At 40.5% G+C, this 136922-nt stretch overlaps 1 protein-coding gene across 2 annotated transcripts; it reads right to left on the reverse strand.

Annotated features, from left to right (window-relative positions):
- Positions 1-1229: 1229 nt before the first annotated feature.
- VCAN (versican) lies at positions 1230-116583 on the reverse strand. Of its 2 annotated transcripts, none has more exons than XM_054186502.1 (15): positions 116363-116583; positions 108701-108776; positions 99315-99686; positions 87245-87419; positions 87003-87130; positions 72821-73114; positions 57499-60687; positions 32410-37914; positions 30170-30283; positions 27686-27799; positions 20653-20811; positions 19809-19891; positions 4703-4847; positions 3373-3555; positions 1230-2899 (listed from the first exon to the last, which is right to left on the reverse strand). In XM_054186502.1, the coding sequence occupies exons 2-15, from the start codon at positions 108768-108770 to the stop codon at positions 2769-2771; spliced, it is 10662 nt and encodes a 3553-aa protein (XP_054042477.1). In that variant the 5' UTR covers positions 108771-108776; positions 116363-116583; the 3' UTR covers positions 1230-2768. The 2 variants fall into 2 exon arrangements, with proteins under 2 accessions (XP_054042477.1, XP_054042478.1); XM_054186503.1 differs by lacking the exon at positions 116363-116583 and adding an exon at positions 115440-115449.
- Positions 116584-136922: the final 20339 nt, after the last annotated feature.

Raw genomic sequence — 136922 nt, forward strand, 5'->3', positions numbered from 1 at the left:
GACACTCACCATGGTAATTCCCTGGCTTCACAGCAGACCTAACTTTGTGATACGAGTGGGTCCATTTTGCAGGGGGTTGGTATTTGAATATTTGAGGTTTAGACCAGTATTAGAAAAAGTCTCCAGAGCTGAACAAAGTTCTATTCTCTGTCTAAATAAACAAGCATGGGTAACAGGTTTTTTTTAAGTTTTTTTTTTTTTTTTAATAAGGAATGTTGTCAGTCCTATTTTATTATGCGTAATAGAAGGAGGTGAAAAAATCAATATAAGCACTGTATCTAACCTATTTAAAACTACAATCACAATGTTATCTGAATGCCTTACAACATTGTTTAAATCCAACAAGTAGACAAGAAAACAACAAATCTATGCAGGGTTTTTTATACATATGGTGAGAAAGTTTGCAAAGTGTTAAAATATATTTTCTGGTCTGTATGTTTCTGGTACAAGGAAGTGATGTGTAGAATACTGTATATTTATGAACAGAGCCTCGACTTATACAAGCAATAATCGACTTCAAAACATACAATATCTTAAAATATCCCCTAGAGCTGCTCATATAAAGTCAAATCCAGCACCTACTAAAGTTCAGCCAGCTGACTCTCTTTGACTCCAGTGGGCAATTGACTAAGCCCATGATAATTGTGAAGTACCTGACAGTCTAATTGTATTCATATGAAAAAAATCACATTGCATAGATTTAAACAGGAAGACATGCAATAACAAGACAAGTCACAGTATAGCAAAAACCTTGTTTCTTTGGTGAAACAGAAGCAGATATAAAAGTTACAAAGATTTTAGACTTTCATTCACAAAAAAACAGACATTCACATTATACACTATACAAGATAATAATATAAATAGAGAAAAGTATTATGTGCATTGTTTGGGGGCGAGGGGTGGGGAATGAACCGGCCAACACAGTGACGCACTGCCGTGATGAACACACAAAGATTGGGTACGCTCGATGGAGCAGCAACTGCAATTTCTTAAGAGATGTTGTCTGGAACTGTAATTACTGTTCCCAACGAGCTACAGCAAGGTCACTCCATGGGCAGCTCTGCCTAGTACAAACTCTGACGTGTTGGCTGGGTTTCAATTCTTTTCCTTTCCCTTTCAACTTTTTGCATCATATCCCCACACTAACACAAAGGCGTAAACCTCCCATCTGTGTTTGTATCTGTCATGTTGTTTTAAAAGGTATATCATAGGGAACTTACTGTTCTATATTTTCACTTTTTTTTCTTTTTTTTTCACCTTTTTTTTTTTTCTTTTGTCCTGTGCCCAAAGATGTGCAAGGCACTTTGCAGAAATAACAGTCCTTTCTGTGGAGAGGTCGTTTCAAACGTTACCTTCTACACTTACTGTACACATCCAGGTCAGTCATCGAGCTGACCAGGGTAAGAAATCATAATAGAAAACTCCTACGTACACACTGCACCAACTACAACCTATAATCTCTTTGTGCATACACTTCTTTCTAGAAAGCCAAGATTCTGATTCTTCTGTAAGTCACACAGTTCTCACCCATCTAACCGCAAACAAATGATCCTGTTTAGCAGGAATTTTGTTCTCCAGGGAAATAGCAGTTGAACTGAATGATGGTTCCAAAACTGGAGCTCAGGGGCTAATACTGCACTGGCGAGCTCTTTTAATCTTCTTTGCATGGGTAAAATAACATCCAATAAATTAAATCAGTATGGCTTACTTCATTTATTTATGTACGCTTCACAGCTGCAGCATTCATACACAAACATTCATTACTTTATAAAAAGATTAAAAAATGGTTATATATACAAAATTATTTACTTTTTTGATTTTTGTTTGTTTTTTACAAAAAAAAAAAATCCCCCAAACACCAGGTCTATCTCCATTTTAGAATGCAGAGACCTGTAATATAGACCTTGTGGTTAATGTCGTGAAAGTAATTTTATTTCTTTTTCTTTTTTTTTTTTTCATTTCAAAAAAGTGGCCCTGGTTGATAAAGTTAATGTATTAGCACTTGGATTTTTACAGGCCCTCCTTGTCATACGCAACTCCTCCACGCAGTCCTTTCCCGTGAATGGTGAAGCTGGAATGGAGAGCAGAAAAAAAGTTCCACACTGCAGTCCCTAGTTCATGCTTTGTGCCACTTTTATGTGCTCTGTCTAAACTTTGCATCGCATGGACACAAGCTGTACCTTGGATGGGAATTGGCACAGCTCCCATTAAAAAAAAAAAAGCCATGTAACTTGTGTGTTTATCTTCACCTGGTAATAGCAAATTTCAGTCAGTGAAGTTATTTCAACCATTTCCAGCCTAGGTAAACAACATAAAAACAACGTCATAAATGACTGAAGACCTCTGAGGCCGTTCTAACCATAAATATGCCTGAAATTAGTGTGACTTTTCATTTTATATACAGGATTTTAAAAACAACACACAATTAAACAACATTAAAATCATCTTATTTACATTTTCATTGGTGCTAAAATTGAGCTGTTTAAATATTGCAGAAGGCTGGTATATATCATAAAATGGTCCACACTGATGGCATATAGAAAACTAATAATCTTTGTAGGCTGGAAATGGTTTCCTTTTATCCCCATAAGCACTTCTCCTTTTTTTTTTTAATTTTCTGATAAACACCATATTTTTGCAAAATGCATTGTGAATACCGCAGTCCATAGTTTCAAACAATTTCATAATACTCCTATAAGTGATAGAAAAGGCACAGAAAGTTATGACTTTGGCTGAAATGGTGGAAATCCCCATTCACCATTTAGCTCTCAGCGCCTTGAGTCCTGCCACGTCCTGATCCAGCGATGATAGTGTTTTGATGAATTTAACGATGTTCCCTTTCCTGATGAAGAATGTTTATAGTAGTATTTCTTAGAGTAAGTCCTTTGGTATGTGGACGCTGCAATGAGAAGGAGGAAAAAAGGGAAATTAATTTCAAATTATTTAACTATGAATGGGCTGTCTATACTTCACCTTAAAGTTCCATTTGTTCTTGATCAATTAGAGAGTTAACAAATGATTAGCTGGTACTATGACCATGTTACAGGTAGGAGAAGCATCTCTTACACACAGTTAGACCACAGTTGCAGAAATAATTGTTAATCCTACTAGGAACCTGTTGATTGCAGGGGGTTTGTAAGAGTGGTGGTGTTTACTTTAAAACAATCTTAGTGGCTTCTGTAAAAACAGAAGAGGAACATTCTCATTAGTTTTGAAGGCCTGATGTTTTTTGCTACAGATAGAGTGAGCAGTATTACTGTCATAATCTGTCACACCAGATTTTTGCACTTCTTTTAAAATATATGTTCGTTACTAATCTTAAATTAGTCTATTGTTTCTGTTCCAGCACTGGTTTGCTCTCAAAGAACTCACGATTCATGCAAGTAATTTTAGGCATGTCCCATCTTCCATTCCCTTGACACCGGATGGTTGGAATGTGGCGCTGGATGAAACCATCTTTGCAGTGATATCTAATAAGGGAGTTGATCTCATAACGTGGTTTCATCTTCCCAAAGGTCTTTGCGTTTTCCACAACAGGAGGCTGACCGCAAGCAACTGGAAGGAAGAGACAACATAACCCAAAACATCAGTTTGTAAATGCACTTCTGAATATGGTACTGACCCCTAAACCCTGGCTACGGGAAGGTGTCAAGGGACCTCAGTTAGACTCCCAGGAAACACATCCAAATAAGGACGGGGAGATCAGTCATTTCTGTAGTACTCCAGACTTGTAGACCAAATACAGTGATGATGAAAGTTGGAAAACAGCTGATAGTATCATTAGTATTGCCTTTTTTGTTTAAATTTCTCATGTAAATTTGAGCCAAAGTAGTTGGCGTACTCACACAAAGACGTGATTTTCACTGGAAAGTTGCAAAACCTGAAAACCAGCGAAGTTATTACAGGCATTTAAGAAAAAAGTGTCATTTTCAATACTTCTCATGTCTTCTTCAACAGTAGACTATTAAAAGCACTTAAAACTGATGCATCTGTCAAGGCCCAGAGAACACATTAAAAAAAAAGTTGTAAATGGTAATTGGGAACAATGGAGCGCACACAAGATTTTGTCTGTTCCTTTACTTTCCCAGTCTGAAGAGGCAGAGGCAATTCCTGAAGTATTGCTGTAGATCTCCTGGTAACCGTCGGGTTTCCTGTAAATATCAGATCTAACATTGTATAAACCATCTGTGCTTTTCAGATGCCAGGGGTGCCATTAAACTGGATGGTTTTGGAAAATAGGAAGGCAAAGGTCAGCATTACTTGATGGGTGAGAAGTATGCTCAACTCCAGCTGAAAAGCTAACTACATACCAGTGGTCAGCCGCCTGCTCCGACTGCCTACCAAAATTCTGCTGCCCACATACTTCACAGTAATGCCATCCCAGGAAGGAAGAGTTGGTAATATTTTCATGGTATGCAAGTAAAGCAGGCCTGCCAGGTACATGAATGCCTCTTTTGCTAAGATCTGTACCTAAGAATAAGTTTGCCTGGTTTTAACCAAGAGTTTCAACTGTGTACGCTTTTGTGCCTGACTCAAGAACAGATTAGGCAGAGAGGTAATTTGTGGATACAGATGAATTTGTGAGGCTAACTCAGTTAAGGGCTCACTCTATTGGTCAACAGAAATCAGCTAGAATTTGTCATTTTAACTTTGTGACACTGAAATTTAGAGAATTAGGCTATTGTTAGTGGAAAGTTCGTACCTGTTCCTTTCTTGCAGGTATAGGTAAGGTGATAATTGCATGGCACATCATTCCACTGCCCATTTTCATGCCATATTATAACAACACAGTCTTCTCCAGCAGAAAAGAAGCTGTCTGGCTGGTTTGGTCGCCAGTTCTCATATTGCTGCAGAAAAGAGAAGTAAAAACCATTATTCCCAGTGCTGGAGTATATTTACATTCCATTTTACAGCGGAACACACAATATTACCTTTGGTGAAGGGCAATCTCAATTGTTTGATTCAGGCTGTTAAGTACAAACTAAACAAAGCTAGATTTATAATGTCCTCCCACTCTATTAACAGATTATCTCAATGGGAAAAAATATAATGATCTAACTTCTCACTTACTGTAAACTGATGTCAGGTGAACAAAACAAAGTGACAGAATTTAGCACAAGTAAAATCTGATCCTAAGTGTGTTGAAACACACTCTTTCCTACATAGACAGACATGAAGCGGAATGCCAGGAAATGCAGTAAATAGCCCATAACCCCTCTTAGTCCACGTCTACTAAATGGCAAATTACAGGCTAGCGTCTCAGACTCAAATTATTTATTCTCTGACCTCATTTTATGAAGTCATTCAATGGGATGACGTGTTGAACTAGGTGTAAAATAAGTAAAGGTGTCAGAATGTGTCCCCAGATCATTGCAGGTTGATATTGCCCTTAAAAAGGCCTACGCAGCAGACTGGGCATATATAGCAGCCTTTCAGCTTTAGAAATGAGGACACAAATTCTGCCCTCTGTAGAAAAAATAACTCCAGACATCTATGAATATATATGAATAAAACCATAAACTGGCACTCTAGTTTTAGAAATAGAAATCTGATGGTTGGTATGTGCCAAGAAGAAAAAAAGAACCTTCAAATGGCTGAAAAATATCTGTAGCATAAAAAAAATAGTTTCTTAGCCCTACACCTGGGACACATCTGGTGTACCAATTTGGGCAGGCTCCTTTCTTTGGGATCCAAGCTGGCTACACGCGGGTCTGCATTCATTTAGCTACGCAGTCCTGCAGCTTTCAGCTCTGCATCTACCCAAAGATACGTCCCCACCAACAGCTGCAGACGCTGCCTGCTGGCAGGCTGTGCACAGCTCCGTGCATGGGCTAAAACTGCATTTATTCCACTGCAGAATGCGCTCTGTCAAACACGGCTAAGCTCGTCATTGCACGATGTCATTTTTGGATGAAAATTAGGGAGGACTGAGTCTGTTTTTTCAATCAATAAGCAGGAAAAACAGAAACAAAGGGAGTGTCACACCGATTGAAAATCTGTGCAGTAGTCCTCGGTAGGGGACATATAGCCTGCTGTCCTTGCCATCAACAGAGGGGGATAAGCTTTATCCCACTTCTTGTTTCATCGTGATCCCGAATGAAGCATAGTAATTTGAGATTTGCATAACGTTATGTAAAAAGCGAGAGAAGATTTGGGAAACTATTCCTAGCGATTTTCTTTGGGATTTCTGTTGTGTCACTCCAAGAAGAATTTAATGAAGGATAAAAATAGCTATCTGAAAGAACTGGAATTCACATAAACGCCAGACATTAACCAGGCAGCTAGCCCCTTGTATGGTCAAAATGACACAGTTTCTACAGTGCTTATATTTTCCTCAGTACTTACATCTTTCTGTCTAGAGCTGGCCCATATAAATGTCATGAAAGTTTAGCTTTCTATTTTCTTAACTTTATGAAATAACCACTATTCACTGCCTGGGCGAACACATTTTAGAAATAAAGTTAATGTACCCCACACAAGTAGTATTTACCTTACAATGAATCAAACTATGAAAAAAATGAGTTAAGTACTTAACCTTTTCCTACCACGTGTCATCTTACCCATCACAGGTTTTAATTATCCAAGCAATTTAGCAATCATGGTCTAAGTAAATTTGTTCTGCACTGAATTTATTACTTCTAATAAAACACCCCCCTTTTTCTGTGAAACTAACTTAATTCCATCTCTACATTTCAGTGTTTAATAGTCCTAAACTACAATATGCACTAACTCATTTACTCAAGTCCAGAATTTGGCATTTCACGTTAGCTTATAAATCAGAGTATGAGTTTTGCAAGCACAGTAGCCAAATACCATACATAGGAGTCAAACGGGATCTGCGGTGTGGGGGGCTTCCTGCAACACCTACTGCAAAAAAAGAAAAGCAAGCTCTGTGTGTGTCTCCTGAGACAGCGAGAAGGAAAACGGGGAGGAAGGAATATGCTCATGCATAGTGAGTATTAACGTAACTTAGAGTGCTCCGAGACCCCTTTTCCAAAAGGGTGTTTTGGAGTGGCCTCTGAGGCATTCTAGCACCTTTTAACAGCAGAGCTGGTTAAGGACGCAGGAACCTGATCAGAAAAGATAATGCTACCCCACCACAGAAAGCTACCGACCGCCAGACCATCAATAGCTGAGTGCATGGACAAACTGGTGGTGCTGCCCCAGATACCTGCTGCACCTCCTTTATGTGGGGGCTGCGATGCACCTCCAGGAGCACCACAAAGTATCCGGCATTGAAGGAAAATCGGTGTAGGTTTCACTCGTGCTGCAGGGAAGTCTGTCTGAGCGTCGCAGAGGTGTGGTAACCAGAAAGAAGCAATCACCTCCCACTTTCACCTCTGAACGTCTTACTACCCAACCCCACTGAAAAGTAAGAATTGCTAACGTAGAGCCATGAGTGCATGCATGGTTGGTTACACTCCTCAGACGATGGGTAGCAACTTCTTCAGCTGAGGCAACCCAATCACTTTCAAGAATATTCCCAGACATACGGACACATAGAAAAATTAAAGGAAACAGCCAGGTTAGTGGAAGAAAAGTTTGATCAGTAACATCCTGGCAGCAAAGGAAAGATTTCAACAAGCCTTGCAGCTGTTTCTTGTGCAAATGATACTAGAGAGCTGTTTGCTTCCATAGGGATCAGAGTGTGGGAATGAAGGATATTTAATGGCTATTGGGGGCGTGTGAGCTGAAGGTGCTCATCAGCTTGCCAAGCTCCCACCCTAAGCGCATAGACTCCATATGCTCTTACTTGCCTTGCCATAATGACTCCAAAATTTCTGTTTGCTTTGCTGGCAGGGCTGCAGTGAAATGGCAAAGGATTATATCTATGTCCTGTGGTTTATTCAAGAATGTCTGATATCCTCCAGCGTGACTTGCTGTTACCTCACATCTGATATCGTCATTGCACGGATTTGTTTTGGCTGAATAACTCTGACCTTGCTTGGGTTTATTGCCAGAATTGCTTAGCAGAGGAAGTTCCAGACTGCTGAATTGCTTTCTTAGGTCTCCACCCAGCCCTTCTGTAGTTTTTCAATTCCTTATTTAGCCACTGATAATGGGATAATGATACAAAAAGATTCTCACAGTTTGAGTGGAGTAAGTTGCTAGACAAATAAACTAATATTTTGCTTTCCTCTTACGGATTACATTTTTGCATGACCATGAGCATGATTCTGGTTTTCACTTACACTCGTGTAAATCAGGGCAGACTGCACTATCTCCAGTAAACCTACATCCGCAAAAAATTAATGGGAAAGAACCAAATCCCATCAGTCACATACTGATTTGCACTGTTTGTTTTCAAAGATATCCCTTACAATCTCTCATACCAAGTCTGCTGAGTATAATGACTCCCTTACCCTTGCAGTAAGTGCAGTAAGCATCTAAGATACTCAGGTCATAATTATCCTGTTGGAAACACTGCTCAAAATATCCTGAACAACATGCCCTTTTTGAAGTGACTATGTCACTTAAGATCCTTGTATTTCAATGCAATACTGTCTTTTAGAAAACTATATTGTACAAAAATAATAAAAAACCCCCGAAAACTTCATTCCTTGGCAACGTGTATCATTGATGTTTGTTTGTTTTTTAAGATCACGTCCAAAAAAGATCAGCCATATTCACAGATGAGCCAAAAACTGCTGGCATCATTCCACCCACCCTGCTGCTAGGTTATACCTTCATGTAAACTGTTATTGTCTCAGCAGACCAATGAAACCGCACTAAGGAGCACTGTGTTTGAATTGATAAAGCTCAAGACATCCTTTTGCCAGCAACCAAGCTTCGATCGACACCTTTAGCAACACTTTCAGCTGTATCATTCATAAGATAAGACTTATGTTTCTGAAAACCTAAATAGAAACACAGAATCACAGAATCATAGAATCACAGAATGGTTTGGGTTGGAAGGGACCTTAAAGATCATCTAGTTCCAACCCCCTGCCCTGGGCAGGGACACCTCCCACTAGACCAGGCTGCTCAAAGCCCCGTCCAACCTGGCTTTGAACACCTCCAGGGATGGGGCAGCCACAGCTTCTTAAATAGATTCAAATGCTAGGTTAATACATGGAAGAAAAGCTGCTATGACCCTTTTAGTCCTCAGCAAAAATACTCACCTTGGGTGATGGCACAGAGGGCCCTAAAAACTATTACTAGCCTGTTTTTTAAGCAACATTGCCATAACACCTGTGAAGTTTTGCACTGGATTGCAAAGCGCTTCCAGACCGTACTTTTTAGGACATATAATCTTAATTATCTACATGACTCAAAACGTACTTCAAAGGAGGTTTGGCCCACTACACTTTTCTGCTCCATCTGTGAAGCGTGCTTTGCTGATGTGGCTCTGGAGAGGAAAGTTGAAAGCAATGCAGGGGAGCGAAGGCTGGAAGCACACACCTCAGGCTCAGGCAGGCACCACTGCACCGGCCACTCTGCAAAGCTCTCAAAGCCCGCGATGGCAAAGCACTCGGGGATTTTTTTTATCAAAAAACTGAGGTTTCTCTGTAATCAGGTAACTGCAGGACCTAGCCTTGGGGACAGGATTTTGGTGCCTGTACATTCATTTGGTCCTTTGGGAGACACACCACTGGTCTGTCTTGCCATCATTTCAGGCTGAAAACTGGAGCTCCTGTTATGTTCTTTATGCCTCTAATTATACCATAATAATTAATTAATCTTTCTTGTACAGGTTTATTTTTTTTGTTGAAACCAAAGCCTGCGCTGACACATTGCATTTACTTGTTCTAGCTTTCTCCGCTAAAGAGCACTGAAAACTTTCCCGCAGAAAGAGGGTGGATGGTCCCTGGGTTAGAGCTGCAAGCTGAGACAGGGTTCAGTTCTTCAGGCTTCCTACGTGGCACTAGACAATGCACTTGGCCGTCCAATTCCCAGTCTGTGCAGCAGTGACAATGTATTCTCTTGCTTCACAGGAGGAGCTTGGATATGATGGTGACAAAAGCCCATGAAGACATTTTATTAAGTTCCACATTTTGGGGGAGAATTTCCTTATATGGCATTGAATTAACTCACTGCCATAATCTGCCAGTTGGGTGACAGGCTGACTTTTCACATAAATTAAATCTAAAACAGCCTGGATTACAGAAAGAGCTGTAAAGCAGCTAACTTTATTAGCTAGTCACTACTTTTTCTCATTCAGATGGCTGCTAGTTAAGCTCAATGAGCATAACCTTCCCATCACGAACAAGATCCTACCTTGTGGGAGATTTGTTATTTAAATTTTTAGATAAACAGCCTTATTTGAGGGACTCATTTCCTTATTAATGAGTAATCCACTCAGCTCTTTCAGACGTTTGCACTGCCAAGGTGAATCTACAAGTAAGCAGTATCTCAGCTTTCTGACACTCACTTGCAAATTTCAGCCGTTCCTTTATCTCCAAAATGCACACCAAGTGGCTGAGATCAATCGCTTGGATTTTGCTTTCCAAAATAGTCAACAAGCACTGTGTTCAACGAAGCACAATAAAACAAACTACTGATGCAAACAAAACTTTACTGCTTGACCTCCCTATTGTGTGAATGCCAATAATCTTCTGTACATAACTAAAGCTAGGAAACAGTTTACTTGAAATACATCTATTTAGATTTACAGGGTTAATGCTTTTGCTTCTGGGAAAAGGAAGCGTGTTTTCAGCAGGTTTAAATAAGCTTAAAGTACAAATCTGTCTTGTAATTTCCAATGTGATTTTTATTTTCTTTCATTCTGGCTGCTTCCCTATCTGATTGCTTCTTAATGCAAGGCTAACAAGGCAAATCAAAAAAACAAGGAGAGATGTAGGGACTGGCTGACTGGATACCCTCTACGCCATTTCATCGGAAAGTGAAGCAACATTTCCTGCCTGGTATTTATCACTAAACAAACTGAAACCACCACTGCAAAGCTTACTGGCTATTGTCCTTTGTTTCTGCCGTAACTCTGCTAAGAACAGGAATACACTTTTTTCACAATAGCAGACAAATTCTTAGGAATCTTTATCAGGAACCCCCTTGAACAAGTCCCTCACTGTGGTGGTTCTGTTATAATTGGATAGCTTAACTAAAAATTACATCTCCCTTTCGGTAAGTTCTGGCAATCACCCAGTTTTATAGGTTGCCTGGCTGAACTGCAACAAGATCAGCACGAGGTTACAATGAGTATATGGATCAGTTCAGAAAACCCTCACTTGTGGCTCATGCTCTTACACAGCGCCGACCGTCACATGAGACACTCTGGGGAAGTTTGAAAGGGATTGCATTTTCTTTCAGTAGAAAAAAAAATCAGATTGCTGTGAAGATTTGGCAATGTCTGAAATACTTCCACTAAGTTCACCTTGTATTTAAATGCATTTATACATTGGGGAAGAGAAGAAACTACCTTATAGCAAGTGTAGGCTCTGTTTCACTTAATTTCACCCCAGTCCTGCAAAGGGTTTTTCTGTTAAATTTTATGAATGGAGGCAGTCTGACAGAACTCACCGAAAGCATTTATGTGATTAAAAACTCCATTCAGTGAATGCTTTAAGCATATGCCTTGCTTTACAGGCATAGGTGGTGCCCTAAACTCCATAGGGTAGATCTCATGCACAACTTATACACATTCTAAAATAATTTTCTGAAGGAGAAACCAAGACAAAAGTGTTCGTAAATCTTTGCTGGGAGAAATGCTAGTCAATTTGAAGACAACTGCTATATTTACAAGTACACACAAAAATCACATGTCGTGATCCCGATATTTTTTAGGTCATAATTGAATGGCTTCCCTCAAGACCTTAGTCTGGGCTTTATTTGTGTGGGATTAGAGAAACCGGCAGGATTTGGATCAGGCAGGCACCCAGTACTCCCCATTACAGAGTCACACTGTGAGCAAGACAAACTCCCAGAAGGAGCTTTGCTAAGGACCTTTGGAAAAGATTTCACTTGAAAGGGTTTTTTGGTAACACCATTGGGATGTATTGAAAAACTCTTTGATTTCCTATGCAACAGCTTGCAAAAAAAGGACTCTGAATAACATACACTCATGTATATCCATGAATATCCACACTCACTGATTGCAGATTGAATAAGCAATTGAATAAGATCTAAGGAAAAAAAAATATTGGGAAAGAAATCTAAGGAATACAAATGAAACGAGTAAAAAAGGCTAGCTGATGAAGTTGAAACCTAAAAGCACTATCAATCCTGTCTTTTGGGGAGAGCTGATCGTGGGGTGGAGCAGACTATCTCTGTGACATTTTTAAAAGACAAAAGCATAGTATGGCAACTTTTCCATGAACAGAAACCACTCAGTATGGCAAGAAACTCCCACTAGATGGCAATGTCTACTCACTACTGAGTCCAGATACTAACTTTGAGTAGTTCCAAAATAATAATTATTCAGAAAATATATCTCTTTTATTAACTCTTTAAAAGCTAACTGAAGCCAGTGGACAAAACTCAATTGCCTTTTATCTGCTCTGTACCAGCTCTTCTTAGAGCAATAACTTTCATCATGGTTCACACACTGTATAGCTCAATTTTGTGAGTACACCATGCGTGCTGGGCTTTCAGTAGTCACTCTAGTACACAGACTGAAAAAACAGTGGTAAAGAGCTGGAGAAATTCTCTTGCTAATGGGCAGGTGTTTTACTGTGGAAGAAAGCTATGGTAGGGTGTTAAATGTTGGTTAGTATAGTACATGTTCTTTGGAAGTCACACTAACATAATTATGCATTACCAACATGATGCAAATTGCATGGAGTTTGACTTATTTTTGTGCACAGCTACCAGGAGAGCCACTGAAAAAAAAAAGGAAAAACCTGCACTTTGTCATTTATGTCAACAATTCCTGCAGGTTTGAAGCTGTCCAAGAGTTTTAGCCCAGAGCCAACCGTAACGAGGTCCTGAGGTAACTGCTGACCCCCCTGGTAAAAATGAGACAAAAACCCACTTTGTCCAAGAGGCCCTCCTTACTGCCTACGACACACTGAACTAAAAATATACCTGTCATTAATAACGTTATATAGTTCTCCCCCATTTAAAGGCAGGTCAAATGAGCATCTTAAAAAGAGGCTGTAATGACTGACTGCAGTACAAAACCAAAACATTTGGTAGATTTAAAATCTCTTTCTCCGAGGATCTTGCGGGACATGGGCACAATGAGCTTTTTGTTTGCAGCTGACTACAGTACTTTTTAGTTTGTTTGCTTTATTTAACCCTCAGAGGCCAGCTCCTTCCCTACAATGCTCCATGCCTTTTGAGGGTTTTTGTGTTCAATAAAGTTACTCTTTCCGAGAGGGGTGCAGTTACAGATTTGCTCAAGTTAAAGCATTCTGACTCACTGACCAATAAAGAAAGGAAAAGAGAGGGCTTTGTTTTTGCCAGAATTAAACTTCTGGTTTGTTTTGTGTGGTTTTGTTGTTTTGTTTTGTTTTTTTTTTAAATGCAGCTACCTAACACTGACAACCTGATGTCCAGCATTGCAAAACACAAAGCATAAACGCTCCTATGCCGAAGGGAAGAAAAACTAACATAGAGTCTCTGGACAGTTTTAAAAGTGGCAATATGCCCCATTACTTTCCTAGCTGGCAGCATTCTCCAAGTGACAGACAATCTGGCCACAGACACTAGCCAGCTCCTTATTACAGCACTAATCTTATGTAATGGGAGTGAGCTCACCGCCCTACAAAGCACTAATTATCAACAGCATTTTCCAAAGGATATGAATAACTCCCCTTGTGAGACGGAGGCCCAAGGCACAACCCCAAGTAGCTATATGTGCTTAATCCATAACATGAATAGCTCCAAAGGACTCCTTTACGCTGTGCCTGCTCACAAGGGTCCTTAACAGTGAAACGCCAGCAATCCAAATACAATGGAGAAGCTGCCAAAAGCAACACCAGATTTTTTCTGTTTGGATGGGTGTGCTTTACAGCTGTAAAAGTTACTATTCACAGAACTAAGTGCATTATTTAAATTCGATTTCCCTAAGATATTTTCAAATGTCACATTGTGTTCAGTCTTCCTTTGATCAAGCCAATTATTAAGTGTCTCCACTGATAATGTAAGTTTTGTTATTTTGCAGTTTGTATTACATCAAATTTAAATTATACAAAGATCTAAGTAGGCAAGGACAAATTCCTCTTTTCACATAGTTGTGTGAGTATTTAGGCCTCGCATTCTTCTCCTGCATCACTATGATTTTCTGAAATGTAGTTGTTTTTATTGCTTAGAGCTTTTTATGATAATTGTGGGATGAAGATTGTCCACGATTCATCCTTAAAGAGTTGTTCACTATCACAGAAATGCTGTGAGAAAAGTCTACAGAAAAGTTGCAAGAAAAACTTTGGTTCCATAATTTTTTCAATGTAAAAAAGTGTTATACACAGCCACTTTAATTCCTGTGTAGAATGTAAATCAGAGGAAAATTAATGCTTTCCCACACCAAATGCCAACAGAACAGCCCTATAACTGCACTGCAATAGAAGAAACATGCTCTTTAAAATACTGTATTATTTTCTTCTGCCTCTTGCATCTGTCAATGTAATCATACCTGAAATGTCTTGAGCAGAAATTGGCTTGATTTTCAGGACGTAATGACTAATGAAGCTCTAAAAATGTTGGGGTGCTGTGAGTTCTCTGAACACACTTCAGGACCTGCTTTCACTACCTTTGCCTTTGAGACAAATTATCCGAAGTTCGGGACTAGGCAGATACGCCAAAGTTTGGAGTTTACATATTCCCTTCCTGCTGGTCCATGCGATCTCAGATGTTGCTGGTATTCCAAGCCAATGCTTGTGGCAGTGGTCCCTAATCTCCAGCTTTTACTGAACTTGCACCACAAGTGAGGATCTAGGTTTCCTGAAAGAGCATTCACTTTTTATGTTGCACTAACGCAGCTGCAATCAACTCTTTTTCCCTTGGTATAAAAAGGGAACGGCTGTAGCTGCCAAAGTGTATTCACGTAGTCCATCAGCTCCAGAACACGAATCCACCTCTCCCAACCACCATAAATACTGACAAATTATTTCTTTCAAAAACAGAAAAAAAAAAAAAAAAAAGGAAAAAAGAGAGAGCAGGAACACATTGTAGATGAGAAAAGATTGCTTCCCGCCATACGGATACAGTACAGCAAATCAGAACAAATTACATTCATATGGGTGGCCAGCAATGGATTCCACAGTTTAGTAAAATTATAGCTTATTTTTTTCTGCATATTGGACAACGTAGCCTAAGCTTAGCCAAGGAGCTCCTTTGAAGACGTGCTCTGACCTTAGCCAAGAAGCTCCCAATTTGTTTTTTAAAGAAATTGCAAAAAACCACAAATATAAGCAAATTGTCCTGGCCAATAAAATCCAGTGTAATGAAATATCAGTTACCTGGAAAATAATTTCTTTATGGAAAAGTAGCACCTGGACTGACAATTAAACTTTAGGGTATGAAAGTTACAATTCAACTAGTTTGTTCATGTTATTTTGCACTTTTCAAGCTCAGTCTGTGTTTGAGATGGAGTGGGTACAGCATGCTGAGAAGGTATCTCTTACCAGAAGATGGTGAGACTTTATTTACACAACCCAATCCATTGCATAAGGTTATGCCATTTTTGCCTGAAAGGCAGGAAACTGCTAAGCAGCTTTAAATTAAAAACCACTTTACAATTAAGAAATAAACCTGCCAAAATGCCCTAAAAGCACACAGATAACTATACATCAAACACTTCAGTGAGGTAGATCAAAAAGCCTCCTCAAGTTCTTTTTGCACGAACAGAGCCTATGATTTTGGAGTGTGCCCATTTCTATTTTGATATGGTAATTTCCCTTGCCCTAAAAGTTCTTGTTATGGAAAACAGGTAGACTCAATACAGATATGGACAAATGTCATGTGGATCAAAAAGTTTTAAATACTATTCCTTGCTTTCTTACTGAATATGATTGTACTTGCCTCATTATTCCAGACACCAAAATTTTCCTTGAGGAACTCTGAGAATCAGAGCATGTATCTACAAGATCACTCTTCATTTATTCATGGTGTTATTTTTGGAAGTTAAATATGTATTCCAGTCGATACATGAAAAACATGCACAGGAACAGAAGGGCTTTTTCGACTGCTGCTGGTTTTGATGAATTGTGAACAGCCAGTTTTTTCTATAGGGGTTAAGAATAGAATGGAAAGATATCGGAAGTGGCTGATTATAGTTACTAGGTGACTACTAGGTACCTAAATAATTGTCCCTGTTTTCAGTCGGGCTGTGAGCCTGTCAAGGGTACTCTAGGTTCAGTGTAGGTTTCCCAGCAAGAACCTTAATTCTATATGCTCACGTTGTCCCACACACCTTAAAAACCAAACAAACCCCCCATCCCACTGAAGGGGCATGAACTGATCTCATCTGGACATTGCACGGAAAACTGAATGGCCCTTGCTTATTTGCTTGACAAAACTATCATCCACTGATTCAGGAGGTAAGGGAAATTTCCACAACCTCATCTGAGAATTTAAGTTTTCTCACATTACTAGGCCAATGACAAAGGTCAGTTTATCACCCTCATCTCACATGAACGAGCACAAAGTGCACTCAAAAAAAGCCCCCACCTGCATTTTTGGAGCCAACAGAAGTGAGATGGCACAAAATTTATATGCCAGTGCTGCATATGACTATGAAGTCCACAAAAAATCGCTAAGGTGGTCATGCATACTTAGATGCCTCAATATAGTTAGAAACAATGTAGTTAGAAACACTTGGAAGTACGTTTGTTCGTTATCACTAAGAAACTCATGTACATGCTTTGTCCAACTATCATATTAATGGTGGCTGGCACTTAGCTTCTGTTTAAAATATCTGTAAAAACACAACTTGACAATTTCCTTCCATTGAACTCATTGGTTGAAATACCTTTTAGATGCAAAGAAAAAAAAAAGGTATTCGATCCTTTTTCCAGAAATTGCTAATAAAATACATGCCAACACCTGTCAAAAGAGTTCCTTTCAGCATACTGAATATTTTAGTTGTGGGTTTCCTTATGTCCATGGAAAATGAGTACCAAAGTAATCCAAAACTTATTCCCTACTCTCCAATGGTACAGCCTGTACTTCAATGATTCTCATCTCTAGGCTTTTTTATTGGTTCAGAATGAAAACTCATGTGAAAGAGAAATCACTAAAATGTATCACAGCTATTTCACCTGGGCAGTAGTGGGTCAACTGCAGCACTGGGCAAACAATTCCATCCACAACATGTCTTGCTGTTGCTGTTGTTGTTGATTTCCTATTTCTTTTAAGCCTACCAAGCATCAGAACTTTTTTTTTAATCTAAAACCTAATAAAAATCATATAAGCGTGATTTTCAGATTAAACCAAGCTGCTATTGGCAGAAAATTCAAAAAAGTATCAAGATAAAGATGTACATCACTTGTAGATGCACAGTCTAAAAGCTGGAGTGACTTTTCTGATAATATCTCCAAGAAAACTCTTGTATCAGGGAAATCCTCAGCAGACTTGACAAATCTTCCTCTATGCCAAAAGTGTTGAATAGAATTGTAGATAAATAATATTATCTTGGAGAAAGCATGGAACTGGCCAACAAAGTTAGAAACAGCTGAATTAGAGTTGCACCCTAATATGTAAAACACAAGAAGGCTATACATGCTTTGGCTATATGCAAGAGCTACCTCTAATCTCAGAAATCCAAGTTACAACCTGAGTGTTGATGTAATAATGCTGATTTTTATGATCAAAAATTATATTAATGCATTTAACGCTATCGTGACTACTGTTCACCTGCAAATACATAAATGATGCAATTTTTGACCTACACAGTATTCTAATTCATTGGAATTTCAAGATATCATCAGGGAAATACATCTGATGCATATATTTAATTATGTTATCGTTCCTATTAATTACTAGAGAAGTAATAAATCACTGTAACCAGAAGAGTGGTCAGAAAGTATGAAAAATAAGTTAAGAACTAGGGAAAAGGAGCAAATGAGGAAGCTGCTTAGAACCATGGTATCCAGAAACCATATGGAATAAGTTGTGAGGGAAAGCTATTGAAGCAATGAACATAAATGATTTCAAGAGACACCTAAATTGTTTCCGAAGGAAGAGACAGAGGGAAGTTGTTAAAAAGAAAAGAAAAATAAAGTGGAAAGAAGATCAATCAAAAGAGAAATCTGTTGGACAGATGGTCTTATTCTGTTCCTACAATATCTTAATTTCTTAAAAATTAAAATTAAAGTAAAAACATAATACCACTTTTGCCCAGTAGCCTGAATTAAAAAATAGAATCTCAGCCCTAATTTTAATTTCCTTTAATTCATCATTCAGTGACATACCAATTTGTCTTTGGAATATATGAGCATGTATCTTCCCAGTGGAAGATGGACTGCCTTTTCAGGCACTACGTTAATGCCCAAATTTATCTTACCTAACTTTAGATCCCTTATTGAAGTGTAGGCTCCTTGACCAACCACTGCAGAAAGCCCACACCACCCCTGAAGTCCAATCAAACCTGAACCACCTTCAGAGGGTGCCTGTTACTGTTAGTGAGGTGTAAGAAGCCACATCAGGAGACAGAGAATGAACTCATCCAGAATGATTTGAGTTCAAGGCCATGGCCCATCTTGTGCACCCAAAAGCACATGAGGCTAGACAAGAGAAAATGATGAAACTAAACTCTTCTGCTTAGATCCTGCAAGACTTTGTGGCTTCAAACACAGACGGGTACATTGGTACCACCACAGATGCACTGAGCAATTGGTGAGGTTACAAAAGGTTTCATCATCATTATCTTCTCCCCAGTGCTGTTGCCTGCCACACATGTTAGTTTCCCAAAGAAATGGCTTATTTACAAGTCATTTTAGAGGACTTTAAACCTCTGGTTATTTACACAAAATGGTAATAAATGAAGCCTGCTTTGCCCCAGGTATCTTTCTACGTAAGTTGTAGCCACATGTTATGCAGCAATGATTATTGCATGCATGTGGGAGCATGTGCATATGTGTGTCCAGATGCTTTCTGCTTTAAGAAGAATTCACAACTGGAAAGGAAAATAATACGCATAACTAGGTTTGGGGTTTTTTATGTAATGTTCTTCAATGTGTGCTAAGCAGCAATAAATCACCTGCCTCTTCTACAAAAGAGACTGTTTTGAGTTGGAAAGAACTCAGGCATTTCCTGTATCCATCAGCTCTTTGATTTAGGTTAGTTAAAGGTGGGTAGAAAGTGTTCTTCGTCTCCTTCTGCTGATTTTCCTTCTTGTTTTAAGGTAATAAGAGGTATCAACAGCATCTTAAAGTTTTATGGACAGATTATTGATTACAGGCCTCCTGAACCACGTAAGGACAGCTGCTTCTCCATCGTAGCTGTAGAGTTGCCATACAGACTAGAACAATCTCCAACAATACTTGAGAGGCTCCTTTGTGCACTCCCACAGACCCAGTGAAGGCAAGATCTTGAATGCCATATCCTCGTAATGCATTCTTCTCCATATACAGAAGGGAAAGGAGAATTGCCACACGTGTCCTTGTATAAGACCAGAAGAGCACAAACCAGCTCCAGCAGAGACACTTAGTTTACAGTCTCAGACTTTTTGAGTTTTTCTGTTTGGAAGCTTTGATAGCTCCCATATATACAATAATAAGAACTAAGAATAAGATTTTAGAACTATACCACAAAATAGTAGCTATCCTGAAACAAGAGTTTGCTGACTGTTTGCTTGGGTGCATATTTAGTGACTGCATTTTTCATGCAGCTTCCCTCATTGCTGGTGGGAATTTGATAAGTCACCACAAAAAACGAAATGAATGAGTGATTTAGTTTCAAAGGCATCTTACCAGCGGGCTACCATCAGTCCAGCGGAAATCACGCTCAAACATCTTGTCGTTGAGTCCAATCCACTGGTAGTCATGCCCAATACCTAAGGAACCAAAAGGATATTTTTATTAACCTTCCCATAAATGGAAAAGATTCCACCAAAGAAAATAAAAAGAATTTGCACAGAATGAATCAGACATCCTGTTCCTAAGATTCTTCTATTCACTATGCAAACAACTATTTACAGGCTGCTTTTCCGGCTTTTCAATTTTAATGTGGGATATCTATAAAAATGTGATCCTCATCTGACAGTTTTAGTTAATCCTTCCCTGCTGATGGCGTCTCCCAGAGAAAACAGATTAGTTTCCTACCTGAGTGTATATGATCGGGAGAAAAAAAAAAAAGTAAAAAAGATTAAAATAATAAAAGCACGTATCTTAATCTACATTTTTCAAGTTTTGGTTAGGCCTAGACCAGTGTTGTCTAGATTGTGCAACACAACATACAGGAACTATTTCTTTATGCCTAGTTAATACAATATATGTCGACATGGCCATTGATGTCAGGTGCACAAAAAAATCTAAAGTCTCCAGAAAAAAATGTTTCATCAATTTCCAATGACAAAACAATAGTTCCTGTTCTGTTCCTCAAAACCAAAGTATTTTCTATGCAATAGATAATAACTTAACAGTGATAGGAAACTTGCACTTACTGCAAAAATAAACATGAAGAACACAAACTGTGCCTTTTAAACAATCTAAAAGGATATTTTAACATGGACATTTAAAAGCCAAGTGATCAGGAAGATTTCACTAGCTCTGAGCCCTCAGTGCCCACTCTTGTTTAATCCTAAACAGTACATACGGTTCACAAAGATCTGCTCCTCATGAGACAAGATGCTTGTCAAGTGTGCTCCCTGGAGACGGCATTCCCTTTCAGCCGTGTCCCATGTACGCCGGTGGGCAAAGTATTTGTAACACTGTCCTTGGAACTTGTGCCAGCCATAATCACAGGTCTCCGTGTCTGTGACAAACAAAAATCACATCTCTGTCAGCGGGCGTGAAACATAGGAAAGTTTCATGCAAGCGGGTGCGTGTTCTGCAGGGCAAAGGTTCAAGAAGATACCCACCCATTGAGCAGTATAAATGCAGACAATCAACAGTCATCCTTGAGACCTCATTACATTTTCTGGTAGTTCTACTTACCCAGTTACAGCACAAACTGCAAGAATATTACTTATGTAAGGAGTATAATAGCAACTGGCAGATTTGTGAGCTTCCAGTGGTCGATTTGTGCTGTATTGGGACAATGCCAGGAGGACATCTTTAGTCCAAAACTCAGGATGAATAAAATGCCTGGATGTTGGACTGCAATTAGTCTACATTTCATCTGAATTTCTGAGTCTGTATATGGGCATAGGAATTTTTACTTGCAAGGGCAAATACGTGTTTGAGTGACTGTACTGCATTACCTTGGTTTGGAAGAAACTGATAACTGACAATAACATGACGGAAAGTGCTTGTGATTGCTCAGTCCACAGATGCAAAGCTGCTATCTTTCTGATAGTACTGAAAGTGCTATCTTTCCGAATTTACCCCTCCAAATCCTCCTCCAAAACCCATCTTTCTTGACAAAGTCTACCTTATTAAACTTTAGGCATCAGTTTCTAAGGAAGGCTGTAAAGCTGAAATGCAAAGTAATGAAATGCACATTGTCTGCGCTTGTATGAGGGATGGTACTGATAATAATGCATAATAGAAGTTCACATCAGCCAGTATATCCTTTCATCTAAACAGAAATAAACATGAGCCTTGGAACAGTGACAATCTGGACTTGACGTTAATTATTTTGTCAAGGTTAGGCAGCTGTAAACAGAATAGATGACAAGAAACAACAAAAGTTCCGGTTCCAAGTTTGCTTCTGCACCAAAACTGCAGGAATGAATCACAGACAAAAATTAGTATTAGCAAAACAGGCATAACAAATATGGTGCCTGAATGGGTCTGAGCTGTGCTTGGTGATAAGAACTCGCCAATTAGAAGAGGAAGTTTTAGGGAGGGATGGGAAAAACAATAGGGAAAACTCAAGACTGTTTTGAGTTATGGCAGATGAAATGGCACCATGAAGGCACTCCAGCACAAGATTACAGCTTGTTCTGACTATCGCCAGTTACAGCTATGCAAGTCCTTGATGGCTCACCCTGAAGGGCCTCAGTTGCAGGATTCCAAAGAACAGAAACACAAAGCTTGGCCTTCCCCACCCATGAAATTGGAATTTGCCACTTCCCCCTAAGTATTATCAATCCCCAAAGAAAACTGTGCCTGAAAGCAACCATCTAGCCTTTCCAGAGGTATAGGTAGATACATATAGATAGATATAGATTCTGGGTGTGAAATTGAGTTTCTTATTTTCAGTAAGTCAGTATAGTCAACAGTCAATAATATGCTTTGGCCAAAGGGGCTCTTTGCATTAGTACAGAAAAAGCCAAATATTACAGAATATGCCAATGACATATGACTGCAAATTCTTTAACGATGGTATTTCTTACATTTGAGCAGTTACCACCTGAAAGACAATTGTAGAATAATTTCTTCACAATTTAAGGCTTGTTCTTAAGTTGTAGCAGGAATTAAGGCCATTCACGTTCTGAAGTACAAAATTGTCTGTTTTCTTTTAAAGTTTTTAAATCTTCCAAGGCAAAAACTAGACTTTACATGTAAATAAATGGATTTACAAATGCGAACTTCAGAGGCTTACCAGAACTTCTCTGAGAATTTCTGGTAACACTAATAACACAGTAGTCATTGTCTTAGGACCCTGGTATCAAAATTATTTTCTAAAAGTCACCAGTACAGACATAAGTGTACCAAATACAAAGGCATAACACAGCTTACACTGATTATCTCTCTTCTATTTTCAACCAGTTAAGCTGTAGAAAACTGCTTGTGCCTTGAGTAATCCCAGCTATGAAAAAGGAATGTAATCTATACTACCAACTTATTAGTTTTTTATCTTTTCCCTCCTTGTATTCTGTATGAGGTGCAGGCTGCAGATACAGCTTTAATCTCTGGCATCTAGGTCATTTTAAAGTTTAGTCTGCCTTTGGTTTTCTAGAACATTTGTTTAACCACACAATGCTGACTAATAAGGCTATGTCCTTTGTGAAGGCACTTAAGATTTTATTATTCATCTTGTTCAGGGACTCCCTTGTCCCACAGGAAAGAAGTCAGATAATAACAAGCAGCATCGCATGCTGAGAAAATCGTGGCCAGGGAGCATTTCCAGGCTATTCTAATCAAGCCTTGCCTGGCCTCTGCTAGAGAAGAAGTGCACAATTTGAGAGAAGATCTGCTGAAAGGCACATAGGGGAAGCAAAGAGGTTTGAAAACACAAAACCTAGAAGACTGGGCATGAGCGTGAATCATAAATAATAAAATTTCTCTTTTTAAGACAGAAGATGCCAAATGGTGACACAGGTGCTCTTAGTTGAAATGCATGCACTGCAGTGCACATACAGCTCCTCCCCCATATCCAAAATGGCATGTTTTCCAAAAAGGAACAGTTGAGTAACTTATTCTGCACCTGTTTGTAGCCCAAATCTACAAAGACAGGAAAAGACAGTGCTGAGGGCTATAAAATACATAGGATTTTTAGAAGGGGAAGAGAGGAATATTTTTTTTGGGGGGGGGGGAAGGAGAGGTTCATGAGATGAGTGGAAAAAGGAATGGGGAAAAGGAGAGGCAGGAGGCTAGAGGATGAAAAATGCAAACCTGGAAAGTAAAAATGTGGGGACTGTTTCATTTCTGCAGTGCTTTGTCTTGAGTGTGTGTATCTTACTACATTAACAAAGCTGAAAGTGTGACACAAAGGTAAGGGCTCCATATGCATGTAAGTTTTTAGTGCCTTTAGTGAACCACTAAAGTCTAATTGCAGGTGGCTGTAAATCTTCTGACCTGATCACCTGTGAGCAGAGGAGGTGCAAGCACTTACTGAATACAATACTCCATGTTCATTGTATACTTATCCAGGGAGGTAATCACAGCTTCCCATAACTTTATTCCAGAAAGCAACGGAAAGACTGAAACACTGCTTGCCATATTTATGGTGTTTTAAACGTTGTCTGACTAGCCTTAAGATTTATGACAATTCACATTTTTCAGTGATGTGTGCAAAGAGTTACTTACACAGCTTCTGTTCTCTGTAACTGCAATTGTATATGCATTAACAACATCTCTAAACACCGCATTAAAAAAAGTTCTATGTAGGTTTAATACATAGATAGGTACCACTTTTTCAACAGCTGCAGTAAGCTGCTGACAATAGGTCCCTTGTCTAAAAGAAATTCTGTAAGAGACTTAAAGAAAATAAAGACTGAGACATGGGTACTAGAACATAATGTGAGTCTTGCTCCGCTGTGAATTTTATCTGTGACTGTCTGTCTTCAACTAATGAACAAACGCCTGAGGCCCCTTAGCCCACACATCTTGAGGAGAAACCATTTCTCTGGTAAATACTCAAAATAATCCCTTCTCAGCTGAAAGACATCAGTTAGAGACCATCTGTTTTCAGAAAGTATCTTTGCACTGAGCCCTTCTCAAATACTTCCATTCCAACCTACCAAGCCCTGGGAACAAAGTGAATCAAATGAGACGGGAGTAATTGCAGACATTTAAACAATGAACTTGGGGTATAAAAAAACCTTGTTCCTGATACAATGATGAAAAAACACAGTTGTTTTTTTTTTCCAGAACCTGGAAGAGAACAGTCGGTTGTATTACCCCAAGGAGGCATGTCCTGTAACAAACACATATGTGCCATTGGCACACAGGTCCATGCACGCAGCTGCATTTGGTAAACAGGCTCGCCTAGGTGTGCCTGCAGAGATCCTGCAGTGGAGAAAGCCAAACCTTAAGTTTAAAACACAAACAACATTCCTTGAAAGCAGGTAGACGCCAATGGTAAAAAGAGAAGAAGAAAAGGAAACTCTAACCAGCCACGGAAGGAAAAGGAAAATCGAAACAGGTGCTCATCCAGTTCCCATAAAGATCACTTATTCTTGAAATTGAGGTTCAAATTGCAAGTCTCTACCATTTTGTTGTTTCCCACGTAACTCTTCATGAAGTAAAGTACTCCTGACCACAAATACAGATGGCCAGATAATGCAACAACAGCCACAGACTTTCATACACCCTGCTGGTCCCTGGGACTATACAGTCGGTTCCACCAGCCCAGTGTGAGACAGGGTATCAAACAACCCTTCTCTTTCCCCAAACATGGAGCTTGCAAAGCAATGCTTCAGGCAGCAAAACTGGGAGATCTGGGTTCATTTATCTGGACACCAAGAGCTCTCATAAGGGCTTTTCACAGATGGGCGACAATGGAAAAACCGACGGCTCCCCCAGAATAAGACTCACATCCAGATCTACTGTTGAAAAAGTGGTTTTGAGGATATTTCTGCATTTTTAAAACATGATGTTCAAATGGCACCCAGTGCCATGCAGAACATGCATCTGTACTTTGAAAAGATATATGTGGTGGGCAAAAGAGGGTATCTAACAGAGGTACTCCATTCGCTTCTAATCTAGTCTGACCCAGAAGCGATGCTGCGTTACTGATCTACCAATCTAGTTTAAAAAGGAAACACCCTCAGCTGCTCTATTTCTAACATCAGACAACGTTAGCTCTCTTCAAGAAGAAGTTCCTGGGCTCAGATTGTCTGCTGAACTGTTTCCACCTGGCAAGGAAAAAGGCTGTCAGGGAGCCAATTACAGCTGACTGAGTCTCAGGGTTGATTTCCCTCACCCGAGGTTAGATCACCCTGAAGGCTCCTCTAACTTCTACCACCTGCCGGAGCTCCCTGATGCGCAGCTGCACCGTCCTCTGGTCACATCCCCTCCTAACGCTAACACAGGCGTAATACATCAGCCGAACATCCTTTAGTCTGGAAAAGTCCCATGGGGGCATTTGGGTGAAATTCTGAGCTCTATGTTTTTTCTACACCAGTGTCATAGGAGCAGGACATGGTGGAGTTGTCTCGTACTTTGAGCTTCATTTCCAGTGGCGATGCACGCTCTCTGCTTCCGTTCTCTTCCATGACATTTTAAATACTCAGCACTGTGCCTAAGAAAGCCTTTCAGCTTGACTTTTTTTTGAAGCTTTCTAAAATGAATAGTATATATTGCAGGAGAAAAAAAAAAAAAAAAGTAATGAAATATAATCTCGGTGTGCTCAACTCCACCTTTCCTGTGGCACCAAGGTACGCATTCTGTCGTTCTGGCTGGTCTTTAAATCTAGTGAGGTCAGGACTGGTGCCTTGAAATAAAGCCTGCTTGCCAGACAACCGTGTCTGAATTGCCAACACAGTTTTATTTTGTCTGGTGGAGTGGAAATTTGGCACTAAATGTTTTTCCCAAGTCCCAAACCACTGCAGGACTTTAAGTGGCGGAAATTTAAATTCCAAAGCTGAGTGAGCAGGGCTCTGGTTCTGATTGACAAACTAGGAAATGTTCCCATTAACCACCTAAAATATGCTCTCAGGTTGGTCATAAAAAGCAGCTTAAAGCTACCACGGTACTCAGACTCACTCACTACTATGGATTTGCTGGAATGGAGGGGAGGAGGAAAGGAGTGAGAACATTTATTTCTTTTGTTGTGAATACACTGTCAGCTTATAATTTTGGAGAAAGTCCTTCCAAATTACAAGGTTAGCCAGACTACTGAAAAATTTAAGCAGTGAAAAGTGCTGGAGCTGGTCAACTTTGAGAATTTTCAGCTCTAATGAACAAATCTACATAGGTTGAGCAGGAAGAGTTTGCAAACTGCCTTTCGCTGAAGATCAGAAACAAACATGAAAATACACAATATTAATTAAAAAAATCCAAAGGGCTAGTTTATTCACCTGTGACCAAAACCATTCAGCTGAAGAAAAAGAGAAAAGTATTTTCTTAGACTTTAGAAAGTACACTTTAAAACACCGTTTCTTTTTCCCATGGAAATGCCTTCATTAGTCTTGCTGACAGAACAGATTTTGCTACGCTATTCGTCCTCCTACATGCACATATTGAGTAAGCATCTTACACTGTAAATATTTCTTGTAAATACAGTGGGATTTCTTGCAGGCAATGCTCTAACAATTAGAGACTTGGACGATTAATCTGATTTCAGATGCCCAGTTTAGAAACCCTTTTACAACTTCCTTGTAATTGTGATCCTGCACCTACTTTTCCTAAAATAATCACAGAAAAAATTAATTTAAAAATTCTGGCATGAAGTTGTCAAGGCTGGTGTACCCAGTGAATGCGTATATAATCTGGCATATACAGTAGACTGTTCCTACTTTCCAGTCGTGCTTGTTGGAAGTGATGGGTACTCATATATCTTTTACACTGTACACAATTTTTTAAGACAGAAGTTTGGTCAGAGAGTAACTCTGCTCCCACTCACTATCATAAGCATCACTACAGTAATGAGAGAAACTCATTATGTGTCTTCCTGGCAGTTTGCAAGCCAATATCAGCAGGCTGTGCTTGCCTTGGAGCCACCTGAAAACTGTACAGCTGTTGTTATTTTGACATAAAGACTGCCTAATATATCAGTTTATATTTGGTACAGCAGCAATGTGACTTCCAATCAGCTTAGCATGTGGGTAGAGTTTGCTCTCGTCCATCTGCAAAAGATGGTGCAGATGCAACCTTAAGCAAAAAATCCTAAACCACAAACCATGAGAGTCTAACGTATTCAAAAATTATCTTCTCTCCTCATCACTGATGACTTCCCACAGATTTTGACAGTTTCTTCCATCCTCTCTTTTTTAGAAGGCTTTGCCTAGTTACTCCAGGAGGGTGATGAAATGAAAACAGATAACCTCCATCACCACAGATTGGTGAATACAGCTTACCTTGTTCACAGAGAGCACCTATATAGCTTGGCAGACACAAGCAAGTAAAGGTATTGAGGCCATCTATACACGTGGCTCCATTCCGGCATGGGTTAGACTGGCATTCATCGACATCTACAACATAAAGATAAAAGTGTTTTTATAATCCACCCACCTCCTAGAAGGGAAATGTTCTTAAGCCTTAGTCATACTTATTACTAGGACCAGTTCAATTCAGAAGAATGAAGTATTGCGAAAGATCCAAGTGACCCGTTTATTTGCATGATAATTGATTTCACTATGCACAACCTTCCTTTCTCTCCAATCACAAGCCAAGAAGCAGTTTCCTCAGGAAATGTGACATTACTTACCCAAAATTTTCTGTCCTGCACCCTGACTCTGAGTTAATTTCTAACGTCTAGACCTTCAATTCCTCATTGTGTGTCTGAGAAAGAAGTGGTACTGTGCAGTGTGTAATATTTTCCCATACTGGTGGAAAATTTGACTTGAGTGTGTGACCATGGCACAAAAAATTCTCATCAAGTACGGGAGACCTCAAATATATTCACAAATCTCAAACATTGGAAATATCATCATATACCATCAAAAAAACCTGCTAATTTCAGTCTGCAAAGCAGCATGCCCTGTCATCTTATTGTTTTGCATATCTGATTTCTTCCTTGTCTTATCAAGATAAGGACTTATCAATCTTATCAAGATAAGGACAAAGCATCATAAAGATAATCTCACTAAATGACCAGTCAGATAGTAACACTCATAGTCCTGCAGAGGTGTACTGCTGAGCCTATGGCTTTACAGTAAACAAATAACATTTCTTTCCTTCACTCTTTTGGCTGCTAAAGTACCTTGTCTTCATCTTTTAGATTGGAGCACTAGTTCATTTAATATAATTACTTTGTGCATCTATTTGCATAGGTTATAAGCTAATATGTATCTTTATAAAGATCATATGGTGTTTTCTGATGAGTCCTGTTCCTCTGAAACAATCACAGCTTAAACTTCAATGCATATTTTGCAAACATCGATGTGAACTGCCGGTAGTGATTGACAAAACATAAGAGAGAAGTTAAACATATCTACAACAAACAGTTGTGCAATCCTAGGAATAATTGCTGCATCATGTGAAAGGCTTTTTTAAAAATATTTTTATTTAGAAAAACTACTTCTGTTCAAATTTTATGCTAGGTCCTATTTGTTCCAGTCTTTTGGAAAGCTCTCAAGCCAACGTTTTGTGCCGTATACACACAATATCCCTGAATCTCAAGTCAACATTGTATGCCATATTTCCAGAATACCCCTGAATCAAGGGCTAAAAACACCAACGTTTACGTTTTATATGGCAACTGGCCATGGAGTGTCCCACTCCAATTTGTTAATAAGCCATTAAGAGTTCTAGGGGACAAGAAGTGGCCGGATTATTCTTTTATAATCTGAAAAAAAAAAAAAAAAGAAAATTATTTTCTCTGACATCTGGTTTGCAAGCAGAGGAAACCATATTCCTTGAAAAATAAGATTTAAGATGCAACATCTAAAGCTTGATATCTACCAGCAATAACCCACTAGGAAAGTAGCAAACTCATCAACATGAGCTAGGAAAGCAGAGAAAACCACTGCTAATTATTCTTTTAATCTCATACTGTCTTGCAGAACACAAATAAAACCATAGTAATCCTGACAGTTATACTGCACTGATATCAGCCTTTGGGTGGGGTTGGTTTTTGTTCTCCCGAGCTATATATGATGAAGTTATTTTAGCAACGTTGCATGAGGTTTTTTTTATTTCAGATTTTGCAGGCGCCTGTGCAACAGGCAAATCCATGGTATTTATCAGGGAATGAAACTTATGACTTTTCAAAAGCCTAAACAAGCTCTACACTAAGCAGACAAACTACCACTTTCATCATACTGTGGCTCGCTGGTTGGAAGGAAAAGCTAGTTATTCTGAACTGTACTGGTGAGCCTCTGAAACTTAAGTCATAGCAGGTAAACACAGATGTCACAGGCAGTTTGAACAGGTCCTCAGCTAGAAAAGTTACCAAAATACTAATTTATACTGAAGATGCATATGATTATGATCATATTTACAATTTCCTTGAAAAAAATATCAAGCTGGCATTCAGTGCTCAGTTTCTCAGTCACATTTGGAATTAGTTTATTTTACCACTCTTTCAAATAATTACACAACGCTCTTAAGAGCTATCCCAAATATTAACGTTTATTTGGTTTTATTTGGTGTATTTATGAATTTAATTCTGTGAATTCTAGTTCATGTAATTCATTTATAATTCTGTTATGTTTGTGTCCATACACACCTGTGTACTTTATAGGGAGAGAGAAAAGGTAAGTGGACCTCCTTCATTTTGTTGTTTTCTTAAGTAAGGCCTCGCTACGTGTTCTTCAACTTCAAAACAAACCAGTTCTTCAGATCTCACGTATGAAAACTTTATGCCCAACTTAATCAGTATCTTGATGGCATCAGCTTACCTAATTCACACTGCTCGCCGCTGAAACCTGGCAAACATGTACAGATGTAAAATGAACCACGCGGATAGCAGGTACCACCATTAAGGCAGGGATTGCTTTTGCATGGATCTTGGCCTGTTAGACAAGTAGAAAAAGAAAATTGACTCTGTAGTTTGAAGGAACTGGTGTCTTTTTGATTTTTTGGAAGAAGAAATCTTTCTTCATGTCTGCACTGACGTTGCAGGCTTTACAAGCGTTACAGAAACTCTATTATCATAAAAGACTACTAAGAATAAGATAGTTTTGTAATATAGTAAACCTTATTTTCAGGCATCACTATTTTCAACTTTAACAACAACATAGCATTTACTATGAACCAGTATAAATAATTTTCAGAATTACATTTTTTATAGCAATTTTTACTGTATTTGGTAGTCATGATATTCTATTGAGGATTTAGTTTGCATGACATGACAATTAATTATAGCTGAAAAGAGTTAAACATATGCAAAATGAATGGAGAATGCTTTTTTTTTGAACAGGGTTAGTTTATGTAAAATGACTGGGTACACAGAACATACTGGCTGTCTGCTGTTGTTTCACTTCGTTATCAGTCAATGCCCACAAAGTCTTATCTCTTTGAAAGGATGTTTTCATACATGCATATGTCTTAAAAACATATTTCAAGAATACAAATCAAGGTACATTCGTAACTGAACTAAACATTAAGATAAAAGCTTACCTGCTGTGAAATCCTCTGTTGTTATGGGAGTTATGATTTAAATAGCTTTTTCTTGCAGAGCTTTATGCCTTCTAGTGATGTTTATTTCAACTGAGTTTAGATACTTAGGTATTTGCATTTGATTTAATGCCTGGGAGCAATCATTCACACGAATAAGTACGCACTAGGTAACAATTTCTAAGTACTAGCTTCTAAGAGTTAAAGGAAAATTATGAAGGCAGTCCTTCTGGGACAAAAGAAGGCTTTGAAAACCTTAAAAAAAGGATGAGTACTATATCCTAAGTTAATTCAGAGACATGAGAAAAGTTTAGATTTTTTGGTTACATTTTTCCAAAACAATCTGACTATGCTTTATCAAGTAAAAGATAAGTAACATCTATTTTACCCTTGCAAGTTAGACATTCAAAGTCTTCTTAAAATACCAAGTTCCCTATCAACAGAAAGCACAAGGTTCAGTTGAAAGCCTTCAGAAGAAAATCCTGTCTACGTAAGTGTGGGATTGTAATTAAGTCAGCAGGATCTCTCTTTGGAGGTTTTGAAAAGAATCTGATAATATCTATAACATAGGGTCCTTGTTTTAGGACTGCTTCACTGAAAGTCCCAAATGTAGGGCTATGTTAAGCACCCAGCAATGTTTATTGCATGTTTACTCTTTTGTACTGTTTGCCCTCTTACAGACTGGATATTTTCCCAGTAACATTTTCAAATTGACAGCTACCTGGATTATTTGAGAAAAAATAACAGAAAACCCTATAAGATTAAGCCCGATCGGTTCTTTCCTCAGGCGTATCTAGATAAAATATAAATTGAAGTGACATTACTCATAGTGATGCTACCTTCATCATCTATGTATTTGGTGAAATGGTGCCTAATAGCCATTATGTAAAACAAAATAATGTGGCAAATAACATCGAGCAAAAAGATCTGTAATTTATAAGAGACAGACACTGTGTCAACAAGTTAAAGATACAGACAGGCTGAAAATACGAAGTCTTGGTTTTCTCTTGTCTGCAAAAGTTATCTTGTACGTTAAGAAAAGTTGGTATTTGTAGAAAATTCTGATACTAAAATGTTCACTATATCTGCTCTCTGAGTCAAGATGTTATAAAACAACCCTACCTGTAAACCAATTGTATAAGTACTATCATCATGCTAACACAGAACAGCTATCAGGCAAAAATATATGTGGGAAATTGAAAAATTTAATAATTACAGCTGAATTCTCTACCACAATCAATGTTACCTTCCTGTCTTTTAGAACTGGATGGTCACCTCAAGTCTGATCCAGAGCTCCACGATGCAAACACTCCGGAAAAGTCACTGAGCCTGAGTTTCGGTCCCCCCATTCTCCTTCACTTTGTAGGGGTTACAATCATGCTGATTTCAAAGCCTCAGGAGGCTTATGAGTTCTGTTGTTATTTCACACAGTGCTGATTGTCATATCACTTATCAGACTCAAGACACACATTTACAAGTATCACAACAAACACATACAACAGTGATCATATTTGGAAGTTACCTGGAATTTGCACTGCTGTGCCTTCAACTGAACCCACACTGGTGCCAATCAGGAAATCTGATCCATTAGTGACTTCGGGAAGGGAAAATGATGAAGTTACAAGTTCAATAGTGTTTGGTTCCTCAGAGCTTATCGTTGACTGCTCATTTTGAAATGGATTGTTTCCAGGGGCAGGGCTATTTGTTGCAATGTTAGAAGAAATTGTTGTGATCTCCTCTAGACCAACCAAAGCTGATTGTGTTTCCGTGCTTCTGTCCAAAGGTTGTGAAGATGAAGCTACCATTGTAACTGCTTCCTGGTCAGGTTTAAATACTTCACGTTCACCACTACTGCGTGAATCTGAAACAGGTGTGGAAAAAAGCCATGGAATCTCTCTCTCAGTACTCCTGTCATCATCTTGATGGGGGTTGTTCACTCTCCCTGAGGAAGCTTCAATTTTTATTGTGCTAACTTTTGGAACATCTGTGCTTGCTCTTTCTCCAAAATTCAGAAAAGCAGTAGGCATGACATGTATTGATGGAGAATCTCCAGAAACAGTAGCTTCTTCCTCAGCAGCCAAATCAGTTTCAGAGGTTTCTGTCTGCTGTGTCCCGTCTGTTACAAGTCTATTAAAGTGAGGAGTACTTTCAGTAGTTGTGCTTTCTGAAACAGGCTTGGGAGAAAACTCTAGCAGAGAAGATTCTGTTCTGTCAAGAAGGTCTGTAGTGGGTGGTTTGTATGTTGCCGCAATATCAGAACTAACCTCTTTGAAGGTTCCTTCTGATGAATGATTGGACTGATTTGAATCCTTTGATGATGATGTACTTGGAATGATTACCTCAGGATACTCAGATACTCCATTAACTAACTGAACAGTTACTGAGGATTTAGGAGTAGAGTAGAAGCTTACTGAATCTGCTTCTTCATACTCTGCTGATGCCGATTTTGTGTTTGTGTATACTGTAGGATGCTTTTCTTCATTCTTGCTAGATGATACAGTTGAGAGGTCGGACGTATACTGTGTGGTGACCATACTTACATCAAACATGTCAGTTGTCAAAGCCTTTTCTGTATCAGTAGCTAAAACTGGTGTAAGTGAAGGAACCACAGGCTGCTTATCATCCAGTTCTTCTTGGCCCATTCCAGAAAAGCCAGAGACAGGGATTGTTTCACTTTGGTCTGCTATTACTTGGTTGTTTGCTGAAGTATTCAGCTCATAGATGTCTTCCACTGTACTTGATACCATATGTTTAGTCTCCTGAGGTACATGAGGACTTGCCAGTGATGGTACTGTAGGGAAGAAAATGCCCATTTCAGTGAGTTTGGTAGTGATGAGGGTTTCTGTTGCAAACTTCATGGTGTTCCCTGAACCCAAATCTTTGTCATCTGATTTTGGTCTGTGCTCAGCTGTTACTGATTCACTACTTGGCTGTCTGGAAGTAGTCAAAGAAAGACTATCACCAGATCCATGTGTCTTCCCTTTTGTTATGGAAAAGTTAGGTGTTGAATAGTATTTGTCTCCTTCAGCTGTCATGCTGTCATCGCCACCATATGTTGATTGTATGACAGGATTTGGCATTGTCTGCACGCTTATTATATCTTCAGGCATTGATTTTGAATGATCCATATCTATAATAGTTGTTTCTTCGGATGGGATTTGAAGTCGTTCTTCAATTAGCGTAATATCACCATAAACAGAAACATTGAGTATAACACTTCTTTTATCATCAATCATGGGAATGATTTTCTCATATATCCCAGTATCACTTGTTAGTTCTTCTGATGTAGCTGTCTTAGGTTGAACAGCAGATGTATTTGCCACCAACTCTTTTTCCTCTGTAAAAAGGGATGCTAGTCCTGTGATCACACTCTGTGATCTATCTATTGGTACCTCTGTCGTCATAACTTCAGAATAAACTTCCCCAGGAACACTAGATGAAGCATTTAGTTCTACTTTTGACACAGTGGGTATTGAGAAATGAGTAAACATATCAGGAGAAGATGAATCCAAAACACTAACCCAGCCAGATCCTTCTCCAGAGCTTTCAGGTAATAGTCTGCCTGGCAATTTTGATGATGTTACAAGTGATTCTTCTGTTTCAAGATTAGGAGTTCCACTCAGTAGTACAGAAACGGGAGTTACGCCATCTTTAATCAGCAAATGTGAAGTTTTCTCTTGAGAAACAGGTTTAGAAGTAGCTGTTGTCCTATCGGTTTCATTTTCTCCCCTCCTATAGTTAGTTTCCGTATTGTAAGGTTCTTCAGTCACAACAAAATAAGGTGTCGTCCCTTTAATCTCTTTAGAGCTGAAGCTTTTGGAACTCTCTTGTGCTAAAGCTGGGGAGCTGGTGATCACTGAGCTGGGGAACTGGTCTTCTGTTTCTGACAGCAGCTCAGTTACAGCACTTGTAGCTTCTTCATTAACTTCAGTGTTTGATTGAGTGCTTCCTCTTTCAAAATCTTTTGTCTTGCCAGTTGAAAGTTTGGGTCCCATATTTGCAGGATGAGAAGCCTGAGGACTTGAGGTACTCATGATTTCTTTGTCAGGCAATGGCACTACAGAAGGAAAAACAGCAAGGTCGTCTCCCGATCCTTGTCCTGAAAATAATGGATCACTGATGAACTCATTATTTGTTGGCTTTTCCTCTTTAGGTGTCAGGATTGATCTGGGAATATCTTTTGTAGGGAAAATATTTTGTACCAGCTCCTCCTCTTGCTCTATATCTGTAACTGGAGAGCTTATGTATTTCCTTTCAATCTTTACAGACTCAGTTACTCTGTCATCATTAAATGGCAAAAGTATTTTTTTAACAGGTTCAGTTTCTAATTCCTTTTCTTCTGAATACGGACTGACAGTCGGAACATTTAAGAATCCCAGATGTTCATGGTTAGCCTGTGTACTTTTAAAGAATGGGCCTATTGTTGTTTCTTCAGAAGATTCTATAGCTTTTGGTGAAATTTCCCTTGGCCTGTCTTCCCCAGAATGTATATCTTCCACCAAAGGAAGATTTGTAGAAAAAGCTCTCACTGTCAGTTCACCAGTTGTTTTCTCTTCCATTCTTAAGTCAGTTACAGTTGCCACTCTGGTTTCTTCGTGTTTGGTACTTGTGACCAGCTCATTAGGTTCTGTAGTGAAGGCATGATCTACAGATGGTGTGCTGACAACTTCTTTGTCATATTTCTCTAGTGTTTCTGGTCTTCCAGTGGGTGAAACTGCTGTTTTTTCAAATGATTCAACGAATGTGTCTGCTTCTCCAGATCCTTGATCAATAAATGGGAAATGACTTCCAAGTATTTCTTCAGTAGGCCCATTAGACATTAGTTTTGTGGTGCTGCTGTCACCTTTAAATTCTTCTCCAGAGCCATGCTCAATCAGGAGAATCTTGCCTAATGAGACAGTAGAAGAACTAACTTTTGAATTTTTGCTTTCTGTTGATTCAGCTACTGCTTTGATACTGCCAGTACCATGTGTCACCATGATGTCATGAGGGCTGTTACTAAGCATTGATTCTGTCGATGATGTGACCTCACCTGTTTCTAAATCTTTAGTTTTAATTCCTGGTGTAACGTAAGATATTTTCTCTTTTGTCAAATCAGGACTAGATTTTACTTCAGAAGGAGCTGTGTAAGTTGGTTCTGTTTCCTGGTTTTGTTCTCCTGGGTTTCCCATACTAAACACCTCCTGAGACATCTGACTTGCTACTCCAGACTCCTCTGTCAAGCCATCTGACCCAGTACTTGAAACTGGTACCGGTGATTCATCTGTTCTTGCATGTTCTTCATATTCTGTTGTTGCATTCTTCAATGAAACATCATCTATGCTGTAAATTTTTCCTTCATGCTTTTCTGTCTGTGTTTCAGTGACTGGCCTTAACGGAACTGAAGTCAAAGTAGCAGACTCAATGACAACATCTATGTCTCCAGAACCTGGATCAATAAACAGGGAGTCAGTACTTACCACTTTTCTTGTGGGACCCCCTGAAAATATGTCTGCTGGTTCTTCTGCTGATCCTTCATTTATAAAAAGCTTCTTCTCTCTCAAGAGAGGAATGGTGGTGACCTTTTTGATTTCAGAACTCATGGTACCTGTTACCGCTACTGCTTCTCTGGGCAGGGTAGGCTCTTGACTTACAGTTCTGATTTCATTAGTAGTGCTTCCAAGTTCATTCAACTCCAAATTTCCAGCTGCAGCAGTAGCTAAATTTTCCTGACTTGTAAAAACAGTGGTCTGTATTTCTTTTTCACCTTCAATTTTCTTTTCAGTTTCAGGAGAGCTGACAACTACTTTTTCTGTAATAAACTCAGACACAGAATTGGTGGCAACAGTTACTTCAGAACTTTGATCAAAAGCAGAATAGAGAGTGCTTATTCCTCTGGGCAAAGCAGAGGCGATTCCCAAAGCAGTTACAGAAATTTCTGTTGGCAGCACTGTGCCAGAGCCCAAAGAAGTATCTTGCATTGAAAGCGTTTCTGTTACTGGTGCTTCCGTTGTCATGGCTGAAGTTATAGTGAGGTCCTCTTCTACATCTCCAGAGCCTTCTAGAACTATAAAAGAAGAAGTACTCATATCAGGCTTTACTGTATGACTACTTTCCAGAAGGCTTTCAACAGGGAAATTTGCATTAAGTTTAATAGTTGATTTATAATGATCTCCCGGAGCAGGGGTCACCTCTTCTGGAATAAGATCTTTCACACCTATGCCTACTGTAGCGGTATTAAAAACTGCATCCAGAGAGGCAGTCACAGCAGAACTTTCCACAGTAAATGCATCAGGAGTAGAAGTTATACCAGAATTTTTTTCATCATCATTCTTTCTTTCCATTGTCACAATTTCTGAGAAGACAGAACTGGATAAATCTGATTCGGTGGAGTCATCTCCAGAAGATTCACTAGTAACTAAAAGCAAGTTTTTTGTATCTTTAGTAGAATTCTCCTCAGTTCCATGCCATGTTACGGTCTCTTTATTGTTTTGCAGAGACTGCTCATATGAAGAAGTAATGGCTATTGATTTATCTGTTGTGGCAACTTCTGACTCACCACTGTAAACAGGTTCTAACATTGCAACATCTGCTGTCGGCTGTGTAACTTCAAACGCCCCTATTACTTCTCCAGCTTTGCTTGGTTGCATAGTACCAGAAGCTTCAGTTTCAGGTATTATAAATGTGTTTGTTTCATTGATTTGAGAAAAGGTCACATTTTTTGAATGTGCAACACTTTCAATTTGATCACTTCTCGCTTCCTCAGCTTTTGTGCTTTTAGGCGCACTAGTAACTTGTTGCTTTCCATTGATGAACTGCAAAGCTGGAGGAGTTGTAACATCAGTAGTATTTTCACAGTCTTCCTCTTCTTCAAACTCTATAATGTTTGGAAAGAAAGGATCCAATATAATATATTCAGATGAATCCTGCACAGAGTCGGAAGTACAGGGTTCAGTCTGAGCTGATTCTGCATCAATGTGGGGTTCATCTATTGCATGAGGAAGCATATGGCGACTGAACAGATCCAAAAATTCATTCACCGGATGATCTGCAAAAAAAAGAGAGCTTTTCATAATCCCTAAGTGACAGTGACGGTTGCGCATTATAGTAGACATACGAAGTACAAGCAATCCATTGGAGAGAAAAAAAACAACAAAAAAATCAGAATGAAACACAATTAATGCAGTCTGTTCTTCTATTGACACAAAGTTAAATGCTGCCACAGTGTCTGACTTTCTAGTTGAAGCCTTTGTGTGTGTTGAACACATTGATTGTGTACTACTGTCAATTGCTACACGCCTTTAGTTCCAAACCCACACCTGAACTAACTTATCCTACCCTATTCAGCAGGGATAAGAAATGGACAAGATGAAAATCATTTTTAGCCCAAAAGACTCTGCTCCCAACCTGCAGCAACTGCTTCCATGGGTTTGAGACACTAGCTAGCTTTATCAAAAGCTGAACTTAGACAAAGCTAAGCAAGGCAAAGTCTAAAATAACACAGGACATACAGAACATGCCTCTGCAACTGCATTTATTCTCAGTGTAGAGTAATTCGAAATCATAACACCATAAAAACTACATCATTTGCTCTATTCTTTACACTTGGACACTAGCTCAGTAAATAAAGTCTCACTTTACAAAGTTGTTGCCATTTGGCATTATAAAGCATTATGAAGAAAAGAAGAAAAAATACCTGATTCAAAAATCATCACAATACAGACAGTAGCATAAGTAAGGTCCAGCTGTTTTCTTCTGCTTACCACTCGCTTTGAATTATTTACACACTCACACAGGTTGTAAACCTCTCAAATTCTGTGTGGCCAAGCAGAAAAAGAAAAGGAAGGAAGCTTTAAGTAGAAAAGGTTTTAAGCTGCTGAAGCCCTGGTGAATTCCTCTAGGATTTATGATCCCAAATTCCATAGGCAATTTTTAAAGATGCCCTTTCAGCACAAACATTACTTCAAACCTTCTGTTCCAGACAATAGGTGCTACCCTCATTGAAGAGCCTCAACAGAGCATAAAACAGACTCAGAAAAAAGCCAAATTTCAGGGTTGGCCAACTGACTTGAAGCTGGAAACTTTGCACCGACATCTTGAATGAATATATCTTTCTTCTGAGTCTATGTTTATAACCGTTTCATCCAAAGCAAAATTACTGTTTGCTGGTATAAACTGGTGTAGCCAATGGAACTTTTTCTACATCTGCCAGTAGAGGATCTGAACCAACATACAAGACTCCTGTCTTACAGCACTGCTGGCAAGGACTGCTCACCAAAGAACATTTGCAGGTATTTTGGCATACCCACTACATGACAGAGATGAATTTTTAAGTAAATCTTCCTCATTAAAATTATTTACAAGACATAAAAAATGAAGACCTGACAGGTAAAGTATTTCATTAGTTTAAAGTAATTCCCCTACATATGAATATTATTTAACTTCTATGACTACTGAGCCCTCAGAGATAGAGTAATCAGGTGATCATTCTGGAAAAGAATGTATTAAATCACATTACACTGACACAGAGCACTGTGAAAGGCTTGTGATTCTTTGGCTTGGGGTGTTTCGTGTGTGCAGATTGACTGCAACATGGGTCTTGAAAAGGTCATTGCAACTCTATTGAGAATTAATGTTCTAATATCTCACACTGTGTTTACAGCTAAACTCACAAAGTATTGCTGAATTTTTACTTTGCTAAAACTTCAGTTGAAGAGTAAACGGCAACTTCAGGTCTGTTTTACTAAGAACATGTAGTAAAGTGCCCTGAATACAAGGTTTTGATCTAATTGTTAAACAACTTGGGAAAAATTAAGATCCAGGCCAGCCTTACAGAGAAAAAATCACCTTCAGCATTGTGTATTTCCACTAAAATATTCAGTTTGCACAGCACTAAGCTCAGCGTTCCCAGCACAACAGAAAAAGGTTGGTTTTAACCTCATTTCTGCCTGGCTATTCTGCATTGCCCCATTGAAGCCCAGCATTTACTTTGTGCTATGACAGATGTATTAGATCACTACAGAATTGAAATTCCTTCTCGTTCCCTCACATGTGCTTCTTGGGAGTTGTTTTATGTGATGCTTGTAAGGAGAGGATTTCTCCCTGTCCCTTCCTGCAGTAGGTTAGAAATGTTTACAGAGGCTGCCTAATGCCACAGAGAAATGCAGCTTCTGCAGCCATTTATTTGAGCCTTCCCAGATCACCTTTTCAATTTTTTTTCAAGAAGAAAAGCAGGAATTTTGTTATTTGTCCAAGATTTGCAATATGATGTGGAACCGCACGTCTGACACCAAAGTCATTGTCAGAATCCACAAATTTTTGCAAACAGCAACTCTAGTCGTTATACCAAGGAATCATATTTTCATAAAAGTAGAAGCTCTAATCAACACAGAATTGTATACCTACCTTCTATTCAAAATTTTGCATGCAAAAAATACATAGGAATTCAATAACTGAAAGGGGAATGGCAAATTAAGGCTGCTAGGGAGCTTTGAGGACTTCTGATTCTCAGTAAATTCACTATAAAATTACTGCACCAACATATAGAACAAGAGAACTACGTACAGAAATGTGCAGGGACAAGAAAGATGGCTTGTGTTGTGTGCACAGCTTAAGAAGGAATATGTATAAACAACCTGGTATATAGACTAATGTGGCAGAAGGATTAATTATGATTTCATACACAGAAGTTAGGATTGTGTGCATAAAGCACGTAGCATGCTTTTGCACAGAACTGTACATAAAAAGAAAATTATAAACCCTGGATGGGACTGGATAGGCTGTAATTTGTAGGAGGGTACCATGACTAACAAGTTCTGACCAGTGTATTATTTTCATAGCAGTGCACACCTGGGAGTCCCTCAAATTACTAGCTCACGCTAAATCATTTATGGTAGGTAATAAATTTAATGAACAACATCTGTTCCAAATTCACCTAGAAGACATACACAAATTCTTACATACGCAAAGATCTCTATCAGACCTTACTTTTACTTTGTTAGCTTTTTCAAGATCTCACATGCCACAAAGATCCACATAAAAGAACTTTAGCTAAAGGTATGATATTCCAATAATAAACTTTCAGGAGGCTCTTTCATTAAATACTAAGTGGTTTTGGTTTGTTATTTATCCAAGAAAAAAAAATAACCAGCTTTTAAGAAAATAGTGAAGAATTCAATTGAATTATTTTTTTAATTAGAATTTCTTCTCCTTTCTAGAGCTTTGATTATTCAGTGTTAACAAGCAAGTTGCCAATGTTCAGGTTAACAGCTATAGAAAATTCTCTTAAACCCCAGAGATGGTCAATAGTATACATAACAATATAGCTCATATAACTTATAAACTTGTCGTCTAAGAATAAACAAGACATGAGGATGAAAACCTAAGTGCTATCATAATATATGAATACAGGAGGGAAAAGTCTTATCTGTTGATCTGGTTTGTTAGACCCTTAGGACAGACACATGCACACTTGCAATAGATTTAAACTGGCTAGATGCAGCTGACATATATTGCCCCTACTTACGTTCATGCCCATTCCAGCTGCCGGTAAAGACATACAGACCTGAGACTATTAATAAGAGATGAAACAAGGACTTTTAAGGAAAGGAGTTTGGCTCGTACGTATGTTTATCAATAGTTCACACATTATCATGGCAAACAAGCCAAAAGGAGCACTGGTTCAAAGAGGCGCTCTGTTACTATGACTCCAAGAAAAAGAAAGTAAAAACAAGTAGCTAAAAAGTAGTAAAGCCAAGGGCTGTCAGTTCAGACTGCCAATCCAAACAAGTCCTAAAGGAGATTTATCAGTGAAGCCTCTTATTGAGGAAAGTGATGAGGTATGCACTGAAAAAGAGATGGAATAGATACGTGGATGAGTGTATATGCAGCCTAGAGTGATTCTTAATACATTTAATATGTCTAGATGTTTTAAATTACCTGTATGGAATAGGAGTCTATCTCAGTAACAGTCAACTATGTGTAAGAAATGAAAATTCCCTTGGCTACAGGGTGCTTTTTAATCACAAGAGGACTTGACCGCTACTACACATCTAATTTGGCATTCTGCATATAATAGAATTACACCTCTAGATACCTGCAGCTTGCCCATTTATTGCTTCAGAGTAACTTGGTGAGTAGTTTGTGATAAGCAATAAAGTTCAGTCTTTTGTACAAGGACTCAAGGTCTGATAAACCCATGAAATCCACATAAAGATTCGCAAAGTGTCCTGTGGACTTTGAAACTCAGGCCCTATATTTTGATTACAATAGAGCTAAAAAGAAAAAGAAAAGACCAAAAACATTTTGCACTGTGTGTTTCGGAAGCATGTGTTTCATTGCATAATGTGACACTATCACAAACTCCATAATGTTCACTATCAAACACCCATAAGCGCAAGGCAGGTTAGCATGAAAAAACAAAATAGTTTGCATTAGCCAAATTTCTTCGTGCATTTGATAACCAGAAAATTTTGGTTTTGGCTTCAACAGAATTATATCAGGGTGATTCAGACCATAGTATGACTAAAATATCATTAAAATATTGTATATATGCATTTTTGTATCAAATTTCTGCAAATGTAACATCCAGTGACTGTGAAAAAGCCAACGTGATAACTTGCAATGAAAGGAAAACACATTTGGCTCAGAGAGAAAAGCAATAAACAATTTAATTTAAGAAAAATATTGAGAAAATCTGTTTCCCCCCCGTGCATAGTTTTCAACTACTTCATTTTCCATGTTAAGTCACCTTGCTTCTTCCCCACAGATATGTACTCTGCATTTATTTTCATATGCCTCCTCTTCTTTATTACAGTTAGTCCTGCACAATACCAACAGCCATCACCTCCTGCAGAAGACTCCCATCACACATGTGATGATAGACTTGGTCTCCCTGGCAACAGCCTAAAACGTCACATCCAAGTACTTGGATGCTCTGAGACCAAGGACAAAGGTCCTAATAACCTAGCAGTTAGCACAACGGTTCCGCTCGTCATGGAAGAGCAAACCATCAGCTTTCGTAGGCTCTTAAATGACAACTCAAGTCAGATGTCTCAAGCTTCACCACAGCTATTTGTGAGACCCTTGGTCAGACTTGTTCAAAGTTATCCTGAGAAAGTCATTGCAGGAACAGATTGTAAAAATATGCTATGAAAAGCACGCTTATGGCAATGAGGACCAAAGGCAAGTGGATGAATCGTTACCTTCCTCATTTTCATACATTCATAGAATTTGCAGCAGACTGAAGCTGCTCTGAAAAGTAGATCCAGACAACCCACAGAATAATTCAATAAAAATGCACACTGTGTTTCATTAAGACTCATTGAATAACCTAAAAGAACGCCTTTAATGTGTTTTCTCAAAATCCCGGCACATTTGTGTGACACTCCTGGTGGATTTGCAAAGGTAACCCAACAAGAGCAAGCCTACAGTCAGCAGACTTAAATTCAGCCAACAGGTGTCTCCACTTCATCTGGAAAATATTTTGGAGTCCTAAAAGTAGAAGAGGTTCAAATGGCTTATCTAAACTCTCTGAAAGTCCAGTGAAGACTCATATCTGGGCTTGGGAGAGAATCTAGCACAAGGAAAGACTTAAACAGCCTTATGTCATATATTGACTCCCCTGAACCTCAGCTCTGCCACGGACCAGATTCGCAGTCTGGGTGGAATCAAGCAGTTTTATGACTATGACTTGCTGAAACTCTTCCAGTGAAACAAAACTCAACCAATTCCACAGGAATGTGTCAGTCTCGCTGAATACATTTTGTTTTAAAAGCATACTAAAGAAGTAAAGAAACAATCCAACAAGGATCAGGCCCCCATACAGAAAAACTATTTAATTTTTTTTGTTTCAAAACCTTTGTATTTAGTGTCCCCCCACCTTGAAATATTACATTTAAATTGGAACAGAAATCTTCAATTTTACAGAAATAAAAGACTCTGATAACATCTTTTGGGCCATTTTGTTTCATAGAAAAGGGATTTTTTTTTTATTGTTCTTTTCATCTCATTTCAAAAGATTTTGAAATACAGACGTTTCCTTCTGAAAGAAAATTCCAAGTGTCAGCCTTCAGTACATGTAATTCCTCTAACTTGTGCCATCTTGTAATATCATTAACCTAACTAAGCACGGTCAAAGTGCAACAGTGCTGCAGGCATACCCCATCTACCCCGTCAAGAAAAGGTGGGAATACTGCCAAGGAGCTGGTCTAAGGTGTTAAAGAAACATGGCTACTATTATACACACCTAAGTAAAAGACAGCAAAGAAAGGTCCAGAAATAATTAAGTTTTTGATTATTTCAATCCTTCTACCTCAGAGTAACATGACTAGTATATATGATGAAGGTTAGCAAAATCCAGTTCTTGATTACTGTTTGGTCTAAATAAACAAAAGGTTTTATTTAGTTCCCTTAAAAATGTTCCCCAGCTGGATATATATTTTCAAAAGTTTTGTTAACTTTGGCTCCCTTTAGAAATGCTTAGGGATGTAGGGCATGTTTCAATAGGTTTATTTCTTTTTACCTTCCAAATTTTATCAAAATTTATGTTTTGTTCTCCCTCTGACAGTCAAAAGAGAAGTTTGCATTTTTTAAATCTCAGCAGCAGTAAAAAGAAATAAAAATAATCATCATATATAAATTAACATTGCATAAAAATCTCAACTACTCAAATAAATTTCTGGAAGAAAATGTTTGAAAAGAATAATTTTTGTACAGCTGGCTGGGTAGGAGTTGAAAGTAATTCAAGGTGGGTGGTCAGCCTTGCCTACTCGAATTCACTTATCCAGTCTGCTTTACCATATTTGGGTGACTCTGCTTCCATGCAAGACCCAGCCCTGTTGAAAACCTGAGTATCAATTGCTGGCATGTTCCTAAACTGCAGCCTTTTTACAGCTATACCTTTCCCCCAAGGTCCACCTCAACAGCGTTGTTGGCTATGACCAGAAACACCTGCAGAAAGTGGATGTCGCTTATGCGGACATCTGTTTTGCACAGGGCTCTGGCCTGCATGGCTGTGCTTAAACATCCCTGCCAAATTTTAAAGTAATAGACATGATGATGCAAAAACCATGTCAGAAATAAAGGAACTGTTTTATTATAAAAACATATCATGAAGCCTTCTGGCAATCTCTGGCGTTTCCTTCAGCCTCATTGCTTCCTGCGTTCCCCCCCGATGCAGTGGTAAACTTGTTAAGAAAAAACAGATTGAGTAAAATGTCAGGTTGTTAAGAATGGCAGCCGTGCAGTGTCGAGTCTAAGCCCCAGTAAGTGCAGGATACAGTTCCCTGGATAATGACTGAATATTTATTTGTCATACAAGATTCTAAGGACAACTATTCCCACTTCCTCTTACTCCAATATGTCATTAGCAAAATGACGTTCCAAGCCAGCGGTGTCTCCTCCTGAGCGGTCCCTGACACAAGCATCCTTCCAATGACAACATTTTACTTACTGCCTACGGAGAAGACAATTCTAAAACTCTGCAGGGCTAAACAACCCAAAACCAAACAAATGGCAAGTAATAAATCATTTTCTCCAGCTGGAATTCCAAACAAAGAGAAAAATCAGACTGTGCAGTCACACGGCATCTGGATTAGCTGGTCTGTCTGGACAGAAAAGTCCAATTCCACAGGACAACTCATCAGGTTAGGTGGTAAACAGAAGAGCTGGCTGCAAAGGAAAGCAACTGCTCACCAAAATGACTTCAGCCTTGATCCCATGTGTGGTCTTCCATGATTGAGGTGGAAACAGTGAGATATCAATGTGTCTTGTCCTTTCCTAGCCCACTTTGCCGTCATCCCTTGGTTATGCCATGTAAGACCAGGGCAACCTAAAATGCTTCTGCCATTACACAGATGGAACAAGAAGGAACCAGTTCCGGCTCTACTAACATGGGAAGAGAGCATCCCTCCCAGAAGAACCAGAAAGGACTTGTCACAACAAAAATTTGGGGCAAAGTCAAAATACTACAGTTACAATGTCGAAGCAGATATTCACCAATTGAATGCTCCTGTGGCTGCTCAGATGTGAAAAGGCCCATAATGAATATTGCTTCCCCTGTCCCTCTCTCCAGTAATGACAACAATATTTGGCTTCAGGAGCAAACTCACAGTATACTCCTTAATGTGGCAGTTCTGGAAAAAATTAGATTGATATCATATTAATGTAGGAGTAATAAAGGTTGGTTTACATAGCACACAGGTGCTAAATTTTACTTTCTTAAGCAAAGCCATTTGTCTCAAAGAAGGAATTTTATGTGGCAAAAAAACTGCCAGAAAATATTTTGATGGTCAAGCTCTAAGGGACGGAGGGAGGGAGTGAGGAAGGAAGGCAGGCAGGCAGGAAGGAAGGAGGAAGGCAGGAAGGAAGGAAAAGAAAGAAAAGAAAGAAAAGAAAGAAAAGAAAGAAAAGAAAGAAAAGAAAGAAAAGAAAGAAAAGAAAGAAAAGAAAGAAAAGAAAGAAAAGAAAGAAAAGAAAGAAAAGAAAGAAAAGAAAGAAAAGAAAGAAAAGAAAGAAAAGAAAGAAAGAAAAGAAAGAAAAGAAAGAAAAGAAAGAAAAGAAAGAAAAGAAAGAAAAGAAAGAAAAGAAAGAAAAGAAAGAAAAGAAAGAAAAGAGAAAAAAACGAAGCATAACATTTTCAGGAAGATCCTTCCTAGGCAAAATGGCTATGATGATGATTACCCCCCTGATCTACCCCACAATGCTCTTTTTACAGATATCTGGAGAAGATTACATATATGCACTCCCACTTATCATTATGCTTTTCTGACATTTTATCCTCTACAATTTTCCAGGCATCTTTCAAGTACCTCATAAGTGCACTTTTAATTTAACGTCTGCACAAGCCCACTGGTCTTGTAGGCAGCACTCAAAATCACAGCTGACTAGATGCACTCTTTGGCTGCAGTCCCTGCTCCTTTTGGGGAGACATTTAGAGCTATATATCATGTGGCAACATACACTCACTCTCTCATGGCAAATCTTTTTTTAGGCTTCAGTTTTCTTCATTGAAATATGACCAAAGCTTTGCTGGAATAGTCCATTGTGGGGCAAATCACCCTTGTCCTAGACCCATCTGCTTGTGCAAAATAATTTGCTTTACTGTAGTAGTAGCAGTAGTAACTCAAGTTACTATGGTATCTTCATAATATTGTAAATGCAAATATATGTTTTAGAATATATACAATTAGAGTGATGATGCATATAAATATTGACATACATGGCACGTGGATTTTTGTACATAGATCTGAGTCTTGTGCTTTGCAAATATTCTGAAGAGGCAGAGTGGATTCTGTAATTGCAATTTTAATGGAGTATTCTTAGCATCTCTTAACTAGTGGAAAAAAAAAAAAGCTGAACACTTTTGAAATTTAGTTACAGGTGTTAATAAATGTGATTGCTTTGGGTATTAAATATCCAAAGCAGCCTAGGGATAAATGACATTCTCAGTTAAACCAACATAAGGCTGTAATAATCCCACTGCTGCAGACAGAATGACACAAGTGTGACTCTCAGACACAATTTTAGGAAAAGGATTGCAGCACCAAGTGCTTGAAAGCCTTTCAAAAATTAAGTACTTAACAGTATTTAATACATAATTTCTACCTGGATCAGCTTTTGGGATGCTTTTGATCCTCACACTTTCCTGAACTCTGCAGAGACATAACATGAAACACAAAGAAGAGCAGAGCAGAAAAGAAAGTGTGATGTAGCAAATACTCTAGAATGAGCTTATAACTGGAAAAGACTTATCTGAGAGCAAGTTGCAGTATACCTGTAAATATTTAATTTCACTGCTTGGAGCTGGGAAAAGAATATATAATGTTTACAGAGCATGAACTTTTTAACCATGTAATCACATGCATACATAAAAATGCAAAATGGTTTCGTTTTTTCTTTTAAAAGTAGAACTTTTTCCATCTAGGTTTTTTTTTTTTCTTCTTGGCAAAAATGGAACATTGGTTTTGGAAAAAATATTAATTCGGTTTTAGAAACACTTGTTTTTTGAAGAAGACATTTTTGTTGGGCAATACTTGAGAACAAAAGTTTTCAATCAACTATGTATAAAAATAGATGCCTAGCTGTGGTAAGCTTGGTGCAGCACTAAAAAAAATTCAGAGGGGCACAGACTTTTGACTATAACCCATGAGCACAAGCTCAACCTTATACAAACATGGTTATATGGCTACTAACTCAGAATTAGTTCACACCTGACAGATTCTCAATGTGGGCAGAATAAACTGAAAAAAAGCATAACAACCAAGAAGTCAAATAATTCAATTAAAGTAAGAACAAGTAAATGCTTGAGTAATATTTTGGAGATGTAGAAATACTTTAATTTGTAATGCAGTTTAATTGATTTTCATAGTGTTCCTACTTCATGTCTGGTAGAGTACAGAACTAGCTTATGCTGTCTTAGGTCATCTGGTAATCCTGGCAACTCACCACCCTGCTCAACTGCTATCCATTACAGCCACTGCAATGCTCATCAGTGTTTCTCACTTGGGCGTGCTGGACTCCTACATCCCACCCTCACAAACAGCAAAGCCAAAACATGTGTCTTTGCTACCTATTCCATTTAAGTAATTTCCAAACTGTGATGAGTTTGACATTAGTGCCCTTCTCCCTGATGCCATGAAATCAACAAAATTTAGTTGTTTAGATGATTAGTTCAAGAAATTCTGTGGGAACTTACACTAACTTTGGTTTCTTCAAGCATAGAAAGGAGTACCTGCACAAAGGCAAAAGACACTGTGACCACTGAAAAGCTTTTTCCAGGTTCACTCACCATTACAAACCCATTATCACTACCTGATTTCGCCAGAGGATATATCCTGTGGTCTGTATCCTTGCCTGTCAGTTGGACCAAGTGTACACAGCATTTCCAAAGGACTCAAGAATTTTGCTGTAATATTTAATATTTAACTAAACATGTCACTGGAAACTCACTAGAAGCCTGAATAGTAAATACACGAGTAACCCAAGAATCATTTCACTCACCACTTCCAAGAAAGGAAAAAAATAATTTGGACAAAATCCCACAATAAAATCTTATTAAAAAATCCTGATGCTACTCTGTGTAGGCATATTCTTTGTTTTTATTTAGAAAAAAATTTACACCAAATACATCAAAATTCTTTTCCTAATGCCAAAAACCTCCTACTGAAACTATGGAATCCTTGTTTGGTGAGGTACTACACGAAAATCCAAGATTATGGTTAAAAAAGTTAAAAATTAATGTTTCTTATGCACTCTTTAAGCTAATGCCGGGTAACAAAAAACTAATGAAGTGCAGCAGAGGTAATACCAAAGCAGGCATGGACTGCTGGAATATAAGACTACTCCTGATCAGGAACAAAATTTCAACTGCATTTCTCCTACTCAGGGATTTCATCTCTAATCATTAACGAAGAAAAATTTCTATACAATATTTTATATTGACGTCTCCTCAGTTAAGCAAGTATAGTAATATGGGACTGGTCAGACAAGCCCTAATATAATTCACTGAGCAGTTTTTAAAAAAACGTGAATTACTCCATAGAAAAAGATATGTGTCCCAAAGGCGACACAAAATACGCATCAGACTCTCTGAACACATCCTGACTTGTGCCAGGAAATAATTCACAATTATCCCGAAAAACACAAGCAGGTATTGTGTATATTATTGATCAAATTTATAATCTAAACACTTCCAAAAAGAGGGATAGAAAAAGACTAACAAGATTGGCAAGGATTAATCCAATCATTAAATCTCAAATGTGCAAAGAACAACTGCAAAAAAGACCACTGAAAACTACATACTCAAAGAATAACCAACAACTATTTTTAAAGCGCTACTTTCAGACTCATTACCAAGTGACCCATCTTAAGGGAATGACTTTCTATTAAGATCTTTAGCCTTTGACCCACTTATATAAATATCTTTATTTACATTTCCAGGATCACATTCTGTATTCACTCAGAGTTTCACTGTATCAAACGTATCATTTAATGTAAAGTAAAATTGTATAGATAGTATTTTCTGAAAGAGGCAAAAAAATTACATCTTCACCATAAGTACTAAGATCTGCATACATACAGAAAACTTTGGAAGAGAAAACCACTTTCCTCAAAAAAATAAATCCATACTGTGTTTCCATGTAAAAGACAGCTCATCTGTTCTGCAGTAGGATTTCTTAAGACATTTTCCATGTGTAAACAGAACTTCTAAAAGGATTCCTCTCCTTCACAACAGAAGTATGAAAAACTACATTGTACCTATGAATAAAATTCCTTCATTTCTCCTATGAATAAACAAAGAGCTATAAGAAAGCTAGAAATGTGTAATCCCTATGTCTAGATCAGACACGTTTCCTTGGAAACAATGCAAAAACAGCAGAGAATGTGTAGGCATCCTCTGAACAGTATTTAATGTGACAGCACTGTTCCTTGTATCTACGGAAGTCTATAAAGGAATGTGAAAAAAGAAATTATTGTTCTATAATAAGACTTCAGGAAGAGCCAGCAATAGTGGCCTAAAGACTACTTATTAATTCACACTCTTAGCTTCTTGTGAGACTTTCTAAGTATCGGGTTTTAGCTCTGTTGGATATGAGGTTGTTTTTGAAAACGGAGCAGTGTACAAAAAGCTTGAATTTATTACAATTACTTGTTTATTAGGGCTTGCTTTCATACAGGGCATCATTGCTGTTGCATTTCAAATACGATTTATATGTGATGGTGTCAAACCTATTTTTAAAAGCCCTCCACAGCACCAGTGGAGTATACATGAGTATTCTAATATACAAAAATTCCAGTTGGTTTAATAAGCAAGAAGTCTATCAGTTTGTTAAATATGTTCATTTAAGTCCCTCTGACAAAAATTTGTTCTGAAGAAAAAATCACCTAGTTATAGAACGAACCAGAAGCTGTAACGTTATGAAGACATTCTGATACCTACCACCTCCTCATCCCCACAACAATTCTGCTCTCAATCACCTCATTGGAATTACTATGGTGTAATTACACTGGGGAAGATGATATCAGAATCTGGCCGTGTTACTTAGCATTTAACACTTCAGTTACTCTAGTCAAAATGAGAACTCAGCTGTCTCTATGCCAGGTTTTATGAATAACACAGGGAGTTCAGTCATTCAGGGCATGAAAATGACTTGAGTAGCTATCGGACATTGACAAACCTGTTTCATTTGGAAATGCTTTTCAAAACCACCGGGTGTTTTTCTTTCTTAGCTGAACACACAAATCCAGGGCTCAAAACAAAACACCACCAGGAAGGACTAATTCAAACACTGAAATAAGACCATGTCCATTGACTGCAGTGCGCTCAGGCCAGCAGGGAAAGCAGTGTTTCTCCAGGGCTGCCGAGGAGCAGCAGCTGCCATAGTCTTAATATCAGACAGAAAATCACAGTTAATAAGCAGGTAAGTCCAGCCTTCCAGTAAATAAATAGGAGATTTTCCATTTAATAAGGTGGGAAGTTGGTTCAGCCCAGGTGGGGCCACTTTTACTATTGCTCCAACAGCCCACCACAAATGAATTCAGATGAGTCTAGTTGCACAATACCAATAAACGGCGGACACAGAACAACACAACCAAATGCATCCAAGTTGAAATGTACTTGAAAATTAAATCGTACTTTTCTCACTGTGACGTTTAGGCAAATTTGGAACTCTTCGTAAATGCACGATGGTGATACCAAGAATTAAGCAGTTGTTAAGAAAGCTGAACAGCTTGCATGGGCAGGGAAGTCCTACTCATATAAGTACACATGGGCATGTTATCAGTCACTGCATAAAGCAGCAGAATACAGTGAATGCAAAACAGCATCTCTCCTTTACTATAAACTTTGATTTGAAATATGTCCTATGAATAAACAATAGATTTCAGTAGCATATACTTTTCATTCGAGGAAAAACAAATGGTGATTTCAGCACATAACAGACAAAGTCTCCTCACGCTCAGCAGAAGCCTCTCTAACACATGTAATTTTTGAAAAGTACACCAAAAAATCTCACGTAGCACATGTGCGTATACTACAAAGAACAGTGTCCAGATAGATATTTGCCAGTGGGCATAAACTAAATAACTTAAAAGAGAACAATGTGGGTACAGGTGCAGACAGATACAAGCCTTCATGCTGCATGCTTTTAAGCTGGCTCTATTGCAAGTGGGATGCTGCCTGGAAATGGTGTTGTGAGGAAGGCTGCTCCTGTCCTTCCACACCATCATCTGGTCTGGTCATAGCACCATCCCGACACCCACAGCCTCTGGGACAGAGCCAGCGTCTTTCCTCCCAGCATGCTGCCAGCGCATTTCCACTCTCCCACGCAGGCGCTCCCCTCAGAAGTTAGCAAAATGAAGGCTGAAAGGGGACATGGTTATTCTCTATAACTGAACGGAGAAATAAAAGTATCAAGGGATAAGTGTCAGGAAGAAAAAAGACCTATTCAAGCTAAAGACAATGCTGGCAATAATAAACACGGGTATAAACTGGACAAGCAGCAATTCAGCCTAGATATTAGAATCAGACTTAAAGAGACCCATGAAGATCTGGGACAGCGCTCCAGAAGGAACTGTGAAGACAACAGGATTAAATGAATTTTAAGACAAGGCCTAAAATGGACCTGCAAAGACTCTATTCTGCTTTCTTTGTTAAGGTTTATGACTATGACTCATTACCACTCCGCATTTCATTCAAATTTCACATGCCCTCTTACACTGCTAAGACAGAAATATGCATGTCAGAGAATTACATGTTGAAACACAAAGGTTTGTAACCTCTTTCCATAAAATTCCACATCTACAAAGCGCAAGTTCCTGCAATTTCATTCTGTTCAAAGCTGGAGGGGACAAGAAACCAGACAGAGCTGGTGTGAGTCCCAGGGTCCAATAAGCGCTTTGAAACTTATTCACTGAGTAAAGACTTTTAAATGTCTCCAGAAAATGCAGGTGTGCAAATTACTCCTGATACAGACAGGACTTATGTTTCCAGCATCCCCTCAACCACTGTTAAACAACACCCCCACAAGCATTTTTCAGCTCATAAAAGCTTTATGAGCTGAAAAGTTCCTTCAGGTTTGTTTCTTTTTTTTTTTTTCAGCTGCTAATCCATTACCTTCCAGCAACAGCATCAGCCCCAAGCACTACAATGCATAGGAGCTACGAATAAAAGGGCACAAGGTGGCAAGTTTTGCATCTTTGCAGTGAAAGACAAAGTCCTCTGTCCTATCTGATGCAACGGAAAGCCGCTAATGTGAAAACACATCGCAGTGCAGGGCTGTTTTGCTTTCTCACTTTCACGAGACGGTCACAATCCCAAGGGAATAGCCTGTTGTTCCACTCAAGTGAATGAAGTCCCAAGATCCTTCCACTATAAAACATGTGCGTGGTCCTTTTTGTAGCTTAAAAAGGGATGTTTCCCCATGCACAAATATATTTTCCTCATTAATTGGACCACCTGCCCTAGGTCTGCCCATGTGCCATAGGCTGTCAGAAAAACCAAGCCGTATATCCCTCATTAATTTGTGCACCTGCCTCATACTTGCTTACATGGAAGTATATGGATTGTCTGTACAATACATTTTCTCAATGAAAACTGTTGTATTCTTATACAAATAAGCAGCTTAATCTATTCAGTGGTGTGGTCTTTCTTATCAGCATTAGAGTGCATTTTCCAGAATTTAAGCTAATGAGCTTGACCTTCCACTAGGCCCACAAATTACTTCTGTTTCCATGGGTAATTTTTTTTATCTAAAAGTAACTGAAACTTTCTTTATGAAAGTCTTAATTGACTGCAAGCATGCATTTTAAAAGCTACGAGTATAACTATTTACCTCTTGGGTGGCATAAGAAAAGAAGTTCTCCAGGAGAACCTTTTTCTTGTCTAATATATTTAAGGGCTTATTGTATTAAAAAATTGAAAATATTTATATAAACTTTCAGTTATATATGGTACTACTTTATATATTAAGGGGTGTGTGTGTGTTTAAGACAGCCTAAAATCCTTGCCAGCATATTTAATTGAGTTTAACCCAGTCAACATTCAATGTCTTTCAAGTGCAGCTTGAGTCTACAGTAATAATGAAGAATAATATCCCCCACATTCCATACATCCATAACACATTCCATAGATCGACTGCACATTCCAGCCCAAGACTTCAAAGCGCTTCAGCAAAGTTGGTGCCAGTTTAGCAAAGGTTTGAGACCGAGAACAAAGGTGCAAGAAATCTTTCACGCTTCTCCCTCTACCAGTGCATGGCCATAGGTGAACCCACCCAACCCAGAGCAGGGATGAGCTGCCCTCACCACGCTTCTCTGGGAGGTAGGACACCCACCGATCACAAAAGGACCCCTGTGCTGCAAGGGATACGCTTTTTTCTGCTTGCTGGGAACTGCTAAAAGTGCCTACATCTCTCAAAACTCCATTCATTTGGCATGACCCTTCTCTTCCATATAGGGTATGAACTATCGCTTATAACTAACAAAGCCTAATAGAACCTCCATGGAGCACTTAAATGTTATTATGCCTAGGCTACAGATGGTAAATGGTGCTGCAGAGAATAATATTCAGCTGTGTTAGTACAATAGTGAGGTTTTTTTACTGTAATTAAGTGATACAGCTGATAGGAAACAAAACATGGTACCGTATTTCCACTGAGCCCTGCTTCGTTATTAAACTGTTGCTTCTGGCAAAAGCCGAATAACAAGGAGGTGAAGAAAGATGAAAAAACAAAATAATCTCATAAATATTTCCAACACTTATGCACACACAAGAGGGAAAATATTATATTCATTTATATACAATACTGTTTAAACAGCAAAACTCTCATTATTATTTCTATTTGAAACAGCTATTATTTGGAGGGCTTTGGTAAGAAAGTTGTCATTTCTTAGGAGGCACTTTTGGACTCTTGACTTGAAAATCATGAAGGCCTTTGCTTATAACCCTCACTGATTATTTTACTTACGAATGCTAAGCTATATTACCTTGAAAACATGCTAAAGCAAAGGAGGAAAAACCTTTATCAGAGATGTGTAATGATGAAAAGTGTATTTCTTGTTCCCATTTAGATGAGAACAAAAAGCCAAAGGTACAGTTTATGTAGTTTCTACATGACTGCGGATCAATTTTCAAACAAAGAGTGATACAATAATAAGTTGAACTATGTCCTAGTGAAAGGCATATGTTAGTAATATTTGCCAAATTCGTTCCTATTCAGCACCTCCTATGTACATTTTTTCAGCACAAAGAAAAGTTTATGGACTGAGGAACAATGAAGTGAAACTGGACTTGACAGGATTTTTCAGATGAAATCTTTCATTTCTGGAGAAAGAAAAGACAAGACTAATCCAAATCCTCAAACAGAATAAATCTTTGGCAGCTCTAACTTAACTTGTGGTAAGTAGATATAGGGTGCCTTTTCTCTGTGGATAGCTAAATGGAGGAATTTCCCCTGTCAGATTCTGAAAACAGGAAAATAAACTCCTTTTTGACCTTGCACTAGATACATGACAAATCCCTTCATGTTTAAAGAGAATACAGATATTGCCACATAGAGAATTTCATAATATTACAAGAAAAAGAACTTTCTTTCTATGCTGACAGACTAAATCATTCCTAAAGGCAGAATTTTACAGATGTGTAGCTTTAGTTCTACTTATAAACACCCCTACACATATGCACATATATACCTGGAAAATGCAAGCACAACTTTGGAAAGTTTGTGAAGATGCAGGAGGCAAATCCTGAAGAAAGTCTGTCCTAAGGACTTGATCACCCAAGTGAAAACAAGAGTAGCTACAAAGAGTGGCAATGCATTGATACACTGTGCTTTAGATAATCCATCTTGAACTAATTCCTAATTTAATGAATCACGGTATCCACACCATTCTGAAAAAGTATAAAATAAGATTGTCCTTGATGTATATGCAGAGATATCCTGAATCATACACCTTGTGCACTGCCTGAAGAAAACACCCCGTTTCTACATCCTCCCAAACCATCCTACTTCCTTCTGTCCACGTGGAACATAGAGCTGCCCAGCTCAACCCGCTCTACCATATGCAATAAACTGTAGTATAATTCAACAATGTAACACGAAGAACTAGTTCACTACTACACAGTCTAAATGTTAGTTATTAAGCCTCATTAATCACATTTCCACAGGTACAAAATTATTTAATATGTAGCTTAACTCTAGTCTTCAGAAATTACCCTTCTGTTCTGACTTACCAGACTTGTCTCATTTAATTGAGACTTCCAAGACACGGGCAACACCTAAAGCTTCAGACAAAATAATGATAATATACCACAGAAATAAAAGTACTGTTTAAATGTTAAAATAACAGAACTATTATTTTCTGAAATAGAAGGTTAAGCTACCACTGATATGACTTGTGCAGTTTTACATCTTGTAAATATAAAGTAGGATAATAAGCATAAAGGGAATAAAGACACAAAATCCACTGTACGAAAAGTGCAATAACAATACACATGTCTCAAGGAAACTGCTTCTAACTTTTCATTTTTCAGTGGAACTCTACCAAGCACAAACCTGACAAAACCAAAAAAAAGGCTTCCATAACTTATGAATTCTGTTGGATAAGTTCTTCAAAGATATGGAGAACCAATGACAAAACAGTGTCTTATACAACCATTCAACAGCATCGCATACAGTTAATATGACATAAAATGAATTTTTACTGTGTTCCTTCAAAAAATAAAATAATTATAAAATAACTACAAAATAATTAAACGGAATGCAACATCAAACCTAATAGATATTTTGAGCTGTATCTTTTTTGTCAGTTCTTTCATTTTAAAAAATAAGGTTTTACCAAGACATCTTAAATAATAGCCAGTTGAGAGGCTTCTTTAATGTAAAATTGTATAGCCTTCAGCTATTGCATTATGGAGACATATTCATCATAAAACTCAACAGTTCATTGCTACTTCAGGAGTTTCTGTTCTGGATACCCATGGAGTTGAAGCTACATACACATGTACAGTGCCATCAGCTAAAAAATATAACAAAACTAAAAATTAAGTCAATTTGCAAGACAGATTCTGTAAAACAGATTAAAAAAATATTATACTATGCTGGGAAAACGTGCAAAAACCCTTCCCCCAAATCACAGAGGTGCGCTTGTGAATGCAGTACAGTGCCTTAAACTTTTTTAGCTGACTACACCGTACATGGCATTGTTAATTGCTACAGACTAATGGTATGTTAAAATAATCTAGTGCTTCGTTTAGGACTAGTAATGCATGGAATGGAAGCTGTGAAATTAAAACGCTTGTTTCACAGATAGCTGAAGTTAAATCAGTGACTCGACAACATTAAATAAGAAAACTGGACTATAGCCATCATGACTTTTAACAGTAAATACAACCATTTTGTATTCATTCTTACATAGAAATTAATCTTACCCCAAACCATATATATAACATATTTCTGAAGTTAATGGATAGAAAAATAGACCTACCAATATTTAGAAAGTTGCTGTCTAGATAAAACTTGTACTTTGCTTCGTTCAGTGATCCAAGAAACACCTCCAGTATATTCTAAAGTACACCAGTTTATGATAAACTGTCCATTCTGATGGACTGCAGGTCTAAAAGGCAAAATCTTACCTGTATCATTGCCTGTGATTTGAATAACATACAATCTTATGTCATTTCCACTATCAGGGTGTGAAGTAGAAGGAGACACCTCTTGAGGTTGTAAAGCCTCTGTGGCCTCCTTCACTTTGGGTGGTGCAGTTGGTCGTGCAACTGCAGTAGCAGTTGATGCTGTGAAATATTCCTTATCGATTTCTGGTTCTAACATCTTTCCTGTTAGATCATCCTCAGCCGTGGCTTTACTGGGAGAAATAGATTCATCGATTATGATGATGTCATTGCTTGTTACCTCCTCTTCTTCCTCAGGAATGATACGTGGTGACTTTTGAGTAACAAAAGGCTTGGATGCTGATGTAGGCTGTATTTTGTGTACAGCACTAACAGGATGTGTTGTTACATCGCTGAGAGTTGTTGCATTAGTTGAAAACATAGATGTTTTGATTTCTTCAGGTTCTTCTGATACTCCTGAACCTTCCAGAGTCTGGTTTGGAGAAGCTCCCAAAGTCAGATGAGTAATGCTTTCCACAGTAGAATGACCTGTTGGCATCGTATGGGGGGGCAACACAGATTCCCAGCTCACGACATCACTGTCTTCTTTCCTGGTGGGCGTTCCTCTGCTTTCATATGTTTTTGCTTGGGTACCCACAGTTATAGGCATCACTTCAGTGACCTTCTCTTCTTGATCAGTAGCAATTTCAGCTTTTGGAGTCACTGTGAGATGCAAGGTCCTGGTGCTAGTTTCATCAGGTCCCAGAACTCCTCCATAATCTGTGAGCTTCACTGCAGGCACTGATACTTCTGTTGCTGGATATGTCTCATCATAAGCTGAACCTGTCTCATCCTGTCTTTCCTGAATAGCTGTTTGAGATGATTCAAATCCTGGTGCCGTCTTCTGTTCATGTATTTGGGCAGATGTCACAGATAAGGTAGACTCTGTGGCACTATCTGGTTCCTTATCTTGATCTTTTGTGGAGAGTTCCCCTGGGAAAACCTCACTATCTTTTGCAGTGGTTTCTGTTGCTTCTGTATGAAAGATGCCATCAAAAGGAGTCTGATCAGTAACTGGCATATCTCTGGTGACCTCACTCTCTACAGTAACTGGAACTAGGGAAGCATCATATTCTTTCTGTGGAACTGCAGTATCTACCTTTGTTACATCTGTAAATATAACAGATTCCTTTGTCCCTCCAAAGCCAGCTGATGGTGTTCCTTTTCTGTCTTGAAGTGTTGCCAACGATTCCTCCTCAGTTGGTATCTCAATGCTTGTACGGCTTTCTTCTGTCACTGTGTATTTTGAGACCTCCATTTCAGTAGAGACTTCTTCAGCAGGCGCTATTACCGACGTCTCAGTAGCCTCTCTTTGTTCAACTTCTGGGGTAGGAATGGACGTTTTCAAAACATAACCTGATGTTTCATCTGCTTCATGTTCAGTTACCTCCACGGCTGTGGGCATAGCAGTTGGTAATACAGTAAAACGTGAGGAGCTAAAAGACTTTATTGTTGCACTACTTTCATCCACTGATATTTTGGAGACTGTGATCATTTCCATATCCAAAGAGCTGCTTGTCTGGGAGACACCTGTAGTATCTTCACTCTGATCAAAATCAGCTGATACAGCTTCTTCATCACTTTTCGTTTCCTCTGGCTCCATGCTTGTCTCAGTTTCATCTGTAACCGCTGAAATTGGATCTCCTGGATGCTGTGTATTTTCTGTAATTTGCCCTGGAGACGATGTAGGCTCCATTCCAGAGATACCATCTTCTGTATCTAACTCATGTATTGTCTTAGTATGAGATGACTCTTCTGTCACATACCCCTGATGTTTATCTGTCAGCAGCCCCGTGCCAGAAGCTGGAGGAGCCTGTGTGAACTTCTCACTTGCAGAACATCCTTCAGATTCTCCTGCAACACACATAGGAACGACGGTTGTGGCATGTGGGATCTTAACATCCATTGTTCTCGTTTCTGGCTCCTTTGTTTTTTCCTGCTCCTCTAAAATGACTGATCCTTCTGTTTGCTGAGATGAGTGGATAACAGGTGTGGTGCCTTCTCCAAAGTTTTTCGGGGAAAGAGTACTTCCTGAGAAAGCGATGGCCTCAGATCCTATTTGGTTAACAGTTGATACAGAAAAGGATACAGGTATTCCAGATGACACTGTAGGCTGCACATCTCTCAGGTCCTCTCTGCTTCCTTCAGCTGATGCCTCATTATCAAACACTGTCGCAGAACTAAACTTAACAAACGGAGTTGACTCATCTGCTGTGGAAAATTGTCCAGCGGTTACTGCATGCTCATCTATGAGTGTCTCTGATGCAGCAGGCACATCTGATTCTGGGACACTACCAGTAGCCATGCCAGAAACTCTATCAGGCATAACGGTGTACATGCTCTCTCTGCCCTCCCCCTCTGTAGTAAGATCATACTGATCAGTGAACAAAGCTTTAGGGATTACAACAGTTGTAAGTTTCTTGTCAGATTTTGCCTCCATTGACTTTTTTGTGGGTTCTTTTGTTGAGTGGGCACCAAGATACATATTCTCTTTTCTTAGTGAAACTGAAGTCCCTGTCCTGGGAAACTCTCTCCGAGAAGTTGGTAACAAGCTATCTGTAGCTGTCATCATAGGACCCACTTCTATTTGTTCAGTCTGATTATCAGCATCATGTTTTTCTGTATCATCTCCTGTTTCAGTATCTTCCCATGAACCAGTGGAACTCTTAGCTACAGCTGTGCTATCCTGAAAAATTACAGAGGTCAAGAAAGCGTCCTCAATGCTTTCAGACCTACCTTGTTCCTCGGGCAATTCTGCTTCAGAGTAAGTGTGCTCCAGTTCCAAAGCTGCAGATGTGCTCTCTGTTAACCTTGGTGAAACATCATATTCAGTCCTTCCCAGTGTATCGTAAGTGCTTATTTCGCCATCTGTGACAGTCTGAGGTAGAAGGGTGGTTAACTTAATGTTTTCCATAAGCACCTCCATTTCCCTTTTTTCCTCAGCCACGTCAGTAGTCATTTCTGTATCTTCTTCTGTCTCTATGGTTGTTTCCTCCAAAGCAGGGATTTCTGTTTTGGTGACAGCCACTTCAGTAATCGAAGTCTCAAAAACAGGAGGTTTAAGAGTAACCTTAGCAGATGAGGATTTCACACTGTCAGTTTTCAGAGACGTGATCAGCTTAACAGTGGTAGGCTCTGATACGATTTTTTTACCTTAAAAAAGAAAAAAAAGAAGTGAATGAATCATTCAGTCAGAACACAAACAAATGTTATTTTAATTCAGTTTGAATGTTCACAACAAAAACTAAATTCTACACTGAGAATAAGTATAAAGGTCAAAGGCTTTACATAGTTGTTTAGCATACAACAAAGCTTTGAATGACATAAAATAACATATTATGAAGCTGCAGAACATCTAACTTAAAGTCAGATGGAATGAGAAGAGTAGAAGTATTCTTCGTATTCATTGTTTATATAATTACCCCTAGAAGTCCTGATATTACATGAGTACCCATCAGACAGCTAAGTACTGACGAGGGAATATAAAAGTTTATTTCATGATGTCATGAATGAGTGGTACCACAAACCTGTGGGTTTTCTTCAAAGCTTACTGTAGCATGCAACTCATGTATAAAGGGAGTGAAATACCACTTTGGTTTATTTTCAGCACATAATTACAAACTGCGAAAAGGAGCCCTCACAGGATTGAGAGCACGCTTAAGCAACAGGAACAAACATGCCATCAGAAAGTACTGTTTTACAACGCCGCAAGAGATGCTGCCCTGCATTTAAATTATATGGAGAGAAATTTATTATGGGGAAAGGTGAGAACAGTAAACTATAAGATCATAAACTTAATACTATAATGATGTTGATCTTTGGAAAACACTTCAAAGATATACATATGAAACTCCTTCTCACACAAAAGTGCTTCTATGGGAGTGTAGAACATGAAAAGGCAGTGTTGAACCCTCTAAATGATGGGAAGAGTAAGGGGGTACCTATCCTAGATTCACAAGAAACACAAAGAAAGGTCTTTCCAGTGAACCACATTGTGATGTTTTAAAGAATCTTGCTGCCTTATCCCTTCTCCACTCCTTCTGCCACAGATTTCAATCCACTCTGAGGAAGAAATATGTGCTGGCAACCAGGACACTGCAAAGTCTTATATCAGATTTTAAACTCCTGAAAAAGGCGAGTTTGTGCTGAGAAAACAGGATTTACTTGGGAAAAGCCCTAGGTGGAAATACCTTCCCCGGTTCTTCCAGGTTGGTAATCTTCAGAAGGGCAATGGGAGCAGACAGGTGGAAAATGTGAATGTCTTACATCAGTGCTGTTAATTGCTAAGAAACTGAGAGTCAAAAGCCTTATATGGATGTGAGTTAAGAGCAAAATATGTTCCTTTAAATCACACTAAGCATACGAAGAATGCATTAAATGGGCTGCGTATATGAGGACTAACTGCTTACCAGACACAACTGCACCTATAACTTCTTGCAAAAGAAAAGATTGCTCAAATTCTAATAGAGCAAATAAGTCTTTTCCCCTAACATGCAGAAATTAAAACAGTTACAGTGATTTAGAAGAAAATACTGAAGACAAAGTTTCATTATTATAGCTGTGAGTTCATAAAAGAGATCAGGAAATTTTACTGAATGTAGGGTATGAATACCAGTTATCAGGGGCAAAAGTGAGTTCTGAGGTAGGATTTTTACTTCCTGGCACATGGGGATGAAGATGTTCTAGATGATGGTGCAGCCTCTGAGTGACTCAGGACTTGCAGGAGCTAATAGTATGAGCAAAGAAGAGGAAGAAAAATGAAATATTTAGAAAGACTCAATTCAGTCACGTATTTGTGCAATGACAGTTTATACTCAAGCATACACAGTATGTAGGCACAAATCAGTTCTTTTCACACACCCATGTCTAATTAGGTACCCCTTTGATATTTGTAAATATGAATTCCACATGTGTAAGTGAGGGTCACACAAATATTTGTTTAGTTTCACACACCAAGCTTTGAAAATGTCACCTTTGCAAGAGACCTATTTGATTTACACTGAAGTAGACAGTCTTGCCAGATGATGGCTGCTTAGGATTTCTAGAAGAACGGGTAGATTTACAGAGTAGGGAAATGAGGAAAAAGAGATGATGTTTCAGAGAAGTGAAAGTGAAAAGGAATTTGTGAGGATAAGAAAATATGATGTTGTAATGCATAGAAGCAGTGGTGTTCTTTGCCTGCAGAAAGAGGAATGGATTCTTTTCCCTACCATATGTTAAATCTTTTTATGGTTTTACAAAGAAGACTTAGCTACTTATATACTCTTTTTTGTAGGTTAAAACATTCACTTGAGCAAGAAAGAATAAAGTTCTTGAAATCCCACTAAGCAAAGCACAGCCTTAACACTAGTGATTTTGGTGTTTTGGGGTTCTACAACCTAAAGTGGATCTTTATTGCTCTTTTAATGCCTATATGATTCAAGTGTGAGATGGTGTTCACACAACCAAGAATCAAAAAATTCTTACAGATTTTTTTTTCCACTCTACTTGCATAAAGAAGGTTTGAAGGACCGAATTTTACTTCACAACTAGGGAGTGAGGAGTGCACTCAAGCAAGTTAGCATTGTCCTCCTGAGTGGGAGTTGGTAATTGTTTAGTTTCTACCAAAGAATCCACCAATTTGACTTAACAGTTCCTTTTTTATGGCAAAATGGAAAGAAGACAACATGGTCTGATATTCTCACTCCTAACCATAGGATGAATTTCCTTAATGCAGACTGAATTTCTTTTGCAGCCAACATCAAGTACTCATTCAGACCCCAATTAGCATACTTTATGTGACTATCAAGATCAGAAAGAATATGAAAACGTAATACTATCTAACAAAGCTAGACAAAAATGAGGACACATGAGAACAGATTTTAAAATATGTGGAAAAAAAAGGTAACTATTTCATCACTGCTGGGAAATTGTGTGCACTTACTCACTACCATTTATGTAGCTTCCCCATTTCCAAGAAATGTTTGGAAGTCCCAAAAGTTCACATATTTATGCCTGAGATGCAGTTATTTGTTTTTCATGACTCATTATCTGCTAAGTACTTGATAAAATAGGTACACATTTACGAAGTAAACCTGAAAAAATACCAAGCGTGTTTGATTCATTTATATTAATAAGTGAATCAGTAAGTATTAAATTCATATACTTGTATAAGAAAAACACTGATTTTTTAAGAGTTTGTCAATAAACAGACAAATTTTCTCCTCCTTGGAAACTGACACGGGGTTACCAGTGTGCAAAGAGCAGTTCTGGTTACAATCAACTACAGGGCCTCTAAAACTGCTTTGGCATAAATATGGCATATAGGATGTTTCATAGAGATCATTCAGGTTTGCAAACTTATTTGAGTGGATCAAAAAAAGATACTTCTTCAAGGAGAAATCAATCTTTTCTTTTTTCCTGTGGGAAAAGAAAAAACCAAAGAGAAGGTTGCATTTTTAATGGCTGAACATCGGTTTGAACTGTTGTCCACTCCACCCAGATGTTTTGCATTACTGTACTCCTTGCATCATGCATGCAATATGCTATCTCCTTTGTCCTTCTTCTGATTCAAGATATGAGGCAGATTTTCCTAATAAAATTCATGAAGATATTTGCAGCAAGAAAGAAAATTATCTCACCAACAGCCGCTCATATCTAGTTGGTTTTTTAGTCGATTCCTTTTATATTGAACAACATATATGAAGTTGATTTTGGATGGAGTATATGGCTTTGCAGAGATACTAGATTTTTTCACTCTCTGTTTATTTTATGCTTTCACTGTACAGCATTTTCTTCTTCTCTCCTACTACTGTTTAAATAAGAATTCAACATGATGGAGTAACTTCAAAACTTAATGCTTTTTCAAGGAAATCACACTACACAAGTTTTAATTTTGTGATTACCGAATAAGGATTTTAATATATTCTGTGCTGTTTAATAATAATTTCAAGATATCTGAGTGTACTTTCTGGAGGAGAAAATGCTTATTTTAAACATTTTATATTTATTAAACATAATATATATATTATAATTTTTATATATGTATTTTCAGCATAACCAGTCCCACAAAATTTTCAACGATGTGTCTAATCTGAACCACTTGAGCAGTTTCTCTGCACTCAGAAATATTGTTTGTGTGTTTACATTTAGGTATGTACTTAAGAACCTGGAAGAGCATAGACCCTACAGATAGAAAAAGGAATTGTTTTGAGTCATTGCCAACAGCGAAAACAACAAAAAAATTGTTTTAGCTTAGAACACAAGCTGGAAATAGTGAATTCTTTCTGTGAATAGCAGCCAAAATAAATTATTCCAAAATATTAGTAATGTTGAGACAATCAAAATTAATGGTTTAACATCATCCGACCCATTTAGAGCACGATGCCCATGCAGAGAGGGTGCTTTGCTAAATTTTTACATATTTTTCTGTGTTAACTTCTGTTTGCTACTCTGCTAAGTTTTTTCTCTGCATCTGTCCCTTCCCTGCTACCAACTCTGGCAGAGAGGACAGTCTTGAATGTTCCCCTGACTCCAAGAGTTATGCCAGCTGGAGTTTAAAGTACTGGCAGAACCTCCCAAATTGGACAAGTCTAAGAGTAAGAACAGATCAAAAAAAAAAAAAAAAATTGGTGCTATGGACTGAGCCAGAAACCTCTCATTATTACACTGACTCAGTACCCGCTCATTCAGGAAGCAGAAAGGTGGACAAGGGATGTGGAGTTTTTTTCATTACTTATGAGACATGTGGTAGCATAAGGAGGATTCAAAATATGATCCTGCAGTTGTAAGAGTCTCTCTAAAACTCCAGGTGTATGCTCCCACTTACCTACACTGTGATTTGACAACAAAACACTAGCCAAAAGCAACGAGAAAAATAATTTACAAGCCTAAATGCAGTACTCATTCACACTTACAAAATATGTGCAATATCAGAGAAAATGAATGAGATTCTTAAAAAAAAAAAAAAAAAAAAAGAAATTTAAAAGCCATTGGTCTATCTTATTTGTAAGGAAAAATTTAAAAATATAATGAAAGGTCATGCATCCTCTTCACACCATTGCCCAGGGTTCTTCTGTTCCAGCTAACAAAACACTAGAGGCGGCAGCTCTATTAGTTCTGTGAACACAAATACTCTTAGGTAAAACCACTTGCTATTTCATAACTTCTGAATTCAGATGGCTAACGGGGGAAGCATATGTTATCTCCTGGTTTCCCCACATGCAAGTGTAGTTCTGTGGACAAATTATAACCTGTCAATCTATCCACAAAAGAATAATAACAAAATGCATTTCTCTTTCCACATTATTTATAATAAAACTGCGAAGGAGGACAAAAAATTAGTAAGCCTTTTTAGTCAGCTCTTCCTAATGAAATCAGTATCCCAGCACCAAATAAAAGCAACAATCTTTGCTTCCTTACTGCAAAAAACAGTTGAAGAACAGAGAGAGCCAAGATTGTCAGTCAGGTCAGGAACCGACAGCAAAAATCTTGCTGCTTTGCTCTCTTCAGCTAGTGACAAAGGAGACAAATTACCCATATGTCCCATGAGTGGTACTCAGTTCCCACAGCAGTGAATAAAAGTAATAAAAAGAAAACCAATTTATTTTTCCTGTACCTGAACACCTAAGGAGATGCATCTTTTACTTCTTCACCTTGTTGCTCCTAATCCCATCCTTGTTACCTGACCCATTCAGTGATTTGAGGGAATTAAAGGAAAATGCCTTCAGCTGTGTCCTCTTTTCTTTCCTTTCCTCTTTCCCTCTGTCCACCATGTTTGCACTTAGGGACTGTTCTAACGGAACTCAGTTTTTAATGACTCAGGTAAATGCAAGTTCACTGCCTCTGGCAAAAGAACTGTCTCCTCCTGAAGCTCCACCTTCTGAGGCTCCAAACAGTTGCTCCACATACATCAGCTGGATTGATAAATCAGCTTCTCTCTGTTCATATTTTACACAGCGTTTAAAAGGTTAAGCTGCACCCCACCACCACCTCCCCCTTCTCAGGGTGAGCTATTAGTGAGGTCTGTGGCACAGGATTGTTTGAAGTGGATTGAAATCTTTTTGCCATTTTCAGCATGGTCTGACCGACTTTTTGAAATTCCTTCAACGTGCAACTGAAGTAGAGTGGGGTAAGAAACATGCTGCGAGACGTTCGCCTGCACAGCCTCTGTGATGTTTGCCTGTTGCTATAAACCCAGCAGACAGCTTCAGGGATTTATTCCTCCTACACCTGGTCCAAGTTATTACTGGAGATCTCTGCAGCTATGCAGGTCTTGCTAAACTGCATATCTGAGAGAAGCACAGAGATCTACCTTCTTAGCAAAATAATAAAAGCTAGAAAATTGTTATCTGGTGGTAGCTGCCTCGCTAAGGCAGCTTAAGCCCTTCACATAGCTTCACCTTCACAGAGGTGAAAGGAAGCATGAGCAGAGCCAACAGCCTTGCACACACTGTGGTCAGTGCCATGACCTTGAGATGCTTGCCTGCTCAAAGGCATTTTACCCATTCTGATACCAGACTGTGAAACGGTGGAGGACACTGGCTTTATTATGTTCAGCACTCTATTGTGTTTCATTTTCCTCAGATCAACAGTTCTATTTCCTGGGTGTCACCACGCCCGACGTCTTCAGTATTCTGTGGTCATTCCCAAGCTCATCAAAAATCCACAGATCTCCTGTAATACAGTCCCTGACATCAGGCTGGAAATAATTCCCTCATCCAGGAAATAGCTGGGACATGTAGCTACCAACGGTTGCTGTGGAGAAGGACAGAACTGCCTAGTTATTCAAAGTTTTCCAAACGAAGTCACATGCAGCAAAAGGGAAGACAACACTTCTTCTGCCAGCTTTAGAGTTATGCCTAAAAATCTTCTCCTTTCTGCTGCTGGACAAGCGGAGGACAGCTGATGTTTTCTGAGCCTTAGCCTGCAATCATGGTGTCTCGCACTGTAGGACCTCCCAAAGAGGGGCTTTTTTTTCTTTCTCTGTTGAGAAGTCCTCCATAGAAGAACACTGCTTGCAAGTTGCCTTGCATTAGCAAACACCCCTGTCCTAGGGAAACACTCTTACTTGAAATGAGAAGAAAGAGACAGTTTGTGTTGGAGAGGTTTTGGGGTGGGGAGGGGAGAGGTTTGCAGAGTGACAATTATTCTCCACTTTCATCTTACAAAGGTATGTCCTGCTACATTCTGAAGGTTGCTGCTTCCTGTATTTCTTCTATTAAAGTGCGGTCTGATTTTGAGCTCTAGACAGATGAAGCATCAAAGAAAGAGGCCCCCAGTCACAAGAAGCGGTTGACTTGGACGCACTCTTGATGGGGCTGTATTGAAACAATCAAACAATGTGAACTCCATTCATGATGAACATATATGGCAACACTGTCTTAGAACTGGAATTTTCCAATCTCCAGTTAAAATGAAATCATAATGCCAAACCGAAGTGGCATAACCAAAGAGAAACAACAAAGGTGCAGGAAACAAAGTCAAAATGAAAGCACAAATCTGAAACAAAATGGTCAAATCCAGGGCGAAACGGTCAACACATGTTTTGAGTCAAGCAAAAAAATGTTTTGCTGAAAGATTAGCCAAAATCAATATGGGTCTATGAAAGAGTTCAGCTTTAATAAATCAGTGTTTCTCAGCAAAACACAGATTTATCTTTCAAAAATTCAACCACTTCTGTATATGAAGTCCATCAAGTTCAGTTTTGTTGCAGGTTTGTAAGACAATAACCCTATACAGTTTGATCAGTGCATTTCTGGAGTGCAATTTATTCTACAGATACTGTAGTATAAAATGCCCCATCCAAAGCCAGTTGAAGTCTGTGGCAAGATTCCCACAAATTTCAGTAAATTAGACCTGGTGCGAGTGCGAGGCTGATGGATGGAATTAAATAGACACCCTATAGATCTATGCAAGAGCTATTAAATAGGTACCCGTTAAAAATGATATTTTTTTTTTTTGCTGACACAATATTTTATTCTCTTACAAATTAACATAAGTGTTCAGCAACAGTTGTTCTACCTTTTTTATTTTATTTTATTTTTAATTGTAAATAGAAGTCCCATATGTTAACACTTGAAAAACTTTTCCTCTGATGATGGCCTCCAAGGAGTTTCAACTACTTAATCATGTGTCAAACCTGAAACTTTTTCAAGACCCATCAGATACATGGTTAGGTACCTCTCAGAAAAAAAGAACTAAAAAGTCTGGAAGAAGTCTTGCAGGGATAAGAGGAAACATGCGGATAATGTTTCAGAAACTCAGAGCCATGTGGTTTCTGTAGAGTGAAGAACACTTGTGATCAAAGAAAAGAAGGTTTTTTTATTTTTTTAACAAGTTCTTTAGATTTTAAATCATGTATCATTAGTCTGGGACACTTTTATTTTCATAAAGTCAAGACACTCTGTACAATGTAATTTTGTAACCGGAACATTGCTGAAGTTAAAATCCTGAACTTAACTCTATTGTTAAATGTTGTCCAGGTTGGCTGTTTTGTTGAAACTAATGCATATCATTTGTAAGTTGAATTTACTGCTTGGATTACTGTTTTTCATGTATTTTTATAAATATGATTCCTTTTTAAAATTAAGTCAAATGTTCAGAACACCAATTGAATTTTCTTTTTACTGCAATTTAAAATTCATATTTTGAGATTTTACACCAGGGAGACTTTTAGTCACAGGATAGGAGTGAAGACTCCATAAGCAAGGCTGAAGAAACAGATATCACCTTTCTTAAATACACAGTTTGTCTTTGTAATTACTAAAACAGATGCCTGCTTTGCCACAAATCTATTGCTTTAGAGCATGTGTAAATTCAAGCACTGGAGTCATCCTTTCTGTGGCTGGGAGGCATTTGTTTTGGTGGCCTTACTCAAGGAGTGTTACTCATCATGAGTAAAAGTGGCAGACGCCGGTCCTTCATCATTGCCATTTCACTTCAGACTAAACGTGCAGCTTGTGGCCATAACCCTTGAGGCTAAGTCAATGGGAACTTCACTAGCCTTCACACAGGAGGCAGAGGAAACTTTACGGGGATGCTGTAAAAAAACCTGAGATCACCGCATGAACATCTGTGCTGCAGACCTTCAGCGCTGGTGCTACCTGGGTAGCTGGCTTGATCCTGCCATGTTCACAGAGGCACTCTGTGTTTTTCCCTTTAGCTGGCTAAGATCCCATAAATTCATGTATTTTCTTCTTTGTCAGCTACAGAAGTTTTATGCTGGTGTGACTGGGTACTAAGGCAAGGAGAGAAGCATAACAATGTAATGTGAGACACCTAATGAGCACAGTAAGAGCTTGGAGTGCATTGGAGTTACATGGAAAGAGTCAAGATGCTGGGCAGGGCTGTTTTGTTGTCTGGTACAGTGGGAATTGCCACATAAAAAGCTTCACATTGAGCTAAAAGCAGTCAGAGCTTGGGGATAGTGAACTTTATGTGATGCACTGAAACCATGAAATAGAGATAATGAGGAGTTTTGGAAGAAACTTCCAGACAAAAGATGATTTGAAACAAGGACTTAAATTCAAGCCTCCTGCTATACTATAGAAGAATTTTTTTCTTCTCTCCCTTTTTCCTCCCCGAAAAAGGGACTAGCTCCAAGGCTCCAACAGGACAGAGTGACTCACTCCACAGCCACTGCTTCAGGCAGCTGCTTGAGATGTGAAAGACCAAGATGCTAGGCAGCAAGTACTCATTACTCACCACTTGCATAAATCATTTAGCAAAAGCAACGAAGAGTTACAGCTGGTTCCTGTGAGATCCCGAGCACTTTCTGAGAGGGAGAGAGAGCTTTCAGTAACTTCTGCAATATGTGGCAGACAGGCACCCTGAAGGAGGGTACATGGTTCAGCATTACACTCCTGCATTTCCCTACAGAAATCCAGATGTATTTGGCAAAACGTGGGTCTCTAGCTATCAGCATTTAATTAATTCTGATGTAATTTTGATTGCAATTAAAATTGCTAGAGAGCAGCCCACTGTCTACCAAATTGTGTTCGTTCTGTTTAGTCTTTTTTTTTTTCTTGTAAAAGGGTTGATAGTCACAGGCTGTCTACCTCCTGGGTTGCAAACTGATGAAGTATTTACTCTACGTGTACCAAGGGCAACAGTTTGCAGAAAAAGCAGTTACACAAAAGACAACAACCCACTACTTATCAAGGATGTTTTTAGAACAAATGGTATCTCGCTAGAATTTGTTAAGTAAAACTTCGGGAAAGAACATTGAAAAGGCCCATGTTGTTTGAAAGGGGTGAAATTCACAGAAACAAAGTGAAAGCTGGAATTTCTCCTAACTAAAGATTAGATTACAGGCAAAATGTCCAGTCCCTACTTCAGTATTTTAGACGGACTGATGAATTTCATTCCCATTAAAGTCAATTCGACCCATGACACTAAAAACTGATCATCAACAATTTGGGGGAGGAACAGAAGGAGTGATACGTAAAACTCTGATTGGCAGATTACAGCACACTCACCTGAACTTAACCAGTCTTTATTCCTGTATGCAGTTCCCTTGAAGTCCATCCGGACTACTTCCACATGCAGTTTTGGAACACCTTACCCACAAATAATTAAGGTAAAAGAACCACAACAACCCTATTTTAAAATATTTCAGAGAAGAGTATCTGAGGACAGCCAGACTGTAACATTACACCAGATGTTGGGATTTGTTCTCAAGCAGTAACGTTTGTTCATAAATGAGCCTTCAATGCCTGAGTTGGAAAGATCTGCAGCTGCAATTGGTTCACCACCTGCAAAAATGGGGACAGTACAGGGTGCACATTTCTAGCAGTTCTGACTTACAGTCATAGGACTGAGTCCAAAAAAACTAGATATTCGTAGCTAAAGACCAAGTTCTGAACTTCTAACTCAACACAAGCAGCCTTTATATGTTAATGTCAATTGTACTAATTGCAGCTACAGGAACTTCCTTGAACAGAGAGGCCTGCAGGAAAACTGTTGAGCAGTCCAACCTCCCTATGCTGCTGAGGAAGCTGCAAGTCTCAGGGAAGCAGGGTATTCATCTGGGAAGAAGCACTCTGATCTCCTAGATGTGATGCACCTTCCAGCAGTATCAGTGTCCTCTTGCACAAAGAACACTCTTGTGATTGAGGGGATCTTAAAGGGTAGAAGGTGATGGGATCATCTCTTAACAGACACAGATAGCTGGTCTGCGGTACTTGAAAGGGCTACGCAGAAACTTACATCATGAGATGCATGGATGGGTTTCTGCAGGTGTAGGGAAAAAGCAAGTAGTCATCACTCATGATAGAGAGAAATGTAGGAGGGATGTTCTGGAGGAGGACAGGCAGATGAGACCAGAACCTCCATGGTGGTGGTCTGTGAAGCACTGCTAGTTCCAGGAAGACCTGGGAGACAGGCCTGGAACTGATGCACAGGTGAGATGATATAGGGAAGAAAAACTTGTGTACACTAGAAGCTGGTCAACCTTTGGGACAAAAGGAATCTATGCAAGGATAGGCTGCACCATAGTAACTGCAAAGCCAGGCTGCTGGCACTGAAGATGGAAGAGATTATAGGGGAATATTTAACCCCAAAGACAAAGGTAAGATGACAGGCATGGAGGAGGTCTGGTTTAGATTGATGCAGTCTACCAGGTGAATGTGGCAAATGCTTGATGCCTCTGAAAATACCAGTAGGGAAACATGCAGCAGTAAGAAAGGCAATTTAGATCATCCACAGTACTAGCTGACTGGCACATGAAACACTGAGACTGAGAAGAGAATTTAGAACTGCTTAGGAAGCTTAAAAAACATGATGGGACAAACCACCTGGAATTCAGAGATAGACACCAAATTACTGTCAACTCAGAGACCTGAAAATGGCCAGGCTTGCATGCAGTCCATAAACAGCCTCTCTCATTGCCATCATTGGAGACAGAATATCAAGTTAGATGACAGTCATTCACTTGGTCAAGCAGGACATTTCTTCTGTTCTATGTTCATTGACATGAAACAAACATACCAGGGCGCACTCAGACACTAAAGTATGTAGCATCCGCAGACTCAGGGTGACTGCAGGTACAGTATGTCACTCTATGCAAAAACACCACTCGAGCTGAAATCTTACCTTAAAACTTTGCCTATCTTTATCTTTAGATGCTATTTAAGTCATTTGTTTTAGCTCAGCTTTTCTCTCTTTTTTTTTGTAAAGCCATAGTGACAAAACAAATTTTTAAAAACATGTCTGCAGCAAGAACTGAAACAAAACACATATTAAAGAAAACACTTTTCAGGGTTAGCATGGTAAGCATACTGAAAATTATAAATAAAAAATAGCTTACGTTCATAGCAGTAGGCATCAAACTTGCTATCTGGGTAAGGAAAGCCTGTTTGGTTCTCATAGCGATACAGGGTTCTCACCCCAAGTAAACCTCCACCACACTGGGGTCGTGCCACTGAGGCTGGGTAACGAACACTGCCATCCGCCAGCCAGCCATAGTCACACTGGTCAAAGCCATTCCTCCAGGCGACATACAGGTTCCCAACAGAAGCAAGAACGCCATCTCTTTTCCGACACAGCTCTTTAGCTTCCTCAAAGGTGAGCTTCTCAGGGACTGAGACGTGAACAACTTCATCTAGAGGAAGAAAGCAAAGATAACAAAGACTTAGTATCGTGTTCCACCATCAAGTCAGCTTAGTTCCCCTCTCCCAGTCAGTGTCCTGCAATGTTGGGGTTTTGTTTCCAAAATTTGTTTGAATAGTTTTTGCTTAAAAAAATCAGATAGTTGGAAAATCAAATGTCCCAGATTTGGATATGAAAACGAACATACTACAAAGCATGAGCATTTATATTCAAACTTTATGCCATGAAGTACACTGTGGTTGGAGATTGAGTCCCTCCCTCAGTCTCTAGGCAGAGCTAACCACAGCCTTGAAGCTCCTCTGTGACCTCTGTTGGAGTAGACTTTGCAACTCAGTTGTGCTAATTAAATCCAGTCCAACAGAATTTACTTTCTCAGTAAAACAAATCTTTTACATCTGCACGCCTCTTACCTGACCTCTTTAGTCATCACTAGAATCTCACTTGAGACACGTAAAAAAAGCAAATGTTCTTCACTGGCTGCTCCACAGCAGCTTCTAATGTCATATTTCCATCGGTCTTAATCTCGCCCCATGGGGAAACAGGTGAGGGAATGCACTAGACATATTGCATGCACAAAGCCCTTTTTGTGTGAAAAAGCTGAATTACTCTAGAATGCTGGTAGTATAGTTTAGCTTCCACGGAATAACAATTTGTAAATAGCCATCCAGTTGGAAACTGAAACAAAACAAATATCACATCTAATATTTTACTTCCAAGCTAAATCACCATTATGCAGTTCGCTTGGTTGCCTCATTCACCCAAACACTATAAACAAAATCAAGGATTTAATGTTCATGTCCTAGGAATGAAACAGTAAACTGACTCCTTTCTAGTTTTTGCTTAGACTTCAGATGGAATTGATGAGAATTAAAATCAACATGTTCAGCTGTAGAAAACAGTGCAAATTCAAAATATTTGTTACAAGAGAGTAATTCTCTTCTTCAGAAGACAGTCCCTGTTGCAGGAAAGCACTGCTTCTTCAAATTGGACGTGCAATCTGTCTTACCTTTGCAGTTGTCTCAAGGCAACCCAGAAAAAGGCAGACAGAACCTACATCACCCCAAGCAGTTTCATTCACATCAATATTACGCTTGTTTCAGGCTTGAAAGGAATGCAAGTGTGAAAGGAGGCAATGTGCCAATTTTCTTTTTCCTTCTAGGTAGAAACTCTTGATTTGTTATTACAGCTGTAATATCAATTCCATAGTATAAGTTGCTTTATACTGTGTTCAGGGAGTTTCTAACTTAGAGGTAAAGGGACAGACTGTGTCTATTAGAGAGCGACAGATTCAGTTACTGAATGCCTTCTTTGCTTCAGACTTTACTGCTCGGCCCAGCCCTCAGGAGTCCCAGGCTTTGGAGAAAGTAACAGGGAAAGAGGAACACTTCCCTTGGGTTAAGGAAGACCGAGTGAGGGATCAGTTAGGTCAATTAGATATTCAGAACTCCATGGGCCCCGATGGGATGCACCCAAGAGTGCTGAGGGAGCTGACGAAAGTCATTTCTGGGCAGCTCCCCATCATCTTTGAAAGGTCCTGGAGAACAGGCGAGGTGCCTGAGGACTGGAGGAAAGCCAGTGTCACTCCAGTCTTCAAAAAAGGCAAGAAGGAGGAGCTGGGGAACTACAGGCCGGTCAGCCTCACCTCCACCCCTAGAAAGAAGATGTAACAGCTCATTCTGGGCGTCATCTGAAGGCAGGTGGAGGAAAAGAAAGCTATCGGAAGCACTCAACATGGATTCACCAAGGGGAAATCATGTCTGACTAATCTGACAGCCTTCTATGATGGCATGACTGGATGGATAGATGAGGGAAGGCCGGCAGATGTTGTCTACCTTGACTTAAGCAAGGCGTTCGACATGGTCTCCCACAGCATCCTCATAGGGAAGCTGAAGAAGAGTGGGTTAGATGAATGGACAGTAAGGTGGATAGATGGGGGGGTGGCTGACACACTGGAAGGCTGTGCCACCATACAGAGAGACCTGGATAGGCTGAAGAGTAGGGAGGAGAGAAACCTTATGAAATTCAACAAGGGCAAGTGCAGGGTGCTGCACCTGGGGAGGAATAACCCCATGCACCAGGACAGGTTGGGGGCTGACCTGCTGGAGAGCAGCTCGGTGGAAAGAGACCTGGGAGTCCTGGTGGACAACAGGATGACCATGAGCCGGCAATGTGCCCTTGTGGCCAAGGTGGCCAATGGCATCCTGGGGTGCATCAAGAAGAGTGTGGCCAGCAGGTGGAGGGAGGTCATCCTCCCCCTCTGCTCTGCCTTGGTGAGGCCACATGTGGAGTACTGTGTCCAGTTCTGGGCTCCCCGGTTCAAGAAGGACAGGGAACTGCTGGAGAAGGTGCAGCAAAGGGCTACCAAGATGCTGAGGGGACTGGAACACCCCTCTTATGAGGAAAAGCTGAGGGATTTGGGTCTCTTCAGTCTGGAAAAAAGATGGCTGAGGGGGGACCTTATGAACACTTATAAATACTTAAAGGGTGGGTGTCAGGAGGATGGGGCCAGGCTCTTTTCAGTGGTGCCCGGGGACAGGACAAGAGGTAACGGGCACAAACTTGAGCACAGGAAGTTCCGTCTAAACATGAGGAGGAACTTCTTTACCCTGAGGGTGGCAGAGCCCTGGCACAGGCTGCCCAGAGAGGTGGTGGAGTCTCCGTCTCTGGAGACATTCCAAACAGGCCTGGACGCATTACTGTGCAACCTGCTCTAAGGTGACCCTGCTCTGGCAGGGGGGTTGGACTAGGTGATCTCCAGAGGTCCCTTCCAACCCTATGATTCTATGATAAAGAAAGCAATGAATCATTCATCCTCAGAAGTATCAGAATGCTTCATTCAGCTCTTCAGACCACACAGGTACTGCACTTTTTTATTAAACACTTCTGCAGAAGACAGCTTTTTCTGCATCAAGGGGCAGATCTGGTATCATACAGATTGGCCATACCTGGCCAATACAGGATGATGGACACAGTTATCCCAGGTTGCTCAGGTTGGACGGGGTTTTGAGAAACCTGACCTAGTGGGAGGTGTACCTTCCCATGGCAGGAGGGTTGGAACAAGGTGATCTTTAAGGTTCCTTCCAACCTGAACCGTTCCATGATTCTACCCCACTGTACTGTCCCAACAGCAGTATCATGAAATAACGGAACAAAGAAAGACCTCTCGAGAGCATCCCCCTCTGTTCTGAGGACTATTCACTTATCCCCTCACATAGTAGCCATGACGTATACAAAAATTAGTAGTTAAAATGATTGCAATTAAATAGTAGATATCGGTCCAGCTAGACAGGAAAATGAGAATAGTAAGAAATACAATGCATTTTAATGGTTTCTAGAAACAACTATGGCGGATCAAAATCTAAATAATGTCAAACAATCACACAACATTCCTTCTGGGAGAAACTTATTGAATACACAGGAAAATGGGTAAACAGTGCAAGATTGATAGCAAAGCAATTTTTCCATCAACTGATCTGGATCAGTGCTTCCAAATAGAGCTTGTGCATAATGTCATTAAAGTTAGGGGTATTTATTCCTCTGAGTTATCATCTGCACTCTGTTAAAGCAAAGAAACTTAGGGAATGGTTATGTCTTGCTACAAGAGTTCAAAATGTAGAGTTCAATCAGTAACTGTGTAAGAAAGGTCAGTTTGCAGAGAACATACTCATCCAAGTTGCACAACAGCACTTCTATACGTAAATCTGCCTTAAATTTGCCTTGGAGTATGCCCATATATGCAATATTATAATACTGCACATTTAAAAGATGGGTTGCATATATTTCTTTGTACTGAATCTATTCAACTGACCCCACAAGTATTTATTTGGTTTATCTGTTAAAGTCAGAGGCTGTCATACAGACACCATGTGTGTCAAAGGGTGTTTTACCAGAAAAACTGAATGATAAAATAACCCATGTGTTTAAGGAAAAATTCATCCTAACCAGAATAGTCCAATAAGTCAAGCCCAAAGTCACATTCTTGGGCACCTATTCGGCATATTAAAGAATTTGAAATGATAAATTTGTAAAGAATGCAAAAAGGTGCCAGAGCAATCAGCAATATGCCATTATTGTCATTTCATCATATACTGAGTAAATACTAATTTATTTCAGGAATGCTAGCAACAAGATAAAAGGTACAAAGATGTTAAAACATGGCTTCAGTTAAAGAGCATTTTTTCTATGATTCCAGAATTCTTATTTTAAAAAAATCCAATGAAGTGCAAAAGTCAGATTCCAAATAGCAGTCATTTCCTTGAGGAGATATGACCCTGCAATTTGTCTGTCCGGTTTGAAAATAAATTAACATTCTGTATGACTGAGTGCGTACTTAATGTGCATAATAATTGTTGGGATGAAATGTGAAAAACAAAACAAGAATTCAATAGAAGTCTTGCTTGCTATATAAATCCAGGAATACTTAAAAGTTGTCCTTCAATCTTCCAAAACCACTTTCCAAAAAAAATTTAAAAAAAGAGAGAAAGGTTTATGTTTTCTGTTGAACGCTTGGGAAGAAAACATTGCTTAAAACACTTCTTCAGCTGATTGTCATCAGTTTGATATACAGCAGCTCTAAATTATGTGATGAGAAAGTTTGCCCAATCTTTCCTGAACTTCTCAGCTGGAGCAGGCTGTGGGCACATATCTACTCCATGCATAGCAGACTTAGCACTTCAGGGATATGGTGACCCATACAGCACAGAGAAAACTAAATCAGGACATACTGTTTGTGTGCAGTAAGTGCAATCACTTGGAACATGCAGAGGCAACATTTTGCTGCCTGTGTCACTCCTCTGACATGATCAGTGCTGAGACACATGCTCACCTTGGTCAGAAAGAGATGGCTACCAAACTATTGATATTTTGGGTGCGTATTCTGGAATTGCTAAATAACAATCCCCCACTTCTTTATGCTCACAGCAATGTGGAAATTCAGGTTATCGTATGTGAAAAAAAGCACTGGTCCTACTTCACTGTCAACTAGGCTTTTTCTCTTGTAGTGAGAACTTGGGCTGCAAACCACATTGTTCCCCAGTCAGCCTACACAAAATCTGGGCGATAGAGCCGGAGACACAAAAGAAGGCATGTGAAGAAAGGTGCTAATCACTGAAGGAAGAACAGCGAGAAGCTCTAGGAACTTCCTCTGGCACCACCAAGCACTTGGGGAAAAATCATTCAGTGGAGCTCAGGTTCTGCTGAGCTCTTTCACGGACTCAACCTCAAAACTGACAGAGGCTTTCAAGAGGCCATGGAAAAAGGGCTTGTGCTCCAATCCCGACTTCCAGCATGTCAGTCCGTGTAGCAGAAACATCCCAACTCCTTCAAAGTACCAAAGGGAAAAGGATTTGATCCTGGCACAGAAACTTCCTCTAAGAAGCAAAGAAGTTAATGGTGAAGCTAATAAAATGTATTTAATCCGTGCAGTCTCTAAAATTAACTCCTATTTTTGGAAACGCAATGGGTTCCGTATTTGACAGGAGGATTCATCCTGTCACACTCTTAGAGAATCTTTATTATGATGTCTGAAAGGACCTCAATTTCCCAGACAAAATACTGGAAACAAGGAAATTAAGAGAAAACTTGTCTGATCGATAAACAAATGACATAGCCACCAACACCAGCAAGGCAGATTCAATTTTTGTGTGTGTTAAAAGCCACATGCAATGTTTTTATAGCTGGAGTACACTCCAAGTAACTTAGCAGTATTATGCACACAAACCCCAGGGCTTAGGCCCACAGATGAAGAGAACCTAGTCCTACAGTACCAGGAGGTGAAATGGAGACCGTGACAATGTTTAGACTGCAGACAATATGTAATGTATATTATTCCTGGCTCCTGTTTAAAACCAAGCTTGAGGTCAATCGTGCAGCCTGAGCAGTCAGAGCACTTGAAGTATCCTCAGGATTTTCCTGTTACACGTTTGTTTTGCTTGGTTAAAACAGACACCTGATGAAAGTCATGCTTTTTCCCTCTCTTTCAAATATATCAAGCTAGATGAAGAAGCCAGGTTTTTCTCTTGAAGACAAAAGCTGATTCACTACAACCCCCAAGGAAAAAGCTTAAGATCTACAGACTTATCAGCTGGTTTTATAGCAAGCTTCATTCCTTTGAAGGTTAATTCATTTATTCTGTCTCATCAGGAGACGTCTCACTGAGCTGGGCATGTTCATAGACGTGAATTTCATGAATCACACATCTTAAAAGCAAGCACAGAAACAAGGGCAGGCCGGAACCATAGCCGCAGGTCAATACACAACATGTATTGACTAGGGCAGAAGTAATGAATCTAGATATAAGCCCTCCAGCACAGACCTCACCAGTAATTTCTTTTTCCATAGATGAAACCACAATTAAAGGGATTGGTGGGCTGCTACTTCCTAGAGGAGATCTTTGTGCCTGACTATGTGGCACCCTCTTCCCAGAGCAGAGCATCATCTCCTCAACTTCACATACCACCACACACCGTGCCAGGCACAACAAAATGAGCTACAAGTCACTTGCACCTGAGAGATGAAGGCATCACATGCAAGTCCACGATAAAAGTTTTACAGGTCCAAAGGATTCTCCGAAAATTCAGAGAAGCTTAAGAAGTAACCTGTGAGTCTCCACTGAATACTTTTGACAAATCTGGTAACACACCAACTGCTGTGAAAGTTGTCTGGTCAACCACCTATGAAATGTCCTCGCTATTATCCAATGCATGTGAGGGAATGACAAATACTAAGGAGCCACTTAGATTTATTGGGTTGTAATATTTTTAGTCTTTTTCATTATTCATTATTCATTTTCATTATTTTTTATTATTACTGTCTCATCTGGAATTTGGTGTTCACAAGCTTTACCTTGTGGTTGGGCACTCAGATTCTACAACTTCCACTACCTTCAGCAACTAAAGAAAGACATAAGAATATCCAAAGGGATATTAAATACACAAAAAGCTAATCAGTCCCATAGGTGGAAATGCTTAACTCTAACAAATTTAAATAAATACAAGACAAAAAATTTCTAGCACTTTTCCATCTTAGCCTCTTGGTGGTGTTCTTGTTTGAGGAGAAGAAACATTATCCCCCACTAAGAATCTGGCATCTCTTCTGTTTTGAGAATAATGGGTCTGTGGTGAACTTCAGACCTGTTCATTAGTAGTTTCTGAGAGATGGTGGAACCCGCCAAGCTCATCAAGCAAAGATGCCCTTATGGGGATGTTAGAGGTCCAGGGTTCTGTGACTACAGTTGTAGATCAGTGTGCCCTGGGTCAGGCATGAAAGAAGGCTAAAAGTGACAAAATGTCATCTTTTCTGATGTTATATGGAACATTCTAAGGACATTTCCTCACCTGCAGCTGTAACCTTATGTTATTGCTCCTCATAACCATTTGGTCACAGACACATGGTTGGCAGTTCAAAGTTCAAGCAGTCACAAGACACTGCCATCATGACTTTCCTTTCCTCAGAAACATGGAATCTGTCCAAACCTTAATTTCTAGAACACAATCAAGTGTGCAAAGCAGCAGGAATATTGTGGCCACTTTGGGAACTAAAGCATTTACCTTTGCACCTTGAGGACTACATGTCCGAAGAATTTCCATTTCCTCCTCCTCTGTTTCTCTTTTTGGCCGAAAGGCCCATGCGAAAAAGGCAGTAGGTAGCCACCAATAGGACTACCAGACTGCTTATGCACCAAGTAGGGAAGACATACTGCCCACATCTGTACCGCCCCCCCACACATGTTTGATGATAATGGAGACCACTACCCTTATCTTGAATACTCTGAAAAAAAATACAGATACATCTGGGCCAAGACAGACCTGAAAATTTTCATCTGTCTTGACCATAGGCAGGGGCCTTGGAGGCTACATAAAGTTAGCCCCTTTATTAATCCAATGCCTTGTCTCAGCTGCAGCTCTCTTCCTCCATCCTGCTGCTGTTAAGGGCTGGTTCTCCGACACATAAGACTAGTAAAGAGATATCCTTAACAAAGTCACAAATTACTGTGTAACACTCTCTAGGACTAGAAAAACACAAAGACCTAAGTGGATAGATTCAACTGTAAAGCAGAGGGCTAGACAAGCTGAAGAAGTCTTTTTCTCTTACACATTAGAACAAGTTAGTTGATTCGTTTTGATACACATCAGTAATCATTTAATTAAACTCTCCTGAATGTCTTAGGTCTATTCTATGCAAAACCATAGGCTGAACAGGAATCCACTACATTTGGCAAGACTAGAAGAGTATACTTCTAGTATAGTTTTCGCATGGGCTTGGCCTCAAACATGAAGAGTATCATGGCAACTGCTATACCCTTAAAGACCTCTGCTGTAGTTGCAAGGTGTCCCTGGCTTTTACTTATATAGAGGAAAAAAAGGAATTTTGCATTCTATATGATTCTTTGGGGTTTGTTTCTTACTCTCACAAAAATCATTTAGACATCAAGATTTTCAGATCTCCTCAAAGATGAGCTTTATCACATTACGAGCTAAAATACACTGTCATGCATACAAACCACCATGGTATTATTTCCTTTTTTGGTTTACTCCCTTTGGGCTCTGTACCCCTGTTGAGAACTCCTGGATCCATGATCCTGCATGAGGTCACACAATTCAAGGCTGGAGAAGTGTTCAGTACAAGCCTATGCAAAGGACATGACCCTACCACGGGCCCTCAACTAAGTAGAAAAGACCCTTTTCACTGTGTCCCTGTTTTAAAATTTAATCTAATTGTTGCTCCAGAATCAGAATAGACTCCGGACAAGATCTTTAGGTGCCCAAAACACAGAAGAAACTTCTCACCTGAAGCCATATTTTAGACTATGACTTCTTTAATTATTATTATTGTCAAATAAATTTCCATGACAATAGCAAAACTGCATGTGACTAGGTGGAAAGTATTTAACGGACATCTGGTTTTGTTTTTTCTTTTTCTTCCCTGCACTCGCTGTGGGGGGGAAATGGTGCATAGAAGGAAGACTGTATAATCTTCCCCACAGCTACCCCTAAATAACTTTCTTAGCATGAGTCCCCATCTGCATATTACATATGCTTATTAGACATATATGGCTTCTAACTGGCTTTGGCCAGAAGACAATACTGCATGGAGTCATTTGTGCTTTGGCTGCGCATCACACACTCACAGTCCCTCACTTCATCAGTGGGCTTTGGCGAGCAGATCTCACTTTGTCTCCATTCCTGACACCACAGCACTGTCAAATCAATCACATACACACTTATCTGAAGACAGAATGGAAGCCCTTCCTTCCCCATCACCCATTTCCATTCAAGGGATTATTCCGTAGAACACACTGGTGCAGACACCACTTCAATTGGAGGTGCTAAGAGAATCTCAGAGTAACACCCAACCTTTGCAGCTCAACCACTTCAGATTAAACTCTATTAGTAAGTCATCTCCCGCAGCTAAAGGTATCCTAAATAGTTTTGTTAATGCTTGGTACACTGAAATATGCAACGAAACATGAGGAATGTAAATCAATTTGTAATAAGAGACCATGCCCAGTACCTATTTAATGATATTTTGACTCCAGCTTCTTATTTTTATCACTAGGAGCTCAGAAATTTTAAATCCTTCCCATAATTATTCTTCTGTGTGTTTTAGCAAAACTCGAAACATTGTGCAGTCTTTAATCTCTCTGGCTTTCCTGAGAACAAGGAAACGGTACGGTTAACCTAAACGACTGGTTTTAATTTAAGCTAATAGTTTGTGTTTCAAGAAGAAATCCATGTCTCTGGCTAACTTTGTGATTTTATATGGCCAGGAAGGAAGAAAACTGAAATGGTGTTGTTCCTACAAATCCTCAGTGCAAGTACCCAAATTAGTACTGTAAATTCAATACACATTTATTTTAAAGTGTATCGCAAGAATTCCTACCACCATTTATGGCTTTCTGGGGTAACATGTTAATAGCGGCCAACAGGCCAATAACTGTTCAATGACTTCCATGATGACATTCTCATTATGGCCCAGATTTTGATATCATTAATTAAGCACCGTCTTATTCCATGAATAGTCATCCCACTGACACAGGCTCTCCAAATAAGGACCTATTTAGTGCAAGTCAGTCTAGTAGATTTGGCATTGAATCAGAATAGGCTGTAGAGATATGAACATGGAAAAAATCATGTTTAAGCACAGTTCTACAGTATACTAATACCATGAATGTCCTTTGTTATTAATGAAGCGTTGAGAGCACAGCACTCGTTACAGGAGAAAGGTCACACCTTGCAGAATAAGTCTTTGGTGCACAGGGCAACCAGAGATTTGGCATAACCTTAAATCTTGAACCGTAAATCTTCTACCAATACATGAATGTTTGTGATGTTCATTTTCCAAAAACTTCCACAGATATTTTACCTAATTTTCTGTATTCTGTGGATGAGTGGTTCCAAAAGTGTAATCTCATTGATGCCATGTAACTTCACACAAGTTCTGCATTTGAAATTAACCTTTGTTCTTACAGAAACTGCTTCTGTTGTATAGACAAAGCCATCTTGGCTCTTTAGGCCCAACTTAAAAAGGAAGTCTGGCTCAGCTGCTCAGGTTTCTGTGAAGGCACTGAAGAATAATGTATCCTGGACTATACCATGATGTGGTACTGTGTCTTCCTAACACACATCTGTTTCTCTTCATCCAAATAAAATAAATTAACTCCTCTGCATGTCAGTATAACATGCTTATACCTTATATCCATAAAACCATCACTCCTCCTGACTCCTAGAAGTTATTTTCAGACTCCAGTTTATTTGAAAATTTCTGAGAAAACAGGGAAAAGAAAAACAGAAAAAAAGCAGAGGAGGTATCTTTGGTTAACTATTATAATAATCTGGCATTGAAATTGATCAATATAATCAGGAACAAATCACTATGCAGCAGGTGGAGGCTGTACAGCTAATTGCCAATTATGTTGTTCACAGCAGTCACATCTTCACAGCACATACAGAACCTTCCTGCTATGTAAATAGCTTAAGGATGAGTTTTCCTACGTGCTCAGTGTTGACCTGACTCTGCTTTCTTGAAGCCAATGGTAAAACTGCAGAGGGAATTCTCCTCGCTTCTCAGATTCAGCTTACTACCACAGTAAAGTGCTTCTAGTAGCAATGCCATTATCTATTAACATAACAAAACACGCAGCTGTCATTTAGCACAGTGTCTCACACCCTCTTCAGTGCAAAAAAAAGCTTAAAAAATGTACCAGGCTAAGATGGAGTGCTCTCTCCCTGATTTGTGAGAAAAGATTCTAGAACATTTTTATAAAAGCATATTCTGGAAATCATTTATATAAAGGCTAGGTCAAACACATTCTGCCTTTGGGAAGGATGGTGATGAAACTCACCGGCATCTTTGCCTCCTGCGGTCTCATTCTGAACCTGTACTCATCTCTATGAGATTTCTGTTACTATACAACAGGCTTTGTAACCATCTTGGATAGTTTCAATGGATCCCACAGGTGAAATGATCAATCACAGTCTTCAAGTCAACCTACAAGCCCTGGTAGGTATCGTCCTGGTAGGTCTTTAGCCCTTGCCCCAGGCTATGGAGCCTTTAAGATAAAGTTTAATCAGTTTTCCAAGGAAGAAGGTAAAATGAATGTGCATGTGGTTACCTGGGCTGATAAACCAAATCTCCCCAATATTCTGTGCTAGCTTATATTTCTTAAATGCTGAAGGTTTCACATCCGAGCAGATCACATTACCACAGTCCAGGTGATACGCCACAAAGACGTGCATATGTTTAAACAGATCATCACCCAAAACAATAGGACAGAAATGTATAGCTGTCCAGAGAGGAAAGCCAGCTCATAAAGTTTGTAACAAAGAAGAATCAACTAATGTTGAAATGAGAAATTGAAAACCTATGCGTGTGCATCTTCACCAAAGAAGATTGCACAGTCTCTGCAATGTCTTTGAAGCTCATGGCCTGGTTCCAGGTTGTTCTGAGCACAGAACATTCGCCTCAGTGAAATAGGCTTCAGTTTTGAGGTTTTTAACTTACATTTTTTAAAGCTCAGTGAGAATATTTGACCCCGAGAAACTGGTGGCTCACATGTATCCAGGATAAGCTTCTCCATACTAGTTACACTTTTATGTTCTTAAGAGTGAAAGGCATTGCTCTTCATCCAGGAATGACACAGATTAGTCAAAACAACTTTTTGTAAACTAGGAAAGACTCAGATTGAATTTTAAAGACTAGATTCAGAGATGATTCAGAATTCAATCCCTTCAAGGACTGATGGAGGATCAATGTTATGAACTCTAAGTGTTCAGATGTGCTGCTCGCTGACAGATACAGATGGAACGTAAGCAAAATTAAGACAATGTTGAGCACTAACAAAATTTCATCTCTTAATTTTTTAGAGTTCCCAAGCTTATATGTTTTTTGAGTCTTTGCAAGACTTGCATTGCTTGTATTTTATAACTCTCCAAGGTGAACGTAGTCTGGGGCAGATCCTCAACTACCAAAAGTAAGAGAAAAGCACTTACTAATTTCAGTGCAAAAGTCTCTATGTCATCAGCAGGAGAAAACTTTGCATCACCTAATTTATTTCTGCTCTAAGATACAATACACTGAGCACCTTAATTTTGCAATTTCTTGTTAGAATTTTATGTACGCATACAGACAGGCTTGCTTGGAACCATGGCTTCAGGAGCACTAAACTAAATGCATACAAGCAAATGATCAGCCCAAAAGATATTTAATTAGGAACTAGAAGAATTTTTTTAGAAAGGAACAGCGAAACTAGTATGGAATAAAAAAACCTGTCAAGACAGAAGCAGTGTGACACACTCAGACCACTGCAGTAAACAGAAAATGTGCTTTGAAACCAACTTTGGTTGCAGAGTATTTCTGTACCAGAATGAAGTTCCCATGTGCATAACCAGCACAAAGCCAAAAAAAATAGGCTACAGGACAGGAAAGGCTATTTCTGCATTTATATTTTAAGCATACATATTTAACTAGTCACAGTAACGTCTAAGCATAAGGATACCTGGTGTCTGGAACACATCTATAGGCTCACTGAAAGGATATAGTTAAATTCACTTGCAGAAGAGAGACTATAATAACATCACACCTGTAATACAGAGACTTGTGCATGCTAGAACTGCCCATTCACATTTTCCTTTTTACCATCAAACTCTTTGTTGAATAAAGACCAATCATAGAGCTTAACCATGGACTGCAAGGTACCATGGGGTTCACAATATGATCCGTGGTTCATAGTTACCATGTGGCAGAATCATAATCACTCTGCTGCACTAGACCTGTTTAATTAGCAGCTTTTGCAAAGACTATGGTTGTACCACGGAACTGCAAAGAATTTTACTAAAGAAGATCCAGATTTGTCACTGGAAAGTTCTTGCTTGTTCGTTTCTTCTTGATGCTGAGATGCCCCTTTTTTAAAAAGATATTATTAAACTTAGATTGCAATTAAATATCTGTCTAATTTTATGCCACGGACATGTAAAAACCTTAATTACATACTTTATGAACTATAATACAGCTAGCACATGTACTATATCCATCTTTATATATAGATGCAGTATATATAGTTTCTCAAACATTAAATGCATTTCTTTGAAAATCCTTTTATAATGTTCAAAAAATAAGATGCTTCAAGAGCAGCTTTTGTGAGATCTACTGCACTAACTATAGCAGCTTTAAACCTGACTGTCTCTTTGTAGACTCCACTTTCGCCTTTAATTAAGGCTTGCTAGACCACAAACTATAGGTTCATTTCATTCAGTGATTCTCTTCAGATTCAAAACAGCCAGAACTTATTTTACACAGAATTTCTCATTTCTTTGCCTTTCCACATTAGAATCTCCGGTCATTTTTGAGTTTTGCAGTGCAGAGTAAATATGGACCTATCTTACCTTCCATGTGTTCCACATAGCAATACACATCATAAGTTTCATTCGGAAAACGGCGTCCATATGTTCTGACTCCTTTCTTTCCCATTTTATCTCCAAAGCAGCCAATTCTTGGATGTCTAATTGGATACCTGAAATGCAGCATGCTCATGTTAATTATTATGATAAGTCAGCATTTTAAGCCTGTACAGGATAAACATATTAATTTTGGGAAACTCTGTCAAGGGGCCTTTTAAATGTCTCACCTAACAGTCTGGTCAGACACCCAGCCAGCATCACATTGCTCAAATCCATCTTCATAGGCTGCTTTCAGTTGTTCTGGGCTTGCTATGACAGCACCATTGTCCAGGCAAGTCTGCTGAGCTTGTGTAAAATTCAGAGTATACCTGCTGGTTGCTGCACGATAGTGAAACACAACACCTGAAAAGACAAAAAACTTACATTAGTGACACATTTTGCATCATTTCTGCATCGTCGTGCTGTAGCTTTACCTAGATATTGCTCCAATGCTGAAAACAGATGGGTACAATAAAAATAGTAAAAGGCCAAGAGATACGCTGTCATATAAATGATGTCCCCCCCTCTAGTGGCTGGTACTAGTAATTATATAACACCTTATGTTATTAATATCTGTTGAAATTATATTCATCGTATACACAGAAAAAAGTAATTACACCATATGTGTGTTTTTACTGCTGTGTTACAGAAAATCATGATCAAAAGGGAGAATGAATGCTAAAATACGTCAATGACATCACATAGTTACCTGGACTCCCACTTCCAAGTGCTGGTTGGCTAATTGCACTGCAGGCAAGGTTGCTTACGATAACAGTGCTACCTGACATGTTGGCTTATTGGGCTACATGACACATCTAATTGCGAGTCAAACTGCATGACCAGACCAGATCAAGCACATCTAGTCCTTGGAAAAATCGGGCTTAAAAATAGACTTTCCGAAGCAGCCAGCTTCAGTAACTGCACGCAGAAGCGCCCACAGTCAATGGGGTATCCCTTGAGTGCTTGAGGTCTGCTAGCTGCAGTGAGACGTGGCCAATGGAGACGGCAAAAAAATTGCGCTCTTGATGCAGATTTGATAATTGGTGATGGCCCTGATGTCTGTTCCTATTCATCAAAGCTTACTATAGATATAATATTTATAAATATATGGCTGTTGGTCAATTCTTCCTAACTACTGCACACACCAGAAATGATACAGACAAAACAAAGATTGCTTTTATTTGGGGCCTTTCTGGTTCTGGAAAGAATCTCCACAATTTCAAAAGTTACTTGAGTATGTCAGACATTTGGAGGAGGAGGGCTAGAGTTAATATGGTTTTGGTTAAGACAGGATCCGTCTAGAAGCCACATTCTGTTTTCTATATACACGTAATTCCCACTGAATTCAGCAACAGCTGCACCTGCACACCTAAAACAAACCATAAAGGGCACCAACTCCGAAGTGGCAGAAAACAGATATTCCACCTTGCAAAATCGCTTCCCCCCTGTTGCCAGTGTCTTTTGCAGTTTAGCATCAAAAGGATCTCTCCTGATGATCTCTGAAAAACAACATTCAACCTCCCTTACTGCACTCTAAAATCTTCAGAAGCATTGCAACACCATAAATCATCCACTACACAGAATGGCCACAAAGCAAAAAAAATAAACCATAAAATGTTCCTTTTCTCTGATGATTTTATCAGAGTACTTCATGATGAGGAAATAACACACTGTAATACAGTTAGGGAAAATGGTGGTATTGTAGCAATAATGAATTTAACAAGTCTTTGTTATTAGAGCATCATTGAATGATGGACAAAGTGTGCTAATTTATGAGTAAATAGAAATATGGGTAACTTAGTAAAATGTTGATTCAAGAGGTTCCAACATATTTACTTTTTCTCATGCAGACAAAATTTAGTAAAATTTTGTCATCTATCAAAAGTCTGGATATGGACAAGAAATAGAAAACACACATTTTTCTTCCTGTCATGATTCACTAAGAAGATTTCTGAAATTAAAACAGAATACATTATCTGAAAAATACTCACAGGTAGGTTAAACCTCAATCATCAGACACCAATTTTAGCAAAGCTACTGGCAGAGAAAAAGGAAATAGGAAACACTGGGAATTCCCATATTTCATCATTTAATATGGAGACACACACCAGCTGCAGGCACTAACTGGAAGCTTACAGACCACGAGCATCCCCATAAAGTGCCTTTTCAGAACCGCTGACAGAACCCATCACGAACAGCCCTTCTTCCAAGCAACGATGTAATTTCAGCTTCAAATAGATCCAAGCATTGTTTGGCAACAGTGGCAAGTGAAGGATCCGCCCTGAAAAATTATGGCTATGTTTATATGAATAAATTAAATATTCCAGGTGCCTGCAATTCAGTCATCAAGACTGTTAACTTGTTAGATTAGTTCACTGCACTTTTTGGCCCAGGCCCTATAGCACTCTTCCAATTTCTGGACAGACATCAGGAGCTAGCAAAGACCAGCGACAACTTCCAACGGGCACCTTCATCCTGCGCTGTGAGCCCAAGGAGCAAAACAGCATGGATGGGGGCACCACAGCGCTCCAGAGAGCCCCAGTGCTAAAGCACAGCCTCAGACACGTTTTCTTATTAATGTGAATTATCTGTACGGGGAAACATTGAAAAGGAATGTCAGAGAGATAGCTTTACTAGCTCCTACATCCCTGCACTTTCTCTGTTATGGGGCAACTTCCAATGGCTGGTTAGGGCAAATTCACATGCAACGTGTGTTGTCTTAAGGTGTGCAAAAATTTATTTAGACCTTTGTGTATATATTTATATAGATATATGTGCGTGTGTGCATACTTTGGCTTTGTGTTCTCTAAACAACGCAGTCTGTCATCACATGTCCAACACAGAGCATTACCTTACAACATAAAAAGAGTCAGGCAACAGCAACTACCTTTGAATCTGAAAAGCTTAAAATAACAAATATATGATTTGTAGATTATTTTTCTAAGCTGTGGCATGAATTAAAATATTTATTTTAATATATTAGGAATTTAGTAACATTGGTTACTAAACAGTAACACTGTGAGCCAGTTACTTGCTGGTATAAATGAGCACGGCTCTATTCAGCAGTACAGAGCTGAATAAAAACACAAGTTCAAGTGACCTCCTTGGTGTTCTGGGTCTAATAAGAAAAGGGCAGGTTTTACACAGCTCACAACAGAAGCCAATAAAACATTTATCCTGAATCAGAAGTATGAACTCATAACAATATTCACAAGCTGGGCATCTGGCTTTACTGCATATTATTGTTAAATATATACAAACATTTTAAACCTTTTTTTTTCCATAGCATTGGTGTTTCTGCATTATACAATATTTGACACTGACTCTACAACTCAGGGTCAAACCAGAAACGCCCAAGTATGTGAAGCAATTTGTTCATTTGATTTGTTGTTTTAATTTTATTTAAAACGTATTTTATATGAGTTTAGATTCATTGCCTTTTTTTTGTGGGGTTGTTTGGTTGTTTGTTTTCTTCCCCAAGATTGCTTAACTCATGCTACATGTCTTCAACTGGGCACAAGAGCACTGCTTCTCAGTACAACCACAAAAAGTTTCATTAAGTTAGCAGGAGATGGCAACATATTTCGCTGAACTTGTATTTTTTAAAAAACTTCCTCCTGCTTAAATAAGTGCATTCTCCGCAACCAGCTATCTCACCTCTCATTTCTTCCATGTTGGAAGCAACCACTGCCCTTCTTAGTTGGCATACATTTGGGATCCCTGCCATAGTTGAATAAGGCAGGACTAAAGAGTTAATATCACTGCCAATTTAAAGTAGCTTTTGCAGTGCTGAGAAGAGCCTTTGGTCATTTGTAAATCCTGGAAAGGAACTTGGAGAATGCTTTGTTCTCCTCACCCTGATCCAAAAGGTAAACTTCACCTATTCTTAGAGTTGAAGGCTCTTCCATTTCCAGTGAGGAGCTAATGGACATAAAAGAGCCTCCAAGATGAATGGGAAGGAGGACGTCAGTATGTATAAGCCTGTGCACCAGCTGCAATAATTAGAAGACCCCCTGGGGCTAAGAAGATTAAAGTGCAGGACTTTTCATTGTTTCAGTTAAACAGAGAGAGAGGGGCAAAATCCATTGTCCGAGTTTTTGCACTTTAAAACATTTGTAAAGGATTTTTTCCCTTTGTCTATTTCCTCTCTGAAAGAAAAGGCAAGAAAGGAGTTGTCCTAGGAACAAATAAAGCAACTGGAAAACAGACTATGGCAGTATAATGTTGTCACTGAACATCTGGCAAACAAAGTCAGTGTAATTACAGGAAAGAGTAGCAGCCTCTGCAAGAAAGAACACTTACAGGAAAGTAATTTGTAGCATCCAAAATTCACTTCTGTCTGAGCAAGAGAGAATGTCTTTTAATCATTTATCTCTGCCTCAGACCAGAAAATGTAAAGTATTTCACTTTTAACAAATGAGGGCTTCCACACGTAAGAGCCTGGTTCTGTGGTTTCACACCTTTGGGTTGCAACTTTGCTTTATTACGTGCCAGGGTATCGTGCAGCAAAACCCCCTGGAACTGCAGGGGAACGGCTCCTTGGGTGGCTAATAAATTACAGTTCACTTTCTCTAGTGAGCTCACACTGCTGCAACGTGCGCTCTTGGAGTCATATAGAGCCTGAACTTCAGAAGTTGTCTCACACAGCAAAGAATATCTAAAGAGAAAAGATTATGATGGTAGCGGTTGTTAGTCTGTTAAGTTTTATGTTAAAATCTTAATCACTGTCGTGCAGACCCCTGAAACAACCCTCAACCCACCGTCAAAGCTACCACACAGTTTGGTGATCCTCCTTGCCTTTAATGAAGACGACAATTTACATTACAAATACATGCCAAAATAGAGGTTACAGGACTGAGCACTGTATGAAAGGAAGGAATAGGTCAGCATTTTCAGCTTCCTGCATGAATAATTCATTTGTGTTCCTCATTCGAGGTTTTGCACCCATCTTCTGACCCCTGTCTTAGGCTTTGGCAACCTGAGAACAGGCTCCCATTGCATCAGGAGGAGTTCCGTTGCCAAATGCCTCAGGGAACTTCTCGGCATGGGTAGAGAAAGTGCATAAAAAATCCTCTGCTCCATCTGCCCTAGCGCCTCCTCCTCTCCAGGGACAGATATTTCTTGCACTAACTCACATGTTGCTCCTCTGTGCAAAATCTTTGCATCCATCCTCCCAGAGCACTGCAGTTCTGTGCAGGTGTAGACGAGCTCCTCCGAGCAAGTCCAGAGAGGGAAAGCGGTTGATGCTGAGATTTACCTATATTTTTCTCAGAGGGGTAGACTTCTTTACTACATCTGCATTATCTGTGAATACAGGGCCAGAATTACCCGCTCAGTTATCTTTGCAGAGCAATGTACTAAGTCACACTTAGTGACTAGCTAAATAAGGACAAGACATTGCTATTTAAATTAAAATTATTTAAAAAAAAATACACAGCCTCTCAGAACTGCCCTTATACAGGAGGATGACCAACAATCTCAAAATATTTTAACCATTCATACTGTCCTCTGCTCTACCGTCCTGCATGTGAAAGCGTGCCATGCGCTGCTCGGGCTCAGGGCGCTCCCACTGAAGGTCCTCCATACAGGCTGATGCTGAAACCCCACCAGCCTGCCCATCCGCTGCCAAGTTCCCAGTCCCTACGTGAGGGACTCAGCAGCTTGACCAGAACATTTGCTTCCCTGTTCCTGGTGTGCAGTGTAGGTAAACCTTGGGTCTTTGTCACCCAGAAATAAATTTCCCTCTCCCACCTTTTGATGGCCACTACCCATTGTGCTCTTTTCTTCGGAGGCTCCTTGGAATCCACGATGCAGGAGAGTAAAACACAAGCTTAAAAATGCAGCAGTTGATGTTAATGTAGTTAGCAAGGAAGCACAGAAGTTCAACATTAAGAGGTGGTAAGGTTTCAAGACAGATAAGTCTGAAAGATTAAATAAAAGCATCTCTTCAAATGTCATACTTAAGAGATAATGAAGGGGAGTTCTGGCTGTAGAGAGAATAAATCAATTAGGTTGTCAACACACAATCTCTCAGGGCTAAAGCACAATTGAGTGGCAGCGTTCCCACATTGGAAACAACTCCCATTTATTAACATTATAATGCCTGCAAGAAAGAAGAGTTTGCATAAAAATGAAAATGTGAATTACCATCTACTCTGCTTCCCTAATTGCTGCTTCTTCCCTTTAAAAAGGTCAATACTTTAAGCCTAAGATTTTCTTTAATGGTTTAAAAAAAAAAAAAAACCGCATGCAGCAAAATACTGAAAAACCCTAAAACAGGCTCTCAGACTTGCAGCAGAATCAGACAGAAACTATCAAAATAGGCCCATGAAAACAGTGGTCTCCCAAAAACATCAGCAAGAAAAGGATAAATTGCTTTCACTATTGATAAAAAAATATTCACCATAAGATATGAAAAAACAGCAACAAAACTAGAAGGATCCCTTTTGCCACTCTAATCCCTTTAAATCAAATCATCTCTAAGGAATACAATAAAAAAAAAGAACAGCTCAAATGAGTGGTTTCTTTAATTTTTTTTCTTCTTGATTACACTTGGTCATACAGGTTATTTTTATTGCCCTAGAAGCCTAGCCTAAACTAGTCATCTAAATCTCTCTCATCATTGACCAGGCATATGAACTGTCAGAGAGCTCATCTCACCAAAACTCTCGTCAGAGAGGAGCTAAAGGTAGCATGAGCCTGTGTGTTTAGCTTAGACTAGGCACTCAATTTAAAATTCTTGGAGGGGAAATAAATCGTACCCTGACCCCAGGTTGTTTGTTTTCAGACCTGCCATCCAAGTAAATGCTGTGGAATTGCATTTGGTAAACTATTAGTAGGCAACCGAACACTTGGGGATGATCTTCAGAAGGCATTACGTGCTGGTCATCAGCCTCCACCTTGTTCCCAAATGTCTCTACTGGGATACAGTGAAAACCCACTGGTGTCCAAAAGCAGCTTAAAGTGGGAAGGAAGTGGCAACTCATGTTAGCTACTGAGAAGGGAAAACCATCTCTCTTAAATAACTGAAGGCTCCTGAGACCTGACATTTTCAGAAAACAGTGGCAAGGAAACAACTAAGAATGAAGATAAAATAACATTAAGCATTCAAAAACTGTGGCTCCTAACATGAGACAGTTTGACATGTGAGTTTAATAACATCAAGAAGGGTCAGAAGAAAAGCTCAAAACACTGTAGAAAGATGAAATTACAAGAGCTGACAAAGGAAAAGCTGATCCTGAGAATGATGGAAAATTTCAGAGGGAAGTGCAGAGAAGACAACATATGAAAGGAAAAGCAAATACGAATGACTTATTGTGCATATTTCACTTCTTGTAAGAAGTTTAAGCATGTAACACTGTGATACTGTTAGGTCCATTTTGAACATTGTTCTGATTTTCAGATAATTGCTAGAGCAGTCAGTGGGTTAAATATATCGCAGCACATTGTTAAAGATTATAGATGAAGTTAAAGAAAAAAATCCCAAATAACAAAATCAGCTACAATTTGGCTAGAAGAGTATCCCTGTCTGAGAGGTTGATGTAACTATAGCAGCAAACGGTAAAAGGAAAGCATTTCCCACAATTAGTAACAGAAAAGGAGGTATCTAGTGTGACAAAACCGCCCTTCTGCATGAGCCTGCAGACCTGTCGGCGCTGGCACTGTCCCCGGCCTCAAGGACAGCTCTGTGGTTGCGATTAACGAGCAAGGCAGGCGTCTGGCTGACCTGAAACTTCCTGCGTGGGCTAAAATTAAGTGTTTCACTCCTCTCTCTTACACTTTCACCAGTTGTAAAACGAAAATAGTAACATGCAAGGTACAGTTCAACCTAGCCCCGCTGATCTTGCAGATGAAATATGCAAAGCACCTGATAATCCATGCAAATAGGTGCTCTCACTTGATTTCAGGATTTATAAAGGCATGTAGCACGGCATGCAACATGCTTACTTGCAATACCAAAGGATTTAGATTAAGTGACCCAGCATGTCCTTCTAGTACTACATGGCTTTCCCAGATCAGATCTCCAGGACTGTACACACAACTGAGCTACCCTAGTTAACAACATGAACACAATCACTCTTGCACCCCTAATAAAAGCAAGACTGTTACGAGTTAGCTTTAAACTGAGCAGTTTAAACAGAGTTCAAATCAAATTATTTAACCTCTATCACAAGCTAATGATGCCCATACAGGTAAGTACTGCTCAGAGGATACAAGATACCATGTTAAACCAGACTATCTTGGTGATGTCTCTGAGCTCCTAGTGAATAGAATATTCACTATATAGCTATTGATACCTAAGTAGTTGGCATAGGTTGTGCCTATAACCAAAGCAAAGAAAAAGCATAGAATTATGGCACTTTCCAAGATCCTGCCATTCTTTAGAAAGATTTTACCTGTCAACAAAGGATGTAGTAGAAATATGCAATGTAGAGGCAAAGGGAATGTGGCTGATTAAACATGTATTGCCCTTGTGAACAATAAATAGCTTAACCTGCTGTGGTTAAGTGACAACCAGGAGTCCAGCTGTGGATACTAAAAATTTACATGCATTCAAAAAACAAATGGAAAAAAAAAATCTGTGCAGGATTATCTAACAAAGCCATCACCTCTGCCTCAGGAAGTCCATGGGTAACAAGTCTCTCATAGCAACAGAGTACGCAGGAAAAAGGGTTACGTTTGCCCTTTGGTATCAGCTATTGCTGCTTTCATTGGAACAGGACACTGGGACAAACAGATCTTTTGTCTGGAATAGTACAGACATGAGTTTGGTTTTGTCCTAATTTGCAAGAAGCATAAATTAGGCAACAGTTGATTACATCAAAAAAACCCAATAAATAACCCTACAGCAAGGTAGGATTCTGTGCTGAAGCATTTTGAGTCAAAGCACAGAAATACAGAATTGTCATGGTCAAAGAAGGCAGTTCTGTATTTACACTCTATCTTCTTGGTAAAGCTAGTATTTATCCTTTTGTTAATAACACATAAATCTGAGTTTTCTGAACTTCAGACGTTCATTTGGCATTTAAAAATAGCACATTACTGGATATTTACATACAAATTATCAAATTTGTCTGTTGTGATAGCTACACAGAAAAGACAGGTGCACAATTAAACACTTCTTTTGTAGACCGTCTTGGTCTCAAGACTCGGTTAAAAAAAAAAAGTTAGGCATTAAAAGTTTTAGTGTTTACTTTCAATGACCAATATAAACTGTTCAGTTTGTATAGCTTAACCTGTGAAATAAACCCTATATGCTACAGAGAAAATTATCCTTTCTTAGAAATACCATTTTTCATTCAGAATACATTCCATCATGGGTAAAATACATTCATTTGATGCACAATGAGTTCAACAAGAATTTTATATTCCTAACATACCTAAATGAAAGGCTAGAAATAGCAATTACAGCATATTTTTCTTTTTAATTCAAGTTGGCTCTCCCAGTTATCTATTACCTTACTTGCAAAAGTTTATTTGAAAAACAAACAGCACAGCTGTTTAAGCTTATCTGGCTTCATTGAAACAGGAAAATGCTTTTTGTTCGAAAGTTTCAAATGAGTTACTGTCTGCAAAACAAATGGAAAATGTGAAAATATTTAGAACTCAAGTCCTGAGGTGTTTAAAAATACCCACACAAGCAACCATACAGACCCCATAAAGTTATCATAATAACAAGGGTGTAATTTCACCTACTTCAGCAGAATAATGCAGATAAACTTAGGCCTACTTCATCTGGCCATTTCTGAGAAATAAATTAGATTATACTTAACACACATAACAGTGTTGGCAGTTAAAGAAACAGATGAATGTTGCTTTCTGAAGCATTAGTAACATTTCTTCACACACCTAAATTGCCCCACACAGGGAGTTTTGCAGAAGCTTCCTATCTTTAATAACATGATTCTGCTTCACTTTAGGGTTAAGCTATATGATCAAGCAAGTACTACCTGAGCCAAAACTACCACCTTTCTTGCATACTTTTAATCCACTGAAAAGCTAAAGCAACACTTGCCTGCCCAGTTCTCAAAGACTGCTACACAAATGCGTTTTATGTTTCACTTGTGATGAGCATAAAATGTGCAGAATAGGAAAACTGGTGATAATTTTGCCAGGATTTCATGGGTTGCCCGGGAAGTGCCAGCCCCAGCTGCTCTCGGGAGAGCTGACCAAGGCACAGTGCTGAACCACACCAGCCGCCAGCTCTGAAGTCATTGCAATTAACATGGAAAGATCTCCCCGCTAACGACGCTAACGCTAACGACAGGCAGCGAAGAACGCACAGAGAGTGTACAGAAGATCACGTCTCTCCAATTGTTATCACTTTGGGGTGCAGATTTAAAAAGACAACATAATGGAAATAAATTACGTTTAGGACTTTTTTTTTTTTTAAATAAAAGCTGAAATCACAAAAAAACATAAAGCCATACCGAAATGAGGGCGGAAGATTTGAACAGCAACAGTCACATGAAACCCCTATGAGTCTGATAAACGGCATGTGTTTCTTTAATGTAGAAAAGGGACAATGGAGTGCACAAATGACAATTTAACAATGCTACTGTCCATTTGGGTCAAGATCTGGCTTTTTGCCCTGCTGAAATTTTGACATTAAAGCAATCATGGAAAAGAACAGATACAAAAAGAAAATGGAGTGTGTTAAACTTTCTTTCAATTAAAAAAAAAAAACCAAAACTCAAAACAGATCACCTCATCTCATTGCAGAATTTCGCAGGAGCACTAACTACAGAAGCTAAAGTATTGCCATAAATCATCAGATATTTTATTGTAGTAAACATCTGCTGCTCCTGGATATAGATATGTTGTCAAGGGAGTACTTGAAAAGGAAAAAGGAATGCCAGGTACAGTAGTTACTGAAAAATAATGTTCAAAACAGAATTTCTTTTGCTTTTGCCATTAGGACTAAACAGCTTGTGAAGTTATACAGACATTAATGGTCACACTGATTTATTGTATTTCCAAATTAAGACCACACCTTCAAAACCTTTCACTGAATCAGTGCCAAAAGACTGCTCAAGTTAGGTTAAGCATATTGGAAGAACAATGCAGTATTAAGCTCACAAAAAAAATCTTAGCCAAAGCCATAATTTCCAGCAGCAGATATTAATATTTGTTTTGGGATTCAGTCATTTGAGTAAATAATGAACTTTCAAAAAACACCTAAGTGCAAAGGAGCGCAAGGCAGAGCCCAAACTAAGGCTCATGCGAGCTGGTACATCCACACAGCACAGTGTTATTCTAAGCATACAGAGTAATTTGGGTCCAGAATTTGCATTTACGTGGCACAGAGCCTGGGCTAATACGTCCTGCCTTTCAGCACAGTTTGTTAGCTCAGGCTCAGTGCCAAATTGACAGGGCTATACAGCACCAGGCTCTGGAGCAGTACTCATTGTGCTGTAGAATCAGCCTCTTAGGAGAAAAACACCTATAGATCAGATGCTCATTTGCCACTTACGTGCTCCTGAAAGTCTTGTCTCTTCTGCCTCTTTACATGTACACTTTTTCCCCTCTAAGTTTTGGACAGTATTTCTTTACGGTGATGGCAAACAAACTCTTAACCCTGGATCCTCCACATGGAAGAACATTAGCAGCCACCTTCCTACTTTTTTTCATGCGACTTCTGCCAGATGGGTTTCCTCCTACTATCCAACCTTTATTACTGGGACAAAAGAAATTCTGCCTTTGTGCTTGACATTCCTGTCACAGAAAGACTGGCTCTCAGTTTTATTGGAATTGTGGTTTTGTACATCAAGTATCAAGACAGGCCAACCACAGCTCCAGTAGCAAGACAGTTGCTTCTTTTTATCCTACACAATTAAAAAGAAACTTCTTCTGCCTGCCAAGTCTGTCTTCTTGTAAAGACAGTGGCATTTTCAGACAGATGTATTAGTACTATATGTATCATGTTTCAAAAGGGCTGGTTTGAGAGAAGGAGCTTGTCTTGCAAAGGGTATAAAACCAATCAAAGTATCAAACTACTTTGGGAATACGCAAACAGCATTTGTTCCAGCAATCAAGAGGAGCATCCCCAAAGGTGTAAGTAAGAAATGAGAGAGCTATGGATCGGAAAAGATTTGTAAGAATAAATAAAAGACAGAAAGAGAATAGGAAGAGTCAACAGTTAAGGAAGAGTAAGTATCTAAAGATGCTCCTTTAAATGCTCTATATATGTTAATTACTAATTTTGACTGTTTTAACTGGAATCACCGTTGACTACAAATGAAATAGATAAGTCCTTACCCTCAACAGCCAATGATACAATGCCTTGTGTGTCTTCAACTCCGTACATAACATCACAGCGATACACCCCTGCATCACTTGCACGCAGCTTAGAGAAAGTCAGCGAAGCATCACCGGTCTCCTCCGAATGGGTCGGAACAGACACTCTGTCCTTGTAGCTTTGACCTATTTTGATGTTGCCATTTTGGGCCACCAGGACTGTGGTTTCTTTTGCGTCTTTTCCACTTTTATCCAGTTCAACTTTTGACCATTTGATTCGAAGATATTCAGCTGCATAGCTGGAGGCTATAGTGGGTGTGGTTGAAAAGAAGCATGGCAGGACTGAAGTTCCAGAGAGGGATCCCTTTACCAGGGTTTTTTTTTCTGCTTTAACTAGACAAAGGGCAGAAAGAGGGAGAGAAAGGAGAAATCACATTAGTGGAACAGCAAAATCGGAAACAGATACATTTCATTGTTATTTAACGATTCACAGTCATGCAAGACCTGGAATCCATGAACCTTAGCTGATTTTTAACAGGACTGATCAGTATAAGCTAAAAAAGAGTTTGCACTGATATCCTAGGCTGCTGATGGAGCCCTTCTCTGATTGGGAAAATTTAATTCACTTCTCTCTGACTTATTTTGTCCATTTGTTATAGTCACCAAGTTATTCACCTTCTGCAGAAACTGTTTTGAAATTTTAGATGACGGATGAACTGTAAGAGCTATGCTTTTTTGACTTCACAGGAGGAAGACTGCTCTTCACTGAAAGACGGTGAGTTACCTCACATGCATTGCTGTCCAAAAGCACACATACAGGGGAGCTGGTGTTTACGCCTTGCCTTACCTCACAGTAGCTTGTTCATTTGCTCCTGTACCAAGAGTAAAACATAGTCCATGACTTTGCAGACACGACATGCCTTACTCCATTATTCCTTAAGGGTTAACTCTTTTTATTGCATACATGCTGAAACAAAAGCCTTTCCAGTGAGATTCTCCCAAATAGTCATTCTTTTAAAATGATTTCCTTGTAGCCTCAGGGACTTTAACACGTTGCAGTAATAAAGTATTTCAGGATGTTAAAGCAAAGAAGGAAGTAAAGCACACAGAAAGTCCCTACTTGGCTCAAACTTGACATGATAGGACCTTTATCATTTTTTATGACATCTCCAGCTGCAAACACTTTACAGTGAAATGCTTCCATCTGACAATATCCTGAGGGGAAAGTTGACTACTGTTCACCCAACCTGCACACAGCAACTGTCTGAAGAGAGGATTTCTGTTAGATTTATTTTTTTATGTGATGTTATTTCACTATACATAATGGTTTAATGAAGATAAAAAGCTGATGCAAAACAGTATCTATCTCACTTCTTTCACTGTTCTGCACTCTAACATTTTTGAAAGGTGGAACGTGCTGATCATTAATTTGAAGTGAGCTAGGATTCACAAACTTTAGAAATACAATAACTTCAAATATAGCCACCAGCAGAATGATACATGAAATAGGAGACACCAGCACATGAAAATTATCTAGCTATTTATCTATCATCAAAAATATTTTCTTTCCATAAAAAGTAGAAGATTTGGCGGGGGGGGGGGGGGGGAAAGAAGGGGGGAGAAAAAAAGGAAAAATTGCTCATAAGGTTGATAATTTTTAACAGTGACAGATTACTTTATGCAGGATAAAGTATTAATAAATTATCTTGAAAGGTTCAATACAAGAATCATCACTTGATGGCCAAAGATGTTACTGCGAAAACAACCAAAAAAAACCATGGACTAACCAAGAAAGACCCAGAATTTTGAATGGAAGTCCTCAAGTCCGTTCCACCCATGCCTACCTAACTAGAAATTCTTGGGAACACAATGCAGTTACACTCAAGACGACTGTATCAAAACTGATTAGACCAGAGAGAGTATAACAACAATGGGGTAGTGCTGTGCCAAAACAGCTGCGTTGCACCCAAAGCTCAGCTGAAAACATGGAACGGCACTGTCTGAGTGCAAGATGCTCACTCCGTGATTCAGGCACGTAGTGAGATTTTCATTCTTCCATTAACTAATAAACAGAGACCAGTGATCATACAACCCACATTTAATAGTCAAACAAGCTAAACACTTCATACAATTTGGGCCCAGACCTAGCAAGAATCTGTTTGTGAAACAGGGAAAGACAACACCAGGTCCAATATAAAACTGAAAACTGGAGAATTCACAAGGCTTGAAGACCAGTTACTGAAGACTAAAGATGATCTCAAAAGCTTTGATTACGTACAGATTTCTTCAGGAAAAAACATTCCATTGAGGGTTTGGTTTTGGTTTGGTTTTTTTTTTTTTCCACACGGAAATAAAAACTCAACTCATCTAGAGTGAATTGGTTTGTTAAAAACCAGAAAGGACTGATTTTATTCTGAAGATGTACAGTATGGAAACACTACTGTCTTTTATATCACCTCTAATTTCTTGAAACTTCATGGACTTACAGTGGGGTAGAGATAAAGAAACAGAATACTCAGTCCTATCAGGTATGATGGAGTTACTGCCAAATTGCACAGGTGGGAGATTAAAATCAGTCTCAAAATATTTAGTATTTATTATGATCTCTTGTCATCTATATACATTACAGGAACTTCTTAAGTGAAAAATGACCTGGTTGGTTATAATTACTCTGACTGACAGAATTTTAATAAACTTTTGAGAACATTGTTTCTGATTATGAGTGATCTGGAATATCAGTACTGAACCCTGAGGAAATCTCGTCTCTTTAAAATTTGTGTCTTCACATCAGCAGACTGAAACCCTTGGCAAACAACACATATCATCATGATATGCAAACTAAATGTGTCCTAAATTGGGCTACACCCCAGAGTATGAGACCATGTAGCTACAAACATGCCTGTCTAACTGCAGAAAGCATTATAAAACGTTATTTAAAAGCACTCTTTGCTTTGATGAGAGGAAGGGAGAAGAAGAGAGGAGAAGCTTTTCCCTACTGAAAATAAATATAATATTTGGCACGGAAACATAAGGGTAAGTGATGTTTCTGCACAGTTCCAAAAAGCTTGATTTCTTGCAGCAGTCCAAGCTAGTTAGTCAAGCAGAATTCACTGGCCAATGCAGAAAGCATCAATATCTTCTATTAATCCATATAGCCTCTTTGTTCCTTTAGGAGTTTCTCTATGCTTATACTCCATGTTATGTGTCCTTTTCAGCCACTATCAATAGTATGTGATAGACCATCCCAAAAATACAAACAAAACCTTTTGTAACTGTTCATAAATTTGAACATAAGGTGAGAAAAACAGGTATTTGCCAATTCACTAGTTAGGAGATTCCCTAGTACCAAACATTGTTTTATAGCATATCTCTACCCTGCTGCATAGGAACTAGAATACTTGTAACATCATATACTCTTAAACAAGAGGACAGTTTTGAAATTACTAAGCTGGATGGTGATCGGTATAAGCATTTTTTTCTGTTGCCAACTAATACATATCACTCAAGCATAATTAGTTCATTAGGGAAAATATATAGACAATAAAGAAATAAAATACACAGCTAAATCCAAATCACCTGGCCACAAACACTTATCTTGGCAGATCTCCCAGCAAAGTCAATGGGAGCCTTGTACAAAAGGATGGGACTACAGAGTCAGGCCGAGAGCAGCACAATGCAGTCAGATTATGGGCAGATTCAGTAGATACCATGCCTTAGCAGTTGGGTATTTTTTTCCTTCCCCGTTTAAATGTTAAATATCTGTAGCATCTGAATAAGTAGCAGTAACAGAATGCAGAATTAAAATTTCTCCCATGCGATGTCCTGACAGAAGACAGTCCTGTCAGGTCTAACTTACTGGGCAGGATTCTCCCACAACTTATTACTGTCTTATTTTCTCCAAACCTAAAGCTATGGCTATGCATTTGTATCGGTTTATCATGGGGATGATGGCAGGTAGTTTCACCTAAACATGAGGAGGAACTTCTTTACCCTGAGAGTGGCAGAGCCCTGGCAGAGGCTGCCCAGAGAGGTGGTGGGGTCTCTGTTTCTGGAGACATTCCAAACCCTCCTGGACGCGTTCCTGTGCCACCTGCTCTGGGTGACCCTGCTCTGGCAGGGGGTTGGACTAGGTGATCTGCAGAGGTCCCTTCCAACCCTGTGATTCTATGCGGCATACTCTTTCTTTAAAAAAAAAATAAAATTAAAATTCCAGCTTGCTTTTTCATGCTTTTTTTCACCATAAAAATTGCCTTAGGTCCTCCCAGTCTACCATTTCACCTGCAAAGTCAGATTACCCTACCAATGACGTATAGCTCGACATCTTCTTTTTTTTTGAAGTGGGAAACAACTACAGAACATCTTTCTTGACAACAAAGTTTCTTTCCCTAGGATTCTTTCTACATTTTTTTTGTTGTAAATGTTACAAAATTCTTAAAATAGAAATCTAAAAAACGAAAAAAAAAAAGTGGGACAGAACTCTGCTCTGCCCTGTTGTATTACATTAACCATAATGACCACACCAGTAGGTCCATAATGGACAGTAAGTCAAAAGAAAATAATGTCCTACATGAAGTGACACTGCTTAGAGGTGCAATTTTCCTATGGAATTAAGTTTAATTGAACAGAATGCTGCTGCTGAGTAAGCAGAAAAAAATCACATGCCTGAAGAATAATAGATTCTGTTTATTTTAAGACAAATTTATGACAGAAAAAAAATGGAATCTCATTTTTTAATTCATCTAAACATACACTTTACTGCCCTTACTATCAGCAGCAATAGAAAGGATCAATGAAACTATGTATTCTGTAAATCTGACTACTAACACTGAGCCTAAGAGAAGTCTTTTCATTAACCACAAATCTTTTAAGGAAGGCAATGATAAATTAAAATGAATGCACTGCTTACACAAATTTGTATGAAACTCTGAGAGCAGAGGTAACAGACTGAGACCCAACAAAACCCCTCACTGAGTTCTACACCGGGTGATTTTTGGTCTGAGCAAGGAGAATAAGAGAAGGTGGCATTGAGTGACAAAGAATCAACTACTTTTTTGTATTCTGCAAGAATTTCACAGGAAGCCAGGCAAATGTAAATCTCATCTACAGAACTCAATATAACATGCAGACAGCACAGGCATGAAGACATGTATTTTATAGCACATATAGAACATAAACATGATCAGATAAACTGACATTTAAACTGGTATATTATTTATATACATTTGCAACAACACATCACACACTGCAATCTAGGTGATTTCTACTGCCTTCTGGATTACAGGGCTTTCACAAAAGCATAGTCACTCATGGCATGACAAATACTCACTTAAAATGGGTAAGATAAACTCCAACACTGATCATAATCACAAGGTCCAGCATGTAAACTACAATATCCTAACACTAACTAGCTCAAAGTGAGTAAATGCCACACTAGCAGTAAGCGTAAACCTTGCTCGTGAACTTCTGTCATTAATCCTTCACACGTACCAGAGCAAACAGCAAAGGTCTTGCGGAGGGGCACTCCCGTGACCCCAGAAGCTTACACCGTATTTCCTGCTGCCCTCCTGACAAACAGCTTCTGAAAATGTAAAGACTTAAAGAAGCCATGCAAGACCATTCTCAATTTGCCATCAAAGGAAAAATACTTTTGTTGCTACATAAAATCTAACGAGCATGCCCTGCAAACACGCTAGGTATTTGTGAATGCGACTATTCACAAAGATGAGAGTGGAAGAGGAAACAAAGACTGGAATAACGATTAGTGGTGAATGCATAAAACTTTGTGTGCTTACAAATTGCTGTGTTCTAAATTAAGCTTTAGTTTTGTAATGACTTAATATTAAGGCTCACAGATTCCAGGATTTACACTTTAAAAGTACACTTTAGAAGGTTTTGACAAATTTCCCATAAGACTCCTCAAAGACAAATTTTAAACTTTCAGAATAATTTTGCCTGAAAGCTTTTTAAAGGAAATATTGCAATGCATCATGTTGAAGTGATTACTTAATTGAACTTTTTTAAATCATATAGAGTGACACAATCCATTGTGGGAATGGAAGCATGGGAATTTGTGTTTCATGAAAGATTTCAAGGCTTCAATTTTGTATTTGAATTCAGGATTTAAAAAGAAAAAAAGTTGAAACCTAAGATGGTTAACTCTTCAAAATGCAGAGATATATTTTGGTTTTACAGTACTTTTTTAAACAAAAGGAACAGATGTACCCATAAAGATTGTCTGCAATCTTGTAACACATCAAAAATGTTATTAAATAAACTGACTGATATTTCTACAAAACAGAAGGATACAAGTTGATCCCACAGACTCTATTGGATCAATTAATGAAAAATAAAATGTTTTTCATCTTTGTCTTCTTCACCATGGCCATACTTTGAACATGTTTAAGACTCTCTATGGCAAAAGTATGGCCCCCGACTTCAAAAGTAAAATCCACAAAGATCACAGTGTATTCTAGGAACACAAGGGTCTTTCTAAACTCCTTCTGAAAGATTCAGGCAAATAAGGACCAGTCAGAACCTGATCTATATTCCTGAGAAGCCCTTACTGGGACGTTCACATGGAACTTGCTTAAGTACTAAAAATTCTACTCTGGAGACTACAAGAGAGATTTAAGATATGATAAAAGATGGAGTAAATCAGGGGACATCTACAAGTACCATCCCATGTTCTACCCCTCTAAGGATCCATCCCACTCCTCCCCACTTCCAGCGATGCACTCCCAGTCCCTGAATTCTGCCAGCACTAGCGTTTGTGCAAGGCAGTGAGTCAGATCAAAGGTCTGATCCAGTGACAAAACAACCTGCAAGAAATGCCATATGCTGTCTTTCAAACAAGTCATTTACTTGATTCAGTTGGCCATATACCCACATAAATACTAGTGTCAGCACAAAGGAAAGCACGAAACATAGCACCAGGGGACGGAAAAGGGGCACGACTATCCCACCTAGTGCTAAAATGTATATGTGATTAGACTGACCATGGAACTATGTCCTAAGTAAACAAGGATACTTTAAATAGGTCATAAGAGAAATGTTAGGTTTAATTTTTTTCTCAAATTCCTTTGCCTGACTTATTCTATCTCCTTACATGTTCTCCATCCCAGCATTGATTTTTGGGGAAAATTTTATCTTTACACCTCTTCTCGTGTGAGTGATGTACTACCATTAACTCCATTTTGAAGCTGACTGATTATTGCTAACAGCTGTTCCTTTTACTGTATCTTAAAACAGACATTTCTGCCTTAAAGAAAGCTGCAACTTAGACTTACAGAGTGGTTTGGTATGGAAGGGACCTTTAAAGAACATCTAGTCTAACCCCCCCCTGCCACAGGCAGGGACACCTCCCACTAGACCAGGTTGCTCAAAACCCAGTCCAATCTGGCCTTGAATGCTTCCAGGGATGGGGCATCCACAGCTTCTTTGGGCAACCGGGGCCAAGTGTCTCACCATCCTCACAGCAAAGAATTTCTTTCTAATACCTGATCCAAATCTACTCGCTTTCAGTTTAAAACTTTTACCCCTTGTCCTGCCCTGGTAAAGAGTCTCTCTCCATCTTTCTTATAAACCCCCTTTAAGTATAAGTAACTTGTCAAATAAAAACTTCCAAGTTTACGATGTAGACTTACATTGCATACATGTATGCATACTTACAATGCATAGATTACATCTGTTCCGACAAACACTTACTTTGTCTCTCCAAATGCTTCATATGAATAAATTATTAAATGTCAGCTGTGAATCCAAGATCCATACACCAATCTACACTTACAAACATTTTACTAAGTAAAAAAATGAGGGGAGAAAAAAAACCACCTTGAATTGTCAAGTCATGTCAATATTAACAACCAAATCAGTTTCAGCCCTCCATGAATAAGAAAATGGAAGCTCAGTTTTAGTTGCTTGCCCCCTGCCTGAAGCTTTGAGTCTGCTGTCCCTGAGGAGAAGTCTAATCGTCCTGTCCTGCTGTATGTTTAATGTAGAATGGAAACACAAAACCAGCTTTAAGGAGGAAGCAATGGTAGTAAATTGTAAAGGATGGTGCTCCCAACCTGATTGGGGTAAAAAAAACCACTTTTTTTAGTTGGCTCCTCTAAGCACAATGGTCTTTTCCTTTATGTCACAGGACTTTGCTAACAACAGTGTTCAAGCTGGGGGAGGGGCGGGGGGGAAGTATATTTTATTTTCCCAAAGGCTAAAATCAGTTTAAGGAGTTCCTGGAAAGAAGAGAAGAAAAAAAAGAATCAAGAAAAACTTTGCTTTGTGTCTTGGAAAAGCTATTATCCCAATTCTGTGAGGTTGCAGCAGCTGCGGGGACCTTTTCCTTGCTTGACTCAAACTTTCAAATGACCATGGCAACCGCACATGAATACTTACTTTAGTGTTAGCATGTAATCACCAAGAGAAGCAGTAAGGTTCCTCCTTTCCACCCAAAGACCTGCAGCTGCCCTAACACGTCCTTGCTCCAGACCCCAGCAGCAAAGGGACCTGCCACCAGCTTGATTCATGGCAGTCTCCAGACAAGAGGGGGCTGGCAGCCAGACTTCCCACTCCAGAGGCTTGTCCCCAACTGCTCCTTGACAGATCACAGAGCAAAGCAGAAACTGGGGCTACTGGTTTGCCCTGCACCCCACTTGCACACGGCACCTTTCACCCTGAATACAGAGAGGGTGCAAGCTGTGACCTATAAACCCAAAAGTCTGCTGTGGCATGGCGTACATGAGCACATGCATGGAGATCTGACTGGGAGGTGTGGGTAGCCCCAAAACTCCCCCATTTCATTCACCACTTCTGCAGCCTACCTAGGTCTGTCCCAGGAACCTGCTCCTGCTCCCGTGCTGCCAGCACTGCTCCCTGGGCCCTCCATGGCACCAGGCTGAACCTCCCATGGAAGGTGTCTATCCACCCCTGTCAGCCCTCACCTCATCTACTGCAAGGAGCTCCTTAGTGGATCATGGAAAATGAATGTGCAAGAGACACCTGGCCAACAGGTCCAACATTTCAGAAGCACAGGTTAAAGGATTAAAATGCATTCATGAATATTTGAAGAAAGCAATCTATTTTGTTTTACACAATGTAATCCTATGGCACTTTCTTTTTTATTATTTGAATTATAGTCATGGCACTTACAAACCTCAGGACACATCAGACGGGTATGTAAAAACCTTGGCCAAAACATGCGCACCCACCAAGAGTTTTCTATACAAATCAGTAAGGCAATGAGAAGAACATGGAAACAAAGTTAGTTACACAGGGCAGCAAAAAGAGTGGCAAAGAAAAGACCAGACACTGAATCTCCTGAGTCTGGGTTGTTTCCTGAGTCCTGGGAAATCTCTATTGATTGGACCACTAAAATGAATTTTAAAAAGTGGTTCTGCGTATAACAGACTTACCTTTAGGTAGCATGTATGTTATAACTAGCGTAGAGTATATCCATAAGATACTTTTTATACTTAACAACATCTTGACCTACAAATAAAGAACAAAGGAGTAAGCGGTTAATATCGCACTGTGTCCTTATCAAGTGTGGTAACTCAGTACATCAATATTTGTCATTAATATTAGAAGCAGTCATTTACTTAAAAAAAAGGGTTCAGCAGGACAGTGAGTAGCCCTTAATATATTGATCTTCTGCCATTTTATTCACTTTTTAAAATGTATTCATGTATAGCATTAGCAGTATATGAGTATAATCTGACAAATTCTTCCTGGTGTGGCGTTGCCAGTTCAAATCCAACCTCTGGGTAGTTTTATGTCCATAACACAAAGTAGCCTGTCATTTAGCAACAGCTAACAACCTGGTTCATGTCAGAAGGGGCTCCCATGACAAACTTCTCATGAATTTTGACGGTGAGTCAACATCCACTCTATGATCCTTCCCACCTGCAAGGAGGTTGTATGTACATAACAATATATTGCAGGTTCATAATGATATCTCTTCATTTTTATTCCAGATCTTAATTACACATATTGAGTCTGTAAATACCCCAAAAATTTCAAAAGAACACTAACAAAAGCACTACAAGTCCTATAATTGTCAGCTATTATAATGGGTTTATAAATAGTCGTTCTTCCATATAGTTACACATAAGTACTATCTAGCCAACGTAACAAATAACTTTCAGTAATAAGTTTGTCAAACACTGCCATTGAAAATTTTTTACCACAAAATCCTGAGTTTCCTGCTATTGCTGTCAAAATAAGCTACCTGAGTTCTTCACTTGGGCAGGTAACATGAACTGATAGTTTCTTCCTCTCCAAGAGAGACTACAGTTGACATGCTTTAAGGAACAGTGAAACAAAGATTTAATAGATATACATCTGTGTTATAATTATGGAACTTGTATTAGCACATACATATTTTAGCATTTTTTACGTTAGCATTTTAGTTCTTTAGTACTTATATATAATGCTTTAGGGTTAAAACGTAACTAATACATTCAAAAACCTCCACAAGCTATACTGAAGATGACAGCAAGACACGGAGAGACATCTTCCAGAGAACTACTGGTGACGTGTTCAATTTCAGGAAAGTTTTCTCCACAGCTTACAGCTGCAGCCCAAACTTCACATGAGTCTGTGTGAATTGGCGTCTATCCTGCAACGGCTGAACATTTCAGAAAAGATGCAAAACATCTCAAACCAAGCCTTTCCAATGAGGCAATCTCTAACGTAACAGCATCATGTTAAAAATTCCCACCCAAAAGGGCTGAAAATCCAAGGGCTTTTCATTCCCTATACATGGATGGCCAGAGCCGGCTGGTTGCACTGGGAAACATATGCTGCAACCTATTCCCAGGGCGTGGAGGAAAGAATACAGCTGCTTTCCGTGGAGCAGACTGCACGCTGCCAAAGACGCACCATCTCTGCTTCAGACGTTCAATAGGGCTGAGTGTATAATGTGATATCACTTATTTTGCAACACTAACTTCATGGAATTTGCATTTTTTATGACTGGATCCCAAACAAGAACTGAGACTTCTTTGCCTTTATCCAGTTTGAGCCCTATCTACCATTAAACTTTTTCAGAAGACTCTAACCCATACCCCCAACACCATCCAGCCAGAGTTTTATCTCTCCCTACACTTACACAAGCCAAGCTGTACATGGAGAAAACAAAAGTGGCTATTTAACAACTAACTTTAAAAATCCATACTGTGCCCTTATACTATGTATGCCCTAGTAATTCCCTGTAGAAGGCTGCTATGAGAGAGGAGCTGGTACAAGATAAAAACGGCAGACATCGAAGTCCTTTTAATGCAATGGGCCAGCTCTGAAATACAGACAGTCACGTGTTTGCTTAGAAAAACACTTAAATGATCCTCATTATTACACAACATTTTTTAAAAAATGAGAGGTCATGCTGAGCCTACAGGTGTGCACAGGCTAGAAGGCCTTCCAAGCAACCCGTGTATCCTGAAACTGCTGGAAGCCTCAAGCACCAAAACCACTGAAGATTAGTTCCTTCAGTAACACAAGCACTCTGAAGAGAGCACAAAAAGACCTACAGACTCCATCACCTTCAAAGGCAGTGAATGCTGGACCCACCTGTAAGACAATCTGAAAGCTCTAGCCCCTGTGAAAGCAAAGTGGCTCCAGACCTTCTTTTGAGATGTTCCGTCCACATGTGTTCCCCATGCATCACACACTGGCTACACCAATAGCTAACCAAAAATCTAGAACAAACTGTTTACAAGTTTAGCTTTCCATGTTTACCCGTACGCTTTATCTCCCTCCTCCTCCAAAAGGCAACCTTGGCGTTTGGGACGAGAAACAAGGGAATCAGAGAAATTTGCCAAGAAAAAGAATAAAGAATTTTCTATTTTCTGAAAGATGGGTGTGCTGCACCTAAACTGCGCTGGTTGCACGTTGCAACCACCACCTGCTCCACTGCACCGGGCCTGATCAGGAGTACCTGCGTACTTGGCACATGCCAATGGCAGGCCCTCAGAAGTTCCTTGCAGTGCTGTCATGACAAGAGGCAGTATAACCACTTCCACATTTGGTAAGAAGACAAACCCTGCTGCTACGCTCAGAGCCAGCTGAGAGCTCTGAACGTGAGCATCTGCCCTATGCTACGTGTCCAGAGTACAGGGAGGACCTCATCTTCCCATTCCTCTCCACTTTGCGCAAAATCACAGGGCACTGCTCCTCCAACGCCATGCTGGTGGCTTCATTACAAATGCAATTTGAGGAATCTTACTGAAAAAAAACCTCACATCTTCAGCTTCCAGGCACTAAACACAATACATACACCCACAATGAAATATGAAAACAGAAAGACAACCATGGAAGGACAATTTTCAAGATATCCTGCGACTGCTGAACTCAACCACTGGTACAGAAGAGAGCATTCATGGCTGTGATGGCTACTTTAGATTTTTACTGAGCAGTGCAGGAACTACACCTTCTGCACCAAGAGCTCGAATAGCTCAAATAAAGTGCACTGTTTGAGCATGGAGCTTAATGTGAGACACCTGCCAAAAAATACCCACCCAACGCTCAGAAAACCATCTCTCAACCTTTTTTTTCTAAATCTCCTCTACCCCAAGGTGCTTACTCAAGCAATGAAAAACTTTGGGGCAAGGGTCCAATTTTCAGCCCTTCAGCTTTCAAGCATGATTCCCATGCAGCCCTCCATGCACAAGGGTTTTCACTGTCTGGTCCTTGGTGGGCTCCCATAAACACTCCTGGGTTACTGAGTGCTGTTCCACTACAGCTGCCAGAACTAAATGCGCAATTACCCCTGCCAGCCTCTCCAAACAAGGGGGAGCCTAGCCTAGGAGAAAGCAGAATTCTGCAGACCCGGTACCAGCAATCCTCCTCAAGAGTCGCAGGCAAGGCAGAGGCCGCTGCTTACACCCAGCACCCCGATTCCCATTTGGTGCTACCCACATTTCCAGGCCACCACTACCAGATGTGATGGCTCCTGCATCCTCCCCTTTTGCTGGCAGAGGCTGCAGCTGACTGTGCTCCCTTGTAGCCTCCTGGGCAAAACCACTGCTCTAAAACTGGTTTGTATTTCCCATTCCCGCACTCTAGAGTTTACAAAGGCCTCTGCTGGCTCGCTGCCGTACCGCCCCTAAGTCTACTGTAATTAGCCAAAATCTTTCTAACCATACCTTTTTCCATAAGCTTTTTTTTTCCCCTTTGGTGTCACTACACCTAGAGTAAGAAAAAGTCATAATACTACGGACACAGTGAGAAAATCCTGCCAACTCAAGACTGCAAGACTTGAGTAAGTGTTTAATTTCCACTTTCTGTTGAAAAAGTATCTCACTTAATGTGACCAAACTTGGGCTGCCTGCTGGCTGGTTTCCAACTGGACTGATCCATTTTGTTAGGAGCTACTGCAGGCAAACCAATCTACAGTAGTAATTTGCGCTACATTTTTAAACTGGATGCAACCCTAAGCACGCCTTTTAACCGAAAGATGCCAAGTCCTTGACAAACTTCACATCTTTAGAAACTAGCAGCAGAGGTTCTCTCTGTGGGGAGAAAGCAGGGCTCCTATTTTTGCAGGCACTGCTACCTTCCCTTACCACAGCAAAAACTCGTAGGAGCAATAAGTTCTGATCAAATTCCAGCTCGTGTTTAGTTTACAATGTAAGCTTGATCTCACACCAATGCTATTTTAATTTAACCAGATGTGAGAACACCATGTCTCTCTTTCTGTTTTAAACTCCAGGTTAAGAAAGACAGTGAAGCTGTCCTGATGTGGAACAGACTAAAATCTACCATCCAAAAGCTATTCCCAGTTTCTCTGAAGTTGGGACAATGAGAAATTAGCTACTTTCAGAGAGGTGACACTGCCGGTAAAGGCTGTAACTTCTCGGGTCACACTGAGATTGATTCAGCACGTGCTTTACAGATGTATTGTGAAAGCTGGACATGTTCCTTCAACATGTAAAAAGCAGCCTCTGCCCATTGACTCTCCTTGCCTGCATAGCGAAAGTCAGGTTCACATAAAATTAAAAAAAAAAAAAAAAAAAAAAAAAGCAAAGGGGGAACCCGAACAGAACCTGGCACTAAAGAAGTGAATTGAGGCTCCTGCTCCTACTAATGGGTAAAACATGCAGTTTTTCAGTGAAACCCCAGCAAGCTAGAAATGACCGATCCCAGATGCAGCACACCTCTCGCTACCTTCCAGCTCTGCCCAGAACCTTCACATCTGCCGTCCTCCATCAAATGCACAGTCTGCGCTTTCTTTTGCTTTTGCCATCCTTTGATCCTTTTATGCCATCTGACTGTTAATCGCTGACACGTATCAACCTCACCGTAAGCGCTGCTTAATTAACTTTGCCAGCTTCATCACATCTCCGCCATGCGATTAATTAGCCCGCTGAGCTGACACATGGCAGACTTGGCCTGCGTCTGTTTCATTGGTGGCGTCCCCTCAACCGGTTATCACTTGCAAAGGTCCCCTTCAGACCTCCAAGAAGGTCCTAGGGCCATCTGCATCATCCCTTCCTCACCACCTCCAGCAGCCGCGGGGGGAAACTCCTCCCGCCACGGAGCCTCCAGCCCCAGGCGCAGGTAGGGGCGCAGACGGGAAAAGTGACCAGAGCACAGCGTGTTCTGGCACTCCTCGCTCTGGCCGCCGCCGAGAAGCTGCTGCTTAAGGACATCCCTCCCAGGCCTCCGCTAATTTATGCCAGAAGCGGCTCTGGGCTCTTGGATGGCCTCACGGAGAGGCGGCGGAAAAATTATGGTGGGGAGCGTGGTCCCAGAGCTCACGTGCGCCGTCCAGCATCACCCCACAGGAGGGCTCTGCCTCCTCGCCTGCTTCCCAGGAGAGCTGTGGACATCTTCTGACCCACCTCTCCCCAGCGCCCACACCACCGGCACGGGCAAGGGAGCAGCCATGGCGGGAGATGTAAGGACGCAGCTCATGGCGACTCTGCCGTGGTGGGGCTCAGCACAAGGACCAGCGCGTTGGCTGGACGAGGGTACCCTCAGCGCGTCTGGTGGCCTCCTCCACCGCCGGGCGCTGGGGAAGCCGCGGGTGCCTTGGTCCGCCCTCAGCCGGGCCCCGAGCCCCCCGGGTCCCCCCTCACGCCCTCGGCCCGGGGGGCGCTGAGGGGGCCCGGCCGGAGGCGGGAAACGCGCCGGGCCCGCCCCGCTGTCAACCGCCACCCGCCGGGCGTTGGTACAGGGCTGGGGGGCAGGGGGGGCGCGGGGGGGGCGCCAGGAACAGCCCGAAACGCCGGGGAGACAATTTTTAAAAATAAATAAATAAATTTATTATGATTATAATAATGACTTTTTATTTTTATTTTTTATTTTTATTCCCCCCCTCTCAGCCCTCGGAAGCTGAGGGAAACCGGAGCCCTCTGGCGGGAAACCCGCGGCCGCAGAAGGGACGGTCCCGCCCGCTCGCCGCCAGGGGGCGCCGCGGTGCCGCCACCGCCTCGCCCGGCCCGTCCCGTTCCTCGAGAGCGGCCGCGTCCGCCCGCGGCGGGACCCCCCGTACCCGCACCGGGACCTGCACCCGGCCGCCGCTCCCCGCTCCGCCTGCCCGGGACCCCCTCCCGCCGGCGGACCCGGCCCGCTGCAGCCGGTGAACCCCGTCTCCTGCCCTCCCCGGCAGCGCGTCCCGGGGGCGGCCGGGTCCGCCCCGCCAGCGCCCATCGCCGCCAGCGGCCGGGCTCCCCCGCCGGGCGCTGCGACCCTCTCGTTCCGCCAAGTCTCACTCACTGCTATGGGAAGGAAACTTCCCTTTTCGCTCAGCCTTTTTATGCAGGGGAGGAGGAAAAAAAAAAAAAAAAAAAAAAAAAAAAAAAAAAAAAAGAAATCCATATAAAACCCCACCCAAACCCACCCAACATTTACACTCTTCCACCCTGGGATAGGTTTCAGCAACACGTTTCAACACTCATGCCTTTAAAAAAGGGTCGGAAAAAAAAAAAGAAAATAAAAGAAAAGCCATCGGGGCTTAATCCCGAAAGCCGGAGGGAGAGGGGGGTGGCCGGGGAGGACGTGACAAGGGGGACAATGAGGGCTGGCCCCGGCCCTCGCCCGCTCCCCGTCGCCCCTTTGTGTGGGGACGGCGCCTGGGGGCTGCCCGCGGGGGCCCATCCCCTGCCGCGGGGGTCCCGACCCGCTGCCGCCCCCCCCCGCTCACACACCCACCCGCTTTTTCCCGCCGTCGAAACTCCCTCAATTCCTTCCACGATGCTCTCACTTTTTCTTTGTACAACAAAGGCGAAATCCCGAGGAGCGGAGGGGGAAGGCAGTGCCCGTGCCCCGAGAAGCTGGCCGTGGGTGTAAAAGGGGGCGTTTTGCTCCGCTGACCTTGTGATCCTCCTCCTCGCCCACCGCCCCCCTTTCAGCAATGAAAATGTGGTTCGGAGGACGCCCGCTTTCCGTCTCCTCCGGAGAGATGCTGTCTGTGCACCTCAGCCCCGCTCTGCCCTGCGAGCGGCTTTCCAGGAACATCAGGGCAAGGGAAGAGAGGAAAAAGAAAAAAAAAAGAAAAAAGAAAAAAAAAAAAAAAGGAGGGGGGACACACAAGAGCGGAGAAGACTGAGCGCACGCTCTTCTCAGCGCAAGAAAACCTGGTGGCCGAAGGAAATGTCCATTCTTGTCGCTCCTGCCACACGGGCGCTTTGTGTATTTAACACCCGTACGAAATAGCTTCTTCCCTTCTCCCTCCGGAGCCCCACCGCACACCAAGGTGCAGCTCTACCTTCCCGGCCATTCAAACCTCCAGTTCCAACGACTTCTGTCTGGGCTCTCACCCCGAAGTCTCCAATTTCTTAGTTTTCTTTGTTCTCCTCTTTGCACCCGGGGATTTTTGTGGGTCCCCGAGCATCCCTTCTCCTCTCGCCCCGCGTGTCGTTGAACTTACCCCAGGTTGTTTAAATTCACTAATCATCGCTATTCTCCCCCGCTTAAGGTTTACAGTTCAACTCTTTGTCCTTACAGGTACCAGCGGTAAAACAATCGTTTTAAATCTTACACTAGGTGTTTCAATCATATATAAAGAAAAAAAAAAAGCACCCCCAAAAACACACCAAAAAAACCCCACCCCGCGTTAAAAGAGTTATAGTTACCTTAAAAGGTAGCGTATTGCAGAGATTGCAAAAAATCACAACGTGGTGGCCAGGCTAGTCCAGAGATCCCAGTGGCCGCATGAAAGAGTAAATCCCCTCGTTAGTGCTGGAAGGAGACGTCGGTTCCGGGGTCTCCCCTTCTCCCGGAGCTGGGTCTCCCGTCCCTCCCCGCCGGCGAGCACCTGACTGCGGGCTGCGGAGCCTCAACCCACTGGTGGGCAAACGGGAGCTCGCCTGCAAGTTCAAATGCGAGCCTCAGCCACCCATCATTATTATATCGTTGTACCGTCAGCGCTGCAGAGGAGGGGCGCTGGCTCGGGGAGAGGAGGGTTCACAAGCTCTGCAAGAGCCTCCTTGCAATTTCCAAAGCTCCCGCAGCTGCTGGGCGCAGGAGAGCCCCCAGCGCCTGCCTCCGCCGAGCGGGACACCCCCCCACACCACAACCCTGTCCCCACCGCCGCCCCCTCGGGGAGCCCTCGGGGCGCCGCGGACCCCAGCCCCAAAGTACCGGGGAGCCGGGACGGGTCCCTCCGCTCGCCCGGCATCGGCCGTCCGGAGAGGGGCAGGCGGGTGGGAAGAGAGCATTGTTCCCCAATTAAACAATTAACCGGGAAGAGAATGGAGAGACCTCCTCCACCCTGGCTCCCGAACCCGGCTGAAACGGGGAAAGAGACTGGGACCGAAATGCCTTTTTCCCTTTTGCCTCCCCAATCTCAGCGGAGGTTTGCAATGAAAGAATATATTGGTGCTTGTTCCAAACTTCCCCTGCCGGTGCCAATTCACAGGCAGTCTCGCATCGGCAGCCTCCCGAGCCAAGCTTCTCCACCCTAGTTTTACGCATCTCCAGCCACTTTTCTTTTTTTCTTTTTTTTTTTTTCCCTTTTTTTTTTCTTTTAAAGATTAGACTCTGCATTTGCTGTCCAAAACTCTCAGAGATGAAGTCATAAGCAGAACTCTAAACCACCCTTTTACAAGGGAGTTTCACCAATTAATAACGGATCTGCTGTGCTCCTCAGGCATCTCTTTTCCCAAAATGTACCTATCTTGGTATATGGCAGACACTTAAGGCACCCTTTACAAGGCAAAAAACACTGGCAAGAGCAGTGCCTCTGGTGTGCTCCCTCTCAGAGGAGCGTGTGCCACAGTCCCCCCTCCTCCAGGGAGGTGTAAATCCGGAGCCGGAAAAGAAAAGCCTGGAGAAATAGGTGTGTCTGATCGCACCACTCTGGGCACGTTTTTGGCAGCCCCAGGTACGACTGCTAGGAAGAGGCAGGAGGAGTTTTCCTTCAGTGCCTCTCGCTGTTATTGTTCCAGCTGCTCCGTCCCCAGAGCTATCCTGACAGCGGGTTTGAGACAAGCCCAAAGCCCTCATTTCCAAAGACAGCCCTCGGTGCCAAGCTGGAGGGAGCGGAAGGTGGAAGAGATGACAGCCAAGCAGGGGGAAATGGAGACCTGGCGGCTTAAACCAGATCAGGTCTGTGTGAGCTGTGGCCTGGGTGTGAACAGAGCCAGACCACTGGGTGAAACCCTTATCTCCCCTTCCCAAAGCCTGTTGATCGTTCCTCCTTAAATAAGGTAAATCCACAATTGCTTACTCATAGCAAGGGCGCTGAAGAGAGGCTCATCCCCTTCTCCCATGTGAACCTAGACAGTGTGCAGAAGCCTCCCTACCACTGCCACCCCCGCAGTGGGCACCAGTCCCCCCAGTTCCTCCTGCATGCGTCAGTCCCTACATGGCACACGTGCCTCCTGGGCAATGCCCCGTCTCGACAGACTGGAACCGCCCCACATTGGATTTGCGGGCTTCTCAATCCTCAGACCTTGTGCTGTGCAACAGTTGACAGAAATGCAACTCTGTGCTTTCAGACAGGCAATATAAATAGTTGCAGGTGTATTTTTAAGGCTTTTTGGTGCAAATTCACACAAAGGCATTGCAATTCATATTAAGTTATGGGAAGGGGGTTGTCAGAGTTGACTCTGCTCTTTTCCAGCCTGGTCTTCCCTGCCTCGCCATGTGCAGATGGCCACCCTCACTGCTGAGGCTGTGCACACTTCCTCTGCACAATGTCATGATGAAAGGAGAAAACTAACATTGAATCTCTCCAACATTGATTCAGACAAGCCTCTTCAGCCCTCACAGACAGAAGGGGGTTGTGTGAGATGCGTGGTTATGACACCATTCCCTCTCCCCATACAATTTCAGCCCCCCTGTTGGCTCCAGATGAACCCCTTTGAGGACATATGCATAAGATGGGAATATCTTCAGACAAATCCACTCCTTTGCACCAGTCCCAGAGGCCCATTCCCTTTTCTGGATGAAGTGGTGGGACTCCTGCCACCATCCCAGGCCTCAGGAAAGGAGGGCAGGACATTTCCTGTGGCATTCCCCTTCTGCAGGCCACCCTCCAGGACAAATTGGAAACTCATAAATGATCAGGCATCACGGTCAAACTGAAGGTAGCTAAGCTGTTCCTTCTAGCCTCCACCATCTGCCCCACCTTTCCAGCTTCATCTGTTCTTAGTCTGCCCCCTGCCTTGGCTTAACAAAGCAGAAGCCACTTCTGCAGCCCCAGCCTTGCTCCTCCATCACCTCTTGACTCTCAGCCACTGAAGATTGAACAACCACTCCTGTAAGGGGAGTTGGTGACTCTGCTTGTCCCTACCATGTGGGGACGTCTGTTCGCCTGTGGCACTGGGCTATGAGCACCTTCTGGCAGCTGTGTCTGCCCCGGGAGCAAGTGGGACAACACCAAGAGGGGTGGTGGCAGCTGCCCGTGCCCACTGGGGCACCCGCTGTGCCGGGGGTCCAGCTGAAGTGCTGGCCACGCTTCCTGGGGATGGGGAGACACTGGTTATGACCAGAAATTTGAGGTGGGGTGGAGGGGATTCCTGCTCTCTTTGCCCACAGGCACCACCAAGAAGCAAGGAGGAGTTAAACCCCAGGGCTAACCCATCCTCAGGTCTGCTCGCTTGCATCCCTTTTTTCACGACGGGAAAGAAAAGAGCTTATTTTTAAAGAAAAGACTTTTCCCCCCCCTCCCTTTTCTTCTCCCACCCCCCAAATGCCGGAGCCCCGATGGGAACCGGACGACAAAGCCGCTCCTTCACGGAGCTGGGAAGAAAGCGGAGGATGGAGAAACCACCCCCTTTCCCCCCTCTCCCGCTCCTCCTCTTCTTCCTCCCTCCTCCTCCTCCTCTCCCCCCCCCCGCCCGCTGGCCCCGGGCTCCCGCCGCCCGGCCCCGCTCGCCCCCGGCGCGCCGCTCCCGCCGCCCCCGCGGAGCCTCTCGGCCCCGCAGGCGCGGAGCCCCGCGGCGGGGGGAGCCCCGCCGCCCCCCGGCTCCCCTCCATCACCTTTCCGGCGGGACAAACCGAGACAGGCGACAAAGAGAGGACGCAGACAAGAAGCCGTGTGTTCCACCCCCCCTCCCCTCCGCCCTCCCCTTTAAGCGGTCGTTTGCATCCGTGGTGGGATGGAGATTTCTGGGCGGGGGGGTGGGGGGGGACGGAGAGACGGAGAGGGGGGAGATCTTCGTGCTGGTGAGACAAAGGCACAGGCGGAGATAGCGAAGGTGGTCGCCGAGCCCCCCCTTCCCCGGGCGGGGTGCGCTCCTGCCGCCCGCCAGAAGCGTGGGGCCGGGGTGGGAGGAATGGGGAACTCATCCCGGGCATCCCCAGCCCGGGAGAAGAAAACCCTGGAGGAAGGAGGGTGGTTTACTCCGGAGACCCTCAGGGCTTTTAAGAATGGAGAGAAGGACTGGGGAAAGTGAGGAGCTGAAAACCAGGCCTCTGCACCCCCTAGGTGCTTTCATCCCACTTTATTTAACTCTCCCCTTCTTCCTCGAGAGTTGAGGTTTCTGCACTGAACCAAAAAAACGTCCAGAAACGGGATCTCCTTTTCTCCTCTTGGAGAGACCACGCAGACTTCCTCCATGAGTTATGTCAGAGGCCTGAAACATTGTCTGATTTACTGTGAATGTCAGATATTTTTCTTTGTAAATATTTTAGGCAAAGTAGAAAGAGTAAACCTTTGCTCGGGCTGCCAAATGTCTCCCATGACAAATCATTATTTTCAGATGTTCAGATTTGTGTGAGAAAACCCAACAAAGGGAAAATGTTTAGGCTTTGTCTCAATCCTAAAGCAATATCTTTGAAGGGAAAAAAATTCTGCTAGCTACATCGTAGTTCTGAAATGATGAAAAATACTATTTTCATTACACATTTTTTAAGCACAGGTTTTATGTTACTGATTCAACAATGATTATCATTTTAAATGTGAAACACAGACCCTAAATGGTTCTTTATGAGAAACCATTGTTTTGAAATATCTGAAATTAATTAGGCCGTGGCTACAGCCAATGTGCAAATATCAAACTGAACATCTGTGGAAAAAAATCTTCCCATCACTTGAAAGAATATTGTGAATCTGAAATACAGTCTATCAAGGAAAAACTAATTTGTCTGGCATAGGTTCTCTCAAGCCATCTTCTGCAGCTTTATGGTCACCTTTTCTTCATCTTTTCCTATGTTTTTTTCTCCCGAGCCTCTGTGTGTGAAAAGCCTTATGTAAAAGTCAAGGAAATAATTCATGTAATTTGGATGCCTGCAGTAGTAAGGTCAGTTCAGGCAAATCAAAGATCCTTGCAAAGTTATTCCACTTGGCTACTAGCTCTGAAGGTCTAACTTCCCATTCCCATCTACTTGCAGAGGGCTGTGCCATGGCAGCTGTACTGAAAATTAGCCCATCGGTCCAATTTTCTTCTTAAAGGTACAGAAACGTAGGCTGCTTCCTGATTCTGCTGTGATTCAGTTATCTAAAACCCAGTGTGTTTTCAGAAAACCACAAAATCTTTCGAAACAATAGCCTTTTGCAAGTTCTCAGATTCTGTGTTTAAGAAAAGTTTTCCCAGTCCTTCTCTTTCCTACACTTCAAGTCAAATGTGTTTTTATAGCCAAATTAAAACTCTTCAAAGGAGTCAACCTTAGCAGCAGCGGTGACTGTAGTGTATACAACCGCTTTCTCAAATGAAACACTTGATGGCTTGTGTCAATGTTTCTTTTGTGGCAAAACCCTTCTCCACCTATTTTTACTCCATATTTCTGCAGCGGAGGAGAGAGCACTTAGCTATGAAAAACTATGAATAGAGTATTTCATTTGGTAACAGAACAAACCACAATTGATGGTTAGGTATTATTTCTGCATTAAACGTAATGATGCAGACACGGCATTATCTACACTAAGATAGTCAGCTTCCAGGACAGAGCTTATCAGGAGGAGGTCCAGGACACAGAGTCTTTCAGCAGAACTTGACGATGGCAAAGACAACAGTATGTTTTTCTCCTTGATGCTGCCTTCTGTTCTGCCTCAGTGTTTCTGCCCTGACTCCAAGGACAAGGGGCCAGGTGGGGATGTTTTTACTTGTGCTTCCATTGCTAGTCCCACCAAAATCTGCGTCAGAAAGCTGGTGGTGTTTAGTTCTGCCTGGTGTAAGCCGAAGGATCAGGTTCTGTCTTCAAGTCAAGCTCAAAAAGCATCTGCTTTATGCAGCCAGGTCTCTGTAAAGAATAGTTGCTTTGTAATTTTGTGGAGGAGTTGTTAGGGTGGACAGGACATTGCCGAGGTCCTTCTCAACACTGATGACTATGAGGATCAAATGCAGGACAAGGCCAGCAAGGGCAAAAGAAACTAAGAAACTTATCAGCACGGGGCATCCTGAACCATAGTCAAGTGTTGTGCTAATCCCTACTGTCCTGGGCTTCCTCTGATAGACTCCATCCTGGACACACATTATTTTTGTTTTGATAACTCTGTGGCTGCATCACAAGCTTTAGTGCAGAAGTAACCCTGAATAATGAAATGTGGTTTTGTTCACTTACTGTTACCAAATGAAATGGGCCTTTCATAACTTCTCTTTTTTTTGGTTTTTTTTTTTTTGGTTTTTTTTTTTTTCTTTCTTTTCATGATATGAAGGTACCACCATTGTGCAAAGAATAAACTCGCTGGATCTGGTTCCACACCGATAGGGCAAGCTCTTGAAATGGATTAAGAGAGATTTTCTTAACTAATCTCTTTTTCCTGGGCCTTCTTATCCCTTGCTAAAGCAATAACAAACATTCGCAATGTGATTAGTCCAAAATCCACTGAAGTCACTAAAAAGATCACACTGACTCCACAAGTGTCAGTCAACAGTTTCTTCTCCTTTGCCGTGTGAGAAGTGGGGCAAAGAAATTAAATAGAGCAGGAAGGCCCTAAAAAGAGGAGGAAAGGGACACTGCAGGATTTCTCCTTGTTCTTCGTCATGCGGGAAAATCTCTACTTTTCTTCCCTGGGGACTCCTTTTTGCAAATCAAAATCAAGAGATGAAAATTTTGGTAGCTGTCAGCAGGAAAGGAGAGATGAAAAGATCCATGTCTACAAGAAGAGTCACAGCACACCTTGAGAAAAAGAGAGTGTAAGTGGGTTGAAAGAGCTGAGCCAGGCCTGTTCCTGGCATCCTACATCCTCTGGCTGGCTCTCAGACATGGTAAGGATAATATCTGTGATACCTTCATTTAAAATAAAGAAATAAATTGAAAGGGCAAGGGGCAAATAAGTCTGGCACAATTTGTAAGATTCTTAGGGTAGGTGCAAATATTTCCCCTGCCAAAATCTTCTCACGTCATATGTAGGAAGCGATTGTTTTTGGCTCAGTGGGGAAAGAGGGGTATAAAAGCAGAGAGAAATACTCAGTCCTTCCGCTGGAGAACCATCTCCCCTGGGTGCTGAGGAGCAGGCAGGGCTGCACGTGGTCTTGGCTCCTGCTGTGATGGCTTCTCTGCTCCGCCTGCTGCGGGTCCCACCACTGCTGACCCTCAGCACAGCCTCCCGTCCTTTCGCTGCCGGGGGAGTCCCTCTCTGATGAAAAATACCCCACTTTGTGACTTTTAATGCCTTTTTGTTTTTTTTTCCAAAGGCGTCAAAGCGGGACATGTAGTACTCAGGAAGCTCATTTCCCTTTAACACAGAACATGAATTGCAGTGGTAGCAGGGAAGAGTTTGGAAAGAGGAAGCAACTTTGCCCTGAAGACCCAATGCGCAAAAAAAAATAATCAAAGACAGAAAAAAATGTGATTTGTAAAGCAATCTCATTGTTTGAGAGGAAGATGGGCTCAGTGTTTTGGGAAGCCTGGAACTGTCAGTAAGTGGGACTCCATTTGTGGCGTACACCACGAGCAGCAGCCCCATGGTCCACAGCTCGCGCCTCCTCCAACAGCCGTGGCAGGCAGGTACAGCAAACGAAGACACCTCCCCAGGCGCGCTCAGAAAGCCAGCCTTCAGGCAATGCTGCTAAAGTGCCCCTGCGGACCAAATCGGGGCACTCTGCCCAAGAAGCCTCACCCAGGTCTCCATTATGAGCAAGCATCAGCAGGGCTCAGTCATAACCAAGGATTGCTCACCGATTTTTGCCACTCTGTTACCAACAGCCACCTCCTGAAGACACATGCCACTATTATCCTCTAGCTGCAGAAGGAGAGATAAAAAAAAAGAAGTGTTTCTGGTACCCAGGTATTCAGAGAAAGGTTTCCTCTGTCGTGGCGAGTGGGGTCTCCCAGGATGAGGTAGAATGGGAACAACTTTAGTGTTCTTGGAGATAGGAGGTAAAAAAATGCCCTTTTTAGTAAAAAATTAGACAAAAGTACCATAAACTCAGTGAGACTTTTCCATAGTAACGCCAACGGCCCTAAAACTGCTGTTAGCCTGCCACTGGAGTGCAGCGGAGGGGTCCTCTTTTCTATTTTGAACAGGACACCTGGCTGAGCACATGCCTTCAGCACAATAGCCCCAGCAGTTGACATTTCCATGCCCAAAGTGCTTAGATAGCAGCTTGTGCTATCTCTTGTGGGTGGTGAGTTTGCAAACGGGGTCGGTGACATGCTCCGGAGCAGATAAGGAGCTCTCACACTAGGGGCACAAGCTCCCTTGAGACTCTCCAAAATCTGCTGCCATACGCATGTTCTGTAATACGTGCTGCTCCTTCCTGCTGGTCCTTCCTGCTGGTCCGGCCACCAGTAAAAATCATGGGAACCAAGAAATGAGGGGGCCTGTGGTACAATACATATAGATGAACTCCCCAGCCCAGTATTTGATTTCGAAGGACGAGAGGTGGTCCGGGTCTGCTCAGATTAGGAGGGGATGCGTTTCTTTTTCTTGTCTTTGGCCTCAATCTACATCGTTGCACAGAGTATTTCAAGAAAAGCTACTTAAGAAGCAGCTGTTTGATCATCTTCTTTCTAATTTTTTTTCTCCCCTTGGTTCAGATGCACAAGTGATAAGGGAAGCCGTGGTTTTAGGTGTTTGTGCTGAAACCAATAGTAATGTTATCCAGTTTCATAGCTTCTGTGTCTTGCCTATTACCAGCATTGCAGGATATCGCACTTTTTTTGTGTGCAGTGGATCAAACAGCTGACCATTTGAAGGTGGTGTCAGCCACCCCAGTGGCCATGCTGGTCATGGGATGGTAGGAGAGATCATAGTTTTGGGGGAGTTTGCTTCTTGCAGACTGTCTTCTGGCTAGTTCCCATCAACTATTCCAAAGTCCCAAACTGTGTAGGGCCTATCAGGAAAGCAAAGCAATACCAAGCAGGTAAGTTAGAGGAAATCCCACCGCATGGAAGCGATAACTCATGGTGAAGCAAAAGCTGGCTCGTCCTTTGGATGTAGCTGGTGCACGCCAACCATGACCAAGCTGTTACAACAAAGCACTTTGAAGTACAGCAACCTCCCTCTCTTGCATTAAGCGAGCCTTTAGCACTGCAGATCCAGGGCAGCCCAAGAGGAGAGAGATTTCCCCCGACACCCTGCAGGGGAGCATCTGTAAGCAGCTCGGGGCAGGAGGGTCTTTCTGCTTCTTCCTAGAAAAGCAAATTCATGTGCCAGGGCATTTGAGGAGCCATGGGGACAGCAGAGAGAGAGAGCGACAGCAGCAAGGTGAAGGCGCCCTGTGGGATGAGGTCGCCTGATGGTAGGAGCAGTCTGTCTCGCCTGTGGCCAGGCAGAGGTATTGGGGGTTGAAGAGCAGCAAGCTGCCATGAAAACGGAAGAAACCAGGGGACAGAGTAGCTGAAGGAGGACAAGTGTCAAAACAAACTCCACAGAACAATAAAAGGCAGGGGAAAAATAAGTGTTTGTTTTGCTCTTTGTTTGCTTTTTAATGAAAATAGGCAGGCCAGTGTTTGCGAGTTGTTAGCGTTTCTTGCTGACCTGCAGCTGGTGCATTTTTCACCCACTTCTGTCAGAATTTATTTGAGTTTGGTACTGAACGCTGATCAGACTTTGCCCCTTGCTTTACTTAGGCTTGGAATTGCTTATACAGCAAACACTCTCTGCTAGGGTTCTCATTAATCCACTTCTTTGTTGAGGTTTCCTAGAGGAATTCCTATTTGGTAAACCAAACAGAATTAAAAGGAATGCATCTGCACTGGGGATATCCATCTTGGGTTCTCCGGGCCCTATTGTCCCATCTAAATTAGACCAGGAGGCCCCCTGTGTTTGCCTGGTGCCATGATTCCCATTGGCACTTGGTAAAGAATTAATAGCATGTATTAGTCTGGAGTATTTAGCAAATTTGTGGGGACGGCTGGCGATGCGACACGTCCTCGCCGCCTCTCGCAAGCCGAGCTCCTGCAGCCGGTCCCTGCCACTAGGTGGCAGTTCCCTTCTTACAAATTACAGCAATTAAACCCAACGTCTGATGCCGCTAATGAACACTGCCCACCCTTTTTAATCGGCAAAAGGGGATGGAAGCTGCTGTACAATTATTTCTTTTAAAGACAAATCGGTGAATATTCTCCAGCCCAGCTTCTTATCTCCGCTTTTTTTTTTCTCCCCAATGCTCAGAGCTCACAATGATTTCTTTGCCTCTGCATTTGTTTTGTTGAAACTTGTCAGCCTCCTACACGTGTATAAAGTTGGATCCTTCCCTCTAGAGATAGTGCTTGTTATTGAAAACAGACAACTTTCAGTCCCAATTCAACATTCATTCCTTCTGTGTTGCCTTGGTATCAGACTCAACCAATACGCCATGAAAGAAGACAAGACAGGAAAGCCAATTTGGGCCTTCCTTTCACAGCACCCACCGAGAAAGTTTAAAATGAGTGAAAACTTCAGACTTGCTCCCAAGAAAATGCACACTTTCTTTTAAAACAAAAAAAAAAAATAGAGGCAGGTTTTACTGTGGATTATGTGACATTTCACCTTGTGCTTTAAGTTTCTATAAAGTCTAGTTTAGGTCAAACTGATTTTGGCAGAAAACCAGGCATAACTAAGAGCTTCATATAGTTTCCATCTGAAAACATAAATCAAGCAGCAGGCTCATGGACAGCCCAGCCAAGGTTTGCTGAATCTTACAGCTCCAGACAGTGAGGCTTTCAGTGCCTGTAGTCTGATACGCAGTTTTGGCTATGATATGTAGATATGTAGTTTGTTTGTTTTGCAAAGCATCTGGGTGCAAGGAGAGGAGGAAAGATAAGTGAAATGTGGCTTTTTCCAAGCTCAGAAGCTGCCCCTGGCTCCCCAGTTGCTGGTGAACAGTGGGCTCTTTTACACAGTCCAGAGTGGCTTGGCGGAAGCATGTGGGATGCAAATGCGAAAAGGGTATGGGGGGATTTATACATTTTTTAATGTGTGCACAGATGTATTTATACTGTATCATCTGTGATGCAACCAGATATCCATTCATACCGGCACACTACCATTGCCCCTTTCACTTTTCATCCATCCATCTTTTTTAGGTCCATTTTTTGGTGAACTTGGGGGCCTCGATTTTGCTAAGTCTTGCATGCTTTTTTGTGCTCAGCCACTTTCGCCTGTGTTTAGTGGGACTGCTGTCATGTGGGGATCGAGACCTTAGTTTGTAGAGGGCAGGGTCGTTATGTTTTTTAGTGGAGTGCCTTAAGATGTTCAATTTAATAGAGATATTTGAATTTTTTAAAAACTGGTTGAGAACATATAATTTCGTATTTGTGGAATGGTTTAATAAGCTCATAGGCTTAAAGCAACACAAACAAAGGCTTGAATAATGCTTTTTCTCAAGCTTTGCTTATTTTGTTGTAATTTTGTGCTATGAGAAACCCATCACATATTGCCACCTCTGCTGATCGCCCTCCGCTCCCTGCACTGCCGCTGTCAACTTACTCTGATTCACAGAGGGCTGGATTGTTTCTGCCCGTGAGTAACCCTCAGGATTAATGCCTTTTAGAACTTCCTAACATATTCCAGTCCATTCTGCTGCTTTCAGCATCAGGCTGAAGACTTTCAGTGCACCCCTTTGTACTACAGGTTCGGTGCCTTATTAACAAATAATAATTATGCCACTGCAGCCACACACTGCAATAGTTGCCTTATATGCAACCCAGGTATGCAAGATGGGGGGAAGAAAAAAGAACAAATGCTCAGTACAAAGCGCTGGATGGATAAAAGGTGAAAGCCTTATTATACCTACAATATTTCAAAGCTGAGAAGAAAAAGCAGGCTCCAGTTTGTGAATGCAGGGCCAAAGCTGAGGGCTCTAACATCGGTGCAATCCCTTGAAGGTGATCTGTGTCTGAAGACCAGAATTTGTTGCTGTATTGGCTGTGATTTTTCCCCGGACAGGCAATGGGACTGCTATATGTGAGAGGGCTGCACAGATGCTGGACTGCATCAGGAGACCCTATAGAGACCTGCCTTGGGGCCAGTGGAGGTCCTAGAGCCCTGTTACCGCCTGGCGAAGCTACTGCTGTACTCGTCAGCAGCAACTGGAGAAATCTTTCCGTGAGCTTTGCTTCTTCTTGCAAAGTTTGCCCAGCGTCTTCTGTCCGTACATGTCTTCCTTGACTGTACAACATGTCTGCTTCCTTCCAGGGCCTCTCCTTTTCTTGAGCAAACACTCCTTCTATTTTGACTTAAAAGCCGAGAAAATCCTGACTCTTGGTTTGTGTTTGAGTTCCCACACACCGATGCTTACAGTATCTCAAGGCGCTGATGGAGAACAGGATCTGAGGTTTTGTCAACATCTATTTTCACAGGATCGTTCTTCGAATTCCCAGTGCCGCAGAGTAGCTGATTGTGTCCGAGGAGCATTCAGCAGCCCTAATTCTGTTTCTGAAATCATAATCACTTCCATCAGCACGAGGGAGACTGAATCATGGGTGCTAATACCCCCATTGCACATATCTTCTTGACAATCCTTGTTCCTCTTAATTAAATTAAGCAACTGTGAAACTAAAGAGAGGAGGGCTGAGCAGGGCAAACAGAGGAAGAAAAGATTTTTACTTTCATTGCTTTGTGTTAAACTTTTTGTGGAAGCTTTTCTTTTGACATGAGAATGGAATTAATTCCATCCCAACAAAAAAAAAGCCAAGCAAATAAAGCTCTTAAGGAGGAAAGTCTTTAGACTGTTAGATTTTGATTCATTCTTTTACTGATAATAAATGGGTAAGATAAATTAAGGAGCCAAAGGGGTCAAAAATGTCCCCTAAGATATGAAGTAGTAATAAGCTATTCACTATAGTTAGGGGGACAGTTAAAATACCTGCGGGGTGTATAAGTGCCATCCCAGAGATGGGTCCCCAGCAATGTCTTGCTGTTGGAATATATTGACTATCTGACTACAGATGATCCTTGGGTGCTGAAAAGCTAGAAAGACACTCATTGACTTCTAAGACAGAAAGTAACATGCATAACATGGATAGAAATACCTTACATGAAAGTCTCTACATAATTTTTATGTAAGAGTTAATGGTTTGTGCAGCAAAGCGACAGCAAAGATTTAAGTCAAGAAAAAAATTAGCTATTTCTTCTCTGCTATAGCTCTTCAGTATTCATTTACAGTCTTCACTTTGTCAAAAGACAGCTCGTACCTGACTAATGGTAGCACACTCTTCAGCCTGGATGAGCAAAGTGACTTACGGCAGCCTTGCCCTGAGAGAGAACAAGGTGTTTCATGGGAGGATGCAGCAGAGGCAATATCCCACGTGCACCTCATTTTTGCAGCAGAAGATGATGACCATGGGTACTGTGCGACAGTACAGCACAAGGCTGAGTCTAATGAGGAACCTTCTCTCTTGGCAGAAAAAGGGAAAAAATGACCGCAAAACAATTTGTTTGTTTGTTTTTTAAAACTAGTATTTTTTCACTCATATTCATTACTTCATAGTCCGCATTGTGGACCTGATGATGCAGTGAAAGGGCCTGAGCCATCATTACAGCTGCCAGCAAAATCATGACATTTTTGGGACAGAGGGAGTCATTATATTTAAAGACAACATTTTAACTTCTAACAGTTAAAAAATGTTCAGCTATCGAAGTCATGATGGTAACCGTTTCTGGATAAAGGGAACTGATATTGGGTCTCTCTAGCAGAGAATAATCTACAAGGAGGGAACACCGAACCAAAAGAAATTGCTTCATAGGAGGTTACTTCTATAACTACCATCAAGGAGCCATTGCAGTCTTACCTCTGAATTTTTCTGCTTTCCCAAGGAATTAAAGGGATCATTAAGATTTAACTTGCAATTTTTGCTTGTGGGTTGTGTATATGTAACCACATAGTTTGAATTTATTCATATACTTTTACTACATTTTTATTATTTTTACTGCTATAGTATTAGTTATCATTAGATTTCATTGTTAGACTAGCCCAGGTTTTTAAAAGAAGAAAATAATGGTAGTATCTCTATCTCTCATGTCTTTTTACAGTATATATTTAGGTCCTAATCCCAAGACTTTTGAATTTCCTTAGAATTTTTCCATTGACTTTGAAGAGCTTTATGCTCTGATGTGTTCAGTAAAAAGGTCAAACAAAAAGAATACGTTGACTGTGCTTACGCTTCTATAAAAGGAAACCTGAAAGCATTTAAACAGAAAAATGCTATCTCTCTGAAATGCACGTTTTCAGGGCCAGGCATTTAAGCCTCCCCAGAAGACTGCAATAAGCTTTTCACATAATAATGCAATTATTTTAATAGAATAAGATAGGATGCCCTGTTTGCGTGAGTTCATGCACCCATGCCCACGCATACGTACACCACACACTTCACCTATCAAGAGGACTAACAGCGTTCCCTGGGTTTTGTTATTGCGTGCCTGTTACCCTCGGAAAAAAAAATACATTAACATTCAGTTCAGGGGCTTAGTTCACAACTCTGAGTTTGCAAGCTGAAAGCTGAGCCCTGATTTGGCTTAGGCAAGCTTTGAAGAAAGGCAAGATAAGGTAGCATTAATCTAAGTGAGCGGTTCTTTTTGCCTGAAGGCAGAGAGAGAGAGAGTGAGCTCCTTTGGGAGGCTGGAGACCACCTGGGCATTCATCCTATCGGCCCACAAATCAGTGTGTTAATAGCATGTGTACAATGGTCTGTCAGAGAGAGCAGGAGGTATCTTTGAATGGTGCCTCTACAGAACGGTCAGAAACTGAATGTTGGCTTTTTTTTTTCTGAGCCTGTCCCCAGGATAAGAAGATGAAACACTATTTTAAACACAGAGGAATATAGCCCAATGTAATAATTTCTTGATAAACCCCATAATTTCGTATCACCAGAGTTAGACGTAGGTACTCACACCAATACACTTTTATGTATTACACCTGCAGTGTTCTTTGAATGAAGGATTATGGAAGGAAACTAACTTAAGTGCAATTGCAGCTGTTTTATGGGCACGGCCAATGTTGATGACTGCTTCAGGAAAACGATCACAATTTTGGACGGAGATTTTAACTCTGGGTGATTGGGCTATGTATCTGTCATCTGCTCGGAGGGAAGATATGAGCAGGTTCCACAGACTCCTATGAAAAGCCCAGCTATAGTGTTCATGTAAGGACTGGCCTAATAAAAGTAAGCTCTGAACTGAGACGCTTTGATTTAAATGCACCAGTACCACAACTCCTGCTGGCGTGTAGCATAAAGCAGCTTTAATTCAACTGTGGATCACGTGTCCTTCAGAAGGATTTGATATTAGAGACCTTCTGCTTACATATTACCCATATATGAACATTTCTACTGCCACGCAGCAAGTCTCACAAGAATGTTTTTCATATTCCTAACTTGAAAAAGTGCTCCCACATATAGAGCAATTCCATTATTGGGTCCCAGATAGCAAATGAAAGCTCTTACAGAAAAGGACTTACACAATGACCTATTCAGATTAAAAGTTGTACAGCCAGCCCTTTTTTTAGAGCAACAGATACTCTGTTAGCAGTCAGACAAACTAAAAAGAGCAGATAGTTTAATACTGTAGCCACTTCTAGTTTGGCTTGAGGCATCATCCAATAAATCTTAGGATTCTTTCCCCAAAACCTTTCCAATTACCCATCCCCGACCTACACCCATACTGGTGACCTATCTCCATGGCCAAAATGGTAAGTTACAAATGTTCAATATTTTTGTACATTGCAAGAACACAGAAGTGGATGTGGTATAAAATGCATCTCACCACTCTAACATCAAAACCACAACATCTGTTCTTCCATTTCTCTAAGTGCATGGTAAAACACCACCACATTATCACTTTTCAAGTAGAAGTATTTGGAGCTTGAGGGGGATTCGTGTCCAGTGAGAGATACATTAAATCATTTGGGAGATGGTCACTCAATGTAGAGCAGCAACACCATATTTCTTCCACCCTTGAGCAATAACTTAAAACCTTTACATCTTGTGTGTAATGTTTATGAGGCAGCCAGACTGAAAGTAAGAGTCAGATAATGGTGGGACCTCACAGTGAGCAAGCAGTAGGCAGTGATTTGGAAAGCAAGGCGGGTGGACTAACTAAAGTCACAAGGCACATGTAGCACATGGGGGATTGTATGAACTACAAGGCTGTATGGTAATCTGGAGAGGAAATTTGCAAGGAGGAAGATGAGAAGGAAGACGAGATCAGCAGCAGTATCTGAGCAAACATAACCAGTGTTCACCGCTCTTTGCACAATGTGTGATTGCACCCATATCCTCTCTCGCTCCAAAACAAGACGACAGACACCTGGCACGACCTTACTGAGATGCCGTTGCCATGGCATGTCGTGGCAAAGGAGTCAAGATCTTACGGCAACGAGGTTGAGCTAGTCTCTCACCTCCAGAAAATAAACTCAACACATAAACTTTTTGGCCGCTGAGAGGCGGTTGCCTTTGTTCCTGCTTGAGCGTTAGGCTATAGCGTGATGCACAGTAAAAGACCACAGTTTGTTAGCAGCCATGTGTATATAGAAAACCCCACTTTGATTTAAAAATTACAGGTGATTTTTTGCCGTTCTCTCTCCTTTTAGCAGCTTATTCTGTAAGTAGTTTTCTACTTACCCCAGAAATGAAGCACTGGTGTGCAAAAATACGACAATCAGAAGGCTGCCACAGAAGAGATGAGAGAAACAGTCGTGGTCCTGATGAGCTCAGTCAGCCTCTAAGGTTCCCATTTCTGCAGGCTTGGGGGCCATTGGCACACGGTGGCCAAAGTTTCCGTTCTCTTCCTTTTTATAATTAGCCTCACACACCACTTACGGTCAAGTATTACATTCGTGATGTTTATGTAGAATGTCAATGCAACAAATAATACAAAGAGTTTAATACATAGGGCTCACAGAAATGTTATTGCTGTCTTTTTAACACTTTTCCTTTTTTCACTGACTTGCAATGAAAATGTAAAGGAAATGCTTTTATTATATGAAGTGATTGCACTTTCAGTTGCTAAAGAGACATTTTAAAGTTGAAAATGTCAGAGGCATGGGGACCTTAGAAATGAGCATTCATTGTTCTCTTTTCAAACCTATTTGAAGAGGAAAATAAGTTCAGCAATCATAAATTTCCACTTTCTATTTATCGTTGTTAGAAATGTCTCTGCCTACAGCCCAGTCAACAGCAATTCAGTTGTGACTCATGGTTTTAAAGCCTGAATTATGACAAAAGAAGTCATAAATTGCAGGAATTATTTTACGTTAAAGATGATGGAGTACCTACTCTGACCAGAAGGCTTTTAATCTATTATATTTCTTAAATAAATATGCCTAAGCAACTAATCACTTGCTATTAGCACTCTCCTATGATCACTTCAACTAACATAACACTGTATCACTTAAATAAACTGGCAATGTGCACAGGATAGATTTATGGGACTTAATTTCTCAGCTCACACTTGTCTCTCCTGCATTCAAAACAAATCCCAGAATGTAGCTGTTGGCCGATGTTTGTTGGATCCATTTGTTTCGTACTTTGAAAGCAGCTATAATATTTGTCAGCTGGTTTTTGCTTGTATGTTCTGCATGATTAAAAAAAACAACAACCCAAACTAACAAGATAACAACAATGCACCTGGATAATATGATAGCATTGTAAGACACTTATTTTTAATGTTCCTGATGACACGGTAGCTATATTGTTTCAACGGTGGAAAAGGTATGGTTAGTGCCAGCGAAAGCTTTATAGTCCTTCTCATTTACAGAAAGTCCAACTGGTATAAAAAGGGATTGTCCCAAGGGGATCCCTGCTACGCAGATTTTCAGATGTCTGCTCGACAGAAGTCAAGGACTGAAATTCTGGTGGTTTGCCACCAAGAAGGTGCCCAAGCAGGTTACATTTTGACTTGGGTAATAAGCGTGGAGTATCTATCAGTGGGTGTTAGTCAGTGCAAGTTATACATTAGAATATTTGAAAAAAGCTGTTTCAAGTATAAAAAGAGAAAAAGAAAAGTTTAGCATGAAAAAGCTTAGTAATGCTGATGGCAAAAGATGTAACCTTTAAAGCTACTCTTCACCAAAGATGACCTCGCCTCTGAGGCCGTCTCTGTCCTTTACCTTTCCTAAGTGTATTCAGAAGGCCCCAAGGGCAGAAGAGTCAGGCTGCCTGGGGAGGACGGGGAAAGGTCAAACTCTCCTCATTGCCTCATTCGGACAAATCCCAGCAGCCCTATTGGCACTTCTCGCCTATAACCAGAGCTGAGGAGAGAACATAGTTTTATTTTTTTTTAACTGCTAGTTGAAAACAAACAACATAAAGGACAAATAAAAACGAAGAGCTTTACTTCCGGCTGATCCAAAGTTTATCACTTTCAGTCAACTCAAAAATTGCTTTGGAATTAAGCAATATTTTCTCATCCTTAAAAAATAATTTTGCTCTGGATTTAGACTTAAAGAAAATGAGGAACAAAAATCTAGCCTGAATGGAAATCCCCAAAATAATCTGAAGCAATGCTTGGACTTCTCTTTCCTTTCTGGTTCCAGTTTTTTCCTGGACTTTCTGGGAATTTTTATAGGACAAACAACTTGGCAAAAATTGAATTTGAATTTCTAAAATGTTATGATATCACCACATCTGTATGTTTCATATAAAAAAAATTTAGCCAGTTCTAACAAACTAATCCACTGTCCTGAAGTGTAATATGGCAACCATAATAAATACAGCTCAGAAAGGTGGTTATTTCCCGTTAACAACTAGGCCATCAGTTGGAAGCAAAAATAAGAACAGTTTCCCTATTTGAATATAGGGAAGTGTCTTCTCCAAGCAGTGTTTCACTCTTCTATAATTACTATTTTCAAGTTCATTTGCTTTGTAGGGATGCAGTATAGTATCAAAAAGGTATACAGTGGGAACTTGGAAGCAAAGCCAACTTTTGTTTGATAGAACCATAGAATCATGCATCTCATCAGGTCCCATGGATTTGTGCACCACTGTGGTCATGCCTCTTACACATTCTTCAGATGCATTTCTAACCAAACTTGGTCTGGTGTAGCCAACTTCTACTACTACTTCAGGCTCTGTGGCTTGGATATGATTTCTACAGGCACTTTCTACCAGCCCAAGGACTTCTCATTTCCTTCAGTCTTCACTGGGAAAAAACATATTTGTGAGAGCTTGCTGGCAGTATTTCACTCCTTAGATTTTCTGTAGGATTTTTTTCTCCTTGTCTTGGACCAGTCTTTGACCTTGGTAAGAAAGAGTATACGTTAGATGTTCTGCAGTGGTTGAGTAGCGGTCATGCACTATGGCATCCAGGAAAGAGTAAAATTTACTGTGAGGAACCAGAGTGGTTTTGACATTTTCAAAGATGAATGGCTTCACATTAAAGTTTTTTTGTCTTTCTTTTTTTTTTTTTTTTTTTTTTCCCTTTCCCTCCCACCCCCCCAAAACTAGGCCTGGTTTGAACCTTCAGTCTGCATGTAAACACGGGTGATACCTGAGAGAAGCTCTATATAGAAGCTTGGGTTTGGGTCAGGAATTACATGCCAGGGATAGCATCCTGGAAGAATATGGTGGATGTTCAGGTTTGGGTCTACACTTTGTATCAGGTAAGCTTAATGCTTAGACAATCTGACTTTTAATGCAGGTGACCTCAATAGAACACGTACAGAGCTTGGCCATCTTTCCCAGGCACCTCAGGTACCGGAGTTCTTGAGTGATTTCAACAGTATTTAGACAAATTCAGGTAAACAAATCTCTTGTATTTTGGGATGCCAACCCACCCCCGAGATATGTAATTTATCAGCTTGTTATCCCAATTTAGAAGTGCAACTGGATTTAAATTCAGGCACCTGATGTAGAGAAAGTGACTGGGGAGGATTAAAAAAATCCATATTTTAATTTGCTGGAAGATTACAGCTCAATTTTCAGATTGCTCTAAGTTCCTCTACCTTAGCAGTGATTCAACTTTGCATATCTTAACTGCAGCCATCACTAAAGTTATTTCTGGTCTCTGCAAGTGAAGACGAGAATTGACTAAGATGGCATCTGTGTACACCCCCACCCCCTCACACACACACTTGTTTTAGCTGTATACCAAACCTGATCAAAACCAAGCAAAAAAAAAAAAAAACATAGCCCAAAATCAAAAGAACAAACAAAATCAGGGCTATTTCCAGTGCTACACCACTAACATTTTTCTTTAGATTATTCAAGGCATTGGAATAGGAGTTTCCTACTCTGTGTAGATCTGGGCTTTTTGTGAAGCCAGAGTTAGAATTCATCTCCGGTCCACGTGCACTCAGAAATGGTCAGGACATCTGCTCTGGTCTAATTTGAGAGATTAAAGTTGTCCACGTAGTAATATTGAAATTTATGGTAATTCAGCTTAGAAATCCATGCCTTTTTTACTTTTCACATATGCCATTCATATCACCCTCCAAAATTATTGGCTTGGTTCTGTAGGAAGTATTTTTGCAGAATCTAAATATTCACTTTTATTTAGTTTGTGTTTATTTTATGGAAAGCTACATGTTTTCAGGTCAGTGGTCAATGGAATTCTTTTTACAGCTGCCTCCTCCTGTTTATCTTTATCTGTCAGTAAAGTAAACTCTCTTCTAGTTGTTTAGAAATGAAAGTATTCTGCACTGTCGTGTCTAGGCACTGTGCCACTCATGGCAGAGTATGAGCTATCCTTACACTATAGGGAATGCGTAGAAAGCCACACTCTGCGCATCGGGAGGCAAAACTCCTGTTGTCTTCAGCAGGATCGTTACGGTACAAAGCCAAGAGCTCCTGCACAGGTGGCAGTGGACAGAAATGACGTTGCATCTTCAGAGTCACAGGCAAGTTGTAGATGCCCCTCCCCTGGAAACAGTCAAGGTCAGGTTG

The sequence above is a fragment of the Rissa tridactyla genome, chromosome Z (assembly GCF_028500815.1).
Source record: "Rissa tridactyla isolate bRisTri1 chromosome Z, bRisTri1.patW.cur.20221130, whole genome shotgun sequence".
Lineage (NCBI taxonomy): Eukaryota > Metazoa > Chordata > Aves > Charadriiformes > Laridae > Rissa > Rissa tridactyla.

Coding starts and splice junctions, on each gene's coding strand:
- VCAN (XM_054186502.1), bottom strand. CDS start 108,770: ATGTTGTTAAGTATAAAAAGTATCTTATGGATATACTCTACGCTAGTT. Junction 60,688..72,820: donor TGATGCCTACTGCTATGAAC/GTAAGCTATTTT, acceptor TTCTTTTTTAAG/GTAAAAAAATCGTATCAGAG. Junction 30,284..32,409: donor CACAGCAGTGCAAATTCCAG/GTAACTTCCAAA, acceptor CTTGTCTAACAG/GCCAAGATCCATGCAAAAGC.